Source organism: Lissotriton vulgaris, unplaced genomic scaffold, assembly GCF_964263255.1.
Source record: "Lissotriton vulgaris unplaced genomic scaffold, aLisVul1.2 SCAFFOLD_2535, whole genome shotgun sequence".
Classification (NCBI taxonomy): Eukaryota; Metazoa; Chordata; class Amphibia; order Caudata; family Salamandridae; genus Lissotriton; species Lissotriton vulgaris.
The window spans coordinates 12,410-156,588 of NW_028241413.1; the positions used below are offsets into that span (position 1 = coordinate 12,410).

At 45.3% G+C, this 144,179-nt stretch overlaps 2 long non-coding RNA genes across 2 annotated transcripts; both read left to right on the plus strand.

Moving 5' to 3' along the window:
- Positions 1–19,944: 19,944 nt before the first annotated feature.
- Positions 19,945–77,006, plus strand: LOC147671302 (uncharacterized). The gene is made up of 3 exons (XR_015303636.1): positions 19,945–20,204; positions 66,135–66,341; positions 76,667–77,006. It is a non-coding gene; the product is annotated as an uncharacterized LOC147671302 (long non-coding RNA).
- A 58,346-nt stretch (positions 77,007–135,352) lies between these two features.
- Positions 135,353–142,778, plus strand: LOC147671303 (uncharacterized). Its single transcript, XR_015303637.1, has 2 exons — positions 135,353–138,315; positions 140,820–142,778. It is a non-coding gene; the product is annotated as an uncharacterized LOC147671303 (long non-coding RNA).
- Positions 142,779–144,179: the final 1,401 nt, after the last annotated feature.

Genomic DNA, 144,179 nt, shown 5'->3' on the forward strand with positions numbered 1-144,179 from the left:
CTCGATCGCGCCGCCTCTCCCTTCTAGTGCACCCCACGCCGTCTCCTGGCGCAGGAATATGTGATGGTCGGACCAGGGCACCGCAGGACGTGTCTTCAGGTCAAACGGATTGTGGGACAAGGTGTGGAGCAGGCGCAATTATCTCGGGGGCCTCCGTCAAGTGGTTCAGGGAGGCACCGCATCACATTGTTTTCCAATGTAGTCAGGTCCACAAACAGCCCCCACTTACTTTGAGAATAGTGAAGCTGCAGCAGGTGCAAATAAGCTTCAGACAGTGTTACAAGCGCTGCTCGGAACCCTCAACTATGGCACCCAACATCCAGGACTTATGCCATTTGTGCAAGGCAGTGACATCGAAGCATCTCAGGGACCAAGCAACATACCATATCCAGAGTCCTTCCCACAACCTCTGCCTTCCTTCTTACCTAGTTATTGTTCTTTCACTCCCACTCCAGGCTTTTAGTCTGTGGATGGAAAACCATGAACCTACACTCACCTATGAAAATCTTACTATTGATGGTTGATTTTGAGCCACAAACACAAAGGCTTGTTTGGATCGATGGTGCAGCAGGCTGCCATGTAAATAGATATTTAATAAAACGTTTTACCCTGTTACTTGTTGATTTTGAGCCCCAAATACAAAGGCTTGTTTGGATCGATGTTGCAGCAGGCTGCCATGTAAATAGTTATTTAATAAAACGTTTTACCCTGTTACTTTGCTGGTGTGTTGTATATATTTATAATATTTGCATAGGGTTTGTCGTTATTTTGGGTGGGGTGGGCGGCGGAGCCGAGCTGTCTTGCAGCCATCATGGTGTCGAGCTCAGTTCCTCTCGCTAGTTTCGTATTTCTCATCAGGGGTTGTTTATAATGTTTCTATTTTAGCGAGGTCAAAAAGAGATCCCATTAGTGGCCTACTGATTTTGCTTGATTCCTTTTGTTTTTTTAACGACTTTTCACTATCTGCAAAGACTAAACAGAGTATTGCGACTCTGTGCTTGTTTGTAAATAGAGAATGAACCAAAGAGAACCAATTCCAAAACAATATATGCTAGGATAACAATCAATCAAATGCAGAGGGAAGCAGGCACAACGGATTACAACGGGGGCAAAGGCCTGCGTTACCTACCCTTCACTATCTGCAAAGAGAGAATACTCCTAAAAGAAAAGAGGAGGGGGGGGGGGCCAGCGTTCAAAGCACATCAGCGTGCATAAACACGAAAATGTTTTTACCTACCACGTACTTGACATTTTAAAGCTTTTGATATTTGCTATTAAAAAACCATTGAAATTCACTGAAAAAACCATAGGTTATAGACCATATATAGTTAGAAATTAGCATTTACAAAACCTTGAAAATTCACTGAAAAAACCATGGGTTATAGACCATATATAGTTAGGAATTAGCATTTACAAAACCTTATTTTACTCACACAAAACCATTGAAATTTCATATATAGTTAGTTGCACTAACTATATATCGCGCACCCGCAATCCACTGCTGATCATGTCACATATTACATCATTCATGACATGATCAGTGACATCACTGATGACATCACTGATGACATCTCAAATGACATCACTGATGACATCACTGATGACATCTCATTTGACATTACTGATCACATCACTGATGACATCATTCATGTGATAATATGGAGAACCTCTTCAGACTCTAATATAATCTTAGATACACTCAGAGTAAATAGACACTCACAGACTGTCACTCATCCATGGAGTTACTCACACACCTAGTCAGTCATGCAAAGAATCAATCACACTTCCATTTCCTCAACTATACAGTTATACACACCTTACTTATTCAAACATATACTAACACACATTTACTCTCCTATACAATCCCTGATACAAGTTCACAATGATCCATACAGCCACTCACAAATTCACTGGCTCTTATGCACAGTTATTTATATATGTCAACTCTCACATGTACTGTGTTTTACATATGTACTTACTTTGACATGTAGCACTGAGATATCCATTCACTCACCAATACACTCATGCACACAGTCAACCGCCCATACAGCTGTTTCCACATGCACTTTTGAACCTATACATCTAGTGAATCAACTGCTCACACATCTATGCACAGTCATACACCTCCCAGCCACCCACACACACACTCAGTCTCCCATACAAATACTTGGGCAACCAATCAATAACCCATATACTTAATCATAAAGCTACTGATCAACACATGCAGCAGTTTACAGAACAACAGACATAATGATGCACAAATTAAGACAGTTTAGTCACTAACCCATGCACCCAGTGAGACACATTTAATCACTCACTCATACAGTCAGTCATGCACCTACTAAATCCTTCATCCAGACACTTATACATCCACTCATTCTTCAATATGTAAGACATATTTTGAAATTTCAGAAACATACAGTCACTGGATGTTGTCATCAGTGATGTCATCAGTGATGTCATTTGAGATGTCATCAGTGATGTCATCAGTGATGTCACTGATCATGTCATGAATGATGTAATATGTGACATAATCAGCAGTGGATTGCGGGTGCACGATATATAGTTAGTGCAACTAACTATATATGAAATTTCAATGGTTTTGTGTGAGTAAAATAAGGTTTTGTAAATGCTAATTCCAAACTATATATGGTCAATAACCCATGGTTTTTTCAGTGAATTTTCAAGGTTTTGTAAATGCTAATTCCTAACTATATATGGTCTATAACCTATGGTTTTTTCAGTGAATATATACATATATATGTTTGTGTGTATATTACCTACTGGCAGCCGCAAGTAGGTAGTTATTTTTAGGACCTATTTTCCATAGGAAATCTGCAACATTCTATTTGGATTAACTTTTTTTGCCGGTTTACGAATCTTCCCAAAATTTTCAAAACTGGTGGGGCGCTCTGGTCCGCTCCTTTCCAAAAAGTATTGGGGTGATTTGTGATGCAGGAGCTGAGAAAAGAGGGGGGTCCCAAAGCGTATTTTTCAGATGGAATTTTCCATAGATACCGTTCATCGCGGCCACAGCCCGAACGGCTTAACGGAATTACACCAATGTTGGCAAAGTTGTAGTCCATGGCTTAGACTCATGCCTTTTGCTTACATGGAGTAAATCTGTTCAGTAGTTCCTGAGAAAATTACAATTGAAAGTACATATATATATATATATATATATATATATATATATATATATATACATATATATATATATATATATATATATATATATCTATGGCCTCAGTGGATCCATGTATCATGCGCGGATTATAAGCGCACTGTCCCAATCATGCTCAAAATGATGATTGGCTGTGAAGTGATTGTCAACATTCAAAACCAGGAAATGTTGGCAGCCATTTTGTGCCCCGCTAGAAGCGAGGATCTAGAAATTAGTGGAACAAGTGTTTAAAACATATAGAGGGAGCAGGTAAGAAATATTTTAACCCTCCCGACCTGCTTAGGGCGTCCCACAAGGCCACCTAGGGCTCCAAAAAGAGTTTTTATTTTTTTTTAACGGAGAAATGTGCACTGGCTGCATGGATCCATCATAAAAAAAAAACGAAGCGCGGGCTCCTGTGCTTGTTTAAAAATTAGCTACGTGGGAAGGAGAAATCCCGGGGTCTAAAATATTGCATTTGAAGCTGGGGCTGTGAAAAAAGGGGGATTCCAAAACGTGTTTTCCGCGTGCAATTTTCCATAGGAACTGTTCATCACGGCTATAGCCCGAACAACTGAACGGAATTACACCAAATTTGCAAAGTGGTAGTCCTTGGTTCAGAGTTGTGCCTTTTGCTTAAATGGTATAAATCCGTTTATTAGTTCCTGAGAAAATTACAGTTAAAAAATACATATATATCTATGACTTCGGTGGATCCGCGCATCTTGCGCGCACTCTAAGCACACCATCCTGATCACGCGTTAATTGACTGTCAATTGGTTGTCAACATTGGAAACCAGGAAGTGTTGGCAGCCATTTTGTGCCTCAGTAGAAGCGAGGATCTAGAAATTAGTGGGACAAGTGGTCAACACGTATAAAGGGGGCATGTAAGAAATATTTTGATCATCTAGACCTGCTTAGGGGGTCCCACAAGGATGTCCCCTCGAATTTATCTATTTTTAAAAAAGTAGAAATGCGCGTTGGGTGCATGGATCCGCCGTAATAAAAATCAAAATGAAGCGGGGGCTCCTGTGCTTGTTTAAAAAATAGCTACCTGGGACGGCCAAATCCCGGGGTCTAAAATATTACATTTGAATGGGGTCCAGAGGGACCCTGTAGACGGGGAACTCCATTCCTCGGTGCTACAAAATAAATGGGTGAGGGAGCTCAAAGGTTCATCTAAGCCCTGAGGATTACCACCCTCTGGGGCTTTTTATATTTTGAGAGGGGGCCGCGTGATCTCCATTCTGGAGCAGTCAAAATGCTTGGGGAACACCACCCCCAGGAGCCGCTCCTGCTTGTCTCAGGGTGTCTACCCCCGGGATACTGCTGTTTGGTATGGCAGGCGGGAGTCGAGGTTCCAGTTGTGTCATAGCAAACTTGAGGACATATTAACAAGTGTCATTTTGCCACAATTAAAAAAAAAAAGCCAAAAATGCGGTGAAATATTTATCGCCCTATTTACTAGTTGATGCTAAGATGCATTAATGCATGTTAGCAGCCAGTGTGCTAAGGTTCGCCTCGTATCTCCAATGAGTTGCAATGTAGGTGTTCCCAGTGCCAAGGTAGGTGTTTCTATGAGAATATGAAAAGGAAGAGGGAGGTATGACAATAGGGTTGTATTTGACGGCCATTAGGAAAACGCTCGCTAATTGCGGTTTATTTTGGATCCTAACATTTGTTCTGAAGTAGACTTAAGCTTGTTTAATATGCGAGGTGGATTGATTTGTTGAATCCACAGTCTTATATCAATAAGCTTTTCACTTGCCAACATAAATGATTGTTGTATTTCTCGCGATATTGGGGGCATATTTACAAAAGCGGCCATAGTGGGCTTAATAATAGGCTTTTGAGAATTTGTGAGAATTCCAATAGAAGCCCAGGTTTACACCAGAACATGTTAATGCCGTCCTTGATAATATGCCCCCAATTTTGCTATGGCAGGGCGAGAACCTCGGCTCTCACTCCTGCATAACAAACAGCAATGTTTAAAAAATCTTCAGGTAAGATAACAAAGGATTTTGGAGTCCATTATCAACGTTTTACTTGTACTTTGCTGCCGTTAAAGCGGCCGTCCATGTAAATATGCCCCTAATTTTTTTAATGTTGACAATTCCGTCTCCCATTTAAATAGGAACAAAGTATTTAATGAGGTGCGTTGTGTATCGTGAAGCAACACTGTCTAATTGTGATTGATAAAGAATTCAAAGAGTTGTGTACTTCTTTTGCTCGTAATGTACATGACTGAATGAGGTCAAAGATCACAAATTAAGGTAACATTTGGCAATATTTGGTTATTTGCACGTCTGCAGTGTGCCTGATACATTCCACCTCTCTTATAGGCCCGCGTTGAAGAGGTGTCTGGTGAGAGAACACGTCATTATGCAGGACAATATTGTTTATTTTGAACGCATTTAATTGGAGGCATTGTGTATCTAGGCTGCTCTGCTTACCTTGTGTAAACACTGCGGCAAACAGAGTTCACAACTTGAGTTTTGCTTTGGTTCTACACTGCTGACTGTATTAAATTCAGCCTTGATTGAAAGAGAAACAATGTGAGATAGAGTGAGCGAGAGAAAGAGAGAAAAAACTACATTAAAAGAGTGATAGAGAGAAAGTAATTGATGGAGCAGGAGAGGTAGTGTTAATAATGGAGAAAATCTTCGTAGCTCACCTTTTTGCCTCCGTTGTGTGTCCAAGCACGTGCCGGCTCATAGTGCACCCTCAAGTTTAGTGATCTGAAAGGTAATATAGTGTTAGTAATAGCAGAGTGCATACAACTGCACAAGTATATTTCTGCTTTATGTCTTTGCACACTCAGGATACTGTATTACATCAACTTCCACTGCAAGGAGGTGTCTGTGTGCTCTTTTTCTCCCAGAGTACTATACCCCATGCACTCCCACTGCATAGTGGTGCGTTCTTATTACTGTGTGGAGAAGTGTGGCTCACCGATTAGAGTGGCAGACCCTGAGGCAGAGGTCTGGCCGGGACCAGGGTTCAATTCCCGATGCGGAAGGGTCTTGGACTCCATGTCCATGGACCTGGTCATTCTCGCCTCGGCGCCTAGTCTAATCTTGGGTCCTACGCTGCAACTCTGGGCAATAGCTTGCTTAATCTCCACAACTGCCCTCACAACACTGGGATGCCTGGCTTAACCTTGGGGTGCCCAGGAAGGGCATCTCACAGGGAGAGCCAGGAAGGGTTCCACAGCGTTATACAGCGCCAGGACGCCCCGTTGCTGGGGCAGCTGTGTGCTTTACAAGTATACTACATTTACTGTTGCACCCCATTGACTCTCAGAGTCCGGAGGTGAGTGCCTTTTCTTGCGCACTCAGGGGCAGATATGCAAGCTCCTTGCTCCACTTTTGCGTCACTTTTCCCATGTTAAAAGTGACGCAAAAGTGGTGCAAGGGGCCTGTAAATCTGCCCCTCAGACTGTTGCAACCTGTCCATTCTCACTTCTCGGAGGTAATTGTACATTCCAACGCAGTCAAGCTGCTGCACACTACCCACTCTCTCCGCCCACAGGTGACTTGTCGTTGCTTCGGAAACAAGCTTCTTTGCTCACCTTGTGCCCATGGTGTGATTCAAAGAGGGTACACCACGTGTCAAAGCAGCCTTCTCAGACGTTGTTACGATGGCCACGCATCATCGCTGAATCCACAAACTTTGAGCTTTGGAGATGTTGAGTGGGACACCAATTTGTGAAACACAACCTGTAAGATAAAAAGGAAGTTAATATTGTGTGTCATTTCTTTATCAAAGGAGAGAGGAATTGAAAGAGTGACTGAAAAGAATATTCGCAGCTAACCTTTCTGTCACCGGTGTGTCTTTCACTATGTGCCGGGACACCTTCCCTCCCGCATTTAAAAAACAACTATTTGTACAGTTCCAACTTGTTTAATAGGCTTCGATTTTTTTACAATTAGTATAGTAGTAATGTTTTTTATCCGGTTGTGAAAGCAAGTGGTGCGCAGTGATACACGTGTTTTCGATCATCACAAGCGACGGACATTTGACCGATTATAAAAACTTTCCTGCTATTGGAAAAAAATACAAATGCAATAAGATACAGTATATACGACTGCGTACGCCTAAATCGCTGCATCGCCTTTTTTTATCCAGTCTGCTGCACCCCATCTACTCCCTCCCCTGCGCACCCAGGCCTGACTGCTCACCGTTTCATGGACAGGGCAACTTTTACATCATGCAGCCCCGGTCTGCCACCAAGAAGTCTTTCATATGGTGCTGAGTCTTGATATCGCTGTGGCTAAGGACATACTCGTGCTCCCATCATCATCGCAGGTTGCTCACCTGTTCAGTCCTTGTGGTACCACTAACTCAGTAACCAAAGAGGCCACGCACATAGTGGTGGGCCCCTCTGCTGGGGGGTTTGGGCCTACATGATGCGTCGACCCACTAGGGCAGGCCATCACAGTGCTTGCGATGAGAGCAACTCTAAAATGGTGTAGAGCATGTGCGCTCTGTCTTTTTTATTGTTAGGGTCTCGTGTGTAGTGACGTATGTGCTGGATGGTTGTGGTGTGGGTGTAACCAGCCATGAGGGAGTGTGGGTGTGCCATTCTAGCAACTAGACCTGGAAGTAAGAAATCACTACAATAGAAATCTGGGCCATGTAGTGTTGTTGTGTTTACCTGGAAGCGTAAGCAGAGTGGGCTGGACTGACGTATTCCAGTGCTGCGCGTGGCTGTGAACGATGACTCCGGAGCTATGGACGTGGTTCCGTCGTGAGCTATATGAAAAGTCAACTGCTTCAGGTGTCCGTGTTGTAGTGCTGCTGTCACCCTGGTCTTACACGCAAATGTAGTGTTATGTCTGTACAGTCCCACAATACGGCTAACATGGAAGTTACGGGGCATCATTGACCTTATATTCATCCATAGTTGCACACATAAAAGATGTTGGACATGACGCATTTCTGTGAATATGAATGTTTGTTGTACATTCAATAGAGTGTTGTAGCTGTAATAATACAGGGCTGTGAAAGGTTTAGGTTGCAGTTTTTGGCACATGAAGGACAGATAATATATATACGTATGTGGTCATTCAGGTATACTGTCGAACTTGGTGCTGGAAATCATTGTTTGAGGCTCAGAGTCTCGTCCACATCCTGGTATTGTAGAGTAATGACGTTATCAACGCGTGCCTGAAAGTGTACAGTAAATACAGTGGTCATGTTAATTGTTGATATAGTTTAGGGTTGACTTTGCGCTCTATAAATATGCAAAAAAAACAATAATTAGTACAGATTACACATTTATAAATTGACTATACAGTTTCTTTGCAAGTTTGTAATGATACACTTTGTACATTCGTAATTGTAGAATGAGCAAGAGAAAGTTTTATAATCAAAGTTTTTGTTATTGGCAGAGGTAAGATGGTTGCATACGCTGTTTACAGCACAATATAATGTGGTAGGGCACAGGAGCAGCATTTTACATATATAATAAGTACACAGACACAGATAGATAGTTGAAGTGGGTACGGGCACGTGTGCTCGACTCCATTTTATTACATTGCTGTTGGTAACAAGTAGAATAGTAATCATGATATCATACACAGACATTCAATCATAAACTGTTTATGACTTCTGCTGTACAAAGTTATGAGCACTAAATGTGAAATAATACACAGAAGATTATATCGTATATGGTTCATGAATTGTGGTGCACCAAGGTAGGGTTGGTTTGTGTAGAGCCTGTGATGATGCGTGGTCCAGGCAGAACACACTGGTAAGAATGTCTTTTGGAAACTGAATTTTGCCTTAATAAGGCCTGGTGGCGATTATTTATGGTGCACTGAGTTAGTGGTACATTTGGTGCTCAGCGTGTTCTCATCCTGCACCGATGCGTGGTTCGAGCGGTCTGTACTCAAAGCATTGTGTGTTGCATACTGGACTGCATAAAAAACCTACCATCAATGGTTATCAATTGCTCTGCAAACTAGGTCTACTGATTGCTCCCGATAACAAATTTAACTATTGCATTTCACGCAGTGCATTCTAACTTTCTCAAAATGGGAACATTTGTCTGGTGGCGATGTTGATGGTAATGCCCCTGAGGTAATTGGTATTTCTGTTGGTGGGAGGTACGTTTTGGCACTTTGTTCTACATTCTTTGTGAACATAGTTCACAGGATGTAGGGATTAAAGGTGCTTGCAGATACTAGCAGTGCCACAGGAGTAGTTTTTGTCTGTGCCTTAAATAAATCAACGGTAAATTCCTTACTGTCTGTAGTGTAGATAAAAAGCTGAATTCAAGTTTTGAACCCTACTGTCCGCAGCGTACATCGAAGCCACTGGTCAGCACAGTAATAGAAGAATGCTTTTTTTCACTTATTTGAACAAAATCTGAATACATACAATATAATTCTCTCTGCAAATAGTAAATCAAGACTGAATTCCCTACTGTCTATAGTGTAGATGCAATGCTGAATTCAATTTGTAAACCTTGCTGTCCGCAGTATAAATCAGAGGGGGCACTGCATCATCTGTAATTATGATTGAGATGAAAGATAGAACATTTATATAAAGAATACATTGTTGAAATATGCATGTTTCAGGGACATCATAGTTCAAATTGTGACCTGTGCTATCCTTAGTGTAGACTGGCATTAAGTGTGTCTTTGCACTTGCAGCGTGAATTTTATTATTCAACTAAATCTATAAGTGATATAAAAGTTTTTGAAGGATGTATACTAAAGGGATTTTGTATAGATTTTATAGGTGTTATACTTAGTTTGGTTTGCACTGAGTTAGTGGTACCTGAAACAACAAGGTTCTGTGGAGCCTGCGATGATGCGTGTTCTGGGTAGGCTGTACTGATAGTAATGTGTTTTGCCTTATGAATTCAGTCTTAGTAACGCCACGTGACAATGATTTTTCGTGCACTGAGTTACTAGTACCTTTGGCTCTTAGCGTGTACGTATCCTGCGATGATGCGTGGTCGGGGGCACAGTAATTGGAGTAATGTGTTTTGTCGCTTGGATTCTGCATGAATTCCATTTAAAAGGGACAGTATGTCTCACTGTGAGATAAAACTGTTCACTCTTCTTTGCGATGATTTATGGTGCACTGAGTTAGTAGTATCTTTGGCGCTGAACTTGTTAGTATCCTGCGATAATGCGTAGTGCAGGGGACTGCACTAGGAGCAATGTTTTTTTGCCTAGTAAATTCTGCCTTAATAAGGCTACGAGGAGATGACTTGTGGTGCAGTGAGTTAGTGGTACCGAAAGAACTCAGCCTGTGCTCACCCTGCGATGATTCATTGTTCGGGGGGGGTTTGAAATGGTATAATGTCTCTTCTCTACTTGAATCCGTTATGTACAATCGCCATTCTACCTGAATCATGAGCCCCCACAATGTAGATTGAAGGCAGTAGTAATCACTGACATCAAGAAATTATTTTTGTTGTATCTTTTAACAAAATCTGAAGACATAAAGTACAATTATCTCTACCTTAAAATCAAGGGTAAATTTCATATTGTTGGTAGTATAGATTCAAAGCTGAATTCAAGATGTGAACCCTGCTGTCCGCACTGTAGATAGAAGGCAGTAGTCAGCAGAGATATCAATTAATGATTTTTGTCACTTATTTTAACAAAATCAGAACACACAGTACAATTGTCTCTGCATTAAATAAATCAAGGTTGAATTCCCTAATGTCCGTAGTGTACATGCAAAGCTGAATTCAAGTTGTGAACCCTGCTGTCCGCAGTATAGATCAAATGCAGTAGTTGACACAGGCATCAAGGAATGCTTTTTTAGTCACATATCCAAGGACATAGTACAATTGCCTCTTCCTTAAATAAATTGAGACTGAATTCAATGTTGTCTGTAGTGCTGATGCGCCACTGGTATCAAGTGATGAACTCTGTTGATTGCAGTGTACATTTGAAGGCAGTACTCAGTACAGACATTGAGGAATGTTTTTGTGCCATCATTTAACAAAATTGTCTCTGCCTTACATAAATCAAGGCTAACCTGAATGCTGTCCGTAGTGTAGATCCAAAGCTGAATTCAAGTTGTGAACCCTGCTGTCGGCAGTGTAGATCGAAGGCAGTAGTTGATACAGACATATGTCTGTGGTGCTGTGGTGGAGTTTGCAATGGGCTTGTATCGAGGAGGAACGTCATCATGGCGGCAGCCACGTGGCAGGGTAAGGACCTTCGCTGTGGCAGAGTCTTTTCTCTTTGCTGAAATGAACCATGCCCAAGGTGTAGGCTAATTACGTTGGATCGGCCCACTCCGCTTCTGCTTCAGGGGGGTAGACAACACAGCTACATGACCAAGATATTCCCCAGAGTCTGGGATAATATGGTTGTGTCCACTGTGCAGTACACTACACGTATCAATAGTATATGTACACACTGAAATGTTTTTGGTTTGTATAGTGAGTTATGTATAACATATCACCAGTAGTATTAGCAGTGTGTGCATTATTGTTGATGTGCAAGTTCCTTCCCTTATACATATTGATTGCCACATTTTTGAACATTGAGCTAGTGTGCTGTTGAGAGGATAAATTATTTTGGGAAGGTCAGTTGTCCTGTTTTGCGCTGCCTCTAAGATAGTAGAGGGGGAGCGGTCAAGAGGGGTCCTTCTTGTGGTGGAGGCAGTAAGTGTTGTGATTTTATTGGGTGTTGGAAGTGCATAATTAGTACCTCTATTACATATTTGTCTTTAGATATGGGTGTGAGTTGGATCTAATTCACACAGTACATAGTCGACGTCCTTACACTAGTTAAATGTTGATATTAATTTGTTAATGGTAAATGGAACCATCAACTGTTTTTTTAGGTAGCATTGTAGATTTGGTTTGTTGTTGAAAGTATGGGAAGTGGTGTTTTTTTGGGGGGTTTTCTAAGGTAACGCCTAGTTTGTATATTATTAACGTTAAATGTGGTTTTGTTTTGTAGCGTTTTCCTTGGAGGAAGAAATAAGTTGAAGAGTGGTAATATTTACAGTTTGTACTACGTTGAGAATGGGATGATAATTAAAAAAGTTAGAAAAAAACAGATATGCCTAATGAACATTAAATTAGGAACTATCATTTAAAAAACCTTTGAGATTCACTGAAAAAAACATGTTTCAGGCAGGTTATAGTTAGGAATTATTATTTGAAAAACCTTTAAAATTCACTGAAAAAAACATAGGTTTCAGGCAGGTTATAGTTAGAAATCATAATTTAGAAAACCTTAGAAATTAATTGAAAAAACCATAGGTTTCAGGGGTGTTATAGTTAGCTGGACATTTCACTCATACAAAACCATTGCAATTCCTCAGTTATAGTTAGTTGTACTAACTGTAACTCCTGTGCCCGCAATCCACTGGTGATGATGTGACATATTACATCATTCATGACATGGTCATTGACATCACTGATGACATCACTGATGACATCATCTATGTGACAATCAGATACACCTAGAATACAGTATGTGCACAGCGGCAGGTGGAGGTTAAATGGTTAACCAAGTTCAGGGTTGATGTTTCAAAGAGGTTGGGTGCTCTCCCAGGTGGTGTTTCCGTCCAATAACGCTATGAATATATTTTTTTAAAAGTGCACACGTCAAGGTGAGTGCATCCCTGTGTTGAGGCACACCATGAGGTTCAAAAAAAGACTCCAACAGAGTTCTTGAGAAAATGTTCAAACTTTAAGTTTTATTCCTCTTGTCGGTTAGTTGATATTCAAAGCATATCAATCGGTTCAAAGATGCTTCATTTTTATGCATATTTGTACATTAGCAGATTCATGGGTTCCACTCCAATGCATTTCGGGCGAAATGGCCCTTTGTCAAGGAGTATCTACAAAACAAAGTAGATATAATAGAAATAAGGTTTATGCTTGGGTTAAGGGTGGTGTTCGGTGATAGTGCCGGTGGTGAATACTGTCAATAAACCGTAGTGGGAGGTGTGCCCAACAATCAGATACACCTCATCATACACTAGTATAACCTTTCATCACTCACTGTAAAAAAACAGAGTACCACATTTGAATACATTGACACAGCAATACAAGTATCTAAAAACCCACTCAGTGATTCCTAGATCTACATACACATCTAATCAATTACCTATAGATACACTCAACGATCAATGGAACACTATCAAATATACGTTTTACCCCTATATTGACATTACACACCAGGACACATCCTATTCAGTTATGCAGTCATTCTACTCACTTTTGCAAAAATGTATCATATGTACATTTACTCAGCTACGCACTTATACAAATAGCACTTCATTTACTCATATAGATAATAACTCATACTTAGGGTGTTATGAAATCACTATTACAAGTATACAGTTCTCTATACAGTCACTCATGCAATTAATAAGTTGCATGTAAACTTATTTATATACAGCAACTGTCACATACACTGGCTTTTATTTTTTCTACTTTGTTGTACATGTACCATTGAGAAATATATTTGCTCATCACCACACCCATAAAGATATTCACTCACCCAAATACCTATTCTAACACACAGTCTTAACCTCACATACGTACTTAATTAATTATTCACATATCTTTGGGTAGTCACAGATCCCCCACCGAACCACACACACATTCATTCTCCCATACAAATAATCAGTTAAATAGCCAACAACTAATATAGACTTTCACGTAGCTAGTAACCGACTGGTGCAGCAGTTTACACAACAACTGACAAAATAATACAGTTATTCACACAGTTTAGTAACTATCCAATATATTTGGTGAGATACTATAAAATAGTCAAGTTATCAGTCAATCGCACTACTACTAAATCCTCCCTCAAGATAGGTATATATTCACTGATTCTTAAATGCAGATTGCTATATATATAATATAATTTTAAATAACAAACCAAACCACATTCACTGGATGTTGTCATCAGAGATGTCATCAGTGATGTCATTTGAGATGTCACTGACCATGTCATGAATGATGTAATATGTGACATCATCACCAGTAGATTGTGGGCGCGAGAGTTACAGTTAGTACAACTGACTATAACTGAGGGATTTCAATGGGTTTGTATGACCTTTGGCAAGCTTAGGGTGTCCTGAGGCAGACACGGTTCCAATTGAGGATCCAGAGTGGTGGGAGGCTTTAGGGATTACAATAGCAGCCAAATTCTACGAAATACATTTCAAATACCTGCACAAGCATACTATACAAGAGTGAAACATTTGCGCATTAAATGTGAATCCTCACCTATGTGTCTCTGATGCCAAAGGGGGGATTTGTTGCACACAGTTTGCACACAGTTTGGAGTTGAAATGCCCAAAAGGTACTTTGAGGGATTGACGGAGGGCATTTGTAATGCGGTCATGGACACATAAATTACACTTGATCCCCGTACTGCACTTCTAAATATAATTGATTTTCTTGGTCTCACAAGGTACCAGACATTCATACTCAGCTTGGGCCTGATAGTGGTCAAATAAGACGAAGTCCATCATTGATGCCCTTCAACCCCACCAAGTGTCTTCAAATGGAAACATGGTCTTGAGGATTGCAGGCTCTTGGAAGAGCCTAGAAACAAAGCAAGTGGATGCCCTTTCAAACATGTGAATGTCAGGGAATGTCCGGGAGTATGTGGGGAACACAGTCAGGGACTTGGGTAAGGACTGGGAACTGGGTAAAAACTGTACAAAGAAAGAGGAGTACAGCGCTACCCAGGATCATACAGGGAGTCAGAGGAGAAAAAGAGATCCAAAGGGGAAGCCTGAAGATGTGAACAATGGGTAAGACTCAGAAAGGAAGGGCACTCACGAGGCAATTTAGCATTCAGACTAACTACACCCAGGATAGATGTGCAAGACATATATATAATACAACATTAACAATAAAGGGGAGTGTTGGGTAAAGCACTCAAGAGCTACACACGGTAAGACTGAAGCTCAGTAAGTTTCTCACTAACAATTGCTGTTACAGATACTGACTGCAAATACCCACGTATAGGATATGCATGCAAAGGCATGGTCTGTGGAGCTTATACCTATGGTGATGTCATAAATGCAACTCAAGGACAATACTCACAGCGAACAAGAAACACTACCTATGTAGTCAGCTGTGCCTACGGATCCTGGTAATCCTGGTAATCAAACAGTCAAACAGGAACACGCAAGACAGTAACAGCAAGCGGGGTAGAACTATACACTAGCATAATAGACAAGGAGCTAGCAAGGAGGAGTGCTTAACAGGAAAGGAAGGAAATCACAGGGCACACTTGGCAGAAAGCAGGTTACAAACATACAAGGTAACAGAAGCAAGACAGCAGAATAGAAGGGCAGCAAACTAGAACTGGAACCAAGGAAATGGGAAGAAAGGTAGGGACTGGAAAAGGATATACAGAAGAGGAGGCTACAAGGGTATACTAGAATACTGCAGGTTAAGGAATCAAGAAAACAAAATAGCAAAGAAAGCAATGCTGGAGCAGGAACAAGAATTAGGCTAAGGCTCAACAATCAAGGTAGCACTGCAGGCAGTGCTGGTTCAGGAACAGGGAATTACTATAGCTTCAAGGAATCAAGGCAGCACTACAGGCAGTACTGGTTCAAGGAAACCCGGACAGCTCAGGAAACAAGGAGTCAAGAGAGCACTGTAAGCAGTGCAAATCAGGAACAAGAAAATAGATGAATCCCAGGAACAAGAACAAAGAATACTATAGCTCAGGAACTCAAAAAACAAGGTAGCACTGCAGGCAGTGCTAATTCAGGCACGAGGAATAGCTATAGCTCAGGGCGGACTGGAAACAAGGATCGGTCTCACCGGTAAACAGCTACAATGACAATAATTGGCCTGAAGGGAGCCGGGGCTTCTAAGATCTCACAGTAATCACATGCAGCAAGTGTGAGCAGCCTAGCAGCAGCCAGCCACAGGTGAGCTGAATTCCTCCACCCATCCTTGGTCTGCAGGGGTGGAGACAAAGCAGTGAGCAGGGAATTCTGGGTAATGGAGTTTCAGGCATGAGTAGGCTGGCTTCAAGTATTAGGAGGCTGGCTTTCACAGAACCCGGCAAGGATTGGGAATGGATGTCAGATCCCAATAAGTGTTCAAATGGCTGGAAGTCAGGATATGCATGCAGGGGAGGGTCTGGAAGCTTATTAGAAGACTGGAAAGTCCCACTATGTGGCTCCCTGGTGGTGGGTACGAGAGCACAGGGAGCAAATTGTGTCTGTAAAAGTCTTGGGACTTGAGCCCAAGATTGGATTTTTGATAACCTTTCCTCCTCAAATAATCTATGCAGTAGTCAACACTGTGCAAAGCAGATACTGCTATACATGACTGATACTCAAGGTATATATTGCAAAGACACAGGAGACCTTTATTTGTTGAGTTTAAAGATTATATTCATAGTAATAATGATTGCTTTCAATATACTTTACAAGGAGCCGATTTTAGAAAACCTCCTTTTCGGTTCTGTATTCTGTTGCTATGTTCTTCCAATAAATAAAAATACATTTATTTAAAAAATCCAATCATAGCAACCAGATATATGTATTTTTACAGTTTTTAAGTGGAACAGCTCTAAGAAAAGCACAACATATATAGGTGTGGTTAACTGCGAACAATGCCCCAGGTTGAGGTGGACTGTGTTGTACAGAACACCAGATAAGAGTATTGGTTGAGTCAGATTTATTAACAAGCCCCTTGCAGCACCGGTATGTCACTTTTCCCTTTGTACTTACATCCTGATTACGAGTTGTATGGCATGGATTAACAGCAAAATCACATGAAATGTTATCATTATGAGGGGTAAATCTGCACCATAACTGTGCAGTTATAAGTGAAACCCCATGGAATGTGGAATTACCATGTGGAACCATTTTTATATTTGTAAAAAACAGATAGTATTTCTAAAATCATTTACCACCTGCTCTAAGTACTAGAGGTAGGAGAAGTAGGAGAGAGAAGGTTTTGTAGGGTAGGTGGCAGCACTCAAGGGTCCCCTGTCAAAAAGAAATGGGGAATAAAACGTTGCTGATGCTGCAGCCAAAGCCATGTTTGATTACTCCAGCCGGTAGTTTCAAGCATGATTCTTTCCTAGAAAAACTGGTTGTGGAAAAATCTACCTATTCGGAATTAGGTGGAACAAAATTAAGTGACTCAAATTCAAAACTATAGTCTTTTTTCTGGAAGTAGATCTCCTGCTACTGGGCAATGTTGAACACTGTAACCGACACAGTCATCTTGAAGTTGGATGCACATTTGGCCAGGGCCCACTGAAGCCGATGGTTTCAGTAGGAAAAGTTCTAAGCGGGAAGATTCACATTTTGTGGCTGCTAACGCCTGCTCATCGACCAGATACTTTAAGTACCTTTTACCAGTCAAAGTTTCTATATTGGGATTCAGTATCCATTTTGGAACTCAAGTCAGAAAGTTGTATCCTTACATGATGTCTGCTGAATCCTTCTTTTGAGTGGCAAAAATCTTTGAGCAGGACCGACTTGATTTTGTTGCTCTCCATGATTTTGGGTTATCAGATTGCCTTGGTGCTTGATTATTCGTGATTCGTGGTTTATGGTTGGTGGTTCATGCGTGATGGTTAGTCCCAATCCTCCTGAGGTTGAAACATTTCCATGTTTCAAGTTTATTCCTCTTGGTCACATCTAATGGTTCCAGGACCTCATAGACAGCACTTAGGGGCTAGGACTCACTCAAGCAGAGACCACCAGCACAGTCCAGTTGGGGTCCACCTGCCATTGCTCAACAGGTCCCTTCCAGGAAAATCATTTTGCAGCCTGTTTTGTGCCATTCGGGAGGTGAAACAACTGACCCTTGCAGTCCACTTCTCAATACTCTGTAAGGTGGAAGCAGGTCATACCCCTTAGGACTCCTTACAGATTACAGACAGCAGACATCTTCCTCTTCTGTTCTTCCTTAGGTCCAGAGGTGGTCAGAAATGCTGGGAATGAGGTGGCACATTTGTGCAGTCCACTAGCCAGTGGGTGTAGATGACTCCCTGACCAATGGGAAGAAAGATCCTTAGGGTAAACCTTCCCCCTTTTACAGCACATTATGTTTGCTTTACGGCAAACTATCCAGCAGTATACACCTTCTACAGAAAATTAAGATTGCAGAACCCTTCTCTCCTTGGAGAAGACTTGTGGCCCACCAACTGGTGAGTCCAGGATAATAAGTAGCCTCTACCTAACTAACTACAGTAAACTGGTTCTGGGACCAGCCTCTACTGTTTATTGGGTCAGGGGTGGCTTGAATAGATAGTGGGATCATAAGGCGCCTCTACTCCAGGTCTCACTTTACAATAAACGATGAATTAACACGCCTCTTCCTGGTTGCTTTCAAGTTGATGTAGCATGGACCCTAGCCATTGGCTTTACCTGAGATGAGCTGATCATGCTCTCAGCACAGTTTTACATTTACTCAAGGGAAGAAGAATTGGCTGGGAGCGAAGCCCAAGCAGTCTAATTCCAATAATCCTACTAAAGCTTTAGCCAAGAAGTTGTGACTTTTTAAAAGTTACATTTACTGAATATTTGTCAAAAATCCAATTTCATCCTTGAAATGGCCATTTTGTGTAAATATCAAAACAGTAGTTGAATGAACTCTGGAGTTTTTTCTAAAGCAGTGATACAAAATGAGCTTTACATTTTGACAAGGCCATAGCACATATACAGTGAAAATAGCTTTTGGAGGCTAGACACTGCAGCCATGTTAACCTTTAATTTCTATGTGTTCCACCTTTCAGTTTTAAGCACCTTGCCTGGAAGGCTGCAAGGCTTAAGTAGGGGTGACTTATTTAGCACATAAAAATAAGATTTCCTCCTGTCAATATGGGTATATTTTGATACGTTCAGCTGCAGGTTTCTAAGCTACAGTGGTCTAGCTATGCCTGGTCAGCCAAATGTATTGCAAAACACATGCTACAATTCACTGGTCGCAAATGTGTCATGTTTTAAGACATCAGGAAGATGCACTGGATAGCAGTGCCCCAGTGTGCAGAATTCAAATACTAGTAATATCAGTTAAACATAGAGGTTATCACACATAAGAAAGCTACTGATTTTATTTTATTATTTGTGCAAAGTGGATGAAATTACACCTGACACCAACCTTTAGTTCAAAAAAGCAGAGTCTGATTCTGAGAAGTTAAAAAACCGATACACAAAATTAAAGAATGAATGTACTAAATGTTTTATTTCGCAACACTGGATGAGATTTAATTTAAGACAAGAAGTAAAAAAAACTTGCTTTAAAGATATTTTGGCAAATTTCCTTGCATTATATTGTGCATAAGTTATGACTCTAAAGTTTAATTATAGCCTTTGAGCCCGATGTAGCGGGCTCTACCAGCCATTCAAAGTCTGCTCCCCTTCGGCTCAGGCCTTTAACAAGGGAGCTGGTCTTTAATGGTCAGCAGAGCCCGCTACAAAGGCTCTAAGGCTATTAGAACAATCAGCCCCCAGAGAGCAGAATATTCTAATTTCAAAACAAAGGCCTCACGGATCCTGAAGGGGTTTAAATCCCCTTGGTCTCGAGAAGCCTTTGTTCACAGAAACAGCTGTGAAAAGAAATAAATATATTGGAATGTTACTCTCCAGGCTTCAAACATCCAGTAGAAGCCAGGAGCACTCCATTGCCTTTAATGGAGCTATCAACATTCCAATGTTCCACTAGTATATATATGTTGTATGTTCTTTTAACTTGTCTGTACAATAATTGGTCCATGTACACTATATTGCCTATGAAATACACTGTATTATATAAACTTTCCTGAAAATTATGTCCTAAAATTCAAGTTGTTAATCAAATAGACAAACTAGGAGTAGTTGGTGTCAATGGACTGATCTATACTATTCTGTTTTTTTATAGTATGTGTAGGTTTTTATCAAATTAATAACACCATGTTATTACCTTTTCTTTCTCTCCTTCTCGACGTTACTCATTTTCAGCTCTGAGCCCTTTGCGAACAACAATTGCGACTTTAGGGAAAGGTTTCTCTGGCAATGCCTTCACAGTCCTCTACCTGTACACCGCTGAGCTCTACCCTACTGTCCTCAGGTATTGCTAAGCACTGTATTCTGACATTTGTGATTGATAATTTGGGAAACACCAACACCAAGAAAATATAAAAGATTAAAGTTATCCTCAATCTCCAGTAGTAGAAAAAAGAAAAAAGAAGAGAAATAGAGGTATTTCTCCTCGTTATGCCTCCCTTACAACTTCCCTATGGAGATGTAGGAATCTGCCCCATTCCGAGGTTTACAAAACCTTGTAAATCTAGGAATGCATAAGGTTAGTGGCAACTGCAATAGTCACAGGTATAATCATATATTCTAAAGATTCGAGTTACAATGAGTAGTATTTAAATTTACAAGAAAAAAGGGTTGTCAAAGATAGGGGCATGTGATCCTGTATTAGAGCAGGATTTATCCAGTTTCACAATTTCTCAGGCCTGAGGCTTTTTTAACACTGTATATCTTAAGTCAAGAAAACAGAGAGGGTGGAAATGACTGATTTTTGCAAGGAATAGTGGTAACTTTAAAACAACAGGTTGTTTTTTATATATTAGGTGTGCTTGGCTGGAGAATTATGCATTGTGGATCACAGCACACATGACAAATTTATGATGAATAGGTCACTCATGATTGATGAGAACAAACTGCAAAGTGCATGAGAGAAGGTAATAGTTTCTATCCTAATTATAGAATCTCTACATATGTTGTTTATTTTGGTAGTCACTATCTTGCCACAATAGGTTTGAATTTGAAGTTATAGTATAAATGACATACATTAAAGTCTGGGCCCTAAGTATACTGGTTGATATTACAGTGGCCATCTCTGTATTTCCAATGGCAATGGACTCATGGTAACACTGATCTCACCACCCTTCTCTGCAGCTTTACAAAACCTCACAGACATAGACTAAGGCAACCACCAAGTAAATAAGGTAACCTCCACAAATCTATTTCAGGACACTTACCAGCAACTCAGATTAGGGTCTTCCAATGTTCCATACCCATCAAAAACAAATGCCCTGAGAATGAGGTTCCCAGGGCCCATGAGGTGATGGTGGTACCATATACCATCTCCCTTTTAAAAATAATGATACAACTGCAGGGTTTGGATCTCAAGGACATTTCCAGGCTCGGGCAGGAGGGCAGCGTGCACCCCTCCCTCAGACGTAATGCATCGGCCACAGGGGATGGGGTTCCCAGGTCCACAAAGGTGCTTGGAAAGGAAGGTAAAATGCTGCATTCTGCTTATTTAAAACTTCAGCCCCGAGAGATGGCATTCCTGGGCCTCAACAAGGCTCAGGGGATCCACACTCTCCCTGGGTAAAAATTAGTTCTGGGAATGGTGTTATTAGAAAGATTCCTGTCATTTGATAATTTTATACTAAACATAGAAGACTGTGCATTAGGTTCTAGGATATGTGTGTGTCATAGTTTTGCTAGAAAAGATGAGCTAGCTGTAAAGGTTTCACCACAGTATGAAGGATACAGGTAGTATGTACTTTAGCACCTTCAGACCATGAAATATTAGGCAGATAGTGTTTCTTAACAACTGTTTCATAGAGTGTACACTGTTCCCAATAGTTGATTTTGAATACTGTTGTATTTATCATGAGAGTTTCACCGCCTGCAACAGTTTGAAACACAATAAACTCTTGCCAAAGAGAACAAAAATGTTTAGAGTGCCCAATTTTCTGCTGATATCAACTTGATTTCTTAGTATGCATTCATTGAATGCCACAGGTATAATACAGAGTAAAGCCTTATTTACGGGCTGCTTTCTTTTAAACTGGCATTCAGTATTTTGGTTTTCTCTCAATAACTGTGTAGAGATTGAAGATTGTAGTGAATGAGGGTTTCTCAAATATGTGTGGTCAATTCTTAATGTGATTGATTCTACATATAAAATGTATGCTTTAGGCTTAGTGTTCGTATAATGCTTGCTTTTAACACCTAAGTGAGTTGTATCTGTGGTTGAAGTAGTAATGGCTGATATTTTGGAATTACTTTCAAGGCTCTAATGTCACAGTCATTTATAAAACACTATGTAGAAAAATGAACTTTGAATGATGTCATCAGTGATGTTATTAATAATGTAATTTGAGATGTCATAAGTGATGTTTTAAATCATGTTGTAGAACATGCCATGAATATTATCATATATGAGGTCATTAGCATAGGATTGCATGGTCGGGGGTGAAATTCACCTAATGTTATATGAAGCTTTTTTTCAGTGAATTTCTAATTCATTTAAAACAAAATAAATATTTTTATCACATTTAACTATAATGTTACTTTAACCTTTGTTTTTTTCAGTGAATTTCTATTTTTTTTTAAAGTTTAAAAAGAAATGTATGTATATATATTAGTGGCGGGCGGAATTTGCGTAGTCGCGCTTTGCAAAGCTCTGCAAAATTGCAAAAAATCTCTGTGAGCACGCAGAGTTCCACAAACACGTGGAATTGTTTGATCTGCCCATTCGTGGGGCTTTTTTCCTGTACGCGAACTCTGTTTGCGTGCTCGGGGAGAAATACCTTGCGAACACGCATTTTGAAAGCGCGCACAAGCAAAAAATTCTGCGAAGCCGTGGATTGCGAAATTTTGGGCAATTTCACGTTCTCTGCTGAACACAAAATTACTCGAATTCCGCAAATTCCACACGCAGACCGGAGTTTACCACCGAGGCCTAATATATATCGTAGAATACCTGAATAATACATCCTGTGTGCAAATGGTATTCTGAAAGATAATTGCGTTTGTATTGCAACTTAAAAGGAAAGAGTGCACACTTTGCAAAATGTTTCTAAAACATGTAATGTAATGTAAAACAACTTTTCTATAGCGCATTCTATCACTCCAAGGAGCAATGATGTTTGAGTATTAAACAGAGTAATATAACAACATTTGTGTTGAGATTGCCTGTCTCCTAAGTTCTTCTGTCTCTCATATTGAGTCATTTCCCCAGCAAGTTCATTGTTATTGTAATAGCATATTTTTTCTAGCCTTAGTAATGTGTTTTTACACAGAAGTTGTATCTATAATTCAAAAAGAGAATAATCCGTTTTTAATGTTGTATAGTTTTAACTTTGAATATGTAAAACAGATTTTTTAAGTGACTGATTACTCACTAGAGTTCTATATTTTGTTTTAATCTACTGTTTAGAGTTCTTTTTCAAATGCTTAGTATTTATTATTAATCTATAATACGAGAGTCATTAAAATGTGGTTGTATATTCATTTTTTATTTTTTTAAAGTTGGTGACTCTCGCGAGATGCTCGCAGGAGTCAGACACACAATCTCCTGTGTGGACTCTGAGGGAGATATACTCTCTGGTTGATGCTCATGACCCTCTTCCGTGCATTTCAGATTATGTTAAGAACAGTGTTTTACTCTAATTGTGATCAAAGTAACAACATAACATAGTAGAGATGCTGCTTATATTAGTAAAATTGATTATTATTTGTTTCATTGAATACATAAAGCAATAATATTTTTACCATTTCATGAGTCGCTCGTGTTTGAACTTCAAGTGTGCTATACTTCCTATTCAGCTCTTGTGAGCACAAGCTCATGCATGTGGAATTAAGGTAATAACAGTGTTTTCTTGTAATTCAGAACAAATTAAGGTATTAGAGATATTGATTAGCTAGGAAAAATTCATTATGAATTGTTCCATGAAATATATAATATGATGTCTTTATCAGATGCTGATGAGGAGCCAGTGGCAGCTGCACCAGCCAAGCCACCTCAGATTCCCAAGGAATCCTTGGTGTGGCAGTTCTTTGAAATGTGGCCAGGTGGCAGGACGGTTTCTGCAAAGTATGTAATCTCTGAATTTTCCAAGAAGTAGTTCATCCTGGAGATCAGACATAAGCAGTATAGTATGAGTATGACAGGCATGGGGAGGCACCCCAGATCAATGCATCCATGAAGGATTGCTCAGGCAGAACTGGCTCATTCTGTAGAGCTAGACAATTCTTCAGTGGCTTCCACATCAGTTGCTCCAGGAGATACTGTGCCTGCGCACAAAGTAAGTGCAGCAGCAGACAACAGACATGATTATCTTTACAAAGCAGTTTTTTGCTGCTTATGTAAGCAGACAATTTTTTTGCATTAGAGACAAACAGGTACAACCTGTAGAAGGTTGTCCAAGATCACAAGTGCCCACCAAAGCAGTAGTTTTCAGTGTTTTCCCAATTTTTCTCCTTTTAGTTTTTTAAGGAAATGTTGAAGTTTGTTTCACACTTCAAGATGCAAGTTTTTATCTTACCATATTAAAAACATTTTTACAGTAAAAAAAATAATAAGAATGTTGGAAAACACAAAAAAAATTATAGTTTGTGTATGTAACAAAACTGGCTCTTTTTGGAGCTACCCTATAGTTTCATTATATCTGTTGTTTGTACTGTTTCCCTTTTTTCCTTTCTCAAAACCTCTTGCGAGAGCCAGACAAGCCCACCATCATCAGCTGCTCTCCCAAGCCTGCACAAAATTATTAATGACTCACCTGAGGCTCTCACAGGATCATAGCTCAATTTGAAAATCACCCAATAGAAAACCTCCCCCTGTTTAACATGTAACTGTGCACTATACAGACAACAGTTGATCGTAACCTCGCCTACTTTTCTAACTGCCATTAATCTATCAATTACATTTACATTTTTGCCTTCCTCCCATTCTTTTTTTTGTAAGTCCATATGACTTCTGAAGCTTACTCATTCTGCTAAGCACTTCCCTTGTGGCTGACATCGCCATACTGCACCTTGGTTTGCCTTTGGATTTTGGGACATAGCTTCATCCATTGGGCTAAAGAATATACCATTAATTGTGGTATTGAAAAGAATAGTGGATTTTCAAGCTTGCACATTACGATGATTGGTCATAGAGGTATCTATTGTTACCAAGGTTTGAGAGCATTTTGGATTGTGAGCACCCAGACCTGATGATACTGCACTGTGGTGGCTGTGACCAAGGCACAATCACAGGGGTTGTGCTTGAAATCCAAATGAAGATGACCTTTTCACAATTGATGGCTCTCTTTCCGCACACTGCTTTTGTATATTCTAATATATGACAAAGGCAAAAATGGCAATGGTGCGAAGACTTTTGTCTTAAGATTGAGAGGTCTGGGAGGCATATTATTAAAATAATTTCTGCATTTTTTCATGACCATATATCATAGGAACATCCAGTTTGATATGCCAGGTCTCTATAGAGGAGATGAAGTGCAGTTCACAGCAGAAGGGAATCAGATCTTCCTTAATAACATCAATGAAGGCATCTAGTTCTATGTAACTAAACATTGCACCCTATAAACTCAAAGGCTCTTTCAAGAGCCAACCATTTGCAATATTATGTGATTATTTCATATAATAACTCCCTTTTCTTTGCATATTGACACTCATGAGAGTCTTGCGAGAGTATCAGCACTCAAAGGCCTGCCTCCACCTGTGTATTTGTCTGTCTCTTGCGAGAATATCATCAGCTCAAACACTTAGTATATGTTTCAAAGATAACAGCCGTGTATTCTTGGGTCTGGGTAGTAGAGTATGCAAAGAGATAAACCTCTCTGCTGAGACTTCTCTCTTCAGGCAGAGCTTCCCTACCCTTCTCTACTTTTTTACAATCCAACAAGAGTATTGCAAGATCGTACATTTTTGGGAGGAGATAGAACTTACACTCTCTGGGGCCGATTCACAGAACTAATCTGAGATAAAATCCTACACTTACTACTTTTGGTATTCACAGAAGACATTTAGTAGTAGTAAAGTTAGGATTTTGTCTTAAGTTAGGATTTCGTCTTAAAACCAAAATTTAAGGCAAACTTAAGTTTAACTTAAGAGAAAATGCTAACTTAAGACAACATCCTAACTTTAAACAAAATCCTAACTTCTCAGGTGATCAGTATGCATAGTGACTATCACGGAAGCCACAGACGGAGGAGGAAGCACAACGAGGCTGGGGGTTGATTGGACCCTCAAATACCCTTCGGTCTAGTGTTGGCTCATGGGGCATTGTTCCTCACCTTGCTAAGCATACTACATCAGTATCTTAGCATTAGCAAGGGAAGTGTATTTTTTTTTTTTTTTATTTGTTTTTTTTTTTTTTTTTTTGTCCTCATTTGCCTTACCCCCTGCTTAGGAAATGCCAACCACCTTGCGTGTCCCCGACCAAGAGAGGGAACCAAGAAAATGATACCCATCTCTGGAACTGGACTCCGAGATATTTTACTGGTGGCAGAGAAGTCCCAAGAAGAAGGGGAATTTAAATTCTTACGCTGACTCCATCTAGGTATGTCTCAACCTGCAGGACCAAAAAACCGTATCGGGGCCAGACCCGGTCCAAGGAGTGTTGTTGGCATAATCATAGGACCCGGGGAAAAAAAAAAAAAAAAAAAACCCGGAACACTATCTCCACTGTATCAACAGATCCCAAAAGGCTAGATTACGGTTATTGCAAGCTCTAGCCATGTCCACCTTTGATGTTTCATATAAAGACGTGAGCCAGTCCGAATATATTGGAGCAGATTTTTCCACCCACCGTATGCAAATCTGCCTCCTAGCCAACAGAATAGCATAAAACAGAAAAGATCTTGCTTCGCCAGAAATACTGTCCTCGATTCCAAAGATGATTAGTGGCAATGAAATTACTAATGATGTGTTCATAATGGAATTTAAGGTAGACAGCACTTCCTCCCAGAACTGACCTATGTTGGGGCATTCCAAGAACATGTGAATATCTGAAGCTCCTGGTAAATTACATTTATTACACTTCTTGTCTGGGAGAAATTTGGAAAGTCTCAGCGGTGTTATATAAGCCCGGTGTGCTGTGAACAGATGGTTGCGCCTCAGCCATGATGGCTTCACCACTTTATAGAGGAGCGCAAAAGATCAAATCTTGTGTATTAATATAAATGTATATCTATACACCTTGATCATCACTACACTTTTTGTACATACACTCTATTGTGCAGAAACATTAGTGAGTGACAGGGGGATCTGACCCCGGTCCTGACGAAGAGGCATGGTGCCCCGAAATATGTTGACCCGCACAGGAAAGTAAGCCCATTAACCCGCTTATCCTTTCCGACACCACTTTTTTTAACAATACCAGCCAGTGTTTATTAAATAGTTTTTTCTATCACTAGGCCAGGTATTTTTTAACATCACTTTTTCATCACCCCTGACCCCACTGACACTCTCTCAAATTCACTCACATAGCACCCACATTTAAAAGGTGCTCCAGCGTAGTCGCTTGTCGCAGCACTGCCCCGTCCGGCAGCCGGGCGGAAAGACCCCGATGATGAAGCATGACACCAAGGGCCCTTTTGGTGTGTGAGGGGTATTTTAACAAATTGTGTGTATTCCATAGACAACAGGATACACAAGGACCCTCTTCGAGGTGGACCTTTCTGATTACTGTTATGTTCCATACATGATCCAGTTCTAAGCTTTTATTCGATATTTCAGAGAATATCATACAAGCATTCATAAAATATACAACAATAAAAATACATCAATACATTTGATCACTTCATTAAAATAAATAAAAAATAGAAAAAATTTTATATAAGAAAAAAGTTACCAATTTTAAAAAAGAGAAAAGGGGATCAGGGGAACCAAAACTTTTAATGGCTAGAAAAAAATATTATACGAAATTCTAATGACAGAAGAAACAGCATTTTTACGTTGGCCCTTGTGTTCTTGATAACTGGGTGGGTGGAAAGCTCGGATAAAAGTCATGTAAGTCCCAGATACGAATTGCGCCATCCCCCTCTTTATACTTGCAGGATCGTAAGTAAGGGGCTGTTTTCCTTTGCTTGAATCTAATTAGGACCAAGTCCCCTGGAATGTCTTTTGGCAAAGTGCCCAACCACCCCACCCTCCTAACACTTAAGATCCCCCCATCTAGGTCAGGTGGCAGGGGTCTATTAGTCTGTAACCAAAACATGGCCTTATGTAGTAAATCTTGGCGTGTTTCAATTTTTCCGTGAGTTAGTGGAGGAATCCCAGAGACAACGGTCACATAGGGGGCGGCTTCGGGGGGTAAGTTTATTCGTGGCATTCTAGAAGGTTCAAGTTTAGCCTCGAAGTGGTTTGTTTGTACCAACGATGTAGTTTGGGAATGCGCATTCCTGCGGGGAATCAGTTTGGGTTTTTCCAGGACAGTGAGGGGGATAGGAGGGTCTGGTGATGCTGGTTTGGTTCCGGATGGAATGTGTGTTTTAACTATCAGTTCAATGTTAGATATCCTGTCCCCCAGATCGTTCATTTTTTCCACCAATGGTGAAATTAGGGAGGTTAATAGATGCTCGAGCTGGGCCAATAAAGTTGGTTGAGGGAATGATGGGGAGTTTTCCATTTTTCCATGCTCCATATCCCCCGACACAGAGCTGACATTGGAGTGGTGCTGAGAGGGACTGGGGCATAGATTAGGAGTTTTGGCTGGTTTCCCATTGATGATGGCATCATCGGTCTTTCTCTTGATGTTAAGCCTACCCGGTGGTGCTATTAGTGGAGGTTGGGGTTTATGAACGCAAAGAGGTGACATCTGCAGGGTGGCGTTAACATCGTCTGGGTTGGTGTCTGTGCTTATGGAGGGTAAATGGTCAGGGATATATTGAGTTCCACACATGGCATTAAGCTCCTCCCAGATAGACATGGTATGATGCAAGATACCAAACAGTGGGCTAATAGAAATGGTAAGGGGAATCACAGTACCTCTTTGAAGAAATAGAAAGGAAAGGGTGGTGGCCCGTCCCAGCCTCTTTGTGCCTCTGAGGGCCACAGAGGGCCCACCCTTTGCCCGGGCTTAGCCCGGCGTCCCGCTCGCGTCCTGCGAAGCGGGGCAGAGCGCTGTTTATTGCGCCTCCTGGCGCTGCAGTGCGTCACCCAAGCTGCGCCGCCGCTGTGGCAGCCGGGAGTTGTGGTCCCGGGGCGGCGGCGCAGGACCCAGCAGCTGATGACTCGTGGCGGTGGCGGCTTCGTTGCAGGGCTTCCTCTCCCTGCCCCCGGTGAGTTTTTGGCTGTCCCCCCCGCTCCGCCGGGCAGAGCGCTGTTTATTGTGCCTCCTGGCGCTGCAGTGCGTCACCCAAGCTGCGCCGCCGCTGTGGCAGCCGGGAGTTGTGGTCCCGGGGCGGCGGCGCAGGACCCAGCAGCTGATGACTCGTGGCGGTGGCGGCTTCGTTGCAGGGCTTCCTCTCCCTGCCCCCGGTGAGTTTTTGGCTGCCCCCCCCGCTCCGCTGGGCAGAGCGCTGTTTATTGCGCCTCCTGGCGCTGCAGTGCGTCACCCAAGCTGCGCCGCTGCTGTGGCAGCCGGGAGTTGTGGTCCCGGGGCGGCGGCGCAGGACCAAGCAGCTGATGACTCGTGGCGGTGGCGGCTTCGTTGCAGGGCTTCCTCTCCCTGCCATACATGATCACCGCCCAAAAGATTAACGCTCTCCACACGGCGGGTGTTGCAGCTCACGGGGGCAGTCCTGTGCAGCAAATCGCACCAGCAGTCCAAGAACAATGCTGCACACTCAGGCTCTGTAGTTTCTTGAAAAGTTTATTTTTCCATGCCACTTGAAATAAAGAAGGACTGACAAAGGCGCTTCGTATGTGTCAGTGACGGCCCGCAACCTCAGGCTTTTTAACAATAATTACACTGATTGGCTGGCACGAGTTACTGAAAATAATAGAAGGTCCAAATACAACTTATACGTATGTCACTCTGATATCAGCCATCTTAAACTACCTTAAAGATAGCACAGGATATAACAATATACAATTCATGTAAAGACCTACATATCCGTAAAATCATCACACCAAATGCAATGATGTTGATGATAGAGCAACAAATATGCATGTACATAAATTACTTAAATACATCGATATATGCATAAATACTGGAAGAAAGAATATAATAATTAAAGATAATAAAGTGCAATATAATATGAATGGAAATCGTCCTTCAATCATGCCCTATTGGGCCTGCCATTGTATATTTCAGTACCATATCATATGCTCTATTGGTACGTATTCTTTAGCAATCTGTATATCAATCAAGCCCTTAATGGGTCATTTCATTAAACAAATTCATGTCCTGCAGTGATAGCAACAGAAATACATACAGATATAATTTGATATGCATTCTTTTATGGTTTATGTATCAATCAAGTCCATAATGGGCTATTTCATCAAATAATAATATATGTGATATTTTTTAAACTGACGTTTACACTACATTTAGTGCAACAGTAGGGAAAGTGTTGGATATCAAAGGGTAAAAAATTGCTATTCCTACTCCAGCGCATGCAACAGTAGGAAAAGTGTTGGATGGTAGAGGGGAATAATTTACTATTCCCATTCCAATGAGTGCAACAGTAGGGAAAGTGTTGGGTAGCGGAGCTGGAATAATTTACTATTCCCACTCTAGCAAGTGCAACAGAAGGGAAAGTGTTGGATAGCGGAGGAGAATAATTTACTATTCCCACTCCAACAAGTCCAATAATAGGGAAAGTGTTGGATAACGGAGGGGAACAATTCACTATTCCCACTCCAGCAAGTGCAAAAGTAGGGAAAGTGTTAGATAGCGGGGATAATAATGTATTATTCCCACTCCAATGAGTGCAACAGTAGGGAAAGTGTTGGATAGCTGATGGTAAAAAATTGCTATTCCTGCTCCAGCGTATGCAACATTAGGTAAAGTGTTGGATAGCAGAGGGGAATCATTTACTATTCCCACTCCAGTGAGTGCAACAGTAGGGAAACTGTTGGATAGCAGCGGGAAAAAAACTACTATTTCCACGCCAGCAAGTGCAACAGTATAGAAAGTGTTTGATAGCGGAGGGATAAAAATTACTATTACCACTACAGATAGTGCATCAGTAGGCAAAGTATTGGATAGCATAGGGGTAAAAATTACTATTCCCACTCCAGTGAGTCCAACAGTAGGGAAAGTGTTGGATAGCGGAGGGGGAATCATTTATTATTCCCACTCCAATGAGTGCAACAGAATGGAAAGTGTTGGATAGCAGAGGGGATAACATTACTATTTCCACTTCAGGAAGTACAACGGTAGGGAAAGTGTTGGATAGCGGAGGGGTACACAATATTATTCCCACCCCCAATCAGTGCAACACTAGGGAAAGTGTTGGATAGCAGAGGGTATTAATTTACTATTCCTACTCCAATGAGTGCAACAGTAAGGAAAATGTAGGATAGCGGTGGGGAGAAAACTACCATACCCACTCCTGCAAGTGCAACAGTAAGGAAAGTGTTGGATAGCATAGGGGTATAAATTACTATTTCAAACTCCTGCAAATATATTAGTAGGGAAAGTGTTGGATAGCGGAGGGGTAAAAATTGCTATTCCCACTCCAGAAGGTGCAACAGTAGGTAAAGTGTTGGAAAGCGTAGGGGTATAAATTACAATTCCCACTCCTGCGGATGCAACAGTAGGGAAAGTGTTGGATAGTGGAGGGGTAAAAATGACTATTCCCACAAAACAAAATTCTAATTCGAAAAAAACAAACTATCAACTACAATACAAAATAAAATAAAAAAACACAAAAACAAAACATATGTAATTGTAATTAATTGTATTCTAAAAATGAAAATGACATAACTGTACATTTTCCTTACTGTTGCACTCATTGGAGTAGGAATAGTAAATTAATTTAGTTTAAACTAATTAATCATTACTTGATAATTAATATTCATTTATTAATTGATAAATATTTTAGGTAAATGAATATTAATTATCAAGTAATGATTAATTAGTTTAAACTAAATTAATTTCCACCCTCTACCCCAATAGACACCAAAACACCCACCTAAAAATAATTACATAATTTCCATAACTAATTTTACATATCAATTAACAACAAATCTTTAATTAATTAAAAAGAAAATGCTTCCCACCATTTACCACTCTAAACCCCACTACTCACACATCATTATTATTACACAATTGGCATATTTAAAATGTAATTAATTAATTAGCATTAATTAAATAATAATTCATTAAAAATAAATAACCTTCCATCATATCCCCCTATAATTGCCACCACCAATTTTGTAAAACATGACACAATTAACATAATGAATTAACAATTAATGAATTATTAACAATTAACACACAAAATATAAATAATTATTAATACATTAATTCACTCAGTTAACACTATAAAATAAAATTATTTAAATATTATAATAAAAACATAAATATATGTATTACAAATAATTTACATGCCACCCTATCCCCCTATCAACCCGCAACCCGCTCCTAAAATAACACAATTAACATAATTACCAATTATTTAATAATTAACAACCAATTAATACATCATTGATAATAAATAAATTCCCACAGTTAACAATATAAAATCTTATATAAATAACTAGTCATTAATAAAGAATAATAATACATTAATTATAGGTTAATTACATCCCACCCTACTCCCCTATCAACCCACTCCTAAACAAATGACACAATCAGCATAATTACCAATTAATTAATAATAATGTACATCCAAATAATAATTATTTAATAATACATTAATTACCACAATTACCAATATAGAATATCAAATAAATAAATATTAATGAATAATATATATAAATAAATTTATTATAATTAAATTACTTTCCACCCTATTCCCTTTATAACCCATTACCCGCTCCCAAAAAAATGATAGAGTTAACATATTTACCAATGAATTAATCAACAGAAATTAACAGCCTTCCCTTACTTAACAATATAAAGTCAAATAGAAATAAACACTAATCGATAAAAAATAATACTCAATTTATTATAATTAAATTACTTCCCACCCTATTCCACTATAAACCCACAACCCGCTACAGAACTAAAACACTAAATTTAATTAAAATAATATTAATAACTTCTAAAAATGTAATACATATATTAAAAAACAAATGCAATACTTAGACAAAAAATAGAGCTCATACATTTAAAATACATACTAAAATACACAACACTAACTAAAAAAACAATATTTTTTACAACTATATTTTTGCAAACGTTATTAATGACTTTGATATTTTATAAAACGATATTTCTTACCTTAAACTCGATATTCTTGACTGCAATATTCTTGCAGTCGATATTTATGTATCTCGATATTTTGAGTCGACATTTCCAACTCAATAGTCTGACTCTTTACCGTTCTGCATCAGGTTTCTGACTACCGTCTTAATAGTGTATTTCTATCCTTCCCATCTGCAGATCCCTGCTGGCTCCAGCTCCAAGCTTAAACCACCCTTTATTTGCGCCTATGGGCCCGGTGAGTCTGGACATTTTTATTTGCTTACATTAACTCCCAGTGGCAGGCCACAACTTTGGGGACCTTAGAGGCAGGGTTTTATAGGCTGATGTCATAATCTTGTGACTTCAGAAATGTGGAATATTTTGAATTATTTTGAGTTCTACTGCGTTCAGGGAGGTGGTACCGGTAAAGCTTTTGTCTGGCCTCCATAGTTTATTATGCCATCTCTTTGAAGGCCTTTTGCAACTATGTTTAAAAGGAAAGCAGCAGGGTATAAGCTCCCTGCATCTACTCCCATGAAAAGTGGAACAACTCTGGACGCCTTTCCAGTCCACGCAGTTGGCATTGTCTTGAAGAAGATACAGCTTGCCTAAAGACGGCTATCTAGGGATTACGGTGCAACAGTTGGAGACTTATTATCTTCCCCTAACGTAACCAGTGACCAACCCGCAACTGAGTCACATCAAGGGCCCTTTGAAGTACTTTTTACTTTTGTGAAAAAGGCTGCAGTTGAGCTTAGCAGCTCTGTCCGCTGTGTCCCTGATGCAAAGGTTGGCTGTTTAAGTTGTTGCTGAACCAGGGTTTGGAAATTTTAGTTGGGGCATTTTTTTGTTGTAACGGACCAATGGAATCCATGATGCAAGCGATGGTAGAGTTGTAGAAGTTAGTGAGTGCATGTACCTCAGTCATGTCAACTTGTGGAGAGAGGGCTGATATGCAGTGGGTTGCTAGATCTGCTGTATTGATATTTCTAAGGTCCCTTTTCCAAATCTTCGATATCGTTGGTTGAGACTTTCTCTGGGAGACTTCCATGTTGATAAAAAAGAAGATGCAGTGATGATCGGACCAATTACATGGGGTAATGGTGTCCAAAGTGAAGGTGTGTCCTTTGGTGAAGATGAAGTCCAGAATTACTCCTTTATTATCGGTTGGCTGGTCACAATGTTGAGTCAGATCGTGATCAATTAGGAAGGATTTGAGGCATGTTACAGCTTGGTCATTGAGGTTGGACCAGTGAAGGTTGAAATCACTGAGGGATATTTGGGCCATGGTAGAATCAACATTGCCAGAGATGATTTCCATTAACTGCTCGATGAAGGAAAGGTGGTCCCCAGGGGGTTATAAAATGTGTGCAGTTTGAAAACGGGAAGGTTGTGAATAAATATATTGAGACAAAGATATTTGCATGACGATGGCATAAAGGATTCCGAGTGGGAGATAAATAGTGTGCTCCTGTGTATACAGGCTAGGCCACTACCCAGCTTCAAATCTCTGTCTAGATGGATTATGTCGTGAGTAGGAGGCACTGGGAGGTCTAGGAAGGGAGTGAATGTTTAACCTCTCCATAGTTAATTCTCCACCATGGTGTTTTTATTTCTACAATTTTAGCTTTTTTTATCTAGATGTTTAACACTCCTTTTTACATTTTAGACTAAGTTAAGTTTTTTTGTAATAAACAAGTGGTTTTATCTTTTAATGTAATAGTCATTTGTTATAATATCTGCCACTGCTCCCCTGTACCTTACCCAATGCTGAAGTTATTTTTTTTAAATTTTCAACAAGACCTTGTTGCCAAACTGACACAGCAGGGTGCCTACATTCCAGTGGGCCTTTTATAGAAACAAGGGGAACCCAACGGATAGCTAAGGACCATGGGTATAACTTCGTTATAGGAAACAATGGAGCCTAGCTTATTCAACATATGTGCAATGTAGTATAGAAACACAATGGAAACCATACGGTTTAAGATATCCTGAACCAGCCGGGACAGGAATTTATTCTCAAAAATCAATGTCAAATATACAGTACAATAATAACATGACACAAGCCTGTGCCGTACCGACAGAGAAAAGGGAAAATAGAGGTAGGGTGAAAAAAAGGGTATTTTTCAGGCAAGGAAAGAGAGCAAGGACAGGGCACTGCAGAAAATTCAAAGATCAATAGCAGTGTCGCCTGGAGTGGAATGTACACAAGCTTATTAGACAATAATGTAAGTGTCAACCCACTCTTGGGTGTCGACGTTTCGATCCCTATAGCTCTACTAGATGCATGGGATCATCATCAGGACTTATGCAATAACAGAACATGCCTGAATGAGAAAAGCCTGTTTAGAAGAAAAAACAAAGAAAGAAAAGTTCTTTAAAGATCTGTTAAACGCTAAGGAGTAGTTTGAGAATTAACTGCCCACGTTGTAACACATTCGAAATCGCAGTGCGTAAACCCGTGCACGGTGTTTGTGCCAATTAGAAGAGCTTAACATTGCTAATTTCACAATATTCGGAATCGCAGTGGCATGCCTGAACTTGATGCGTCTACAGGACTGTGTGGTGAAAGTGATTGTTCAGTTCGTATACTGGTCTTAAAAAGAGTGCAGTGATAATGCAAAGTTGCACTCCTTTAATACTTTGTCTTTTTAAACCGGAAAAGGATTGGCCTGGAGGGGCTAGATAGTTATAATGAAGAAATAAACCATACCTCTATGGTACGAGGGGAAGCCTCACAATGGAGGTTTCTTTAACTTCTAGGAAGAGGCAGAAGTAGTAGCGCCAGGCTAAGGATACAATAACAAGCCTGTTACTGGAAAATCTACCTTTTTTACCTTTTTTACAAGGATAGTGAAGCATACACCGCATGCAAAAACTGAAACATACCAAGCGGTTGTGTGTCCACGAGGTCTTAGGTGGGGTTCAGTAAATGTGGTATTTCGGTGGTTTAAAATCTCAGCGCCCGTCTATGTTTGAGTCGGGTGGCCGCACTGAAAACAAAAAATGTGTCAAGGATTAAGGTGGGATAATGGGAGCTAAGGCATAGCGGTTCCGAGCAGGAACGGTAGGCGGTTACCTTTCTCCCTCCATATGCGAGCGAGGGCCGGAATTAGAAGTTAAAGGCAACAATGGCTCTATACTCCGGAAGTCAGCAATGTGACAAGTGTGCGCTGTAATAAGGAAAGAAAGGAAACTCGGCTCAATGCGATGCTTAGGGCGGGGGCCAATACTGGACGTGACTTTGAAATAAAAAACTACTTACGAAGTCACAAATGTGGCTTGCCTCGACCTGGGGTCCAACAATGTGGAAATCAAGCGCTGCAACAAAGAGTGGAGAGTCAGCTTAGCGCGTGGAGAGTCAGCATAGCGCGTGACTCGATAAGGGGCCCACGGAGCCTGCTGTCAATACCGCATTACTTACTTAGTCATGATGTGACTCGCCTCTCCCAGGGGTGCTCCGACAATGCCGGTTTCAGTGTAGGGACATGTCCGCTGGAGCGGGTTGTATACTTAAACCCTGGTCACGTGCTGTTAATGTGGGTGCCATCTTGGAACGGCTATGGCGCTTAGGTAGCAGACATCTTGGAGTGGAGGGTGGGAAGTATACTTGAACACTGGTCACGTGTTGATTAATGTGGGTGCCATCTTGGAACAGCTATGGCGCTTAGGTAGCAGCCATCTTAGAGTGGAGGGTGGGATGGACTAGTCAAAGGGCTGTGAGGCTGCCTGGACTAAAAAAAGGTTGATAGTGACAATGTGAAAAGACAAGAGTGACTATTGTGAAAAAGTGACTGGTTATTTAAAAAAACAATTATTATCATTCATCGAGCCCAGATGTCAGATTGTATCCAGAATGTCTCATCATCACGTTGTGGTCATTACATCTTTACACATGACGTATTTGTAACCAACAGGGTTTTTCTTTACTTCCCACTTTTTTGTTCCTGGAACATATTTACATAAATCAGTCGTTCAATCACAGCAATGTTGTCCAGTCCTCGCCCCATTGGTTGAACATTTTGCCAACATGAACCATTCAGCGGACGACTTGAAATGGACCATCCTGAAAACTGTCAAATTACCACAGAGAGGTGGTAATTTGCAACAACTGCTCAACAGGGAGGAACTAAAATCCATTATACAATTCAACACAATTCATACAGGTCTCAATCGAAGCGAGGACTGGACAACATTGCTGTGATTGAACGACTGATTTATGTAAATATGTTCCAGGAACAAAAAAGTGGGAAGTAAAGAAAAACCCTGTTGGTTACAAATACGTCATGTGTAAAGATGTAATGACCACAACGTGATGATGAGACATTCTGGATACAATCTGACATCTGGGCTCGATGAATGATAATAATTGTTTTTTTAAATAACCAGTCACTTTTTCACAATAGTCACTCTTGTCTTTTCACATTGTCACTATCAACCTTTTTTTAGTCCAGGCAGCCTCACAGCCCTTTGACTAGTCCATCCCACCCTCCACTCTAAGATGGCTGCTACCTAAGCGCCATAGCCGTTCCAAGATGGCACCCACATTAATCAACACGTGACCAGTGTTCAAGTATACTTCCCACCCTCCACTCCAAGATGTCTGCTACCTAAGCGCCATAGCCGTTCCAAGATGGCACCCACATTAACAGCACGTGACCAGGGTTTAAGTATACAACCCGCTCCAGCGGACATGTCCCTACACTGAAACCGGCATTGTCGGAGCACCCCTGGGAGAGGCGAGTCACATCATGACTAAGTAAGTAATGCGGTATTGACAGCTGGCTCCGTGGGCCCCTTATCGAGTCACGCGCTATGCTGACTCTCCACTCGCTAAGCTGACTCTCCACTCTTTGTTGCAGCGCTTGATTTCCACATTGTTGGACCCCAGGTCGAGGCAAGCCACATTTGTGACTTCGTAAGTAGTTTTTTATTTCAAAGTCACGTCCAGTATTGGCCCCCGCCCTAAGCATCGCATTGAGCCGAGTTTCCTTTCTTTCCTTATTACAGCGCACACTTGTCACATTGCTGACTTCCGGAGTATAGAGCCATTGTTGCCTTTAACTTCTAATTCCGGCCCTCGCTCGCATATGGAGGGAGAAAGGTAACCGCCTACCGTTCCTGCTCGGAACCGCTATGCCTTAGCTCCCATTATCCCACCTTAATCCTTGACACATTTTTTGTTTTCAGTGCGGCCACCCGACTCAAACATAGACGGGCGCTGAGATTTTAAACCACCGAAATACCACATTTACTGAACCCCACCTAAGACCTCGTGGACACACAACCGCTTGGTATGTTTCAGTTTTTGCATGCGGTGTATGCTTCACTATCCTTGTAAAAAAGGTAAAAAAGGTAGATTTTCCAATAACAGGCTTGTTATTGTATCCTTAGCCTGGCGCTACTACTTCTGCCTCTTCCTAGAAGTTAAAGAAACCTCCATTGTGAGGCTTCCCCTCGTACCATAGAGGTATGGTTTATTTCTTCATTATAACTATCTAGCCCCTCCAGGCCAATCCTTTTCCGGTTTAAAAAGACAAAGTATTAAAGGAGTGCAACTTTGCATTATCACTGCACTCTTTTTAAGACCAGTATACGAACTGAACAATCACTTTCACCACACAGTCCTGTAGACGCATCAAGTTCAGGCATGCCACTGCGATTCCGAATATTGTGAAATTAGCAATGTTAAGCTCTTCTAATTGGCACAAACACCGTGCACGGGTTTACGCACTGCGATTTCGAATGTGTTACAACGTGGGCAGTTAATTCTCAAACTACTCCTTAGCGTTTAACAGATCTTTAAAGAACTTTTCTTTCTTTGTTTTTTTCTCCTAAACAGGCTTTTCTCATTCAGGCATGTTCTGTTATTGCATAAGTCCTGATGATGATCCCATGCATCTAGTAGAGCTATAGGGAACGAAACGTCGACACCCAAGAGTGGGTTGACACTTACATTATTGTCTAATAAGCTTGTGTACATTCCACTCCAGGCGACACTGCTATTGATCTTTGAATTTTCTGCAGTGCCCTGTCCTTGCTCTCTTTCCTTGCCTGAAAAACACCCTTTTTTTCACCCTACCTCTATTTTCCCTTTTCTCTGTCGGTACGGCACAGGCTTGTGTCATGTTATTATTGTACTGTATATTTGACATTGATTTTTGAGAATAAATTCCTGTCCCGGCTGGTTCAGGATATCTTAAACCGTATGGTTTCCATTGTGTTTCTATACTACATTGCACATATGTTGAATAAGCTAGGCTCCATTGTTTCCTATAACGTACATTCCAGTGGGCCGGCACAGCGCCACATTATAGTTCATATCAGAGGGGGTAGGGGAATAAGCACAGCAAGCCGCCTACAACCCTACCGGTCCGGCTGCGTCAGGAGGGCATGCAAATCAATCAGCCAACTATTCAGGTCTCAACCTAACATAAATATCCCAGAAACTTAATAAATCCACAGGTCTCATATCACTGGTCTCCATCTGTGTCAACTATCACCAGCTCGTTCCTCCACCATGTGCCACCTTCCGATCCCGTTCCTCTCAGAACATTCCACCTCTTCCAATTTCTCATGAGTTCCTTGCCTCCTGATGCTCCTCCCCCTCACACCCATCCGCCCCCTTCCGATAACTGATCCAAGCCTTTGACATTGGTGTCACTGTGTTTCAGGAGTATGTTTGCAGGGGGGCCCAGATGTCTTGTGGGTAAGATGTAGGTGGCATGAGTTCAGCATAAGTGTGAAGTTGTTCCTGAAAATGTATAAGGTCGTTCAGCCATTCCTTAAATTTGGGAGCCCTTCCTCTCAACCAATGGCATGCAATCCATCTTTTTGCCAGCAGGAGGGCCAGAGAGGTGTATTTTCGGATATTAACAGGTAGCTGCTCAGTATATCCCAGGAGCGCTACAGGGGGGGGTGCCAGACACATGTACCCCAGCCATCTCATCCAATGCGCTAAGGGCCTCTTTCCAATATTCCCGTATTAGTGGGCTGTCCCAGGCCAGATGTCCAAACCCCATCACCCTCCGCTCCGCACCTGTCACAGTGGTCAGTGTCATGCAGCCAGAGACGGTGCAGTCGGGTGAGTGTATAGTAGAGTTGGTGTAAATATCTGTAGAGTATGAGTCGTAAGCTGCTGTTCGCTGAGATTTCACCAGTCTGACAGCAGCAGAAGGACCACTGGTCCTCCGTGAGGGGGTGTCCCATGTTTTCTTCCTACCTGATCTTGGCCAAGGTGTGGTACTTCTCCCATTCCCTGATTGGTCTAGTATAGTTGTGATACTACATGCTCTGGAGACGTCTGTTGTAGTAAGACGTGCAAGGGGGCCATTATGGATGGTTCGAGTGGAAAGCAGGGTGTGAGCGCCCTCATGTCGTACATAATAAAAACGTTAAAGCTGGGTGGGGGGATGGCAAAGAACTCCTCACTGCTGCAAATAGTCCCCTGTGTGTACAGTTGACCCCAAGTGAGCCGGGAGAGTTTCCTTAACATCTGGCAGCATTCCCCCTCCTACGTGACAGGTAAGTGGTGCTGCCCCCACAGTGGTGCCAGAGGTAAGTACAGTAGGGGGCACTGAAGTCTCTGCGCCAAGTCTTTCCAAGCACGAGTGGTGCATTGAACAGTGTTGGTTGCCAAGTTTCTAGGAACTGTAGGGGTACTTAAATATGCCGAACAGGGCGTGGGGGCCATGTGCCCCCCTTCCACTGCCAGATGTAGGGGGGTGTATCGAGTAGGCCCAAAGTGAACCTGGGCACAGATAAAGTATAGCTTAACAAATATTGATCTGGCACTCCATTTAGACATAAGAGCATTGTGTAAAGAAACACATTTTCAGAAACGGAAAGAGCAGGTCATGAAATGACTTCTTTATTCAAAATTCCTCTTTTTTGTTGGAAAAACACGAGGTAGCCAACGCGTTTCGTCCTTATGTACTTCTTCAGGGATACAAATAAATACATAAGGACCAATTTAGACACTATATACATCACATCATATACACATAATATATACAATAGTACAAAACTATACATTTAAAATGCCATATTGAAAAAGTCATTTTAAAATAAATTTTCAGTCAAGTTCATGGGTTTATATCATTTGTCTGAACACAAGCGGTGGCGAAGTACATAAAGCACACAGGAAGCCTGATATGTTCCTACTTATAGCTTCATTTATAACCAAATTCAGATTCAGACCTGCTGATTCAAAACCTTTGCATTACATTTTCAATTTAAAAAGGAAAGAAAAAGAGGAGGGTAAATGGGCCAAATATCAATACTTTACAATTTCATGTATGTCAAATACAGGTAAGTTCACTACAAAACACAATGGAGAGGACATTTCCTGATGTTATGGTTAGGAAACAAACATGAAGTACCCTGGGAGACATCACTGTTGGTACCAGTCGAAGATACCCGACTACAAATCACTACATTTATTTAAGCTATAAATGAGAGCTTACCAAATTTATTTGAAATGTGTTCTTTTCGTCACTAAATAGGTTAATTTTCATAAGGCGTGAACGTACTTGTTCCCAATAGTTTCCCAAGGGACAAAAATCAATTATATAATGTGTGGCAGAGTTTTAAATCTATTTAACACAAAAGCGAATATACCAATTTATCCATGGATGCACATACCTCAGTAAAGTAAATGAGAAATGTTGCAAACAATGGTGAAGACTTCAAAGGTCCCATCCATTAAGGTTAGTACCGCTGTGTTTATATTTTTCAAACACTAGAAAGTCAAAAACCATGGGTTTTACTCAACATAAACTGTTTTAACAAATTCTTCGCAGGCACTGTCTTTTGAACTTAACTCGTGCTCGAATACAAAGCGATTCAGAAAAGCTTGTTTCCTTCCCAGTATAAGAATTGGCTTGGTAGTTTGGTCTGCCCTGTTCCCATGATGCACTGGGCCAGGGTCAGACTAATTTGCATATAGCCAAGTTCTGAGCTGGGATGGTGCAGTGAGCTAAAAAACGGTGATGGATCAAGCCCTGATCTTTGGACTGGGTAAGAGTGGTCTGCTTAATTCAGACACTCTGTTCATCACCACCCCCTTTTCTGAATCATTTTTGTCCACCATAAGCGTGGAAGGGTATACTCAGATGTGAGTCCCTAGCTCATTGCACCATCAGGATTCAAGCAAGCCGGGCCGAAGACGGCTGAAATGCCAGAAACCGGTCCCCGGTAGCTTGTTTCCTTCCCAGTATAAGAATTGGCTTGGTAGTTTGGTCTGCCCTGTTCCCATGATGCACTGGGCCAGGGTCAGACTAATTTGCATATAGCCAAGTTCTGAGCTGGGATGGTGCAGTGAGCTAAAAAACGGTGATGGATCAAGCCCTGATCTTTGGACTGGGTAAGAGTGGTCTGCTTAATTCAGACACTCTGTTCATCACCACCCCCTTTTCTGAATCATTTTTGTCCACCATAAGCGTGGAAGGGTATACTCAGATGTGAGTCCCTAGCTCATTGCACCATCAGGATTCAAGCAAGCCGGGCCGAAGACGGCTGAAATGCCAGAAACCGGTCCCCGGTAGCTTGTTTCCTTCCCAGTATAAGAATTGGCTTGGTAGTTTGGTCTGCCCTGTTCCCATGATGCACTGGGCCAGGGTCAGACTAATTTGCATATAGCCAAGTTCTAAGCTGGGATGGTGCAGTGAGCTAAAAAACGGTGATGGATCAAGCCCTGATCTTCGGACTGGGTAAGAGTGGTCTGCTTAATTCAGACACTCTGTTCATCACCACCCCCTTTTCTGAATCATTTTTGTCCACCATAAGCGTGGAAGGGTATACTCAGATGTGAGTCCCTAGCTCATTGCACCATCAGGATTCAAGCAAGCCGGGCCGAAGACGGCTGAAATGCCAGAAACCGGTCCCCGGTAGCTTGTTTCCTTCCCAGTATAAGAATTGGCTTTGTAGTTTGGTCTGCCCTGTTCCCATGATGCACTGCGCCAGGGTCAGACTAATTTGCATATAGCCAAGTTCTGAGCTGGGATGGTGCAGTGAGCTAAAAAACGGTGATGGATCAAGCCCTGACCTTTGGACTGGGTAAGAGTGGTCTGCTTAATTCAGACACTCTGTTCATCACCACCACCCCCTTTTCTGAATCAATTTTGTCCACCATAAGCGTGGAAGGGTATACTCAGATGTGAGTCCCTAGCTCATTGCACCATCAGGATTCAAGCAAGCCGGGCCGAAGACGGCTGAAATGCCAGAAACCGGTCCCCGGTAGCTTGTTTCCTTCCCAGTATAAGAATTGGCTTGGTAGTTTGGTCTGCCCTGTTCCCATGATGCACTGGGCCAGGGTCAGACTAATTTGCATATAGCCAAGTTCTGAGCTGGGATGGTGCAGTGAGCTAAAAAACGATGATGGATCAAGCCCTGATCTTTGGACTGGGTAAGAGTGGTCTGCTTAATTCAGACACTCTGTTCATCACCCCCCCTTTTCTGAATCATTTTTGTCCACCATAAGCGTGGAAGGGTATACTCAGATGTGAGTCCCTAGCTCATTGCACCATCAGGATTCAAGCAAGCCGGGCCGAAGACGGCTGAAATGCCAGAAACCGGTCCCCGGTAGCTTGTTTCCTTCCCAGTATAAGGATTGGCTTGGTAGTTTGGTCTGCCCTGTTCCCATGATGCACTGGGCCAGGGTCAGACTAATTTGCATATAGCCAAGTTCTGAGCTGGGATGGTGCAGTGAGCTAAAAAACGGTGATGGATCAAGCCCTGATCTTTGGACAGGGTAAGAGTGGTCTGCTTAATTCAGACTCTCTGTTCATCACCACCACCCCCTTTTCTGAATCATTTTTGTCCACCATAAGCGTGGAAGGGTATACTCAGATGTGAGTCCCTAGCTCATTGCACCATCAGGATTCAAGCAAGCCGGGCCGAAGACGGCTGAAATGCCAGAAACCGGTCCCCGGTAGCTTGTTTCCTTCCCAGTATAAGAATTGGCTTGGTAGTTTGGTCTGCCCTGTTCCCATGATGCACTGGGCCAGGGTCAGACTAATTTGCATATAGCCAAGTTCTGAGCTGGGATGGTGCAGTGAGCTAAAAAACGGTGATGGATCAAGCCCTGATCTTTGGACTGGGTAAGAGTGGTCTGCTTAATTCAGACACTCTGTTCATCACCACCACCCCCTTTTCTGAATCAATTTTGTCCACCATAAGCGTGGAAGGGTATACTCAGATGTGAGTCCCTAGCTCATTGCACCATCAGGATTCAAGCAAGCCGGGCCGAAGACGGCTGAAATGCCAGAAACCGGTCCCCGGTAGCTTGTTTCCTTCCCAGTATAAGAATTGGCTTGGTAGTTTGGTCTGCCCTGTTCCCATGATGCACTGGGCCAGGGTCAGACTAATTTGCATATAGCCAAGTTCTGAGCTGGGATGGTGCAGTGAGCTAAAAAACGATGATGGATCAAGCCCTGATCTTTGGACTGGGTAAGAGTGGTCTGCTTAATTCAGACACTCTGTTCATCACCACCCCCTTTTCTGAATCATTTTTGTCCACCATAAGCGTGGAAGGGTATACTCAGATGTGAGTCCCTAGCTCATTGCACCATCAGGATTCAAGCAAGCCGGGCCGAAGACGGCTGAAATGCCAGAAACCGGTCCCCGGTAGCTTGTTTCCTTCCCAGTATAAGGATTGGCTTGGTAGTTTGGTCTGCCCTGTTCCCATGATGCACTGGGCCAGGGTCAGACTAATTTGCATATAGCCAAGTTCTGAGCTGGGATGGTGCAGTGAGCTAAAAAACGGTGATGGATCAAGCCCTGATCTTTGGACTGGGTAAGAGTGGTCTGCTTAATTCAGACTCTCTGTTCATCACCACCACCCCCTTTTCTGAATCATTTTTGTCCACCATAAGCGTGGAAGGGTATACTCAGATGTGAGTCCCTAGCTCATTGCACCATCAGGATTCAAGCAAGCCGGGCCGAAGACGGCTGAAATGCCAGAAACCGGTCCCCGGTAGCTTGTTTCCTTCCCAGTATAAGAATTGGCTTGGTAGTTTGGTCTGCCCTGTTCCCATGATGCACTGGGCCAGGGTCAGACTAATTTGCATATAGCCAAGTTCTGAGCTGGGATGGTGCAGTGAGCTAAAAAACGATGATGGATCAAGCCCTGATCTTTGGACTGGGTAAGAGTGGTCTGCTTAATTCAGACACTCTGTTCATCACCCCCCCTTTTCTGAATCATTTTTGTCCACCATAAGCGTGGAAGGGTATACTCAGATGTGAGTCCCTAGCTCATTGCACCATCAGGATTCAAGCAAGCCGGGCCGAAGACGGCTGAAATGCCAGAAACCGGTCCCCGGTAGCTTGTTTCCTTCCCAGTATAAGGATTGGCTTGGTAGTTTGGTCTGCCCTGTTCCCATGATGCACTGGGCCAGGGTCAGACTAATTTGCATATAGCCAAGTTCTGAGCTGGGATGGTGCAGTGAGCTAAAAAACGGTGATGGATCAAGCCCTGATCTTTGGACAGGGTAAGAGTGGTCTGCTTAATTCAGACTCTCTGTTCATCACCACCACCCCCTTTTCTGAATCATTTTTGTCCACCATAAGCGTGGAAGGGTATACTCAGATGTGAGTCCCTAGCTCATTGCACCATCAGGATTCAAGCAAGCCGGGCCGAAGACGGCTGAAATGCCAGAAACCGGTCCCCGGTAGCTTGTTTCCTTCCCAGTATAAGAATTGGCTTGGTAGTTTGGTCTGCCCTGTTCCCATGATGCACTGGGCCAGGGTCAGACTAATTTGCATATAGCCAAGTTCTGAGCTGGGATGGTGCAGTGAGCTAAAAAACGGTGATGGATCAAGCCCTGATCTTTGGACTGGGTAAGAGTGGTCTGCTTAATTCAGACACTCTGTTCATCACCACCACCCCCTTTTCTGAATCAATTTTGTCCACCATAAGCGTGGAAGGGTATACTCAGATGTGAGTCCCTAGCTCATTGCACCATCAGGATTCAAGCAAGCCGGGCCGAAGACGGCTGAAATGCCAGAAACCGGTCCCCGGTAGCTTGTTTCCTTCCCAGTATAAGAATTGGCTTGGTAGTTTGGTCTGCCCTGTTCCCATGATGCACTGGGCCAGGGTCAGACTAATTTGCATATAGCCAAGTTCTGAGCTGGGATGGTGCAGTGAGCTAAAAAACGATGATGGATCAAGCCCTGATCTTTGGACTGGGTAAGAGTGGTCTGCTTAATTCAGACACTCTGTTCATCACCACCCCCTTTTCTGAATCATTTTTGTCCACCATAAGCGTGGAAGGGTATACTCAGATGTGAGTCCCTAGCTCATTGCACCATCAGGATTCAAGCAAGCCGGGCCGAAGACGGCTGAAATGCCAGAAACCGGTCCCCGGTAGCTTGTTTCCTTCCCAGTATAAGGATTGGCTTGGTAGTTTGGTCTGCCCTGTTCCCATGATGCACTGGGCCAGGGTCAGACTAATTTGCATATAGCCAAGTTCTGAGCTGGGATGGTGCAGTGAGCTAAAAAACGGTGATGGATCAAGCCCTGATCTTTGGACTGGGTAAGAGTGGTCTGCTTAATTCAGACTCTCTGTTCATCACCACCACCCCCTTTTCTGAATCATTTTTGTCCACCATAAGCGTGGAAGGGTATACTCAGATGTGAGTCCCTAGCTCATTGCACCATCAGGATTCAAGCAAGCCGGGCCGAAGACGGCTGAAATGCCAGAAACCGGTCCCCGGTAGCTTGTTTCCTTCCCAGTATAAGAATTGGCTTGGTAGTTTGGTCTGCCCTGTTCCCATGATGCACTGGGCCAGGGTCAGACTAATTTGCATATAGCCAAGTTCTGAGCTGGGATGGTGCAGTGAGCTAAAAAACGGTGATGGATCAAGCCCTGATCTTTGGACTGGGTAAGAGTGGTCTGCTTAATTCAGACACTCTGTTCATCACCACCACCCCCTTTTCTGAATCAATTTTGTCCACCATAAGCGTGGAAGGGTATACTCAGATGTGAGTCCCTAGCTCATTGCACCATCAGGATTCAAGCAAGCCGGGCCGAAGACGGCTGAAATGCCAGAAACCGGTCCCCGGTAGCTTGTTTCCTTCCCAGTATAAGAATTGGCTTGGTAGTTTGGTCTGCCCTGTTCCCATGATGCACTGGGCCAGGGTCAGACTAATTTGCATATAGCCAAGTTCTGAGCTGGGATGGTGCAGTGAGCTAAAAAACGGTGATGGATCAAGCCCTGATCTTTGGACTGGGTAAGAGTGGTCTGCTTAATTCAGACACTCTGTTCATCACCACCCCCTTTTCTGAATCATTTTTGTCCACCATAAGCGTGGAAGGGTATACTCAGATGTGAGTCCCTAGCTCATTGCACCATCAGGATTCAAGCAAGCCGGGCCGAAGACGGCTGAAATGCCAGAAACCGGTCCCCGGTAGCTTGTTTCCTTCCCAGTATAAGGATTGGCTTGGTAGTTTGGTCTGCCCTGTTCCCATGATGCACTGGGCCAGGGTCAGACTAATTTGCATATAGCCAAGTTCTGAGCTGGGATGGTGCAGTGAGCTAAAAAACGGTGATGGATCAAGCCCTGATCTTTGGACTGGGTAAGAGTGGTCTGCTTAATTCAGACTCTCTGTTCATCACCACCACCCCCTTTTCTGAATCATTTTTGTCCACCATAAGCTTGGAAGGGTATACTCAGATGTGAGTCCCTAGCTCATTGCACCATCAGGATTCAAGCAAGCCGGGCCGAAGACGGCTGAAATGCCAGAAACCGGTCCCCGGTAGCTTGTTTCCTTCCCAGTATAAGAATTGGCTTGGTAGTTTGGTCTGCCCTGTTCCCATGATGCACTGGGCCAGGGTCAGACTAATTTGCATATAGCCAAGTTCTGAGCTGGGATGGTGCAGTGAGCTAAAAAACGGTGATGGATCAAGCCCTGATCTTTGGACTGGGTAAGAGTGGTCTGCTTAATTCAGACACTCTGTTCATCACCACCCCCTTTTCTGAATCATTTTTGTCCACCATAAGCGTGGAAGGGTATACTCAGATGTGAGTCCCTAGCTCATTGCACCATCAGGATTCAAGCAAGCCGGGCCGAAGACGGCTGAAATGCCAGAAACCGGTCCCCGGTAGCTTGTTTCCTTCCCAGTATAAGGATTGGCTTGGTAGTTTGGTCTGCCCTGTTCCCATGATGCACTGGGCCAGGGTCAGACTAATTTGCATATAGCCAAGTTCTGAGCTGGGATGGTGCAGTGAGCTAAAAAACGGTGATGGATCAAGCCCTGATCTTTGGACTGGGTAAGAGTGGTCTGCTTAATTCAGACTCTCTGTTCATCACCACCACCCCCTTTTCTGAATCATTTTTGTCCACCATAAGCTTGGAAGGGTATACTCAAATGTGAGTCCCTAGCTCATTGCACCATCAGGATTCAAGCAAGCCGGGCCGAAGACGGCTGAAATGCCAGAAACCGGTCCCCGGTAGCTTGTTTCCTTCCCAGTATAAGAATTGGCTTGGTAGTTTGGTCTGCCCTGTTCCCATGATGCACTGGGCCAGGGTCAGACTAATTTGCATAAGGCCAAGTTCTGAGCTGGGATGGTGCAGTGAGCTAAAAAACGGTGATGGATCAAGCCCTGATCTTTGGACTGGGTAAGAGTGGTCTGCTTAATTCAGACACTCTGTTCATCACCACCACCCCCTTTTCTGAATCAATTTTGTCCACCATAAGCGTGGAAGGGTATACTCAGATGTGAGTCCCTAGCTCATTGCACCATCAGGATTCAAGCAAGCCGGGCCGAAGACGGCTGAAATGCCAGAAACCGGTCCCCGGTAGCTTGTTTCCTTCCCAGTATAAGAATTGGCTTGGTAGTTTGGTCTGCCCTGTTCCCATGATGCACTGGGCCAGGGTCAGACTAATTTGCATATAGCCAAGTTCTGAGCTGGGATGGTGCAGTGAGCTAAAAAAAGGTGATGGATCAAGCCCTGATCTTTGGACTGGGTAAGAGTGGTCTGCTTAATTCAGACACTCTGTTCATCACCACCCCCTTTTCTGAATCATTTTTGTCCTCCATAAGCGTGGAAGGGTATACTCAGATGTGAGTCCCTAGCTCATTGCACCATCAGGATTCAAGCAAGCCGGGCCGAAGACGGCTGAAATGCCAGAAACCGGTCGCCGGTAGCTTGTTTCCTTCCCAGTATAAGAATTGGCTTGGTAGTTTGGTCTGCCCTGTTCCCATGATGCACTGGGCCAGGGTCAGACTAATTTGCATATAGCCAAGTTCTGAGCTGGGATGGTGCAGTGAGCTAAAAAACGGTGATGGATCAAGCCCTGATCTTTGGACTGGGTAAGAGTGGTCTGCTTAATTCAGACACTCTGTTCATCACCACCCCCTTTTCTGAATCATTTTTGTCCACCATAAGCGTGGAAGGGTATACTCAGATGTGAATCCCTAGCTCATTGCACCATCAGGATTCAAGCAAGCCGGGCTGAAGACGGCTGAAATGCCAGAAACCGGTCCCCGGTAGCTTGTTTCCTTCCCAGTATAAGAATTAGCTTGGTAGTTTGGTCTGCCCTGTTCCCATGATGCACTGGGCCAGGGTCAGACTAATTTGCATATAGCCAAGTTCTGAGCTGGGATGGTGCAGTGAGCTAAAAAACGGTGATGGATCAAGCCCTGATCTTTGGACTGGGTAAGAGTGGTCTGCTTAATTCAGACACTCTGTTCATCACCACCCCCTTTTCTGAATCATTTTTGTCCACCGTAAGCGTGGAAGGGTATACTCAGATGTGAGTCCCTAGCTCATTGCACCATCAGGATTCAAGCAAGCCGGGCCGAAGACGGCAGAAATGCCAGAAACCGGTCCCCGGTAGCTTGTTTCCTTCCCAGTATAAGAATTGGCTTGGTAGTTTGGTCTGCCCTGTTCCCATGATGCACTGGGCCAGGGTCAGACTAATTTGCATATAGCCAAGTTCTGAGCTGGGATGGTGCAGTGAGCTAAAAAACGGTGATGGATCAAGCCCTGATCTTTGGACTGGGTAAGAGTGGTCTGCTTAATTCAGACACTCTGTTCATCACCACCACCCCCTTTTCTGAATCAATTTTGTCCACCATAAGCGTGGAAGGGTATACTCAGATGTGAGTCCCTAGCTCATTGCACCATCAGGATTCAAGCAAGCCGGGCCGAAGACGGCTGAAATGCCAGAAACCGGTCCCCGGTAGCTTGTTTCCTTCCCAGTATAAGAATTGGCTTGGTAGTTTGGTCTGCCCTGTTCCCATGATGCACTGGGCCAGGGTCAGACTAATTTGCATATAGCCAAGTTCTGAGCTGGGATGGTGCAGTGAGCTAAAAAACGGTGATGGATCAAGCCCTGATCTTTGGACTGGGTAAGAGTGGTCGGCTTAATTCAGACACTCTGTTCATCACCACCCCCTTTTCTGAATCATTTTTGTCCACCATAAGCGTGGAAGGGTATACTCAGATGTGAGTCCCTAGCTCATTGCACCATCAGGATTCAAGCAAGCCGGGCCGAAGACGGCTGAAATGCCAGAAACCGGTCCCCGGTAGCTTGTTTCCTTCCCAGTATAAGAATTGGCTTGGTAGTTTGGTCTGCCCTGTTCCCATGATGCACTGGGCCAGGGTCAGACTAATTTGCATATAGCCAAGTTCTGAGCTGGGATGGTGCAGTGAGCTAAAAAACGGTGATGGATCAAGCCCTGATCTTTGGACTGGGTAAGAGTGGTCTGCTTAATTCAGACACTCTGTTCATCACCACCCCCTTTTCTGAATCATTTTTGTCCACCGTAAGCGTGGAAGGGTATACTCAGATGTGAGTCCCTAGCTCATTGCATCATCAGGATTCAAGCAAGCCGGGCCGAAGACGGCTGAAATGCCAGAAACCGGTCCCCGGTAGCTTGTTTCCTTCCCAGTATAAGAATTGGCTTGGTAGTTTGGTCTGCCCTGTTCCCATGATGCACTGGGCCAGGGTCAGACTAATTTGCATATAGCCAAGTTCTGAGCTGGGATGGTGCAGTGAGCTAAAAAACGGTGATGGATCAAGCCCTGATCTTTGGACTGGGTAAGAGTGGTCTGCTTAATTCAGACACTCTGTTCATCACCACCACCCCCTTTTCTGAATCAATTTTGTCCACCATAAGCGTGGAAGGGTATACTCAGATGTGAGTCCCTAGCTCATTGCACCATCAGGATTCAAGCAAGCCGGGCCGAAGACGGCTGAAATGCCAGAAACCGGTCCCCGGTAGCTTGTTTCCTTCCCAGTATAAGAATTGGCTTGGTAGTTTGGTCTGCCCTGTTCCCATGATGCACTGGGCCAGGGTCAGACTAATTTGCATATAGCCAAGTTCTGAGCTGGGATGGTGCAGTGAGCTAAAAAACGGTGATGGACCAAGCCCTGATCTTTGGACTGGGTAAGAGTGGTCGGCTTAATTCAGACACTCTGTTCATCACCACCCCCTTTTCTGAATCATTTTTGTCCACCATAAGCGTGGAAGGGTATACTCAGATGTGAGTCCCTAGCTCATTGCACCATCAGGATTCAAGCAAGCCGGGCCGAAGACGGCTGAAATGCCAGAAACCGGTCGCCGGTAGCTTGTTTCCTTCCCAGTATAAGAATTGGCTTGGTAGTTTGGTCTGCCCTGTTCCCATGATGCACTGGGCCAGGGTCAGACTAATTTGCATATAGCCAAGTTCTGAGCTGGGATGGTGCAGTGAGCTAAAAAACGGTGATGGATCAAGCCCTGATCTTTGGACTGGGTAAGAGTGGTCTGCTTAATTCAGACACTCTGTTCATCACCACCCCCTTTTCTGAATCATTTTTGTCCACCATAAGCGTGGAAGGGTATACTCAGATGTGAGTCCCTAGCTCATTGCACCATCAGGATTCAAGCAAGCCGGGCCGAAGACGGCTGAAATGCCAGAAACCGGTCCCCGGTAGCTTGTTTCCTTCCCAGTATAAGAATTGGCTTGGTAGTTTGGTCTGCCCTGTTCCCATGATGCACTGGGCCAGGGTCAGACTAATTTGCATATAGCCAAGTTCTGAGCTGGGATGGTGCAGTGAGCTAAAAAACGGTGATGGATCAAGCCCTGATCTTTGGACTGGGTAAGAGTGGTCTGCTTAATTCAGACACTCTGTTCATCACCACCCCCTTTTCTGAATCGAATACAAAGCAGCATTTATAATTTAAACCAATTGCACAGACAACTCCGATTTAAAGGGCAACCGGTTTGCCAGGTAACCAGGTACAGGTCCATAATTGCGACGCAAAAGTGGTTGAAATGAGCACAGAGTTAGAGGTAGCCTGTAGGCATATATTCGCATAACTGAGGTCCATGTCTGGACTTGATATATTGAAAAGAGTCACAGATTACATTCCATCTGGGATCATCTCATTTTAATATGCAAATAGACAGCAACCCGTAATTTAGCTTAATCTTACTGTTTAGTCCAAAGTTCATGTCTGGACTTGATGTAGACATGAACTTTGTCAGGACTTAAAATATTGAAAAGAGTCACAGATTACATTCTATCTAGTATCATCTTATTTTAATATGCGAATAGACCGCAACCCGTAATTTAGCTTAAACTTGCAGTTTAGCTCAAAGTTTGAGCGAAAGAATATAGAAAAAATATATAGAAAAAACCAATGGCATACTGTTGAACACCCCTTGTACAAACGGTAAATACATAAAACTTATATCTAGACAATAGGAAACACATTACTAAAGATTTTTAAATCAGGTGACTCTATATTCTTCAGCTAGCGCCATCTTTAAAAATTGGCGCGTGCCTCCAAAGAAATGGCCCCGTACCGAAAGTTAAACAAGGACCACAAATTGAGTATATTAAATTACGGGGACATAGTAAGATTTTTTGAAGGTTTTTTTTAAAAAAAAGAAAAGCAAGTACATAGCACTAAGCAACTACTATAAGAAATAATTATACTAAGTCCTACTCAAGTCCCCAGAACTTACTCGTAAATCAGCATTCTTGCCGACCAACGTTCCAGCATGTAAATGTAAATGTAAATGTAAATGTAAAAGCATCACAGCATCATTTGGCTTGCTAGTGCTGTGTATGAGAAATGGCGCTTCAATAGCCCACTCGGGCTCACACCTGAGAGATATTACTATCATGCGTACTTAATGCCGATTCCGTTTTGAGCGCCATCTTGTAAGATGTTAAAATACTAATGTTGTCCATTACAAAGCCTTAGTTAAAGGAGCAGTATATTATAAAAGGTATATATTAATAGCATTTATTTGTACATTACAGATACTCAACATGTACGAATATCCTAACCTTACTATTGTCAGGTTTATCCAAATAGTTTGTATACACGTCATGAAAACATTCGCAATCATATTAAAAGGACGTGTGCAAATCGTCAGATATTCCATGTTTGAAAATTACTGTAATGTGAACAAAACCTAATAGTTTTTAATGTAAATCAAAGACGTTATCTCATGTCAGTATCGTCGATGTTTTCAAAAAATATTTTGCGGCTACTCAAAAGGTGTCCAAAATTGCATCTGCCCAATATAAACTAACCCTGGGCGAAACACTACGCTACGCTTGCGGAGTTTGCGAAGTTTGCGCAACTTTGCAGTACGCGAGCTGCACGTAGCACAGTGCGAACACGCGTAGTGCAGCGTTCATTTTTTGCTTGTTCGCGGTACTGAACGTCATGTTCGCGACCGCGAGCAAGCAAAATGACATCCCGGCGAGATTCTCAATGTGGGGAGGTAAGGTTTCTTATTGTGAGTGGTTGCGCATGCTCGCGACTGCTCTCTATGAGAAACTACCAGTTTGCATTGAGAAAGCTGCAGCTCTAGTAATAATCTACTCGAGCAGCAGAAAACAACAGCTCGCACTGTGCAAGATGCCGTTTTCAATGATTGCACAGTGCCGGATGCTTGTCCGCACTGTGCAATAATTGAAAACACATCTTGCACAGTACGAACATGCTACTATGCAGCTTGCGTAGTGCTACGTGAAGTTTGCGTAGTGCGAAGTGCACTTCGCGTAGCTTCGCGTAGCACTACTTCGCGAACTACGCCCACCATTAATATAAACCAAGGTTGAAGTCCCCAGCATTTTCAAAGAAAAATAATTATAAGAGCCAGTTAGCACACGCACAGGGAACTTGTACCTACTGAGATTGCTAAGCTTAATCGCCACCATTTTGGATAGGGCACAAGTGTAAGGAACGCAATCGTGACTGTTTTAGATTGGGCCAAAACTGAAGCTTAAAAAACGCCCAAGATAGGGCGAAAGGATAGATTTATACATGTCTGGATCTCTAAATAATTTAGATATCATAAAGCTATCCTTTATTTGTACGATCAGATATAAACCTAGTTTGATTTCATTATGGTTATTCACATGGCGGTTTCCGCACCAAATTAAAAGCAATTTTCTGCAGAAACGATGTACACGGTAAATGTCCTTAAAATTATAATCCATCAAAGAAAAAGGGTTTTACCCGTTTTTTCAACAAATTCATTCTTATAAAAACTCCAACAAAGTAAATCAGCACCACAAAAGGGGAAAATATGAATGTAAATATTCTTCCAGGTTAAGTCATATCACAAAACAAATTCCCATGAAACAATGATTAATCATTACGGATTTCATTTCGCAATAACAGCTATACAGGGCCATACAGGACTCATATGAAGGCATGAACCAGATAATAACAAACAAATCACTCACAAAAAGTGAAACATTTCATAAATTTATAGCTCTGCAGAGACAGATCCAGCTGGCTTCAGTTTGCCGCAACATTATCACTGTGTCCCCGCTCCTCTCTGGAGCTTTTATATGGTCAATTGCATGAAACCATATGCCTTGTTTTTCTGGATGTGTTTCATGCATATGGTTAGAGACTGGATATCTATTGTCTCTATTCCTTATCGCCCTCACATGTTCCTGAATATGCGTTTTTAAGTTGCGGATACTGCTGCTAACATAGATTGTATTGCATTCAATCCGAATAACGTATACGTTAAAGGTGGTGTTACAGTTTAAAAAGGTGTTCATTTTAAATTGCCTTTCCGTATTATATTACAATTCCGATATCTTATGCTTGCCAAATTGACAAATGTTGCATGATCCGCACACAAAGAAGCCCATAGGTTTTTTCGGTAGCCATGTGATCCCACCTTGTTTTCATTTTTCACATAGCTAGAGCAGAGCATATTTTTTTAATGTCTTTCCCCACTTGTACACCACTTTCGGTTTATCCGAAAAGGTACCTGTTGGCATCTGAGCTGATTTTAGGAGGTGCCAGTGTCTTCATAAAATATTATAGATATGATGACTATGGACATTATATAGTGTTATTAACACAACATTCTCATTTTCATTATTCCTTCATGCTTTACATTTTTGGGTGAGAGTGCTTGACCTATTTGTCCTCATAATCCTGGTCTCAGCTTTTTGAAGGCAATTATCAAAGTACCCTCGATGCTTAAAATTCCTTTTTATCTTTCCAATGTTAGCCAGAAAGGTGTTATCCTGGCTACAATTTCATCTGGCGCAAACCATCTCTCCATACGGGATGGCATTTATGGTTGTACTAGGGTGTGCACTTTTGGCGTGTAAGACGCTGTTACAAGAGGTTTCTTTCTTAAACATATCACTTTGAATCTTATTGTAATGGATATACAACTTAAGATCCAAAAACTCAATATGGTCTCTTGAGTATTTGGAAGTCAATCTCACATTAAAGGTGTTTATGATAAGATAGGATAAATATGGCAGCAGATCTTCTTCAGTACCATTCCAAATAAGTAAAATATCATCAATATATCTTGTATAAAAATGATGTTATCACTCCATTGCCTGGAGCCTGGTCCCCAGGCATGCTCAATCTCATACAAACCCATAAAGAGGTTTGCGTAAGATGGAGCGAACCTGGATCCCATGGCTGTCCCCTGTTTTTGTAGGAACCAAGTTCTGTCATGTAGGAAAATATTCATGTCAAGTATCATGCGGGACATCTCAAGAAGCATCGTAGTATGCTCAAGATGCTTTGCATCCCTTTTATAAAGGAAACGTTTAAGAGCCTTTATACCACGGTCCGTGTGAATGCACGTAAATAGACTTTCTACGTCCATTGTTACAAACATAAGGTCTTTCCTGTCCTTACAAAATCCTCAAGCTTGCAGAGGACATCTCTGCTGTCCTTGGGATATGCCGGCAAGTTCTTAACTAGTGATTGTAAAAACCCAATTACGTACTCTGAAAGATGTTCCATTGGGCTACCATTCCCCGAAATGATGGGCCTTCCTAGTGGAAAGGCTCCCCCTTTATGAATTTTGGGGAGTATATATATGCACGTATATCTACAGTCATGCGCATGTAGGTAACAGTATTCATGGTCAGAGATGAGTCCTGACTCATGCCATTCCCGTCGTTGAGCATTAATTGACCTCTCTAATTTTTGATAACGGATATTCTTTCAATTGTTCAGAACAGGCATTGTTTTTCAATTGCCTGTCTTTCTCAGGAGATCAGTGCAGTCGTCTTTTGCCCCATACTCTGCTCGTATCTGTTTATCACAGATAAAGTATGGCTCGATGTCAGGGATCTCAAAACCTCTGGCATCAAAGGGATGCATGAGGATCTGGGCTGCTTCTTGCCCCTTGTCAATCTGATCATTTGTGATTTGATACTGTTAAAAAAATAGCGACTCAGGGCGTAAGGTATGTTAGAGAAAATGTAGAGAAGCTTAGGTAAGATCACCATCTTGATCAAAGACACTCTAGCAGCCATGTATAGGGGCATCGTACATTTGTCCGTCGGTTGGTCTAGTAGGCTATCATAATTGTCCCTCATCAAGTCCTCCCGGCAACGGGAGACATGAATGGCCAAATATGTGACCCAGTCTGCCCACCAGGCGAGTGGATAGTCAGGCTCAAAACGCGGGGTAGAGTCAGTCAGGGGGAATATCTGGGACTTCCCCCAATTCACTTTTATCCCTGACAGTCTGCCGAACATTATCAGCACTAAGAGGATTGGATTAAGACTTACGGGGTCTCACAGATATAAGGTCAGTTCATCTGCATACAATGATATTAAAATTTGTCTTTCCGGGTAGATCAGGGCGTACTCTCGATGGTGCCGTCTAACCTTGGCCGCCAGTGGTTCGATGGCAATGGCAAATAGAAGGGGTGACAGCGGGCATCCATGTTGGGTGCCTCTGGTTATCCCAAAGGGGGTCGATTGCATCCCGTTAATGAGGATCCGTGCCAGCAGACCTGAGTACAACAGGTTGATCCAGGCCAGAAAGGGGGGTAACCCCATTTGTTGCAGCACAAAGGCAAGGTAGTCCCATTCCAGGGAGTCAAATGCCTTATTGGCTTCTAGGAATACGGCTGCAGCGTTTGTCTCCGGATCTACGTCCTGCAGTAGCGCAAACAATGTTTGCAAATTGTGGGAGGTGCCTCTAGTGGGCACAAAGTCCGAGTGGTCCGATAGGACCAATGCAGTCATCAGAGGGCTGATGCGATTAGCAATTAGTTTAGACAGGATTTTCGCATCTACGTTTATTAGGGAGAGGGGTCTGTACAAGTCACAAACCGTAGCAGATTTCCTGGCTTGGGTATGGAGATTATACGTGCTCTCGCATAGAGGGGGAAGAATCCCGGACTCCCTAGCTTCCTCGAAGACATGTCACAAGGCCGAAATGAGCCGGTGATGAAAGGTTTTATCCAATTCTGCTGGGAGGCCATCCGGCCCGGTGCTTTCCCAGATGCCTACTGCATTATGGCCGTCACCATCTCTTCATCTTCGTGATGTTGTAAAAGAAATTTCCGCTAGCCATCCCCCAACCACGCAATCGCTGTGTCCTCAAAAAAGGAGTCAAACTCAGTGGATTGGTCCCTCTGAGCTTTATATAGACTCTTGCAAAACATCAGGAAAGTTGCAACTATATTCTCCGTATCCCTGTGTCTGGCCATCCTCATCCTCAATTTCAAGAACCATATTATAAAACCGCTGGGGACGGATTAGGGATGCCAACACCTTCCACAATCTGTCACCTTACCCATATTGTTGTGCCCTGTAGTATTTTCCTCTGAACTTACACTCGCTTTCGGCTGAATCTTGATATTCATCTAGCATGCTTCTAAATTGTGCCTGTAGCTCAGGCGTCGGGTTGTCTGCATTTGGGCCTCTATATGTTTGAGGTCATCCTCAAGCCGACGTATCCTGGCCCTGATGTCCCTCAAGATTCCCCTACTTTTGACAGTGCACAGGCCACGAATGGTGACTTTAAATGCCTCCCAAATCATGACATAGTCCATCACAGAGTTTTCATTGTGCAGGAAGAAGTCTGTGATCTCCTGTTCAAGCTCCTGCTTAATGACAGAGTCAAGCAGGGAATGGGGATTCAGACACCAGTTCAAGAATGGAGATCGTTCATGTGGAGTGGTAAGAGCAACGGGCACCGGGGAGTGGTCAGAGTAAGTGCGAGGGAGATGACGTGCATGTGTCAACCACGGTATGAGTCCCTTAGTGAGCAGCCATGCATCTATCCTGGACCAGGAAGCGCGGGCCTTAGTGAAGCAGGTACCCTCTCTCTGTAACAGGTGCATATGTCACCATGTGTCTACTAGCCCATGGTCAGTGGCAATAGCTTTAAAGTGGATTGGGAGTTGGAGTAGTGGTGTGGTTGTGGGTGTGAGATGTCCAGTGCAGGATCAATGGTGACATTTAGGTCTCCTCCCCATAGCAAGTGTGTGGAGCCTATTTACAGGATTTTCCCCCAGAGTATCCAGAAATATTCTGGATCGTCGGAGTTGGGGCCATAGCAGGAGACAAATGTAAAAGTCTGTGTAGCCAATATTCCCCGAATGATAAAGTATCGGCCCTGTTTGTCTGTCATAGACCCTATAGGAGTGTAGGGGAGAGATGTCCTCACTAGAATGCATGTGCCTCAGGCATTCGAGAAGTAGGAAGATAAGCTGATATAGCTAGCCCATTGAGAGGCGAATGTAGGGGTGATGCTAAGATTAAAATGGGTTTCCTGCAGCATCGCACAATGTATATTGTGATGGTCTAGATGTGGTGGCACTTGCGCGGGTCATCCAGACCCCGCACATTCCACGTGAGGAACTGGTATGTTGGATGGGTCGGGGGGTCATTTACGGTGGCTGACATGAGAGCATATCTTCATGAACGATGTGTGTTAGGTGGCAGTCACGTATCCAGTTAACTTGTAAATACAGATGACCAGTGTTGTGTGGCAATTCAATAAACTGTACAGTTCTGTGACAAGCAATTAACCTCCACCTTCCCCCCTCCCACACCAGCAGCTCAAACCTAACCGTGGCCCCCTACCATCCCCCCTACCCGTTGTGTTGCGTCTCAAGAGACAACATAACTTCAAACAAATCAATATATACTGAGAGAAAAAGATCAAAAACCTCAAATCCCTTTCACCTCAGCCTAAATACAAACAGTAGTAAGGGTTCACCGGGTGGGTGGGTTTCAGAGGGCAGCCAACACCTCCTCGCAGTAGCGAGGGCGTTCGGGCAACAGTATAGGGTCAGCTCATGCCAGTGGACGTTTTAAGTCTTATGGCTTAATAGGTGACCATTTCAAGGATATAGGAGTCCTCCAGGATACTGTCATTACCAGCTTGCAGGTCACAATAATAGGACAGAGAACTTACCAAGTCAGTCTCGTCCAGGGCGTTGTAGTCCCAGCATCGCTAGGCAACGGGGAGAGCCCGGATCCAGAGTCAACGGGGGCCACTCCTCTCAATGCCTTTACCTCAGCTTTCCCCTTCTGCTCACGGCAGTTAAGGCAGAAAGGATGCTTGCAGGAAGGGGCATGTTGCGACGGCAAGTTCCTGTCTACAAAACAGCGAGTGGTGCAGATCCAGTGCGGCGTTACTTCATTCTATGTCGGAGGTGCCAACGTGTTCGTCCGGGGGGTGGGGAGGAGAGGCGCGGGCCGCCGGCTGCTTTGGCAGACTTTTAAGGAAGTCCTGCACCTGTTGTGGGGTGTTAAAAAATACCTGTTTCCCCGAGTGCATGATATTAAACCATGCTTGCAAGAGCATAGCGTAAGGCAGATTGAGCTGCTGCAGTTTCTTTTTCACTGGGAGAAACTTCCTCCATTGTTCCTGCACTGCCATAGTAAAATTAGGGTAGAGGGACACCTCCATTCCTCAACACGGAGCTGCCCATGTTCTCTTGACAGGCGAAAGGCGGTGTCGCAGTCCCGGTAATTGAGTATCCTAGCTTTGATTGGCTGGGGAGTAGCCCCTGGGACAGGCCATGCAGAAAGTGAGCAGTGCACCCGTTCCACCACCAAAACAGACGAGAAGGCCTCCTTCCCAAACAGCGTTATGAAGAGACATTCAACATAGTCGTCCATTTGCCCTGTAGCTGTCGTCTCAGCCACACCAAGTATACAGAGATTATTGCGGCGAGAGTGGGATTCTAAATCCTCATTTTTGGCTGCTATTACCTTGAGGACCCTCTTCATGTCTGATGTTCGGGACGTGGTTGCAATGGCGAAGTCCTCTAGGTCTAAAATATGGCGCTCCGCTTCCGGCAGCCGGTCTTTATGCTTGACCACCCTATGCATGACCCCATCCAGCCTAGCGTTCATGGAATCCATCTTCGATTCGATGGAGGTCAAGCTGGACTGCATGATGAGAAGGAGCTCCTTCAAGTCTGCAGTGGAGGGGGCCTGGGGGTTGTCCTCCTGGTCCGCCTGCGAGCGGGTGGCCTTCCGCGCTTCAAAGTACAGCTTTGGCTGGCGTCCGTTTGGCTTCCCCATCGCTAAAGGTTGGGTCGCGTGATTTGGTAGCAGAGCACAAGGCAGGGGGTCCGTCAGCCGTGTCTGGTTCAGCTATCCCCACACCGCTGCAGATATGGGGCGTGTGAGGTCCTTCGGTGTGGTGTGCAGAACCGGAGTGAACCAGCAGGCTCAAAGCAGTCAGTAGGGACCGTAACCGAACAAAGCCCAAGCGGAGAGAGCCCCTGGCCCCAAGGCTCAGGTCCATACTGCAACAGCAGCTATGTGTCCCCCGCAGCAGTGTTTTTCAGGTCATTCCGCCACCCATTCGAGGCCCCAAGCAATCTTTCAGCATATGGGGGGGTGGAGAAAGGGGGGCCGCCCTCGGAGAGTCCCCAGCCCCACAGCAGCATTCCTGCGGTCCCGGGCTGCACGCGTGTCAGTAAACCTTGAAGAATAATCCCAGGCATGTTTGATACTTATCTTATTGGCTTCACACCGCTTCTTGCTTTTTTCCACTGGTCGGTGTATTTATAAATGGCCAGTTATATCTGTATGTGCCCCCAGAGATAGAATCATGGTGCGTCCAGTATTTCCCTCAAGAGGAAGTCACAGGCACGAGGTCAGGGCGCTAAAGTGCTTTATGTGCCTCTGCTTCTATACCTGGGTGCAGAGTCAAATCTGCCCCACGTACCTCTGGAGGTCCAGCCCCTCATCGATGGTGGCAATCTTCACGGGCATAGGCCGTGGCTGGATGACAAGCAGATCCCGGGCGAGTGCCTCGATCAATCAATCAATCATAACACTTGTATAGCGCACTACTCACCCGGAAGGGTCTCAAGGCGCTTGGGGGAAGGGGTCCGCTATTGCTCGAACAGCCAGGTCTTGAGTTGTCTCCTGAAGGCGAGGTGGTCCTGGGTCAGCTGAAGGTGGATGGGGAGGGAGTTCCATGTCTTGGCCGCCAGGTAGGAGAAGGATCTGCCTCCGGCGGTGGCTCTTTGGATGCGTGGTACGGCGGCGAGGGCGAGGCTAGCAGACCGTAGCTGGCGGGTGGGCGTGTAGAAGGTCAGGCGGTCGTTGAGGTACTTGGGGCCCAGGTCGTGGAGAGACTTGTGTGCGTAGGTGAGGAGCCTGAACGTGATCCTCTTGTTGACGGGGAGCCAGTGCAGGTCCCTCAGGTGGCCGGAGATGTGGCTGCGTCGGGGGATGTCCAGGATGAGTCGGGCGGAGACGTTCTGGATACGTTGGGGTCTTTTCTGTAGATTGGCTGTGGTTCCGGCGTATAGGGTGTTTCCATACTCCAGTCGGCTTGTGACGAGGGCCTGGGTGACCGTCTTCCTGGTTTCGGTCGGGATCCATCGGAAGATCTTGCGAAGCATGCGAAGGGTGTGAAAGCATGATGAGGAGACGGCGTTGACTTGTCTGGTCATCGAGAGGGAGGAGTCCAGGATGAAGCCCAGGTTGCGTGCGTGGTCTGTTGGCTTGGGGGCGGTGTCCAGGGCTGTGGGCCACCAGGAGTCATCCCAAGCGGAGGGTGATGGTCCCAGGATGAGGACTTCCGTCTTGTCTGAGTTCAGTTTCAGGCGGCTGTTCTTCATCCACTCGGCGACGTCTTTCATCCCTTCGTGAAGGCTGGTTCTGGCGGTGTCGGGGTCTCTGGTGAGGGAGAGGATCAACTGGGTGTCGTCGGCATAGAAGATGATGTTGAGGTTGTGTTGGCGTGCTATGACAGCGAGAGGTCTCATGTAGACGTTGACGAGGGTGGGGCTGAGTGATGATCCTTGCGGGACGCCGCAGATGACTTCGGTGGCCTCGGATCGAAACGGGGGGAGGCGGACTCTCTGTGTTCTTCTGGCGAGGAACGAGATGATCCACTTCAGTACCTTTTCTTGGATGCCGGTGTTGCTGAGGCGTTGAACTAGGGTGCGGTGGCAGACAGTGTCGAACGCTGTGGAGAGGTCCAGGAGGATGAGTGCCGCTGTTTCCCCATTGTCGAGCAGGGCTCGGATGTCGTCGGTGGCTGCGATGAGGGCGGTCTCGGTGCTGTGGTTGGCTCTGAAACCGGACTGCGAGGGGTCAAGGGACCTGTTCGTTTCGAGGAAGGCGTCAAGCTGTCTGTTGGCAATCTTCTCGATGACTTTGGCAGGAAAAGGGAGGAGCGAGATGGGGCGGAAGTTTTTGAGGTCGGTGGCGTCTGCTGTTGGTTTCTTCAGTAGGGCGCTGAGCTCGGCATGCTTCCAGCTCTCCGGGAAGGTGGCAGTGTTGAAGGAGGTGTTGATGACGTCTCGGAGTTGGGGTGCAATGGTGGAGTCGGCCTTGTTGAAGACGTGGTGGGGCAGGGGTCGGTTGGAGAACCGGAGTGGATGGTGTTCATCGTGCGGGCTGTGTCTTCGGTGGTCACCGTGGTCCAGGTGCGGAGGGTGGCGTTGGGGTGCGTTGGTTCGACGGTTGGGTGCGTGGATGGTGCGCCGAAACTGTTGTGGATGTCTGCAATCTTGCGGTGGAAGAACGAGGCGAGGGAGTCGCAGAGATCTTGTGAAGGGGTGATGTCGTTGTTGCCGGTGCTGGGGTTGGAGAACTCCTTGACGATGCTGAAGAGTTCCTTGCTGTCGTGGGCATTGCAGTCCAGTCGCTCCTTCAGTGATTTCTTCTTGGTGGTGCGGATGAGCTGGTGGTGCTTGCGGGTGGCGTGTTTGAGGGCGGTCATGTTGTCAGTGGTCTGGTCGAGGAGCCAGGCTTTCTCGAGGGTGCGGCAGGTCTTCTTGGAGTCCTTGAGTTCGTCGGTGAACCAGGGGGCCTTCTTGCTTCTGGGTCTGCTGGGAGGGTTCTTTAGTGGTGCGAGGTCATCAGCGCAGGCGGTCAGCCACTGCGTGAAGTTGCGGGCTGCTTCGTTGTGGTCCGATGTGCTGGCAGGTGGGTTCTGGCTGAGGGAGGTGGTGAGCTGGTCGGCGGTGATCTTGCTCCAGCTCCTGTGAGGAACCTGTTGCGGGTGGTGGTGGGTTGTGGTTTTTCTGAAGCTGAAGTGGACGCAGTTGTGGTCAGTCCAGTGGAGTCCGGTGGAGTGGCTGAAGGTGATGTGCTTGCTGGATGAGAAGACGGGATCAAGTGTGTGGCCGGCGTAGTGGGTGGGGGTGTTGACCAGTTGCTTGAGTCCGAGGTTGGCGAGGTTGTCCAGCAGGGTGACGGTGTTGCGGTCCTTGTTGTTCTCCAGGTGGAAGTTGAGGTCCCCTAGGAGGATGTAGTCGGCGGAGGGGAGGGCGTGTGGGCTGATGAAGTCCGTGATGTCTTCACTGAATTGTGTGCGTGGTCCCGGTGGTCTGTAGATGAGGGTGCCTCTGAGGGTCGTCTTTGAGTCGGTGTGAATCTGGAAGTGGAGGTGCTCGGCGGTGGCGAAGGTGTCGTTGGCGTTGGTTGTGATGCGGATGGTGTTCTTGTGTACGATGGCGATGCCTCCTCCGGTCTGGTTGACGCGGTCCCTCCTGATGATCTTGTGTCCATCCGGGATGGCGATGGCGATGTCGGGGGCTGAGGAGGCATTCATCCATGTTTCAGTGAGGAAGGCAATGTCTGGTGATGTTGTGTCGAGGAGGTTCCAGAGTTCCACGGCATGTCTGTGGACGGAGCGGGTGTTGAGCAGGATGCACTTGAGGTCGCTGCTGGAGTTTGGCTTGGCGGGCGCGGTGCAGGTTCGGAGGCAGGTGAACTTGCAGGTTGTGCAGGTGAAGGGTCCGTGAATGCGTTTCGGGGCGGCCCAGCAGCAGTTGGGCTTCCGGCCGGCATTGAGTGCGTTGAGGGCCGTGGCGTCGTAGGTCTGTTGGGTCGTCTTGCATCGGTGGGGGCCAGGGGTCCTGGAGCTGGGCACGGTCTAGGCGCGGATGGGCGCAGACGGGCTTGCCTTTGAAGCACCTTCGGCGTACAATCGGCGCTCCCGCTGCGCGTGACCGCTGCGCATTCGCGCGGTCACCATTTATGGCTAAGTGGGAGGGAGGAGCAGCTGGGAGGCGGGAATGGGGAGGACACAAAACAAAAGGGGGCGTAGCTGCGTGAACGGCGGCAGGAAGCGGAGAGCGGAGTGGGCAAGGCACAGGGGGACAACAATAAAATTAATACAACAGTTTTGCCAATGTGTTCCTAGAAGGTGTGTTTGGTCTCTAGGGTGAATTCAAGTGACTTGACAGTCAGTGAAAGTTGGAGTTCAAAGCCATCAAGGTTCATGTCATTGAGCCAGGTTTGCACTATATATTAATTATTGTTCTAGGAAATTAATAGGAATTATGCATTTTTTGCGTTGAGCTTCAGGTAGGTACAGAACATCCAGGTCTGACTCCTATGCAAGCAAGGTTTAATTTTCTGGATGTCTTAAGCAGAGGAGACTGTCAAGTCCAAGTCTGTATCATCAGTGTATTGGTACTGGATGTACATGTTTCAATGCTCTAACAGTTACTTTTAGGAAATATTTAATACAAGTCTGACTTCCCCACAGACTTTTAGATATTAAAAATAGTGTTTGAATTAATCTAATAGTTTCCCCTAAACTAGAGTTAGCAAAGTTAAGATTTTTTTTTTTTTCTTCTCGTAGGACAGACACAAGCATAGTGAAAAAAGCTTTTGGTGATAAACTTGCCAAAAATAACTTTGCATGATCTGGAGGCGAATGAGCCTCCAAAAAACTGGACTTTATTACATGTGCAATAATGAGATCCAAGGTCTGTTAGCAAAAAACAGAATTGCTATTTTTCTAAAACTAATGCATGGCATGATATACACACGCTACTTGCCAAGAGTCGGAAAAAAATGAATAAGATGCATTAAACCAAAAAGGAGCAATGAAATAAGAAAAATTTATAGAACAGAATAATGTGCATGTTAAAGTGGGTAAACTGAGCAGCGGGGTAAAAAGACAAGAGTGGTAGGACAGACGTTGTTTATTTATATTTATCACTCTAATTTACTTCACCAAAGTCAATATTTGACATTTAACCTGAATGGAAGCAGAACATATATACTTCTTCCCTTTTTCAGCACAAGGTTCAGTTAGTGTTTCTGAAGCAAAAACCAAACAACTCAGGTAGAAAGGATCAAGAGGATAATGTCTGAAGTGCATTGACAGTGCTTCAGAACACAAGTATGATGTGAACTGTTTCAGTCTGTACATGGTTCTCTAAGGCTTCAAGTCTATTTTTTACATTGTACTTTCAGGCAAAATGGCATTGGGTACAACTTATTTCTTTCCCGCATCGGTGTGGCCCTGGCTCCACTGATCCTGTTGTTGGATGAAGTATGGAAGGTTCTGCCACAAGTGATCTACTGCTCGGTAGCCATTGTCTGTGGCTTGGTCGCTTTTTTACTTCCTGAGACTCTCAACGTGGAGCTGCCTGATACAATAAAGGATATTGAAGAGACACGGTAAGCCATGTCTGGATAACGATCCGTAGGATTACCATCATCATACATCAAATCATATCTAATAGGATTTGTAAAGCACTGCTTATCACCCCTGATGGTATCAAGGTGCCGGGGATGCTGCTTCTGTGATGAAATAGTCGAAGAGCCAGGTCTTAAGGTCCTTCTTGAATTCCTGCAGGGTAGAGTCTGTTCCAGGACTTGGCCGCTAGGTGTGAGAAGGCACAGCCATCCCCCTGATTCTGTGGATGCGGGAGGTGTGGGCCAAGAAGAGGGATTAGGAGTAAAGTTTGTGGGTTGGTTGGTAGAAGTTCACCTTATGGATTAAGTAGGCTGGACCCTTCTTGTGGAGGCCTTTGTATTCATGGGTGATCAGTTTCAACTGGCATCATTTGCTGATGGGAAGGCAGTGTAGGGCTTTGAGGTGGGAGGAGATATTAATCATTATAATAATGAACCCTTCTTTCTGCTTTCTTTCATCAGACTCTTGTTTGCTGTGTAACCTGATGAGCTAATACAGAGGATTGTTCATCTATTTATTAATTTTTCTTCTAGTAATTGGTACTTTTCTTTCTTTTCTTTTATTATAAACTATATTGCTTTCTCTTCACTCTTGGCTGTTTGAGGGCATGTCATATCAAAGGGGTAATGTTCAATGGAATAGCCGTCAATAATGCTCCCAGGGAACTTGCCTCACATATGCCACACTCCTAATTTTATAAATAGGTTGTAGTTTACTTTTTTTTTTTTAATTATTTTTATTGTCAGCACAAAGTGAAAGCTAAACAAAAACATTACAAATATACCAGCAATATATATATGTGTATGTACAGAATGACAAAAATACAAAATGAAAAGAAGTATACAATGCTAAACAGAAAATTCATACCATCTTGAAAGAAAAATCCCTTTCACAGAGAAAAAAAAATAAAAGAATTTAAATAAAGTTGCCCTAAATTTTCTCAAGTTTTGTCAAAGACCTGGTACCCCTAATTCGGGCTATTCCCACTTCCATGCTATGAATTTCTTTGACCAAAGACCACCACTGCATAATATGTGGCAGCTGTGGCGATATCCATGCCCTAGCTATCGTTAGTTTAGCACAGGATAGCAGAATAGTGATTAAAGCCTGTTGCGGTAAGGTAGTGCTATGTATATCTAAAAGTACGGTAGGAGCTGTAAGTAATGGTGGCCTTACCAGTTTTAATTTCAGAGCTTTATCCAGATTAAGCCAGAAGTCATTCAATAGTGGGCAGAAAAATAACATATGTTCTATATTAACGCCCACCGTATCGCATTTAGGGCATTTGGTTCGGTCGGTATATAGTGCGTTTGAAGACCATTTAAGAATCACTTCCGGGGTATGGTACAGCAAACAGGAGGTTTTAAATTGTTGCAATCGTAAGCTAGCGGATTGAACCAAATAGGTAATTTTTGGGAGAGAGTGAGCAATCTGATCTAGATAGATCGTCATTCCCAATTTAGAGCTCCACTTCTCCTCTAATTTGGAACAGTCCTGTTTTAGGTTTAAAGTATTTTATTGCAGTTTAAGAAACAAGGAAAAACAATACAGACAGTGAATACAGCCATCGTAATAACGGATTGCAAAGTACCTGCTCTAGATGCGCCTTCAGAATTCCCTACATTACATCACCATCTGAGCAGTCCTCCTAGACCTCTCCGCGGCATTCGACACGGTCTGCCACCGCACCCTAGTACGGCGCCTCAGCAACGTCGGAATCCAGGACAAGGCGCTGGAATGGATCATCTCCTTCCTCGACGGAAGAACACAGAGAGTCCGCCTACCACCGTACAAGTCAGAGGCCACCGAAGTCATCTGCGGCGTCCCCCAAGGATCATCTCTGAGCCCCACCCTCTTCAATGTCTACATGAGCCCCCTCGCGGCCATCGTACGCAAACACAACCTCAGCATAATCTCCTACGCCGACGACACCCAGCTGATCCTCTCCCTGACCAACGACCCCACCGCCGCCAGAGCCAACCTACACGAAGGGATGAAAGAGGTAGCCGAGTGGATGACGACCAGCCGCCTGAAACTGAACTCGGACAAGACGGAGGTCCTCATCCTGGGCTCCTCTCCCTCCGCCTGGGACGACTCCTGGTGGCCTCCCGCCCTGGGCACCGCACCCAAACCGACAGACCATGCACGCAACCTGGGCTTCATCCTGGACTCCTCCCTCTCCATGACCAGGCAAGTCAACAACGTCTCCTCGGCATGCTTCAACATCCTACGCATGCTACGGAAGATCTTCTGGTGGATCCCCACCGAGACCAGGAAGACCGTCACCCAGGCCCTCGTCACCAGCCGACTGGACTACGGCAACGCCCTCTACGCCGGTACCACCGCCAAGCTCCAGAAGAGACTCCAGCGGATCCAGAACGCCTCAGCCAGACTCATCCTCGACATCCCACGAACCAGCCACATCTCCGGACATCTGAGAGACCTTCACTGGCTCCCCGTCAACAAAAGAATCACCTTCCGCCTCCTCACCCACGCACACAAAGCCCTACACGACCAAGGCCCGAGCTACCTCAACAGCCGAGTCAACTTCTACGCTCCCATTCGCCACCTCCGATCAGCCAACCACGCCCTCGCCGCCGTCCCCCGCATCCGAAGAGCGACCACAGGAGGAAGGTCCTTCTCCTACCTGGCCGCCAAGACCTGGAACTCCCTCCCGACCGACCTGCGCCTGACCCAAGACCACCTCTCCTTCAGGAAGAAGCTGAAGACCTGGCTGTTCGAGCAGTAGCGGCTCCCCCCCCCCCCAGCGCCTTGAGACCCTACGGGTATGTAGCGCGCTTTATAAGTGTCACTGATTGATTGATTGAGCAGTTGGATAACCTTAATCTAGGCACGAGCGCCATGATGACAAATCCCAGAACTAACAACCCCCCCAAGTCCCCCCCGCCTCGCCCTCCCCCCGAACCACCCACCCTCCTCCCCCCGTGTGCTGTGCGAATGTCCTACACGTCCACTGCCTTCGTGAAGGATCCACACCTCCCAACGTGTCCTCCCCCCAAGTCAACTAGGCAATCAGGGGTGTCAGTCTCAATAGCCTAAGATATCGGGGACAAGTAATTTCTCTGAATTCCGACTGTAGCAAAGTATGGAAAGGTTGTCACAGGTCCTCAAATCTATCCACCTTGCCTGCCACCGTGAGGGACAGCTTCTCCATTCCCAGAACGTGCCATAATCTGTGCAGCCAGCCTATGGTGGTAGGAAGGGTGGCGGTACGCCAGTATATGAGTATATTCTGGATCGCCGAGCCCAAAGCGATCGCTATCTGTCTGCCCCTCCTGGAACGTAGTGGGTACATCAAGCCATTAGGTAATCCTAGCAGGACATAGGCGGGGAAGCGGGGTAATTCAATGTTAAAGCACTGGTCTATCTCATCTAGAACCGCCTTCCAGTAAGGACTTAGTAAGGGGCAGTCCCATAATATGTGTGTAAGCGTGCCAGTCAGTCCACATTCGCGCCAGCAGGTGTTCGGGATGTTATGGTTCATTTCATGCAACCTCTGAGGTGTGTAGTACCAGTATGTGGTTATCTTAGTAAAGGTTTCAGTGAGCCCACTGTGGTACGCTGAATGACGTGCCCGGTAGGAGATATCGTCCCATTCCCTGTGACTCAGTTCCCTCCCCAGCTCTCGCTCCCAGCGAACCCTTCCGGGGTTATGGATGTGGTAAGTGGGGGGTTGTAAGAGTCGGTATAGGTCTGAGATGAGCTTGGCGTCCGAGGAACGCGTCGCCAGCCACCTCTCATATGGGGTGAGTTTCCGGTCAGCAAGATCCCGTACTTGTGGCTGAAGCGCCCAATGGCGTACCTGTAGATACCGCATACGCTCAGGTTCAGGTAGTTGGTAGTCCCGGCAGAGGTCCTCAAATGACACGGCACCCTCCGGACCGTACATGTGAAACAGAGCGCAGCATCTGGCTGCCCGCCAGAGCGCGAAAGCTCCACTCCACCAGATACCGCAGCTGCGCCGCCTGAAAGTACTTGTGCAGATCCGGAATGCCAAGGCCACCGGACTCAGGTGCCAGCGTGGACAAGGCTCTTCTGAGTCTGGGTTTACGGCCCTGCCAAACAAAGCGAGCAACATCGGTCTGAGCCTGTCGTATCCATCCCCTCGGTGGTTGGAGCGGCAGGGCTCGGAACAAATACAGTACCTGCGGCAAGAGAGTCATCTTTAGTGCAGCGATCCGTCCCAGTAGCGACAGCGTGCCTTTGCTCCAGCGGGCCAGTTCCTCTTTGATTTTCTTGCCCAGGGCTGCATAATTAGCAGTCACCATGGCCGGCAAAGATGGTGCCAGGAGTACGCCCAGGTATGGGACCAGATCTTTAGATCAATGCATAGGGAATCGCCCTTGCAATTCAAGTCTCGTAGCAGTGTTGAGCGAGATGTCCAGGGCCGCCGACTTTCTCATATTCATTTTGAAGCCTGCCACCGTGGCGAAGGCGTCAAGCTCGGCAATGCAAGCGGGGAGCGCCTCCTTCGGATTGTCAAGCATTAAGATCACATCGTCCGCATACAAACTAATGGTGTGAATGTGGCCCCCCATCCGGACACCAGTCACCTCCGAGTTTCGGCGAATCCTCTGGGCAAACGGCTCCATGTATAGAGCGAAGAGTAGCGGGGACAGTGGGCACCCCTGTCTGGTTCCTCTCACTATCACGAATTGGCCAGAGCAGCACCCATTCACCCGTACCGTCGCGGCCGGGGATCTGTTACAGTTAAATATGAGGGTGCGGAATTTCTCACCCATACCCAGTTTGCAGAGCACTTTCTCAAGGTAAGGCCAGTGCACCCGATCGAACGCTTTCTCAGCGTCAACCGAAAGCAGCATGCGTTCCCCGGGGATACGGGAGGCCTTCTCTAGGACGTGGACCACCCTCTTAGTGTTGTCTACCGTTTGCCGGCCCGGAACAAACCCGGACTGATCCGGGTCCACTAGTCCTGGCAGGTGTGGCGCCAAACGTGCCGCCAGGATCCCCGTGTAGAGCTTAAGGTCCACGTTCAGTAGCGAGATAGGCCGGTAGGAGTCGCATTCCGTCCGGTCCTTCCCCGGTTTGGGGATCACGACACTGTCGCCCACAGCAAATCCGGGGGGATAGCCCCCGGCTCAGCAAAGGAGTTAAAGAGCCGTGTCAACATTGGCGCCAGCTCCTGACAAAACGTTTTGTAAAAAAGTGGGGTGTAACCGTCGGGACCCGGGGCTTTCCCATGTTTGAGTCGGGCGATTGCAGCAATCACCTCCTCCGGCCTAATGTCACGTTCCAAATGTTCCGCCTGTCCCGGGGCAAGGACGGGGAGGTCGACTGACGCGAGATAATCATCCTCAGCCAAGGCCGAGGAGGGAGCGCCCGCGTATAGGTTGGCGTAATAGCGACGGAACCGGTCCGCAATCTGGTGGTCCTCCATGGCCAAAGTGCCGCCAGGAAGGGACAGCTCCTTAACCCGTTGGTGCTGGTGCTTCACCCGAAGTTTATGCGCGAGTAGTCAGCCGCATCTGTCCCCGCCAGTGTAATATGCGTGCTTCAGGCGCAGCGCCGCGTATTCCGCCCTGTCCATATCTAGCGTGGAAAGAAGCTTTCGGGCTGCCTTGAGTTGCCTCCAGACTCTGGGGGCCCCCGTCCTCTGATGTACCTGTTCCAATTCCCGCACCGTATTCGTAAGTTCGTCCCTTTTCTGTTGTCTTTCTCTATTATCCGCGGAGGAAATGGCGATAAACTCACCCCGGAGCACCGTCTTCATGGCGGCCCACTGCGTTGCCCGGGTGGTATCCCCGTTCTCATTGTGTTTCCGATACTCAGCAGTCGCGTATCTGTTTCACGACTGTCCGCTTATGTAAGAGGGTATCCCGAAGACGCCAAACCCCTCGCGAGGGAGACATCGGCGGTAGCTGGAAGGAGCCCGACACCGGGGCGTGGTCAGACAACGTAAGGACCCCCGTATCGGAAGCCGTCGCCATTTCGGCGACCGGTCCCGTAACCAGGAGATAATCTAGTCTAGCGTATGTCTTGTGCGCGTGGGAGAAGTAAGAATAGGCCTGTGTGGTGGGGTGTAAGCGTCTCCACAGATCGTGTATATCAAGATCCAGTAAGCGGGAGGCACTCATCTGTGAAAATTCCCCGGTGTGTGGGCGTCGCTGCGCAGATCTATCTAAGGATGAGTTAAAGACCATATTCAGGTCCCCCCAATGATTATGTGTCTGTCCGGGGTAGTCGTGATTTCTTCCAGGGCCGATTGTAGAAAGAGATCTTGGCGATCATTAGTGCTATATATCGAACCCACTGTGAACAGCAATCCCCCTAGCCTAACCCTGTAAGCCAGGAGCCTCCCTTTCTGTTCCGCCACCTTGCACAGGACCTCCCCTCTAAACTGTCACCAAAATTGCCACCCCCGCTGTTTTAGTAGTCCCCGAGGAAAAGAGCTGTACTGGGAATTTGGGAGACCGCATCCGGAGACAATCTCGTGCTAAGAGGTGGGTTTCTTGCAAAAAGCAGATGTCAGCCTGGGTTTTTTCCAGAAGGGACAACATCGCTCTACGCTTGATCGGGTTATTCAACCCCTTCACATTAAGGGTATCAATCTTAAGGGCCATGAACGGACAGTGATATATCGCTTAATGAACCTGAATCAAGAGTGAAATCAGTGCAACTTAGGAAAGCGGGTCGAAACAAAGGCAATAGCCCTCTAGCATGACACTCTGAATTCCATACCTGTGGGTGAAAGACATGGCAAAAGCAGCAGCGAAAAATGATAGCACAGCACAAACCCCAGACCCCCCCCGAACATTCCTCAACCAGCCCTGAGAAATCGGCTCGAGAACAAAGCGTGCAGAGCAGCAAGACAATACAGCACAGCAGAAAGCCCGTGTCCCCCCCACCCCCGCCCTCCAAACATCCCCCGAACTGCCCAACTCCCCAAGTCCCCACCCTTCGCCCACTGGCCTACCCCCAGCCCCCCTTCTCCCCCCCAACCCCAACCCCAACTGTTCAAAAAACTCCATTGTCCCAGTCTGGTCCCTAACGGACAAGTCAGTGGAAAAGTATTCAAGTGGACGTCCAGCCACCACCTACGCCCTCCCTGAGCCCTCCCTCCCCCCCAGAACCCCCGCACCTGCAATGATAAAGAAGCCAATATGATCTCCCCCCGGAGTCTGTTCAGGCCGTCAAGGCCACATCACTAGATGACGTATCTCTGGACACCTCCCGAATGGCGCTGTCCATCTCAGCTCTGATCGTGGGAGAATCCGGTCGTGGGGGTGGGAGTGAGGATCGTCGCCGACGAACCGTCTGCCATCCCTCCCTGGAGCTGCGGCGGCGGTGAGGCGTTGGAACGTCGTCATCAGCCGCGGTGATACCCAGCACTCCGCAAGTGTCCTGGAGGGACCGAAGCTGATGCAGTGTCCCGTTCCAGCGAAAGATGAGCCTGAAGGGATGGCCCCATGAGTATTGCGTGTCGTGTTCCCGCAAAAAGTCAGTGGCGATCTTGAAGGACTTGCGTTTCTGCTGTGTGATCGTTGATAAGTCCTGAAATAGGGCTATTTGATGACCTCGGAAACTCACCGGCTGCTTTCGTCGTGCCTCGCGCAAGATCCGTTCTTTCAGGGGAAAATCCGGCAGGTAGGCCAGGATGTCCGGGGGCGGTGCCGAGGCTCGACGCGGCAGGCCCACTCTATGTGCCATGTCAATTCTCAAGCGGGTTCGCCCAAAATGTCGCGGAACAGGTCCCTCAGATAGGCCGCTGTGTCTTCCCCCTCTTCTTTAGATGGGACGCCTCGGACCCTGATGTTGTTGCGCCTGGACCTGTTTTCGAGATCTTCGGCGTGGGATTGGAGGTCAATCTGTTGGTCTCGGAGCCGCAAGACTTCCTGCTGTAAGTGCACAATCTCCTCGTCCCGGGACTGGTTAGCTTCTTCCACGGTGGATACTCTTTCTCCAAGCGCGTCAACCTCTCTCCGTACCTCCCGGACCTCCCCGGACACCTCCTGTTTCAACGCCTGGAAGTCCTCTCGAAGGGTGCCGAACAGCGACTCCAGAAAAGACCTGGTGACCGGGGGCTTTCCCCCCTCCGCTCCCCGAGAGCCAGTGGGGGGGCTCGAGGCTGGTTGATTCCGGTCTTGTCTCGGAGCACCTCTGCCCAACATTTCGGGCAGGGTGCGCTCTCCCTTCTTGCCCCCTCTGTTGCCTGACATCACAGAGGTGGGGGCGCGTCGCAGGGGGGGGGGGGAATATCCACAAAAGTCCGCTGGGTGTGGCGGCGCCGGGGTCGGGGCTCGCGCCTCCGCATCTCTCTCAACGCCCCTGCGCTGTCTAGTGCGAACCCGTGGGGCTGGCCCCTAGGGCGCTGATCCTGGGGGGGGGGCGCAGCGGTATGCTCCCAGCGGCAGTCCAGCCCAGTTGCGTGGTGTTGGCCGGGGTCCAGTAGCGGCAAGTGCTCTCCCGCCCGCCCAGGAGTGGGCTACCACGCCGCCAGGGCCCGGCTTTGGACCTCGGGCCGGCGTCTGACGTGCAATGTTCAGGTGAGCCCCACCACGTCACCAGGAGAGGCGGTATAGGCCGGTCCCCCTTCTGGAGAGGCCACTCTACCGCAGTCCGCCGTGCCAGCGTTCGTTGGGCCCCAGGGGCGTCCCCCGTTCCCGATGGGGCGTCTGACGGTGAACTCGGCTCCACCACGTGGGCTCAGCGCCGGAGGGGGCAAGGGCCTAGTTCCAAGCAGGCCGCCGGTTTGCAGCGCAGCTCCGCTCCCCAGGACAGGCACTATCTCCACAGCGCCGGGTCAGGCAGGCCCCCAATGCCGTGCGTGGGGGCAGTTGGGCACCCTCAGTCTTCCCCCAGCCGTCGCCCGGCCCCACCACTCTGCAGGGGCTCCGGGAGGAAGTGCGGGGCCACCGCGCAGCGGTAGGCCTCCTGGCCTATTCGATCCTCGGAGTGGCGTAGTAGCTCCCCGCCGGCTCCTCCCCCGCCCCGGTCCGGAATGCGTACCTTCGCTCCGCTCGGAGCCTCCGTCTCTCTATCTCGCCGGCGGCCCGGGAAGGGTGTGTCTTTGAGCCGCAAGTCCTCGTCGGAGCTCCGGTATTCTTGTGGCTCCCCCCGCGTTGCACGGCTGCCGGCTTGCGGGTCTCCGCCGGATCCGCGGCCCGTGCTCGTTCCGGGGACGTTTCTGTGGTGAGGCGTTGCGTTGTGTTTGCGGGGCCACCAGGGGATCCAAGCCGCGCCACCACCTCCACTGCTGCACCGGGCTCCTTCTCCGCTTGATTCGGGGGAGATCAGCGGTCCAGAACGGCTCAGGGGCTCCGGGGTCTCGGGAGCTCGAGGCGAGAGCGTCTACTCAGCCCTCCATCTTGGCCACGCCCCCAACAGTCCTGTTTTACATAAGAAATTAAACAACTATAGTCGGTGCTTATTACTGATTTGGTTCTAGATGAATAGAGGCACTCCCAAATATCGGAGTCTGAAATAGTTAAAATTTTCATCCGATGTATCAAAAAGTCATGTAATTGTATATATTTAAACATCATAGACTCCGTAAGATGGAGCAAGTTTTTTAATGTCTCGAAGTCTAAAAAACCATTGGTACCATATAGGTCCCCCAAGGTTGCAATACCATGGGTTACCCACACACTAGCCCGGCTATCATCAAATATCCCCGGAAGTCCTGGGTTATCCCAGAGTCGTAATTTTAAATGAAAAAAATAGGTCTTACAGAAAACCAAAATACCGAACCAGATCTTGGCAGTGTCTTGAGCTGTCTTAAATTTAACTCTTTTGTAAAAGTTGGGGTCGTTCAATCTAAGCAAAAACATTCCTGCGTCTAAGTTGAGCATTATGGTATGAAAAAACAAGGTGGGTTGTAGTTTACAGCAAGAGAATACACACGTTTTAGGAGAGAGTATAGGGGGCATACTTATAGCTTTTAGCAGATATGTAATATGCCCCATGTTTTGGGTTCGCACTGTATGAGTGTGTTGACATTGTCTGCATTCAATGCTGACACAGCTTAAATGTAAATTTGGTGTTTCCTAAATTTTGATTAAAGATAAAGGGAACATGTGTTTGGCCAGGTAGGATCATAACTCTTCTTTGCAGAAGTAGTTTTATCACTAAAAAAAGTGAGGAACCCGCCCCACTCACCCCAGAGTTATGACATGGTTTGTTGGCCATTGATTTGAACAGGTTACTAGACAGTGACTTATCAACTAGTCAATGACTCTTCAATGGTGATGAATGAAATCCTGAAAAATCACAACTTTTCTTGTTGGTTTTACGTATAACCTATACAGCATATTTGTATTTTCACCAGGTCTGAAACCATATGTTCCACCATGGATCCCAAAGAAATTGTTCGTTCGCACAAATTCTAACAGCGGTGATGGTGCACTGCAGGAGTGTGGTTGTGGCTGAGATGGACACCAGGAAGTCACACAGATCTCAGGACAGAATACTCTAAGGAACACAGATTGCACACTATCCAATCATTATGGGATGTAAAATGTTAGGTAACCTCTGGGTGACGCCTTGTACTGAGGTTCTTTATGGATTCCTTGTTATTGTCCATGCAGATTGTGTGAAGCACCATTCTCAGTGTCATTGTTTATTTAAATTGCTTAGTGTACCAGAGAGTAAATTACATTCTTGAAGGATTTGTTTGCCTTTGGAAAGAACTTTATTTATGAGTGGAAGGCCACAATCTTTCATCTGTTGCTAAGCTGCAAACTCTGGCCCTGGGCACTGTTTCAAATAATGGTGATTTTATGTCAACAGACCCCCAGTCAAGGGTTTGCAGAACATTTAAGGTTGGTAAACATTTAAGCAGAAGATTATGTGCTTATGTACTTATTTTTTATTCTGGACAAACTTTTTGTCTTTCATGCTCTGGGAAACTCATTTGACAAAACTTCTTGGACAAGACTCACCTTTTGAGTGTACTCCCACACTATGGGCTATGGTCTAGGCAAAGAATACAATGCAAATGTCTGGTTTCTTATATGATAAAACCATTGTTTAATCGTGATAACATTTGTTACATCCCGTACACCTAGAACTCCCCCCCCCCAACAAAGTGCTTCTGTGTTTGCGAGTAGACATAGGGAGTTGGGGTACCTTTTGAAGGAATGCTGATTTGATCTTAGGGGATCTTAACCTCTCAGATACCGCTTCTCTCCCTGGAAATACATGGGTCTCACTTCCACACCACTCCATGTGATAGAGACCCCCATAAAAGAGACCACTGTTGAGTTACTATACATTATGGGGTCTGAAGTCTTGAGAAGATGAGTTTACAAAGTCTCAGGGGTGTACCAATGCTTTTATGCAGGTTGCCTGAGATGGTCTCTCTTCTGAGAGCACAAAATATAAGTCAAATGTTCCCTCCTTCCCTGTGAGTGTCCCCTCTGTCCTCAATGAGACCCCCCTGAGACCTCCTACATGTATAATTCCACCACTACTGTCAACCACAGAATACTGAATCTGTTTCCCTAGTCCCTGGCACCTTCAGACCACAGGTGCCTGACAGGGTGAAGAAACATCTTACAAGTTCACACAAGTGAAGTTAAAAGTCAATGTAGAAGTGAAACTTTTCATTAGAAAAAAGTGCCTAATGCAGGTTTGGTTCAGTTGGCATAACTAGGCGCTAACAAGAGTACTTTGCACATACCAGAAAAGGTCATGTTTGTTGTGCACGCGCTGCACTCCTTCATGTGTAATGTACTTCTACTGAAAGGCTGCAAGGCTAAGAAATAAACCTTTTTCATTGTTCTACTCTGTTTTTCCACTAATAAAATATATGATTTCTTCTGTGTAATAAAGTATGTATTTAACAGCCAATGAAAATAATGTACAAGTGCTGCCTGTTTACAAAGAATCATGCCATGAATGTGTGTGTTTTCTTTCTGCAGGATACTACAAAAGTCGTGCTTTGGGGGCCGAGCCTGGTTTCATTTGTATTCTGCTTGTTGCTTGTGATCTTTTCTGCTTTTTTATATACTGTTATTCATTTGATTGGATGCCAGATGTCCAGTGCTCGTTTAACTTCTTAAAGGCATGGCTCTGGTTATATGCTTGACACTAGTGATTTTTGTGCAGTGGCGTAGCTAGGCCTTAAGCCGCCCGTAGCAACCCCGGTCCTTGCACCCACGGTGGCCAAGTCTAAAGGGGGGGTGGCTGAAGATTCTTGGGGCCGCTGCCCCATGACAACCACAAGTAAGCGTGGGGGGATCACCAGCTGCCGCCCCAAAACTCGTGCTGCCTGGTTCCCACCCTTGCTACGCCGCTGTTTTTGGGTTCTGTAATGTCTAACCCTAGGCGAAGTACTACGCTACGCTCAAGTAGTTTGCGAAGTTTGTGCTACTTCGCACTACGTGAACTGCATGTAACAGTGCAAACACGCGTCGCTCGAGGTCCTCTACGTCAAGTTGGTGACCGCGATTGAGCAAAATGACATCCCGGCAAGACTTTTTCCTAGTTCGCAATCAGCAACATTAACCTCTTAAGTGCTTCGAACTTTCGGCGGCCGACGGCACCACTACCTCAGCAGTGCTGCAGTCGGCCATTGAACGTTCGAACCTCATAGCTGCAATGGAACGTCCAGCACTGGAGCTGGACGTTCCATAGCCGTTATGAGGCTAAGTTGCTGATCGTGAGCATGGAAACTAAACCTCCTGGTGAGATTCTCAACGTGGGGAGGTCAGGTTTCTCATTGCGAGTGGTCACGAATGCTCGCCAAGAGAAACTACCAGTCTGCGTTGTGAAAGCTGCCGCTCGAGTGGAAATGTACTTGAGCGGCAGAAAACTACTGCTTGCGCTGTGAAAGATGCGGTTTGCACTGATTGCACAGTGGGCGGACAAGCATCCGGCACTGTGCAATCAGTGCGAGCAGCATTTTGTACAATTGCATACCCGCCAGGATGTAGCCATTCTGCGATTAACCAAAAAATTGTGAAATCAGCACGTTTGTAAAAATCCCACAATTTTTTAGAAAGTTTTTTTTATATATAACGCAGACTCAACCCAATTGGACCATTGCTCACTTCAGCATTAAAATAAGTATGTTCAGTAAAGAGACGTGTACAGCTCTCTCTCCTTTAGACAGTTAGAGATGCATTGTAACCACTTCTTTTATGTATTGAGTGTTTCAGTGTATCATGTATTCATTCACTCACCCTTTTTTAATGTTTTAATTGGATTTGAATTTTGTTGTGCTTTTATGGCAGACTGCCGAAATAAAGATTTATAAGTGAATTAGACTGCTTCAGTACTCAAGGTTTAACAAAAGAGAGCCGAGTTTAGGGAAAAAGAGTACTAAATTGTTGATTTATTCATTTGGCGCAGGTTTCTCGCCTTAGAAAAGTCGAAATAAAACATAAAATGCCGTGCCCCACCGGCCAACCCCTGCTCCCAACCGCACTGCATGTGGCCACATTACACATGTAGCTGTTGGTCAAGTCAACAGCAGCTATCTGCATACTTTTTTCAGGTTTTTGGAAACTGTGATAAAAATATTTATATTTGATAATCATTTTGCCAGGAGCGCCCCATTTCCCCCCCCCCCCCCCCCCCCACACACACACACATGAGCCTTGCGGTCAGGGTGGGTTCACCAAGCCCCCTTATGCCATTTTTAGGTCATGCCTGGGCAGCGCGCATACGCTGCTCTGCGAGCCATGCAGTTTTGACTTAGAGATGTGAAGCTCCGCCCACTTTCCACCCATATTTTTAATTGGCTTGTGTCGTTGTACTTTATAGATGCTGGCTTCTGATTCCTTCATCACCTTGTTAGTCCCTCCTTAGTACCTCCTTGTCTTAATTTGTAACCTCCCATGGCTACTGGCCCTTTTACTTCTGATGTTACACAGTATGTCTTATTTAGTATTTAGTCTGTAAGCACTGTTTCTTTAATGGGGTTTGACTTACTGCAGGCAGGATGTGCTTTCCTTACATTCAGTGCGCAATGCGCGAATTGACTTTCCCAAGTCCTATTGTGTTGCAAGTATTTTAATTCCTTTGCATGGTGTGGTCACCCTATCCTGTATTTAGTATTAATGGCTTTTCCTGCTCAGCGCTGTGCTGCCGCAATTTACTTTGCAGCTACATCACGGTCAAGTCAAGTCAAGTCAAGAATTTGTATAGCGCACTACATACCCAGAGGGTCTCAAGGCGCTCGAGGAAGGGGGGGAGGTTTACTTATCGAATATCCAGGTTTTAAGCTGTTTTCTGAAGGCTAGGTGGTTTTGAGTGAGGCGAAGGTGGATGGGAAGGGAATTCCAGGTTTTGCCGCTAAGTAGGAGAAAGATCTTCCACCCATGGTGGATTTGAGGATGCGCGGAACAGCGGCAAGGGCTTGGTTGGACGAACGCAGCTGGCGGGTGGGGATGTAAAAGGAAAGGCGTGTGTTGAGACAATCAGGTCCAAGTTCGTATAGGGCTTTGTGTGCGTGGGTGAGGAGACGGAACGTTATCCTCTTGTTGACGGGGAGCCAGTGAAGGTCTTTCAGGTGAGCGGAAATGTGGTCTGTGCGGGGGATGTCTAGTATGAGTCTGGCTGAAGCATTTTGGATGCGTTGGAGGTTTTTCTGCAGTTTTGCGGTGGTACCGGCGTAAAGGGTGTTTCCGTAGTACAAACAGCTTGTAACCAGTGCGTGGGTGACCGTTTTTCTTGTTTCGGTGGGGATCCAGCGAAATGTTTTTTTGAGCATGCGTAGGTGTCAGACGAGGTCTTCCTCAGGATCTGTCGAGTTGATATAGGGGCCCACCTCTCGATACCTCCAATTCTGATTGTAATAAATACACAGAATATTGAAGTGATCAAGCGGGGGGAAAAGGGTGTTGGGAAAGGAACAGCGGGGAAGGAGATCTGAAAAGGAAAAGTTAGTCAGGGGTGGTGGGTAGGGAACAGCAGGGAAGGAGATCTGAAAAGGAAAAGTTAGTGCTGCAAGTCTATACCGATATTCTAAGAACTCTGCAACAACTTAAAGAACTAAAATTTCACCTCACAATAAAAGACCTTTTGTCTTTAACCTGGGTTTAACTCCAAATCAACATATATGAAATCATTCCTTTAAATTGAGTATTAAAAGAAAACACATTTGGGTCTCAGATTCAACACTGACGAAATGACACCTTTCTTGTAAATAACCACTTTACAATGACAGTCAAAAATGTCTCTTTACCTAGTGTAACATAAACTTTTACATAGATAACCTCTGATGCAGTTTTTACATAAATAATCTCAAGTTCAAAACCTTCACTTGAATATCCTTTTTTTAACAAAATAATTATTTCTTTTGTAATGTCAATTCGTACTGCGACTGTTATGGATTGCGGCCAAAGAAACCATAAGAAAAATACCCAACAAGATAGAGCCTAATCTCTCAGAGAATTATTTCACAGGGAACAAAGAATGTGTAATTTGCGCAGATAAAAAGACTCAAAAACACATTTAAACAAGTTTACTATGATGTGCTTTAAATGTTGGCCCAGAAAATAGCTTAAGAGGTCCTACCTGTAGAGTACAACCTACTCTACTGATACGCAGGGCGTGGCCGAAGAAACCTAGGCCTCAGAGATCCAACTTACTGGTACAGCAAAGGATTCCCAAATACCTCCACAGCAGGTTGCGCCTTCCCAAAGGACCTTCAGCAGGATTGCCAACCACTTCCTGAGCAAAGGCCAAGAAAATGCTTCCAAAACTCTGATCTCCACTCAGAGCAACTGGAAGACGCTGCTACACCTTCAAGATCCTAAGAATAGCGAGCAAAGAGGTCTGGGCGTGGTCGCGCACGTTAACGTGGCTACGCCCGATGTTAAACGCGACCGCTTGCCGTTTCTCACGCATTTCGCGTGAGGTTTTCAATACCGCTTGCCAAACCTCACACATCTCGCGTGAGGTCGCCAATCCTCACGCATTTCGCGTGAGACAGTCAAATCTCACGCATTAGGCGGACTAGGGGGTATGAAGAGCATGTTCCAAGACTCTCAAAGTACATTTACATTACACATCAGCATATACATCAACATATATTTCTGTAGGTTGTGCAAACGAACCACCAGCGGCCCCTGGAGGGAAAACTGTGAATCTTGCCACACAAATACCTCGAGCATGATTCATGCCGTGGGGCGGGCCCTAGACCGCAAGCCGCCCTAATATTCCTGACAGTACCTCCCCCTCCCAAGAGCGGTCTAGGGCCCGGCTTAGAAGGATGAAGGAGGTGGAATCTGCGTAACAACCGAGGGGCATGAACATGTTCTGCCGGTTCCCAAGAATCATTCTCAGAACCGTAACCTTTCCAGGAAACCAGATACCATAGTTTCGTGCCCCTGCGTTTAGAATCCAATATCTTTTGCACCTCATATTCCCAATTGCCCTGAATCAGGATCGGTGCAGGTTTGGGAGTTACACCTTGTCTAGCTGGCTTTAACAATGACGTATGAAATACAGGATGAATCCGCAAGTTCTTGGGAAGTTGCAGTTTGTATGTCACTGGATTAACTTGACGGATCACTGAATATGGACCAATGAATTTGGGACGAAACATGTTTTTGTGTTTAAACTGTAAGTTCTTAGTGGATAACCACACCTTATCTCCAGAAGAATACACTGGTCCTGCTCGATGACGCTTATCATATTGCTGCTTGTATTTCTCTTTACTTTGTAATAGCCTTTTGTGAATTTTCTGATGAATGTTCTGCATAATTTGTACTGTTTCTTGAACTGCGGGTGCATTGGTCTCTTCTTTGGGCAGATTTAGAGGAATTGTCTTTGGTATATAGCCATATAGAGCCTCAAAAGGAGAGCATCCTGTAGAAGAATGAGGTGATGAGTTATAGGCTATCTCAGCAAACCATAGCAAATCCAACCAAGACTCTTTGGAATCTGTTACATAGCATCGCAAATATTGCTTCAGGGTTTGATTTAATCGTTCGGTTTGACCATCCGTTTGAGGATGATGACTGGTTGACATATTTGACGTAATCTGTAGACATTGACACCATTGTTGCCAGAACTTGGATGAAAACTGAGAACCTCGATCCGATATCAATACTGAAGGCAGTCCATGTAGTTTCACAATATTTCTTAGAAAGATTTGCACTAACTGTCCTGCTGTAGGCAATCGTTTACAAGCTATGAAATGTGCGTACTTTGTTAAACTGTCTACAACTACCAAGATAACTGAATGTTGACTGTTTTGCTGAAGATTTGTAATGAAATCCAAGGAAATATGTTCCCAAGGTCTGGTTGGAGTGGGTAGCACTTGCAACAGACCTTTTGGTTTACTGTGATCCGTTTTGAATCTTGCACAAGTTTCACAGTTTTGAGCCATTTGAGTCACATCTTTCTGCAGAGTTGGCCACCAGAATAATCTTTGTATTTTCTCTACTGTCTTCTTCGGACCCGGATGTCCTGCCATTGGATGAGAATGTAACCAACTGAAAACAGTTCTTTGTAGTTCTTTGGTTGGTAGATAGATCTGCCTTCCATGAAATGGTAATCCTTCTTTGATAGTTTGATTCTCTTCCTTATTCTCCCATTTTTTCCATTGATTAGGAGAGAAGTTTTCATGTATTTTCTCTAGGAATTGATCAGCTGATAACAAGCAAAGTACTTTATCTGGGCTTATGATCGCTTGTGGATCTCCTTCGAACCTGTGCAAAGAAGAATCTTTCCTAGAAAGAGCATCAGCTTTCTTGTTGTCTTGACCAGGACGATAAGTTACTACGAAATCGTATTCTGCAAAGAACATCATCCATCTTAGTTGTCTGGGTGTCAACATTCTGGCTGAGCTCATAAATTGCAAATTCCTATGATCCGTGTAAACAGTTACCGTGAATTTAGCTCCCATTATATAGTGTCTCCATTCTTTGAAGGCTTCTAAGATAGCAAGCAACTCTTTTTCTGCGATGATATAGTTTTGTTCGGCTGAGTTCAATTTTCGTGACATGTATGCCACCGGATGCATTTGACCAGTTTTAGGATGCCTTTGAGAAAGAATAGCTGCAATTGCCACATCTGACGCATCTGCTTCGATGATGAAAGGTTCCTTAACATCTGGGTGCATTAAAATTGGAGCTGCTGTGAACGCCTTTTTTAGTTTCTGAAATGCATCATTTGCTTCGGAAGACCATTCAAATTTTACCTTTTTTCTCAGCAATCTTGTGATAGGAGCTACCACTGCCGAAAAGTGGTCAATAAATCGACGGTAAAAGTTTGCAAAACCCAAAAAACATTGTACATCCCGGACTGAAGTTGGGATAGGCCACTCAGCTACTGCTTGGATTTTTCGATCAGTCATTTTCATTCCTGTTGGGGTGAGTAGGACACCTAAAAATTCCACTTCAAATACATGAAAGTCACATTTTGTTAGTTTACAATACAAATTATGTTTTTGTAGGGTTTTCAAAACTTGTTTTACATGGCCTTCATGTTCTTCCACAGAGTCTGAGTAGATTAAAATATCATCGATATAGACGATAACAAATAGATCTAAAAATTCTCGTAAGACATCATTGAGGAAGAATAGGAATGCTGCTGGGGCGTTACAGAGACCGAATGGCATTACCAAGTATTCAAACAGACCATATCGAGTTTTGAATGCAGTCTTCCACTCGTCTCCTTGTCGGATTCGTAATCAATCAATCAATCAGTGACACTTAAAAAGCGCGCTACATACCCGTAGGGTCTCAAGGCGCTGGGGGGGGGGGTGCCGCTACTGCTCGAACAGCCAGGTCTTCAGCTTCTTTCTGAAGGAGAGGTGGTCTTGGGTCAGGCGTAGGTCGGACGGGAGGGAGTTCCAGGTCTTGGCGGCCAGGTAGGAGAAGGACCTTCCTCCTGTAGTCGCTCTTCGGATGCGGGGGACGGCGGCGAGGGCGTGGTTGGCTGATCGGAGGTGGCGTCTGGGAGCGTAGAAGTTGACTCGGCTGTTGAGGTAGCTCGGGCCTTGGTCGTGTAGGGCTTTGTGTGCGTGGGTGAGGAGGCGGAAGGTGATTCTCTTGTTGACGGGGAGCCAGTGAAGGTCTCTCAGATGTCCGGAGATGTGGCTGGATCGTGGGATGTCGAGGATGAGTCTGGCTGAGGAGTTTTGGATCCGCTGGAGTCTCTTCTGGAGCTTGGCGGTGGTACCGGCGTAGAGGGCGTTACCGTAGTCCAGTCGGCTGGTGACGAGGGCCTGGGTGACGGTCTTCCTGGTCTCTGTGGGGATCCACCAGAAGATCTTCCGTAGCATGCGTAGGATGTTGAAGCACGCCGAGGAGACGTTGTTGACTTGCCTGGTCATGGAGAGGGAGGAGTCCAGGATGAAGCCCAGGTTTCGTGCATGGTCTGTCGGTTTGGGTGCGGTGCCCAGGGCGGGAGGCCACCAGGAGTCGTCCCAGGCGGAGGGTGAGGAGCCCAGGATGAGGACCTCCGTCTTGTCCGAGTTCAGTTTCAGGCGGCTGGTCGTCATCCACTCGGCTACCTCTTTCATCCCTTCGTGCAGGTTGGCTCTGGCGGCGGTGGGGTCGTTGGTCAGGGAGAGGATCAGCTGGGTGTCGTCGGCGTAGGAGATAATGCTGAGGCGGTGTTTGCGTACGATGGCCGCGAGGGGGCTCATGTAGACGTTGAAGAGGGTGGGGCTCAGGGATGATCCTTGGGGGACGCCGCAGATGACTTCGGAGGCCTCTGACTTGTACGGTGGTAGGCGGACTCTCTGTGTTCTTCCGTCGAGGAAGGAGATGATCCATTCCAGCGCCTTGTCCTGGATTCCGATGTTGCTGAGGCGCCGTACTAGGGTGCGGTGGCAGACCGTGTCGAAAGCCGCGGAGAGGTCTAGGAGGATGAGGGCCGCTGTTTCTCCATTGTCCATCAGGGCTCGGATGTCATCGGTGGCGGCGATGAGGGCGGTCTCGGTGCTGTGTTTGGCTCGGAAGCCGGACTGTGAGGGGTCGAGGGATCCGTTCGTCTCGAGGAAGGCGGCCATCTGCTTGTTGACGGTCTTCTCGATGACTTTGGCTGGAAACGGGAGAAGCGAGATGGGGCGGTAATTCTTGAGGTCGGTGGGGTCCGCTGTTGGTTTCTTGAGTAGAGCGCTGAGTTCGGCGTGTTTCCAGCTCTCAGGGAAGATGGCGGTGTCGAAGGAGGTGTTGATGATGTCTTGCAGGTAGGGTGCGATGACAGCGTCGGCCCTGTTGAAGACGTGGTGAGGGCAGGGGTCGGTCGGTGATCCGGAGTGGATGGAGTTCATCGTGCGGATGGTGTCTTCGGTGCTGATCGGGGTCCAGGCGTGGAGGGTGGTGGTGGGGGGGGGTGGTTGGTCGGTTATGGTGTGCGTTGGTTGGTTGTTGAAACTGCTGTGTATGTCCGTGATCTTGTTGTGGAAGTATGAGGCGAGGGAGTTGCAGAGGTCTTGCGATGGGGTGATGTCGTTGTTTCCTGCGCTGGGGTTGGAAAGCTCTTTCACGATGTTGAAGAGTTCCTTGCAGTTGTGTGCGTTGCTGTCCAACCGGTCCTTGAATGCTGTTTTCTTGGCGGCGCGGATCAGCTGGTGGTGTTTCCGGGTGGCAAGTTTGTAGGAGGTCCTGTTGTCCGGTGTCGGTTCCCTTTTCCAGACTTTCTCGAGGGCTCGGCGGTGAACCATGGGGCCTTCTTGCTGCCGGGTCTGCTAGGCGGGGTCCTCAGCGGGGCGAGTTCGTCCGCGCAGTTGCTGATCCACTTCGTGAGGTTGTCGGCGGCCTGGCTGGCGTTCGCTGAGCTGGCAGGAGGGTGCTGGCTCAGGGAGGTGGCGAGCTGGTCTGCTGTGATCTTGTTCCAGCTTCTGCGGGCGGTCTGTTGCTGGTGATGTTGGGACGTCGTTCTCTTGAAGGTGAAGTGGACGCAGCTGTGGTCCGTCCATTGAAGCTCTGTGGCGTGGCTGAAGTCGATGTCTGTGCTGGATGAGAAGACGGCGTCGAGTGTGTGTCCGGCGAGGTGGGTGGGGGTGGACACCAGTTGCTTGAGTCCCAGGTTGGCGAGGTTGTCGAGCAGGGTGCTGGTGTTGTGGTCGTTGTTGTTCTCCAGATGGAAGTTGAGGTCTCCCAGGAGGATGTAGTCGGCGGTGGGGAGGGCATGCGGGCTGATAAAGTCGGCGATGTCCTCGCTGAATTGCGTGCGTGGTCCAGGGGGTCGGTAGATCAGGGTGCCTCTGAGGGTGGTGTTCGGGTTGGTGTGGATCTGGAAATGCAGGTGTTCGGCGCTGGTCAGGGTGTTGTCGGTGCTGGTCGTGAGACGGATGGTGTTCCTGTGGATGATGGCGATGCCTCCTCCCATCTGGTTGGCGTTTCGGTCCCTCCGGACGATCTTGTAGCCCTCTGGGATGGCGATGGCGATGTCGGGAGCTGAAGAGGCGTTCATCCAGGTCTCCGTGAGGAAGGCAACGTCTGGAGCTGTGGTGTCGAGGAGGTTCCAGAGTTCGATGGCATGTCTGTGGACGGAGCGGGTGTTGATCAGGATGCACTTGAGGTGGGTGCTGCTGGTGTTCGGCTTGGTGGGTGCTGGTGCGAGGCAGGTCCGGATGCAGGTGAACTTGCAGGCGTGGCAGCTGAAGGGTCCGTGGGTGCATCTTGGAGTGGCTTGGTGGCATTCTGGGAGTCGGCCGGTGTTGAGAGCGAAGAGGGTGGCGGCTGAGTACGTCAGGCGGGTGGGTCGAGGTCTTCGAGGGCGAGGTCCAGGGGTCCTGGCGCTGGTCGCGATCCGGTCGCGGACGGGCACCAAGTGATAAGCCCCTCTAAGATCAAGTTTGGTGTAAATCACTGCTGTTTTGACTTGATCCAAAAGGACAGGGATTAACGGCAATGGGTATTTATTTTTGATGGTTATTTTATTCAGCGCCCTATAGTCGATGCAAATTCTTAATTCCCCATTCGCTTTTGGAATAAAAAACAAAGGGGAGGCAGCTGGAGACTTAGAAGGACGGATAAAACCATTTTCTAGATATTGGTCTAGATAGTCTCTCAAATGTTGTTTTTCTTTTTCTGATAATGCGTAAATTCTACAATTGGGTACACATGATCCTGGCAGAAGATCAATCTGACAATCATAGCTTCGATGAGGTGGAAGTTTTGCTGCTTTCTCTTCACTGAACACCTCTTGAAATTCTCTGTATGCTTTGGGTAAAATTGTCTCTTTTTCTTCTGCAGTTGCGATTTTACTCACAATTGGTTCCAAGATTTTTAAACAAGATGACTGACAAAACTCTGAGAGGAATACAAGTTCTCTTTTTTGCCAATCGATTAGAGGATTATGCAAGCAGAGCCAAGGCATGCCCAGAATAAACCCATATTGAGGAGCTTGGATCACATCGAATTGCACTTCTTCTAAATGTCTTTGTTTCTTTGAATCCTCACAGATCATAACCACCTTTGAGGTTTGCATTGTAACTGGCCCTCCGGACAAAACCTTCCCATCGACTGCTTGGACAATTTCTGGAGTTTCTTTTTTCTCGCAAATGATAGTTAGTCTCTGTACAGTTTCTAGATCAACAAAATTCCCAGTAGCTCCAGAGTCGATTAGAACTTCCATTTGCCAAATCTTAAGAGTTATTTGAATTTGTACTGCCAACCTGAAATGAGCTTTGTAATTGGACACACAAGAGTTTATGGAAGGGTAAGCGATGGTACCCAAGAGATCCCCTTCTAAACATCTCGGGCAAACTAGTTTTCCGACGTTTGATCTGTTTTTTCTAGGATTGCCACCTTGTTTGCACTGAAGGACTTAGTTTTTGGCTTCATCAAGCAATCCTTCACGAAATGTCCTTTGCGACCACAGTAAAGACATTGTCCATTTTTGCGTCGGGTTTCTTTTTCTTCCTTAGATAATGGTTGTCTAAGAGCTCTGATCTCCATTGGTTCTGAACTGGATTCGGAGTGAGATAGTTGAGTCCGAGATCTAGGTTCATTCTTCCAATTTGGCTTCTCGCTCTTTCTTTTATCTGACCTTCTTTCAGAGAGCCGGTGATCTAGTCGTAAGGTTAGATTAATCAGATCCGAACATGCTGTTGGTTGTGGATCAATTTGTGCAAGAACATCTTTTAACTCATCCCGCAAACCCTGATAAAAAAGAGCAGCTCTCTTTTCTTCTGGCCAAGAGGTTTCGGCCACCAGTCTGTTAAAATGGGACAAATAAGAAATAAGGTCTCTGTTTCCTTGTCTGCAGATAAAGTTACAGTTCGCCTATCAAACACCTTTTCAAATTCCCCTACAAAACGTCTCCAGTTATATAATAAGGCACTATCCTGTCTGACCAACGGAACCGCCCAGGTAGCGGCATCTCCAGACAGATAGGATATAAGGAACGCAATCCTAGATTGAGGAGTAGGAAAGGCTGCAGGTCTGCAAGAAAAATGCAACTCAATTTGTGTCAAGAAGGTTTGCACCTTAGAAGGATCTCCAGTAAAACGTTCTGGGGAAGCTAAAGGAATTTGCGGGGGTACAGTAACAGAGATATTAGTGGGAGCTCTAGAACCTGTATCCTGAACTTCATCAGGAAGTGGTGTCTTCTGAAGTTGAATGTTATCCACTTTCTCAGCCAATAACGCAGTTGCATTCATGGTTTCGTTTAGATCAGTTTGCTTTTTTACAATTACCGCCATTAAATCATCTAAGGTGGCCATTATAGCAACTCCGACAGATCAGGAGGAAAAGAATTCGTGGGCTCACTATTCTGTCAGACGAGGTCTTCCTCAGGATCTGTCGAGTTGATATAGGGGCCCACCTCTCGATACCTCCAATTCTGATTGTAGTAAATACACAGAATATTGAAGTGATCAAGCGGGGGGAAAAGGGTGTTGGGAAAGGAACAGCGGGGAAGGAGATCTGAAAAGGAAAAGTTAGTCAGGGGTGGTGGGTAGGGAACAGCAGGGAAGGAGATCTGAAAAGGAAAAGTTAGTGCTGCAAGTCTATACCGATATTCTAAGAACTCTGCAACAACTTAAAGAACTAAAATTTCACCTCACAATAAAAGACCTTTTGTCTTTAACCTGGGTTTAACTCCAAATCAACATATATGAAATCATTCCTTTAAATTGAGTATTAAAAGAAAACACATTTGGGTCTCAGATTCAACACTGACGAAATGACACCTTTCTTGTAAATAACCACTTTACAATGACAGTCAAAAATGTCTCTTTACCTAGTGTAACATAAACTTTTACATAGATAACCTCTGATGCAGTTTTTACATAAATAATCTCAAGTTCAAAACCTTCACTTGAATATCCTTTTTTTAACAAAATAATTCTTTCTTTTGTAATGTCAATTCGTACTGCGACTGTTATGGATTGCGACCAAAGAAACCATAAGAAAAATACCCAACAAGATAGAGCCTAAGCTCTCAGAGAATTATTTCACAGGGAACAAAGAATGTGTAATTTGCGCAGATAAAAAGACTCAAAAACACATTTAAACAAGTTTACTATGATGTGCTTTAAATGTTGGCCCAGAAAATAGCTTAAGAGGTCCTACCTGTAGAGTACAACCTACTCTACTGATACGCAGGGCGTGGCCGAAGAAACCTAGGCCTCAGAGATCCAACTTACTGGTACAGCAAAGGATTCCCAAATACCTCCACAGCAGGTTGCGCCTTCCCAAAGGACCTTCAGCAGGATTGCCAACCACTTCCTGAGCAAAGGCCAAGAAAATGCTTCCAAAACTCTGATCTCCACTCAGAGCAACTGGAAGACGCTGCTACACCTTCAAGATCCTAAGAATAGTGAGCAAAGAGGTCTGGGCGTGGTCGCGCACGTTAACGTGGCTACGCCCGATGTTAAACGCGACCGCTTGCCATTTCTCACGCATTTCGCGTGAGGTTTTCAATACCGCTTGCCACAGCTAACGCATCTCGCGTGAGGTCGCCAATCCTCACGCATTTCGCGTGAGACAGTCAAATCTCACGCATTAGGCGGACTAGGGGGTATGAAGAGCATGTTCCAAGACTCTCAAAGTACATTTACATTACACATCAGCATATACATCAACATATATTTCTGTAGGTTGTGCAAACGAACCACCAGCGCCCCCTGGAGGGAAAACTGTGAATCTTGCCACACAAATACCTCGAGCATGATTCATGCCGTGGGGCGGGCCCTAGACCGCAAGCCGCCCTAATATTCCTGACAGTAGGATGTTGAAGCATGATGATGAGACGGCGTTGACTTGTCCGGTCATCGAGAGTGAGGAGTCCAGGATGATGCCCAGGTTCCGTGCGTGGTCCGTCGGTATGGGGGCTTTTCCTAGGGCCGTTGGCCACCAAGAGTCGTCCCAGGCGGAAGGGGATGCACCTAGGATGAGGACTTCCGTTTTGTCCGAGTTCAGTTTCAGACGGCTGTGCTTCATCCACTCGGCTACATCTTTCATCCCTTCATGTAGGTTGGTTTTGGCGGTGATTGGGTCTTTGGTGAGTGAGAGGATCAGCTGAGTGTCATCAGCGTAGGAGATGATGTTGAGGTTGTGTTGACGTGCGATGGTTGCGAGGGGGCTCATGTAGACGTTGAACAGGCTGGGGCTGAGTGATGATCCTTGCGGGACGCCGCAGATGACTTCGGTGGCCTCTGACTTAAAAGGGGGAGGCGGACTCTCTGAGTTCTTCCAGCGAGGAACGAGATGATCCAGTCCAATGCTTTTCCTTTAATTCCGATGTTTCTGAGGCGTTGTATCAGGGTGCTGTGGCAGACTGTGTCGAAGGCTGCAGAGAGGTCAAGGAGGAGGAGGGCGACTGTGTCTCCAGTAGTGTTCGAATGTCGTCTGTTGCTGCGATGAGGGCGGTCTCGGTGCTGTGTTTGGCTCGGAAGCCAGATTGTGAGGAGTCGAGTGATTTGTTGGTTTCGAGGAAGGCGGCGAGCTGATTGTTGATGGCTTTCTCAATGACTTTGGCAGGGAATGGGACGAGCGAGATGGGGCGGTCGTTTTTGAGTTCGGTGGGGTCAGCTGTGGGGTTCTTCAGAAGGGCTCTGAGTTCGGCGTTTTTCCAGCTTTCTGGGAATGTGGCGGAGTTGAGGGAGCAGTTGATGACGTCTCGGAGATGGGGTGCGATAATGGAGCCTGCTTTGTTGAAGATGTGATGGGGGCATGGATCTGTAGGGGATCCTGAGTGGATGGAGTTCATCAGGCGAATGATGTCTTCTGTGGTGATTGGGTTCCAGTCGAAAAGGTTATTCGGAGGAGGTACAGGTTCGGAGGTGAGTGGGGTGGACTGGTTTACGGGTTGGTTGTCAAAGCTGTTATGAATGTCGGCGATTTTGTCATGGAAGAATGAGGCGAGGGAGTCGCAGAGGACTTGAGAGGGGGTGATGTCGTTTGAGCTGGCGGTGGGGTTGGTGAATTCTTTAATGATGTTGAAAAGTTCCTTGCTGTTGTGGGCGTTGTTGACTAGTCGGTCTTTGAGTGCTGATTTCTTGGCTGTCCGGATTAGTTGGTGGTGTTTGCGGGTGGCGTTTTTGAAGGCGGCTTGGGTGATAGTGTTTGGGTTATTTTTCCAGGTTTTCTCAAGGGAACGACAGAGCTTCTTAGATTTCTTAAGGTCATCGTTGAACCAGGGGGCGTTCTTGCTTCCTTGCTTGATGTGATGTTTTTTCAAGGGTGCTAGTTTGTCGGCGGTTTGGGTTAACCATTGTGTGAGGTTGATGGCGGCTTGGTTAGGGTTCGTTGAATAGGCAGGGGGTGTTTGAAGAAGCGATGTGGAGATCTGGTCGATGGTGATTTTGTTCCAATTTCTTCACAGAGTTGGTTGAGGGTGGTTGTGGATCTTGGTCTTATTGTAAATGAAGTGGATGCAACTGTGGTCCATCCAGTGGAGAGGTGTGGTGTGCGTAAAGGAGATATGCTTGCTGGAAGTGAAGATAGGGTCGAGTGTGTGTCCTGCATAGTGTGTGGGGGTGTTAACAAGTTGTTTGAGTCTGAGATTGGCGAGATTGTCCAGAAGGGTGGTAGTGTTATTGTCGTTGCTCTTTTCCAGATGGAAATTGAGGTCTCCCAGTAGAATGTATTCTTCCGAGGGGAGGGCGTGTGGGGTGATGAAGTCAGTGATGTCTTCGCTGAATTTTATACGGGGTCCTGGTGGCCTGTAGAGGAGGGTGCCTCTGAGTGTGGTCTTGGGGTCGGTGTGGATCTGGAAGTGAAGGTGTTCGGCGATAGCGAGGTTGTCTTCTGAGCTGGTTGAGACGCGGATGGTGTTCGTGTGGACGATGGCGATGCCTCTTCCTGTTTGGATGGTGCGGTCCTTACGGATGATCTTGTAGCCGTCCGGGATGGCTATGGTGATGTCTGGAGCTGAAGAGGCATTCATCCAGGTTTCTGTTAGGAAGGCGATGTCCGGAGAAATGGTGTCGAGTAGATTCCAAAGGTTGATGGCGTGTTTGTGAACCGAGCGGGTGTTGAGAAGGATGCATTTGAGGTGGTTGGTGTTGGATCTCTGTTTGGTGTTTGTGGGTTTGGTGTGGGTCTTCATGCAGGTGAATTTGCAGGAGTGGCAGGTGAAGGGTCCATAGGTGTGTCCTGGTGCTGATTGGGTGCAGTTAGGGAGTCGACCGGGGTTAAGTGCTAAGAGGGTGGAGGCGACGTATGTGATGCGGGAGGGGTGGGTGATGCGGGGACCAGGGGGTCTGGCGCTGGGCGCGGTCCAGGCGCGGACGGGCGTAGACGGGCTTACCTTTGGCGCACCTTCGGCGCGACCGCAGCGCGTGGACCCTGCGCGTAGGTTCATCTGTCTTATGTGGAGAGTGGAGGGGCGGAGCGTGGGAGGGTCAGCTGGGAGGCGGGAGCGAGGTGGAGGGAGGGTCTGGGACAACAAACAAAATGGCAGCAACAACGGTGAGCACCTTGCAGCAGTGACCGTGTTTTATGTACATTACTTTCAGTAGGGTGTCTAAAATGGCTTCAGCACATTACTGGCAACTTGCACTTTACATTGCAGAGCCTCGGAGCGGCAGAGCACAAGAAGGGTCTCAAATAGGAAGTCAGATGTTTAAAACTCAGATGCTTTAAAGAGTACACAATAGTATGTTTACGTACTTCAGAATTTTTTTGTAAATAGGCTCCAAAGTTTTTAAATTCTAATAAATGTTGACCTGGGTTATTGTCCAAATGTGCACAGCCTGCCGCACAAGCTGTAGAGAGAAGTGTAGTGTCTGTGCTTGTGTGGCACATGCACGTTGTAAATGCAGGTCTTAAATCGCCTATAGGTCTTTTCTTAGAGAAGAGGCAGACTATGGGCCAGATGTCGGTAATCACATATTACCGATTTTACAGATTCGGTATTTAGTAATCGGTAAATGTGATGTAGCTAATGATTCGGTCAAATTTACCGAATCGGTAAGAATTGGTATTGGAGGCCCACGGGAATTAATGGGAATTACTGAATCTGGCAATACCGAATCGGTAATAGGGGGAAGACCTACAAGGGTGGCAGGGTGTCACATTGACACCCTGTTGCACCTCTGAATAGTGCATGGGTGCACAAGTGGCACACATACATGCCCTTATGGCATGTATGTCTGCTACATGGCACTGTTAAAAATGGCAAAAAATTGCTTTTTTCACGGTTTTCGATATTTACCACCAACTTGTAGTTGGTGGTAAATACCAAATCCTGATATGAGAAAAGCACTCATTCGAGTGCTCCCTACATTAAGGATTCGGTAATTTACCGAATTGGTATTTTAAGAATTCGGTAATTTACCAATTCCTTAAATTACTGATTCGGTAAATTACCGAATCCTTCCATTTGGCCTCCTACATCTGAAAAGCGTAATACCGGTCGGAAAACAGCCAAAATTCGGTAATTGCGGCCGTTACCGACCGGTATTGGGCTACCTACATCTGGCCCGTAGTTCCTTCCTGACATCCCTGTAGCTTCCACACTGCGGAGTTGGCCGTACAAGCTTCGATGTTTAGTAATCGTATATGTCTGCATTAGTCTTCAGTCTGTGTGCATACTGGTGGTTGGTAATATAGTGCGTGCTGCAAAATTTTGTCTTCTCATCCCAGGGACTCAACAAACAGTGGAGTAAAGTCATGAGGCTGTAGTGGGGAACAGATACAGTTCTAATTCATTGTGCTTCTGAAGGTGCGACTTTAATGCGGACAGACGGCAGTCTGGGCTAAACCGTGGTTGAAACTCATTACTTGCCCAGCCACACTTTCCATAAGGAACAAACATTCAACTCGCTGAGCTAGTTTTGCAACATGCTGCTCACAGGTTCACAAATTGGAAAACAGTGATATATGTTACAGTCTATGAATATCAGCAGTACGTTAATTAATCAAAGCTTATCAAGTGCAGTCTAAATATAGAAATTAAAATAGAAGGCCGAGATGTAATATGGCTAATGTAATAAAAAACAAGAAACTGAAGTTATCTGCTAAAGCTTTGTCTCACTCGCCAAGCTGCTACAAAAAGATGGGAGGTATTGTGAAAATGATTCAGAGATGTGACTCCCAGGTGAAATAAAAGGTAGAGTGCGGTCATTGAATGTGGTAACACCTAAGGAATGAGACGTGCTCTCAGATTGGTTACTGGCCGCTCAGCGGATTGATAAGCCATCTTGGGACATATGTACCATTAAGGTCCCTGACTAGAATCAAACCATGTCCAAGTCCACTCTTTAAAGTCGATGGAACCACAATTGAGTTTACTTATATTATTAATTAATAAGTGTTGGACATTCAATGCAAATACACTCCACACAATGCCACATAATTCCAATCAGCATTATTTAGCTCAGCACCACACACTTCTACGCCGCACAATTCAATTCTACGGATTTCCATTCTAGGACAGATTGAATCCCAGAAACAATGGGACGTCCAGGTGATGGACGTGTGGGTTTGTGGATTTTGGGAAGTATGTAAAAGGACGGAGTCCTGGAGTTAGTATTAACCAGGAACTCGGCCTCTTTCACCGAAATCCATTTCTTTTCTTTTGCTATCCCTACCATCTCACGTATAGTTTTCAGTAGATCTTCCAAGGGATCACGGCTTAGTGGCTGGTAGTTAGTCCTTACGCTCAAAAGGCGCATCATTTCAGCATCATAGTCTGCAGAATTCAGGAGGACAATCGCCCCGCCCTTATCTGCTGACTTAATCGTCAGATTGTGATTATTTTGTAGGCTCTTAACAGCCTCCCAGTCGTCTTTGGTCATATTCTTGTATGCAAACGTTTTCTGTGTTTTCTCAATTCTTTCTATATCCTGCAGAACCAGAAACTCAAAAACTACCACCTCTGGACCAATCGAAGAGGATGGTGGACAGAAAGTGTAAGGTTTTCTCAAATCTGTCCCAAAAGATACGGCCTCCTCAGTTTTTTTGTTTTTAAAAAACTTTTTAAGTTTAATCTTCCTCATAGTTTCGTGGAACTCAAGCCTACATTTAAAGGCATCATGAGAGGGGGTGGGAAGGAACCCAAGACCTTTGTTTAGTTTTCTCTCTTCATTCCCCGTAAGTATGTGATCTGAGAGATTCACTACGATATTATTCCTCATTTCTGTATCCTGCCTCTGCTGCGGGTCATTCTGGGCGAAAATGTTTGCCATTGTGGGCGTTGCTGGTTGGGCAGGTTGGGCTGGTTGCTTCGGCCACTGTTTGTTCCACCATTTGGTTTATTGTTTTGGACACTCTTTCTCTTTTTTCTTTGAGAATCGGATGACAACCGATGATGAGACAGGGGCCTGTCTGGAGATTACATACCAGTTACCCCGTTGGTGGTGTTTCCGTGAGGTGTCATTCATTTCTCGCACATTTATTCTAAGTAGAACTTGGTCTAACACTGATGGTGTGGATGTCCGGTACTGATTAGAGGTGTCAGACATTTTTATATGGTGTTCTGTGTAACTGTCAAGGAAGATTGGCTTTTGATTTCTAATTGAAGAAAACTATGGGCGAGGTGCAGTGAATTGTCCCCTTATTAGAACAAAATTAAGTAGGGGAAGATAATAGTTATCAGTACGTTCAGACTGTCCTATTATATAAGTAACTGACACAATTAGCGTCCTTGGGAAAGGGTGTTTTGTTGTTGGTTATTGTCTGAGTGGACGGCGACCCAGTCCATATTTTCCCTCTGAGCTCCTATCTAGGTTAGACATAATTCCACTACCCAAATCAACTTCACACAATTCCACCACACACCATTCCACAACTAACAATTCCAAGGCACATAAATCCACTCCACACCACATGCATCCGCTCCAATCCCAAACACATGGGTAAAAGACATTCTCATTTACAATACCAATACCTCTAACTCTCACAAATGCGAGACCAATTTGCATTGCAAAGGCTTGTTGCTTGTTATTTTCATATTTCCCAACACCGTGCTCTATGCATTGTGCTGGGTAATGGTGGCTACGGCAAAAATCTTTCTGTGACAATCATCCAATCGAAGCATGGCACTGCCTGAATCTGCAGCTTGATTTGCAAGTCCACAATGGACAACAGGTGAAATTTTTTAATTTCAATTTCAATGGATTCCCAAATTCCCAAATTCACAGTAGATTCAAAGATTAACAGTCCAGATGTATTTTAAATGTAACCTCTTCATGCCCAGATGTAAAAAAAAAATTAAATGCTAATTTCCCAAAACCTACTGAATGTGTCTACAGCAAACCAAGCACAGGCACTTAAATGAGTAAAGTTCTTTTTACATGCCAAGTGTGATGCAATTCCATACAGCTGTTTTATCTGTATCAAGGGGAAAAGACGCTTATGGGTGTTAAAATGGAAAACAACAGTCGTTATGCCCCTCCCCGTATTTTTAGGCTTCAGCTTGATGGATCGACATGACAGTTGCCATGAACAACCCAAAAAGGATGCACTTTAATTAGGAAAGTTTCCAAGAGATACCTCAAACAACGCCAAAAGTTATGATGAAAACAGAAATGTATTTTTAGTGGAAACTCTGACCTAAGAATAATTAAAGTGGTGATAACAGTCCCTCTGTAATGTAAACATTGGTGTCTAGTAGGAACTCAGTAATAATTTACGATTAGCAATGATCAAAGAAAGCAGGATGGAAAATAACCTGTATACCAATGCAATATATCTTTTAAAAAAGATGGGCCATGTGACAGTGTGTCATCATATCTTTTTAATTGCTAATAATCCATATTGTTCTTTAGCCAATTAGTAGAGACATTGTGTTGCCTATTTTGCTACCATATTCTCTAAGTTGAATTGGGGAGGGGGGCCTCTGTGCCCCTGAGCAGAGTGAATCCTGGCTGGCACATCACAAACATACTGCTAGAGCATTGCTTTGAAAATATACTTAGCAACACTTTTGGTTACAATGTTTGTAACTATATTTTGCAAGTGATGTTTAATGTTCAGGACAGGTTCAGGAGAGGGCCAGACCTTACTGTCGGCACATGCATACATTATGAAAAGTCTTGCAAAACTTTATATAATCACAACGCTGATGACTTGTGTATCGTCCTCCCCAGTCCAGGTACCCGCCAATGACTATGCCATACACGGAGCTTAATATTACCCCTCTTTATTCTTCTGCGTGTAAATGTGAACTGAACATTCTAAACCAGCCTTCATTGCATTTGACTCCAACACTTACGTCACAGCGCTACAGACTCCATCAGGAGCATAAAGGGCTCCGTCATTGCTAAATCGCAAGACACTAGAATCTGCAACTCCTTTTTTAGAATGGACATTCTTCTTCAGAAGAAAGCAGTTGGTTTGGGAAGATCGTAATGGACTCCTGGAGTTCTTGGATAAATCAATATTCAAGCGGGGGAAGTCCCTGACTGCTGAAGGCGGGTTTTTCCAAGAAATCGTTGTGGATTCTCAGAACTAGTGGAAGTAGCCTTGCCGTATTTGGAATGCATAGACTAAGTCTAAATATGGTTGTGATTTCTATGCCTATATAAGGATAGGGTGATTTACACCCATATATGGGCATGAAACGGGAAAATTACACTAGGGTCCTGAATTCCTACACAACAACAGACCTTAAGATGCTCACGAATATACTGAAGTCAGCCCTGAAGACATGCCTGTAAGCACCATTCTGACAGGCTGGCCAAAGGAACACCGGCCAGAATGTGTAGATACAGCCCAGTCCCACCTATCAAGGGAGGCAACTTGGGAATCTGTGCAAAAGAGGGCAGTAATGTGGCCAGCTCAGGCTTCTTTTCACTGCTGGCTCCTATGTTTTGTGACTTAAATTTCATCCAAAAGGTACATTTGTTATTTTATGTATTGATTTGGAAACATTGCCTATTTTTGGATAAATAAATAAATGCTAGATCTCAGCTGAGAAGCATGTTGTGTAAGGATAGTGCATATGAGTACTACAAAGTACCTAAAAGCAGAATAGATTATTTTATCTGTCACAAGCCCTCTGTGAGAGTAAAACAGTACAAGGTACAGAGTACGCGTGTGGAGAGCGAAGGCTTCATACTCACAAGAGGCAGAATCAGGCACAGAGAATCCTGGCTGGGAAAGGAGAGTTTCAGTGGTTAATTTGTAAAAAAAAAATAAGTGCCAGAGCCACAGCCAGGAGGTCACACTGCATCTCTTAATTATGCAATCAGCGCTACTATGTAGCAGCTGTCATAAGGGCTGATGTTGACAATTAAGTGCTGTTTTCGTGGCACAGAAACCGCCCGCTTAAATTAAGCTCTGTTATTTCTAGCTTTTTATTTCTTTCAAGAAGCACAGAAAAGGTGAAATCAGCTGGCACAATCCTCAGAACAGCTGTAAGTGATGCTTTTAGGAAGATTAGAGCCAGGGCCTAGAACAGGGGCCAAATCTAGGCCCCTGCTGGCCCTGCGGCAGAGTGGGGCGTACAGCTCTTTGAGGGTGCCCCATTCAGCCCAAGGTCAATAATTGTCATAAAAGAAAATTGAGGCGTCCTCACAAAATACATGGAGGGGGTCCCCCATGCTCCAGATGAGTGAGGAGGTTTGAGGCCAAGGACCAGTGCACAGTGCTGGAAGGGGCACCCAGGAGCTCAGGGACCCCCTGCACTGTGGGGGCTATTGTTACACCACTGAGGTAAATTAATGTGTGGGAGAAATGGGAGACCCAGGGGCACTCATCACATTCAGCTGGAGGGTATTGTTTCCCCTTACTCCTCCAGGCTAGAAGGTGCTCCAAATAACTAATGCCAACTTTACCAATATTTATAGTTACATTTAGCATGGACTTGAATTTTAGCTGTGGGGCTGGGTCCGTGCACCTTATTACTGCCACAAAGTTCTTCCAGGTTATTTCCAAATTATTCTTTCAAGCTCTGGAAGTCCTACATTGGATGCAGGTAAAAGAATTATAAGTTTGCTTTTCCTATTAGATTCTCTCTATATGCTATACTTCATGGATTTTGTGAGTTATTACACCATTGCATTACGATGTTAACAAATGCATGTTGAAACGAACTGTGTGGTTTATCGAATTTAGCCGGAGTACTACATGTTGCATCTAATTCAGGGAAAGGGTGCCTGGGCTGACAGAACACCAGCCCATTACTGTAGACCACAGCCCTGGACAGATAGTCATTTTCTTAGCGCTAAATGCTGGAATATTCCTCTTAAATAGTTATGCATAATTACAAACAATTGCTTTAATTACAAATGATTATGCTAGAGAGAACTATGATCATTACTCTGACCCCTACTTATAATGACCATCTGTCAAGTGCCTGTTATGTCACTGGGGCTTCTGATTAGGAGGCCAACCAGCTAGCCCCTGGAGTCACTCTGAGTTCTGGGTTCAAGAGATGCAGGTCCCAGGCAAGAGAGCAGTAGTAAGCAGGTCAGCACAGCAGGACAGCAGTCCTTCAGAGTACTGGTCCTTTAGAGCTGCAGTCCAACAAAGTGGCAGTCCTTTCAGTAGAAAAACAGTCCTTCTTCCTGGCAGAGTATCTACAGGTCCAGAAGTGTACTGAAGACTTGATGTCTGATGTCTTCTTTTATGCCTTTGAAGTAGGCAGACGCTTCTAGAGGCATTCCTTTAACAGGTACATATGCCCCACCTTCTTGGCTTGAGGCTAACTACAGGGGGTATGTAGCCCTTTGTGTAGAGAGAGGTCAGAGACTAATCAAGGGTAATTGGGACTATGACCAGATCCTCCTTTCCATCCAGCCAGTGATGGCCCATCTTATCACACATAAGCTCCCATTGTGTGTGAATATATAGGAGGAAGACACAAAGCCCACATACCACCCATACCCAGTCATGTGAACCAGAGACAGGCTGAAGGTGCCAAATGGCTAAGGCAAGAAAATGCCAACTTTCATAAAATCCGCATTTTCAGAATTGTATTTTAAATCTGTCTACACCACAAAATAGTATTTGAAATTGTGATTCTAGAAGCACCAAACATGAACCTCTCATCTCTTCCCATTTGGAAACTAAACTTATAAAATATGATAAGGCAACTCCAATGTTATCCTATGGGAGAGAAAAACATATTTTGGGGTTTTTCACTACCAGGACATGAAAAACCTAAACGTACATGTCCTGCTCTTCAAATACAGTGTACCCTGCCCTTTGAGCTATCCAGCACCTACCTTAGGGGTAGAAGGAATGGATAGATGTCTGTAGCTCATGCAGTCCGTTTGTAGAATAAGAGATATGTTTAAAGATGGGGAACTACTTTTTCTTGCCATACCAAATGATACCGGATTGGGAGATGAAAAGCATTGTTTTTTAAAAGTAGGGTGCACATTCATTTTGTGGAAAAGCATCTTTGTGATTGGTTAAGAAAAAGCAGTTTCAACGTGGAGTACATATCATAGGATAAAATATGCTCAACTCAACCACACCTGCTACTTGCATTTGGAAGGCACTGTTCAAACTTAAAACAATTGTGAACTTTTAACCTGCACATGCCGTTAAATGTTCGAGAAAATGTTGCAAAAAAATATTGCTAGGTTGAAAAAAAAGTGATGAACTTTTAACCTGCACGAGTTGTAGAATGTTCTAGAAAGTGTGTTGATAGAATACAATGCACTTCTGACTTCTATGTGTCCTTGAATATTAAAAAAAAAAATTATATGGAAAGTTTTAAAAAAACAATAGAGAGAAGTTTTGAAACCTAAAAGAATCAAGGGACTATTCTAATGTGTTCATTACATGTATTTATGTGTGGAGCAACAAAATTACAGACACAACAACACCAGGAAGAGGAAGAAGCAGGGAGTGGGGGGTGGGGGAGGTGGGCACAATGGCACACATGCACAATTAAGTACACCACAACTATAGACAAACCATGGCCAAAATTAAACACACCAACAAGGAGCACAAGTCACACAACCCGCCTACATCACGCCACTGAACGAGAATAGAAGTGAAAACCACACAGCCTAAAAGGGAGAAGGGTGAACAAAAACTCACATGAAGGGACATCTCACACATAATACTGCACACACACATACGAAGAAGAGTACATCAACATCCAACACAATGTTGTCCAAACACAAACATTTGCTCAATCGAACACAGGACTCAAATGCGCTCACCTGTTGCGGATAAGCATTCAAAAGCGCCAGTACGAAAGAGGAACATGACAACGCAAAGGTACAAACCCACAGTCCAGATGGGGTAGCAATTCATGTATGGCAGGCAGCCAGAGAGTGCATGACACACACATTGGCAAACAAATCAAAACACAACACATTTGGAGACAAGTGAAAATGTGGAAACTTTATTAAAAAAAAGTGTGTGTCAGTACAACCAAGAGTAGTGCCACGATATGCAGACAAATTCAGCAGCATGCCTTAATAAAGAAAGTAGGAAAACGTCAATACTCACCTCGGTGTAGTCCATCAACAACACATGTCAGTGTCAAGCAGCGTTGGTTGTCCGCTCCTCTGACATAATTGGATACCAATGCAGCCATGTCCACTGTTCTTTTGGGACATGTGACCAGATGCACAATGTGCAATGATGCGGTGGGACACGTGCAATGTGGCACATTGAGTCAAGGTTGCAGGTACCTTGTCACTCGTCTATGAACGCGAGTGGAGCTGCCTAAGCCACTATCTCTAATAAGCGATGGTTGGCCACAATATTTGACATGTCGTCGATGTAATCCATCAGGTGACCGGGACAGATTTGCTGACTCCAACCACTGTACCCAATGTGCATCAAAGCAGAATCGGGAAGAGGGGCAATTTGGTCACTGCATACTACGACATGTGCAACCTCCCAAGTTCACAACATGCATGCCAAACATCTTTGCATGCCATAAACGGGCAACAGGGGGCAAACACACACGTTGTAATCCATGTCAGCTACCCTCTCGTTGGAGAGGCACACGTCCATGCACCACTCGGACAGGCACGTGCGACATTGCAATACAGGTTGAATGCAGGTGTTGTCTGCAATGCGGAAGCTCAGCCGGTCAGTGATCCGCAGTACTGCCAAAGGCAGTGCACCCAGGATATGCAGCAGACGTGTAAAGTATAGGTGGACGAGAATGGAGTTGACCATGTGTTCGGGATGCCCTGCCATTGCATCAGTGACTCTGCTTGTAGCTGCACTGGCTTGCTATGTGCCAGTGTTGTGGATGAAATGGCACAGCTTGGTGCAATGAGCCGGGTGTTTGTGCAATGGGTGCAGGGCAGGGGTGTGATGGAGTACGTGTGAAGGCCCTTTCGAGCACGTTAACTATGACGAAGGACTTTTAGGATGTATACTGGATGCTCTCAAATCAGGTAGTGAGTGTGTAGTGTGGGAGATGGATGCAAATATTAATGTATCTGCCAGGGAGGGCTGGCCACTTCTAAGTTCCTTCTCGGAGCAGAAGTTTTGCTAGCGCAAGATAGCTCAGACAAAGAACCTTTCATCCCTACAGTAACTTCTGCAGCTGCATTCATATAGGATGTGTATAAGGCCATTAATGGGTGCTGTGAGATGTCTGGGACCGTGGTCATCATGGATGAGATGCCCAGCACGTGCCACACGGGCAAGTTCACTGTGTGTTACATTGCCAAACAGCTTCTCCTCCCTCCCACGAGCCCCCACACTTTTGTACGGTGCACAGTTGTATCCAATGCACTCCTACGGCACACCATTGTAATGCCTATTCGTGCATGTCCTGCGGCATTCCAACCACAATTGTGACACTGATGTTTGGAGGTGGTGCATGCCACTTTACAACATCGATTGCTGCAGCCCTTTTGGTGGCCACACGAGAAAACAGAGACAAACTTACTGCACTTCCTGCATATGGACATGTCCGAGGCACCCCATTCCCCTTGCTGGATAGGATTACCTCTGCGCTGACCTGTGTACGGTCCTGGGGTTGCTGCGATGAGTCTTGTGGCCCTCATGGGTATGCCTGTATCATGCTCATTGACTCTATGGCACCTGTGGGTGTTCCTGGGTGCCTCTTGGCTGTGTTCCCTTTCATGCTGCAGGTAATCGTCCGGCTTAACACCAGCAGAAAGCAGGTGTTAAAATACTGGTGCTAACGCGGCTTATTGCAAAAAATTGTTTCGCATTGCAGTTGTTGTGAAAGTTGTGATGTGATGTTTTTGTATGCAGAGCAATAAATGAACAATAAAAGAACTGGGCAGTGTAACCCGTCACGATCCACCACCTGACCCACTATTCTCAATCAATAAACATACAATGAGATTTCATTGATTTTGTGTGTACACAGTAAGTGCACCCACTACCACAGTGCAGTTCAATACAGGATTTTTGTATTTACAATAAATCACAAAGATGCACCTCGTATCTTTTTGCACGGGAACGGCTACTCTTCATTTCATTATCAGCACTTTAATGCAACTAAAGTTGAGATAAATCTAACACACTATTCAGAAGTTGGTGCAAACTGCAGACATCACCAGTATTCCCGTGACAACTGCCCCAAAATTTAGCACCATGGTGGACACCACCAAATAACATTAAAAAGAACAAGGAAGAGTCACACAGCACTTAAGAAAACAACTAAAAATCTTATTATTCTTTAATTTTTCATATCTTTCTTTTTTTATAAAGATATGTATGTAAACGATAAACTAAGAAACTAAATTTTAAAAAAATAATATAAAACAACAAGGCGGAACACTCCTGTGGGGACAATGGATGTGGATGGCAGAGCCTGGAAAATAAAGCACAAAATAAGGACGTGTGTAATGTGCATATCAAAGGAGTGAGACAAAGAGAAACAGAGAAGGAAAAAAAATCCAGAGGGAAGCAAAGAAAGGGAGTGAGAAAGGGAGAAGGGAGAGAGAGATAGAAGGAAAGGAATAAAGAGAGTGAGAGAGAGAGTGAAGATAGGGTATTGAGAGAGATAGAGAGAGAGACACTGCCGCCCCTGCACATCCATGAGCAAATAATGACCTGGTGCCACCAGAGTGTGCAGCAGTGGGCACTCCACGTGACCGTCAAAACTCTGCGGATCTCAGAGATGTCGCTGAGTGCTGAATGGCAGAGATCACATCAGCTTCTCCGTGGAGCTCACAGATGTCGCTGAGTCCTGAGTCATGAATGGCAGAGACCACATAATCTTCTCTGCGGCCCGGCAGATCTCACACATGTTGCTGAGTCCTAAGTCATCAATGGTGGAGACCACATCAGCTTCTTCGCGGCCCGACAGATCTCACAGCTGTCGCTGAGTCCTGAGTCATCAATGGCGGACATGACATCAGGTTCTCTGCGGCCCGGCAGATCTCACACATGTCGCTGAGTCCTGAGTCATCAATGGGGGCGACCACATCAGCTTTTAGTACCGCTAAGCCTGTGCAACACAAGTCCGTGCCTAGTGGTGGTAGACCTCTGATGGGCACATCAGCTTACGGTGGCACAAACCCTGTGCACCTCAAGTCCGTGCCACATGGTGGTAGGCCCTGGCGGCCATACAACTCAGGATGCAACTAACCTTCGGCACAACTTTTCATGGACTCTTTATGATTGAGACCCGTGGAGCGTCCTCCATCCAGACAGCACCGGAAATAAAAGATGTAACGTTGTCGATCCATTATATTATATTATATTATTATATTATATTAATATAATATAATATTTATATTATATTATAAATATTATGTTTGCGTGGCCACATGGCCTTTGATGCTTGTGCCAAATGGGTATGGTGTGTGTGCAAACCTGCCCCCAGGGAGAGGCTGTAAGATGTTGAGAACTAGACCACTGACCTGCACACCAACAGCGAGTACGCCTGCGGCGGGTAGCTATGTGGGGCCAATGTAAGAACGTAATCAGAGTGACGTGGTGTGGCGAACGAAGGAACTTGGCAGGGCTAGCCATAATGACATGGACGGCTCATAGTACTGTGTCTGTGAGTCAAGCGGATGGGCTGAGCTGTCCCTCTGTGAACCTGGGTGCGAACTGTTCATAACTCACACTACATAAGTATTGAAAAATCATTTTGTGATTCAGTCCGTCAGGTGGCAACGGTCGTAGGCATTTGTGAAATCATACCGGAGTTCTTTCTTTGAGAGATACCCCTTTGACGCTGCCTCTCCCCACATCACTAGGTAACGCACCCTCTTCCCACATTAGCAACATACCCCCAACAACCTTCTTGGGCCCGGAAGTGTCCAGGTGTGGTTGGACAAAGAAGAATCTTAGTTATGTATAGATTTACATATAAAACAATTTATTTAAAGAAAACAACAGCAAATAAAACTGAAGGGAGTTTGGTTCTGTGGTCACTGCCACGAAGTTGGGGTCACTGCTATTAAGGACTCAGGACACAGTTACACATGTGAGATCTGCTTGTATTAAATAGGTCTAGTGGCACCAGAAGCATTGAGTCTGTATGAGCCTGTGATAATGTTTGGTGTGGATGGGCCACACTGAGAGCAAGGTGTCTTGCCTACTGGACTGCATAATGTTTAATCGGGAGTCTATCAAAATTGTGAGGCCGGCGTGTAGGAGAGTAGGATCTGATTACTATGGTTTCCCCCACGTTTTGCTGGTGTTTCACTGTTTTTTTTACTTTAGTCTGGCTGGGGACCTGCTATCCAAGAACCTAGCCTAGCTGCTTCCTCTCTAAATTGATTGCATTTACATTAGGTACACTCCAGATTAGTTACTGGGTTACCCTTGTGAGTCCCTAGTATATGTTACCTTAGGTACTAAGGACATAGGTACTCCAGAGGTCTAACAAGGACTAAAGCATGTATTATGTCACCCCGGGGAAGCCTTCCAAAATGGCACCACAGGACAGCTACTGCAGCCTGGGTAAGGTGGTGCATGCACCCCTTACTGAGATGCATGTTACCTATATCTACCTTTAATCACTGAAACATATTCTCTGAGGCTGTTCTGTCATGCAGCCAGACCATATACTCTTAAGTGCATTATAACCTCGCCGTAAATGCTAACTTTGGAATGGCTGCATGGAAACATGCCTTGTTTGATGTCAAACACTTTGGAATCCTACCCCCCACCAGTCCTTACAGCGGGATTCCACAGACACAGGTCTGACCTCCTGCTGCTGTTTGAAACTCCGGCAGGGGAGGCCTGGACAATAGGTTTCCTGTCACAGGGAGGTGTAACCACCTCCCAGACAGGCTTTAGGGTATTGTGGATGGGTGGGGGCACTCAGAGAGTGCTTTGCAGACAGTGCTGGGGCACACTTGGTGTCCCTCTGCATACCCCAGTTTAAACCAGTTGCAGGGGTGCTCAGCCCCTGCTTTGGAACGAAACTGAATAAAGGAAATGGGTGTAACCACCCCTCTTTCCTGACCCTCCCTTAGGGACCCCTGGCAACAGGATATTAGATTATACCTAGATGAAACTCTGAAACTGAATCCTGGAACTTCAACACACTAGTAAAGACTAGAGGACTGAAGAATCTCCCTTGGGGTCAAGGAGTGTCTCCCCTGTTCAAACAGGCACCAAAGAAGCATCTTGCCAGTCTGCATTATTGAAGCTCCCGCCGAACTCCGAAGTATTTGCAACTCAGGACACAGACTTCCAGACTTCTCAGAGGCTGATACGAGATCCCAGCAAAGCTGAGACTCGCAGCCCTCATGAGAGACGTGGGACCAGAACTCCTGGACACTGTGCACATTTGCTAGTGCATTAACTTCCCAAGCTTTCCCGAATTTGTGCATTGGGCTACTTGTGGTCCAAGCTATGAGCACCATCTGTACCGACGATTGTGGGCCTACACTCCACGAGTGTTCCGTGAGCCCCCTTCTTGCATTTCCACTTGAGTCTATTTTGCGATCCCTGGTCTGTTGAATGATGGGTCCCCTCGAAGGTAACTCTACTTTTCCTTGGGCTTCCCTGGTTGCTCCAGACGTGCACTGACTCCCTACCAAAGTGGTGAGTTGCCCAGACCTTGCTGGTTTGCACCGAAGCCTATCTCTGCTTTCTATGTGCGTGCTTTTGCCAAGGCTTGTTGAGTCCAATCCGGGCACCGACACTGCAGCACTCGACATCCTTTGTGGGACAGCTCGAATCCAGCTCCTGGTCAGCGTTGACATCTCTGGGACCTCGTGGCTGAAGCGTCAAGCTTCACCATCTTCACCTGAAATCACACGACATTGGTGGGCATCCGCCTATTGTCCTCCTGGTCACTGTAAAGTGACCCAGACTCTCTCCCCTTTAAGTTCTTCACATCTCCGATCCAGGCTTGGATCCCTCCGGACACTTTTGACTTGGCCGCCAGAAGCACTTTGCAGCAGATTGCCATTGAAAACGACAACAAAACCCGACACAAAAAGACACCTATGCACCCCGCTTCCCAAGGTGAGGTAACTCAAGTACTCCAGTGCTCCTGCGGGTGTTGACTCTAGAACCTCCTAGTTCTAAAGGGGTTTGCTGCAAGTCCTCTTCTAAGTGTCCTTTATCTTTGAATTTCCAACCGTGAATTTCCCCATAGAAGTTAATGGTGATTCGCTGCTGTGTTTAGAGACTGCACGCGTCCCCCGTGGGTCCCCTGTGTCACTACCTTGGGTGGTTCCTGGTGGCTCTAGCAATTTTTTATGTTTATGTTTATGTTTATGTTTATGTTTTTGTGATTTGTATTGCGCGCAAATACCCGGAGGTGTCTCGGCGCATGTGTTTCCCAGGACAAAGCATGCTGAAAGAATCACTGATCAAATACCCATGTCTTGAGCAGTCTACGACCGCTGGTGAGAGTGGGACTGCTTCTGATGGACAAAGGAAGCGAATTCCAAAGTTTGGGGGATGCCACTAGGAAACGTCGGTCCAAGTGGAGGTTCTAGTACCGGGAACTGAAAGAGGACATGACGAAGCAGATCGCAACGATCTGCTGGGGGCGTAGATGTGAAATGCAGTCCTCAAAAATTGTGGTCCTACATTGTGCATTGTCTTGTAGGTGATGCAGAGCGCTTTGAATGTAATCCTATTTCCGACCCTTAGCCAGTGCAATTGACGTATGGCCGCTGAGGTTGGTTGGCATTTGGGGATGCCAAGCAGAGCTCTCGCTGCCGCATTCTGAATCGATTGTAGTTTCTGGAGCACCTTTTCCTGAGCATTCAGGAACAGGGCATTACCGTAATCCAGCTTAGAAAATACAAGAGTGGAGATCAGCGTTTTTCCTGCAGATGGAGGAAGATATGGAAGTATTATCTTGATTTTCCTTAACATGTGAAAGGAGGCGGATACCACTGAATTCACATGTTGTTTAAACAGCAACTTATCATCGAACATGATCCCAAGGTTTTTGACCTTAGTGACTGGCACGGGTGGAAGGCCTATTTAACTTGGCCACCAGATGGAAAACCATCTTGGCAGAAGGTTTCCAAAGGTCATGACCTCGGTTTTGTCCGAGTTTAACTTTAAGCAATTACTCGCCATCCAGGAACCGATGGCGAGTATCCCCTCCTGAAATCTAGTTGCCACAGCTGACCCGTCCTTATGCACCGCCACCACCATCTGGGTGTCGTACGCATAGGTGGTTAGGCTCAGTCCATGTTGTTTACTCACCCTTGCCAAGTCCGACACATATATATTAAATAGTGTCGGACTTAGCGATGATCCCTGGGGCACTCCGCAAGGGAGGGTGAAGATGGGCGAGTAGTATTCACCCAGTTTCACCGATTGCGTGCGGTTCGCCAGGAAAGATGCCATGAGCTCCTTTGCTAGATGGTTAATCCCCAGGGTCGCGACACGGTCGATCAGAATGGAGTGATCGACCGTGTCAAAGGTGGCGGACATGTCCAACAGAATGAGAGCCGCCACCCCCCATGGTCTAGAATAACCCTGATTTCGTCAGACGCCTTTATTAATGCGGTCTCTGTTCAATGACTCTTTCGGAACCCAAATTGGGTATCGTCCAGGAGGTGTTCCTGATCAATGAATTCTGAGAGCTGCTGATTCATGATAGATTCGAATATTTTAGATGGAAAGGGGAGGCAAGCAATTGGTCTGTAGCTTGCGGAGTCTAGAGGGTCAAAGGAGTTTTTTTTATCAGCGTCTTAATCACTGCCTTTTTCCATATATCCGGTTAGGAACCTGTAAGGAACATAGAGTTACAAATGTCCATGAGGGGGGGTGTAATGTCCTCATTGATAAGTTTAAGTATGGTAGGCGGGCACGGGTCTAGCGGAGACCCTGACCTGATGCAGGTGACAAGTTTGCTAATATGTTCCCTGGATACTGTGCGGAAATTGGAGAAAATGGGTCGCAGTATAGGCAGTGGAGAGTCTGGATGAGACTCCTCTAATTGATACTGGGTGGTAAATGCTGAGTATATATTAACCACTTTGGAGGAAAAGAAATTGGCTATGGAATTACATAGCTCCTGGGAAGGCTCAATGGCCGGCAGGATGATGGGTTGGCCAGGGAATTAACTACTTTGAACAGTGTTTTTGCAGAGTTGCCGGCAAACTCAATTTGAGATTGGTAAAAGGAGCTTTTCTGCGCAACTATGGAACGCTTGTAGGTTGCTAGCGCAGCTTTATAAGTTTATTTCTCGTGAGAGTTAAAGTGTTTGCGCCAGTGTCGTTCCAGGTTCCTACAGTGTTGACTCAGGAGCCTGAGGTCCTCTGAAAACCATTGGGCACATGGCATATTCTGATTGGGAAAAAAAGATTTTGTCGGGGCTATCTCATTGAGTGCATCTTGGACCCAGTCAAGATACCTATCAGAGAGTAGGTTGGGATCAGCTGAGCTCTCGTAATGGGAGGTGGCCAGTACCTTAGATAGACCTGGTATGCCTACTCTATTCCAGGCTCGAGTGGTTTTAGGCAAGTGTGCTCTGCACTGGGGAGGGTTCGGGTTGTGTGATTTCAGAGTAAACATGATTGCCGCATGGTCGGACCATGCCAAGGGGAGTACTTTGGGCAGCGTGATGTAGGGATTGTTGGTAAACAGCCCGTCAACCGTGTGGCCTGCTAGATGGGTTGGGCCTAGTACTAACTGCTGTAGACCTACTGCTTGTAATTCATTGATAAGCTGATTAGTGTCCTTATCACTGAGGGCTTCAAAGTAGAAGTTAAAGTTGCCCAGTATAGTGTAGTCCGAGGATCCTACGGATGGTTCAATAAGATCTACAAGGGCTGAGAGAAACCTATTACCAGGGCCAGGGGGACGATACAGGAGAGTACCTTTGAAGGTTTGATTATTATTGAGGGCAATGGTGAAAGTTATGGCCTCACAGTCAATATGGCAGATTAATTCTGTTTTAATGTGGTACGGGGCCTCATAAATGATCGCTAGGCCACCTCCTGTGCCCGATAGTCTGTCCTGCCTCGCCACGTAGAAACCGTCAGGTAAAGCTGCGCGAAAGTCCGGCCCTGAGGCGAGATCCCCCCAGGCTTCCGTGATAAAGAGGATATCCAGCTTGTGTCTGGTAATTAACTCCATAATTTCCAGCTTGTGCTTTGGAAGGGAGCGTGCGTTGATTAGCGCCACCTGGAAGTGAAGCTTGGGAGTGGTGGGGGTACAGGTAGTGGCTGGGAGGGGGGTAGGAAGAGAAAACGGGCAGAAAGGGCATGGTAACGGTGCAGATGGAAAGCAGGAGGCAAGTGGTAACGCCATGCACTGCATAGTGCTAGCGTAAATGTTTATTCTTTGAGCTGCGATGATGAGTAGCGTAATATAGGACCTACGGCCTGAACGACCATCGGACCAGGGGGGGTCCTGGGCTCGATCCAGGCACGGACGGGCGCAGACGGGCTTGCCTTAGGCGTGCCTTCGACGCGCCCGCGGAGCACCCGGAGAGCAGCTAGACTGCTAACCTCAGTGCAAACCGGAAGTGGGGAGAGACACTTCCTGGCGAGGCGATCCATCCCTCCACAGCAAACTGAACAATCAGTGGTGGAACGGTTATCACGCCCAACTCATAAACACAAAAGTAATTTATTAATCAAACAACATTTGTGACATGGAACATAGTAAAAATAATAGTGAGGTTAAAAGAGAAAAGCGCTAGGAGCCTTCTGACTCAGCCTCCGTCGGTGCTTTGGTGAAAGAGTTAAGGGCTCTTGGCCTTGTATCTATGCAAGCTGTGGTTCTTATATCACTTTATTGATATATGGTTTGGTAAGCCCCTAGGGCTCAACGTATATTGTGCTAATTTACTGTGTGCAATTAATTTCACTGAATGTACTTTTGCCTCTATTCTCATAAAGAGACAAGAGGGATGTGTTTAGAATAAATAAATATATTTTTATAAATACCTGGTGTGGTTCTCCTTTCATTTGGTCATTCACTATATTATAGACTGGTAAAACAAGCTGCTTTACATTCCTTCAAGACTCAGCCTGAAGGTTGCTCTTCACAGCTACCACTAGGATAGCGTTCTATAAGGTTGTCTTTAACCTACCAGGCTACCATCAATAAGGGGTCGTTTGGACTGGTGCAAGGTGCCCACTAGAATATTGGACAGCATATGCCAGGCCAACTTCTCACTGCTGACCATAGTGTAGGTCAGAGGTACCGGTGAGGAAGGGCCCACAGCCACATGCATAAGTTGGTGGCTCCACCAGCCTGCGTAATGCAGATTCAATGGCACCACTTGTCACCAGCCTTCAATATGCAAGTGGTGCTGTAGTTGCTGCCATGGACTTAGGGTCACTGCCATTCAGGACTCAGGACAGAGTTACACATGTGGGATCGGCTTGTGTTGAACAGAATTAGTGGTAGCACGTGTCACCAGACTTCCATATGGAAATATGCCCCACTGATCAAAGGGAGTCTGCTGCTGTGGTTGTCTCACGGAGTATGGGTCACTGGCATTCAGGACTCAGGACACATTTTCACATGTGGTATCAGCTTGTGTTGAAGACGGTTAGTGGCACCATGTGTCACCAGTCTTCCACAGTGTAGGCCAGAGGTGGTGATGAGCAAGGGCCCACAGCCACTTGCATACGTTGGTGGACCCACCGGCATGCGTAGTACAGGTTCAGTGGCACCACTTGTTGCAGGCCTTCCATATGCAAATACCCATCAATGATCAAAGGTTAACTGGGCTCAGGACACAGTTACACATGTGGGATCTGCTTGTGTTGAACAGGGTAAGTTGGCACCACGTGTCGCCGGTCTTCCACAGTGTAGGCCAAAGGCAGCGGCCAGCAAAGGCCCACAACCATGTGGCGTTGACTTGAGCTGCACAGATTGGCAGCATTTGGTGCTCTTAACCCATTATAGTCTCTTGCAAAATTTGCGATGCTACTAATCTTGAATTGTGTACCGTACTAACCCCAGTGTAGGACGGAGGCAGCTATCAGGATGGGGGCACAGTCATGTGGGGTTGAGCTGCATAGTTAGTAGTACCTTTGGCGCTCAGCGTGTGTGTACCCTGCGATAATACGTGGTCCCGGCGGGCCGAACTGGGAGAAATGTCTTTAGTCTAATGAATTCTGCTTTGATAAGGCCAAATGGCGATGACTTATGGTGCAGTGAGTTAGCGGCACCTGAAGCACACAGCGTGTGCGCAGCCTGCGGTAATGAATGGTCTTTGCGGGGCGCACTGGGAGCAACGTGCCTTGCGTACTGGACTGCGTCATCTGCAATTGCCACTGCATATGAATTGTGATCCCTTTTGTCCGCAGTGTAAATCGAAGGCAGTAGTCGGTACAGACATAAGTCTGCAGTGCTCTGCCGCTGTATTCACATGGGGCTTGTGTGGAGGAGGCCTGTGGTTATGGCGGCAGCCACGTGCCACGGTGAGGGCCGCCACTCTGGCAGACTCGTTGGTCTTCCCACAAGTGAACCACACCCATGGTCTGGCCTATTTATTCATGCTTTTACGGTGGAGTGGTGTATGTTGGACCAGCCCACTCCGCTTCCGCTTCCAGGGGGGGACAACAAAGCTACATGACCGAGATCTTCCCCACTGCCTGAGGTAACATGGTTGCGTCCACTGTGCACAACGCTACAAGTATCAATAGTATTTCTCCACATGGAGAGGTTTGTGCTTTGCATAGTGAGGTCTGTGCAGCACATCAGCGTTACACTTGGTATTGTGTGCTTTATTATTGATGGGTGACTTGCCTCCTTCATACGTAGTTGGTTGCCACATCTCCCAACATTCAGCTATTGTGCGGCTGGGGGGGCCATGGCATTTTGCGAAAGGTCCGTTGTCCTGTTTTGCGTTGCCTCGGTGTTAGTAGGGGGGGTAGTCCGTGGGGTAGGTTCTGGGGTGATGGCCCTGGGTGTTGTGGCCTTGTTGGGTTTCGGAACTGCATGATCAGTAGCTCTATCACGTGTTGGTCTTTAGATGTGGCTATGAGTTCTGTCCAATTCACGCTGTAGATAGCCGACCTCCTTACACCAGTTAAAGGTTGATGTTAATTTGTTACTGCTAACTCAGTTTATCGCCTGCTTTTGGGATCACATTGCAAATTTGGCTGGTTGTTGAAAATATGGGGAAGTTGTGTTTTCGTGGGTTTTTTGCACGGGAACACCTACTTTGCATATCATTAGCGTTAGTTGTGACTCTCGTTTGTGGCGATTTTTGCGGCAGAAGTATTGATGGAAAAGTGGTGAGATTTGCAGTTTTCAGCAGGTTGAGAATGGGATGATAATTTGAAAACTCAGAAAAAAGATGGATTTAATGAACATTAAAATTTAGAAATTAGCATTTAAAAAACCTCGAAATTCACTGAAAAAACCATAGGTTTCAGGCACGTTATAGTTAGAAATTAGCATTTAAAAAACCTTAGAAATTCACTGAAAAAAACATAGGTTTTAGGGACGTTATTGTTAGTTGGACATTTCACTCATACAAAAGCATAGAAATTCCCCTATTATAGTTAGTTGAGCTAACTATAACCATGGCCCCGCAATGCACTGCTGTTGACGTCACATATTACATCATTCATGATATGGTCAGTGACATCACTGATGACATCACTGATGACATCTCAAATTATATCACTGATGATCTCCAGTAAGTAATTTTGAAGAGGCTCCCAAATGTCTTTTGGTCGGGATACCGGGTGGTGAGTCGTAGCATAAAGTTCACAATTAGTCTTACAGTATGTTAGGCTATTAAGCCAATCTTTCACTGTGGTGGAGGCCCTACTCACCCTTTTCAGAGCTATTTCCCTCTTTGCAAGCAAAAGGGCAATGACCGTGACTTTGCGCAACTTCTTCGGGAGACCCCCACCCCATATCCTAGCAAGGCGACCTCAGGCGTAGGGTCCATCTCAATGTGTGTCATTTGTGTTATTATTATGAAAACAAATCTCCAGAAGTTCCCAATCTTAGCACAGTTCCAAGTCAGGTGGTCAAAATCGGCTTGTGGACCTCTGCACTTACGACAGGCGTGAAGTCAATTGAGATCAATGGAGTGAACCTTCGCTGGGGTCATGTAGACCTGTCAATCAATCAATCAATCAGTGACACTTATAGAGCGCGCTACATACCCGTAGGGTCTCAAGGCGCTGGGGGGGGGGGGTGCCGCTACTGCTCGAACAGCCAGGTCTTCAGCTTCTTCCTGAAGGAGAGGTGGTCTTGGGTCAGGCGCAGGTCGGTCGGGAGGGAGTTCCAGGTCTTGGCGGCCAGGTAGGAGAAGGACCTTCCTCCTGTAGTCGCTCTTCGGATGCGAGGGACGGCGGCGAGGGCGTGGTTGGCTGATCGGAGGTGGCGTTTGGGAGCGTAGAAGTTGATCCGGCTGTTGAGGTAGCTCGGGCCTTGGTCGTGTAGGGCTTTGTGTGCGTGGGTGAGGAGGCGGAAGGTGATTCTTTTGTTGACGGGGAGCCAGTGAAGGTCTCTCAGATGTCCGGTGATGTGGCTGGTTCGTGGGATGTCGAGGATGAGTCTGGCTGAGGCGTTCTGGATCCGCTGGAGTCTCTTCTGGAGCTTGGCGGTGGTACCGGCGTAGAGGGCGTTGCCGTAGTCCAGTCGGCTGGTGACGAGGGCCTGGGTTACGGTCTTCCTGGTCTCGGTGGGGATCCACCGGAAGATCTTCCGTAGCATGCGTAGGATGTTGAAGCACGCCGAGGAGACGTTGTTGACTTGCCTGGTCATGGAGAGGGAGGAGTCCAGGATGAAGCCCAGGTTGCGTGCATGGTCTGTCGGTTTGGGTGCGGTGCCCAGGGCGGGAGGCCACCAGGAGTCGTCCCAGGCGGAGGGGGAAGAGCCCAGGATGAGAACCTCCGTCTTGTCAGAGTTCAGTTTCAGGCGGCTGGTCGTCATCCACTCGGCTACCTCTTTCATCCCTTCGTGCAGGTTGGCTCTGGCGGAGGCGGGGTCGTTGGTCAGGGAGAGGATCAGCTGGGTGTCGTCGGCGTAGGAGATTATGCTGAGGTTGTGTTTGCGTACGATGGCCGCGAGGGGGCTCATGTAGACGTTGAAGAGGGTGGGGCTCAGAGATGATCCTTGAGGGACGCCGCAGATGACTTCGGAGGCCTCTGACTTGTACGGAGGTAGGCGGACTCTCTGTGTTCTTCCGTCGAGGGAGGAGATGATCCATTCCAGCGCCTTGTCCTGGATTCCGATGTTGCTGAGGCGCTGTACTAGGGTGCGGTGGCAGACCGTGTCGAATGCCGCGGAGAGGTCTAGGAGGATGAGGGCCGCTGTTTCTCCATTGTCCATCAGGGCTCGGATGTCATCGGTGGCAGCGATGAGGGCGGTCTCGGTGCTGTGATTGGCTCGGAAGCCGGACTGTGAGGGGTCGAGGGAACCGTTCGTCTCGAGGAAGGCGGCCATCTGCTTGTTGGCGGTCTTCTCGATGACTTTGGCTGGAAACGGGAGGAGCGAGATGGGGCGGTAGTTCTTGAGCTCGGTGGGGTCCGCTGTTGGTTTCTTGAGTAGAGCGCTGAGTTCGGCGTGTTTCCAGCTCTCAGGGAAGGTGGCGGTGTCGAAGGATGTGTTGATGATGTCTCGCAGGTGGGGTGCGATGACAGCGTCGGCCTTGTTGAAGACGTGGTGAGGGCAGGGGTCGGTCGGTGATCCGGAGTGGATGGAGTTCATCGTGCGGATGGTGTCTTCGGTGCTGATCGGGGTCCAGGCGTGGAGGGTGGTGGTGGGGGGTGATTGTTCGGTCATGGTGTGCGTTGGTTGGTTGTTGAAGCTGTTGTGTATGTCCACGATCTTGTTGTGGAAGTATGAAGCGAGGGAGTTGCAGAGGTCTTGCGATGGGGTGATGTCGTTGTTTCCTGCGCTGGGGTTGGAAAGCTCTTTCACGATGTTGAAGAGTTCCTTGCAGTTGTGTGCGTTGTTGTCCAACCGTTCCTTGAATGCTGTTTTCTTGGCGGCGCGGATCAGCTGGTGGTGCTTCCGGGTGGCAAGCTTGAAGGAGGTCCTGTTGTCCGGTGTAGGTTCCCTTCTCCAGACTTTCTCGAGGGCTCGGCAGTTCTTCTTGGAGCTCTTGAGTTCGTCGGTGAACCACGGGGCTTTCTTGCTGCCGGGTCTGCTGGGCGGGGTCCTCAGCGGGGCGAGCTCGTCCGCGCAGATGCTGATCCACTTCGTGAGGTTGTCGGCGGCCTGGCTGGGGTCCGCTGAGCTGGCAGGAGGGTGCTGGCTCAGGGAGGTGGCGAGCTGGTCTGCTGTGATCTTGTTCCAGCTTCTGCGGGCGGCCTGTTGCTTGTGGTGGTGGGTCGTCGTTCTCTTGAAGGTGAAGTGGACGCAGCTGTGGTCCGTCCATTGAAGCTCTGTGGCGTGGCTGAAGTCGATGTCTGTGCTGGAAGAGAAGACTGCGTCGAGTGTGTGTCCGGCGAGGTGGGTGGGGGTGGACACCAGTTGCTTGAGTCCCAGGTTGGCGAGGTTGTCCAGCAGGGTGGTGGTGTTGCGGTCGTTGTTGTTCTCCAGGTGGAAGTTGAGGTCCCCCAGGAGGATGTAGTCAGAGGAGGGGAGGGCAAGCGGGCTGACGAAGTCGGCGATGTCCTCGCTGAATTGTGTGCGTGGTCCAGGGGGTCGGTAGATCAGGGTGCCTCTGAGGGTGGTGTTCGGGTTGGTGTGGATCTGGAAATGTAGGTGTTCGGCGGTGGTCAGGGTGTTGTCGGTGCTGGTCGTGAGACGGATGGTGTTCTTGTGGATGATGGCGATGCCTCCTCCCATCTGGTTGGCGTTGCGGTCCCTCCGGACGATCTTGTAGCCCTCTGGGATAGCGATGGCGATGTCGGGAGCTGAAGAGGCGTTCATCCAGGTCTCCGTGAGGAAGGCAACGTCAGGGGCTGTGGCGTCAAGGAGGTTCCAGAGTTCGATGGCGTGTCTGTGGACAGAGCGGGTGTTGAGCAGGATGCACTTGAGGTGGGTGCTGCTGGTGTTCGACTTGGCGGGTGCTGGTGCGAGGCAGGTCCGGATGCAGGAGAATTTGCAGGCGTGGCAGCTGAAAGGTCCGTGGGTACGTCGTGGAGTTGCTTGATGGCATTCTGGGAGTCGGCCGGTGTTGAGTGCGATGAGGGAGGCGGCGGAGTACGTCAGGTGGATCGGTCGGGGTCTTCGGGGGCCAGGGGTCCTGGCGCTGGTCGCGATCCGGTCGCGGACGGGCGCAGACGGGCTTACCTTTGGCGCGCCTTTGGCGCACAATCGGCGCGCCCGCTGCGCGTGACCGCTGCGCGTTCGCACGGTCGCCATTTAAGGCGAAGTGCGCGGGTGGGCGGAGCAGCTGGGAGGCGGGAGCGGGGAGGGAACAGAAGAGAAAAGGGCCGGGGCAAATGGCGGTGGCGGGAAGCGGGAAGCGGGGAGGGAGAGCGGAGGGCGGCGAGGTAGGCGGGCAAACAGGAAGGAGACAAACACGGCACAGAGGTAACAATCAATTAAGCAGGCATAAATGGAGGGCAAAACAGGAAGGAAAACGGCACAAAAAATACAGGCACAAATGGCGGTCAAAACAGTGGAAAAACAGCCAAAGAAACGATCAGACGGCACACAAAGAAAACAAGCACAAATTTAGGGCAAAACCGGCGAAAACCAAAGGGGAGCGACCAAGGCGGCAGCGAGGCCGGCGCTGAGGCAGAAGGCAGGCACTGGGGCACACGCAGCAGCTGGTGGCCGTGCGGCGCGGGGGTGTCCCACAAGTGGGTCACACTTACCTGCGTCGCACGGTCGCCATTTAAGGCCAAGTGCGCGGGTGGGCGGAGCAGCTGGGAGGCGGGAGCGGGGAGGGAACAGAAGAGAAAAGGGGCGGGGCAAATGGCGGTGGCGGGAAGCGGGAAGCGGGGAGGGAGAGCGGAGGGCGGCGAGGTAGGCGGGCAAACAGGAAGGAGACAAACACGGCACAGAGGTAACAATCAATTAAGCAGGCACAAATGGAGGGCAAAACAGGAAGGAAAACGGCACAAAAAATACAGGCACAAATGGCGGTCAAAACAGTGGAAAAACAGCCAAAGAAACGATCATACGGCACACAAAGAAAACAAGCACAAATTTAGGGCAAAACCGGCGAAAACCAAAGGGGAGCGACCAAGGCGGCAGCGAGGCCGGCGCTGAGGCAGAAGGCAGGCACTGGGGCACACGCAGCAGCTGGTGGCCGTGCGGCGCGGGGGTGTCCCACAAGTGGGTCACACTTACCTGCGTCGCACGGTCGCCATTTAAGGCCAAGTGCGCGGGTGGGCGGAGCAGCTGGGAGGCGGGAGCGGGGAGGGAACAGAAGAGAAAAGGGGCGGGGCAAATGGCGGTGGCAGGAAGCGGGAAGCGGGGAGGGAGAGCGGAGGGCGGCGAGGTAGGCGGGCAAACAGGAAGGAGACAAACACGGCACAGAGGTAACAATCAATTAAGCAGGCACAAATGGAGGGCAAAACAGGAAGGAAAACGGCACAAAAAATACAGGCACAAATGGCGGCAAAACAGTGGAAAAACAGCCAAAGAAACGATCATACGGCACACAAAGAAAACAAGCACAAATTTAGGGCAAAACCGGTGAAAACCAAAGGGGAGCGACCAAGGCGGCAGCGAGGCCGGCGCTGAGGCAGAAGGCAGGCACTGGGGCACACGCAGCAGCTGGTGGCCGTGCGGCGCGGGGGTGTCCCACAAGTCACAAACATTTGAAGTGTACAAGCTTATATCTACTGTTTAAGGAGACCTCTTTGGTGTGTGCACAACAAAAGAACCAGTGAGAGTCTTCAATTGGGTGCCTAAGGTCCCGCACCCAAGTCTCCCATATCTTGGCATCCCTGCTAGGCACTAAGGACATACATGCTTTGTATAGCTTCGAGATTAGGTGTTCTCCCCCAAAATGTGTGATTAAGAGAGTAAGCGGAGGGAAGGACTCAGGCTCCAGCGGGTACTCCAGATTCTTAGCTCTGAGCGTCCTTCGTATCCGGCTAAATACAAAGTGATTCATAAATATTGCCTCACTGAACTTCCCGCCCTCTGTGCTATAGAAAACATGGCCCCCTGGAAACAGATCACCAACCTTGTTTTTGTTGATTATGTAGTGAGTGTACGCTGTAACAGTTTGTCTCCCATAAAGGGGAGTCAATGGTTATTTTTGATAGTGATCTCCGATGAGTATAGAGCACCACCTCCTGTCACTCTCGTCAACTTACGCCAGGCCCAACTAGTGTTGCATACCCTCTGGATATCCCGGGGATCTCTGGGAAAACCCAGTGGCAACACCGTACTTAGGGGCACCAGGAGCACCAAATCAGCCTCCGGTCCAGTGTAGGGGATCCGCACCACCGGGTGATGCCAGGAGTATGCAAACTGCACTGAGCAACCAGATTGGGACCCCTAAACCACCTCTCTCATAAGGAAAGAACATGGTGTCCCAGCTAACTGGGGGTCTCCCTCCCCTCTAGACCAATCTGATGAGATGGGAATGCAAAGTGCGGAAAAAACTGTTGGGGAGCAGGATAGGAATGTTGTGAAACAGGTACAACAACCTTGGAAGTACAATCATCTTCACAAGTGCAACTCGATCAGCCAGAGAAATAGCAAGCCTCAACCAACGCTCAACCTGCTTCTCCAGGTTATACAACGTTGGGCCAAAGTTTAGTCTGATAATTTGCTTGGTTTCTCTGTGGATCTGAATACCCAAATATTTGGCTGACTCCTTACACCACGTCAGTGGGAACTCACATTCCCAACATGCAGTGCTAGGCGTAAGAAAAAAAAATTAGAATTCTCCCCAGTTTATACCCAGCCCTGGAAAAACGCCAAAACCGGATAATCTCTCTGATGAGTGGTTCCCAATTCTCCTGGGGGTTTTAGACATAAACAAATTGTCATAGTTAGCAGAATTTAAATACAAATCCTCAAAGTTAAAGACAGTGTAATACTGAATACATTGAATAGTACTTTATTTCATACAATTCCATGACTGGAACCGCTGAAATGTTAACTAGAGTACTGATCTCTTTTCATTGTATGTGAAGAAGAATGTAGGGCCAACGCCCCATTGACCAGTTCTGCAACCAGAACGCTCAGGGAGGTAATGGCCATTGATCAAAAGGAAGGAAGAAAACAGTCTTAAATCCAATCAACAAAAATACTATAGAAAACATGATCCAGATATATATACATGGTGGAATCAGATAAGTGTGTCTTAACCAGGAGATAAAAACACAAATCTGCACTAGTTGTAGGGGAAAAACAGAAGACAATAAACAACTGTCCAAAGAAAAGTTATCTTGATTGATATAGCAACCAGAAGGACTCAGCTGGAATAACGGAAGCTGCGAATTTGGATGAATACTCAGTTCTTGTATCTCTGAAGGGTCATCAACTGGAGTATCAGAATAAACAATACCTATTACTGAATGTGAAGAAGGTGTAACAGGTATCAAGTCAAATGAAGTCTCAATATCTCCTCCTGCCACCGGGGAGAGTCAGCAAGGAGGGTGTTCACAGGCTGTAAAGGCATATTCTGTAAATGGACACCTCAAGGCATACTATTTAGAAATGCCCATATGGTGTTGCTTGGCATGCTCAATTGAAACAAAGCGATTTTCTGTGTATCCAGGAAGTAGAGGCAAAATTACAGTTCGGGTACGCTGAAGACCAATCACTGGTACAGGAGCACGGTAGTAGAGACCAAAATATTTCTTAGTTTCTTCATCAGGCATCAAATTACCAACAGCATGTGCTCCCGCACCTTGATGGCCCAAGGTATTTAAAGCATGTGTAAGTGGTAGTCGATCTTTAATATCAGCCAACTTACTTCAAAACATATCATGCTTTATTATGCTACCTTTTGTATCCCGAAAGTAATTTTTTTTCTAAAAGTGCAAATTACCATTGTAAGATTGTACACAATTAAAAGTGTTTCCCACTACAAGGGTGAGGGACTCAGGATCAGAATACCTGAGAGCAGGAGGCAAAGCTCTCAACTCGGCCAATTGTGCCATACAGTCATGTAAGGACTGAGTATGAATGATACTGGTGTGAAAAACACCATCAATCATAGAGCTCACAACAATTGCGTAAGCTGCAGAATAAGTCTTCTTAGAACTAATGGCTGGTTGTGCCGAACCATCAGTATAAATGATATTTTCCTACTGCTCAAGAGGAAGAAGCAAGGAAGGTGGAGGAGTGAACATGTTTATATTGAAGGAACTTTTGTGTCTGTAAATATGGATCAAAACGAAGGAAACATCAACAGAAGTTATAGAAGCAGCCCATTGAATCCAATGTAGGTGGGGGGCTTTAGATTTAGGAGCACTTGCTGTGGCGTCCTCTGTTCCATCTGGAACTCAGAACACTCAGTGTGATGGGTGTTCTGAGGTTCCAGATGTATCGGTTGGCCCGGGCTTGATGGATGTACCTACTTGCTTCTCTGAATAAATCTTCTATCAAGATTTACCTCGCCTCTTCTTACTTGTGTGCGGAGTACATTTCACTGGCGACGATCGGGTTAACGAACCTTCTGAATATTACAAGCCCGGAGCACTGCTTGTTGCAGATCTTGATGTCCGTTGCTTCTCACTGGCGTTTATTTTCACTACGATTGCTATCGCACACCAGCACTATCGAAGACATCCTCTGTGGTGAAATTCCCGTTCTTTCACAGTGAACGGTGAGACTTTCGTTCATTTCTTTCAGATATTAGAACTAACAAACATGACAATGTTCATGAAATTGTTGATGATAGTGATGAATATGATAATTTGTTAACCGTGTATGAAATTGATGATGAAAAAAAAGATGCACCGTTCTGTATGTTACAAGTTGGCTCTAAAGACATAAAGGTTATGGCTGATTCTGGTGCCAAGCATACATTAATTGGAGATGAGTGGCTTAAGGAATTTCCTACTATATCCTTATTACCATCAGACATTAGATTAGTTGGTTATGCGAAGAAACCAATTGATGTTTTAGGTTATTTCATTACAGACATTGCTTTTAAAGGAAAAACTTTTAAGTCTAGAGTGTATGTTGCCAAGGAAGGTTCATGTTTGTTAGGTTGGCCACAACAACATGATTTAATGATCAAATTGGATCCCAACCATCCTCAACAAGTTTTGGGTTACTCAGATATGGTTAATTTTCATAAAAAAGTTTTAAAACATGATGCCATTCCTAAGGTTCATAAAGTTAGAAACATTCCCTTAACTTTAAAAGAATCTGTCAAGAAAGAGTTGGAACGTCTTTGTGAACTGGACGTTATAGAAGAAATTGAATCTTCTGACTGGCTTTCCCCTGTTGTTGTTGCTCATAAGCCGAATGGTAAAATTAGATTATGTGTTGATTTAAGGGATCTTAATTCCAAGGTATGGGTGGACAGACATCCCCTTCCCAACCTTGGCGAAATGTTTTCCAAACTTAAAGATGCTTCGGTGTTTACAACATTGGATTTATCCAATGCTTATCATCAAATAGCTCTTCATGATGAAAGCAAACACCTAACATCTTTCATCACTACTGAGGGAGCCTATAGATACAAAAGAATGCCCTTCGGGCTAGTGTCTGCTTCATCAGTTTTTCAACGTGTCATGCATAATCTGTTTAAAAATGTGGCTAATGTTCTATATTTTCAAGATGACATATTAGTCTTTGGGAAAAATGAGAAAGAACATTCAGTGATCTTACATCAAGTCCTTTCTATTTTGCAAGATAGTGGATTAACTTTAACTAAAGAGAAATGCAAGTTCAATATGGAGTCTGTCGATTACCTGGGTCACTCCATCAGCAAGAAAGGCATTTCTCCAAAGCAGAGTTTGGTCAAAGCTATTGAGAATGCCCCTGAACCCACCAATAAGGATCAACTGAGATCCTTTTTAGGTTTAGCTGAATATTATGCTAAGTTTATTCCCACTTTCTACGACAAAACTAAACATCTAAGAAATTTTATGAAAAATCAACAGTTATTTGTGTGGGACTCAAATTGTATAGAACAATTCTCCTATCTTAAAAAGTGTATTGCTTCTGCTCCTGCCCTGGCTCCTTTTGATACATCTTGTCAATCTGTGATCGTATCTGACGCTAGCAATGTTGGTATAGGTGCTGTTCTTATGCAAAAGCAAAAAGAAGGTCTTGTCACTATAGCATTTGCATCTAGGCCACTGCGTGGTGCGGAAGACAAATATTCCACCCTAGAAAAAGAAGCTCTTGCTTGTTGGTGGGGTATTGAATATTTTCGAAAGTATGTTTATGGGTCTAGATTTATTGTAAGAACTGATCATCGTCCACTTGTTGACCTTTTTACTACTAAGGGTTGTAACAAAGCTACCTCCAGAATTGCGAGATGGCAATATAAATTACAGGAATTTCATTTTCTTGTTGAATATATTCCTGGGGCAAAAAATGTGTTGGCTGACTGTCTTTCAAGATTGCCCATTGCAGACGATGACATAGTTGCTCATGATGATGACAATGATAGAGTAATTTCCATTTGTGAGGTCTCTAATGGTTGCATCAAAGAGGAAGATTGGAGGCTTGTTGGCAGTAATGATGAAGATTATACTTGTGTCTTTTCCTTCATTAAGAATGGTTGGCCTAACAAGTCTAATTTGTCTCATGATATTTTACCTTACTTTCAAATTGCCAGTGAGTTATCTGTTGAGAATGACATTTTACTAAGAGGGCTACAATTGGTGGTTTCTCGTGATTTTAGAGATGTTGTACTTGAGATGGCTCACGAGGGACATCCTGGAATGACTGGTATGAAAAGAAGAATCAGATGTGAATTTTGGTGGCCCAGTATTGATAGGTCCATTGAAAGAAAAGTTAGAGCGTGTATAGAATATACCAATAGTGATAAGTCTCAGAGAACAGTTAGGTATCATCATGATTGTATATCTAGGCCCACAAAACCATGGGAGTGTATTTCCATTGATATTGCAGGGCCTATGAGTTTTGGTCACAGACCTGTTTACGCCATTGTCTTAATTGATCAGTTCTCTCAATGGCCAGAAGTTAAGTTTGTTCCCCATGTGACATCTAAAGTTGTTATTGATTTTCTTAACTTTATCTTTGAAAAGGAGGGTTTTCCTGTTTTCTATCTTATCTGACAACGGTGTTCAGTTTACATCAACTGAAATGAAATTGTTCTGTGATAATCACGGAATTATTCATAAACGTTCCTCTGTGTATTATCCCCAAGGCAACGGAATTGTGGAGAGGTGGATCAGGGTGTTAAAGGAAGGGTTGCAGCTTGCTTTGTGTAACGGACAAAATTGTTATGATGCGGTTAAAAAACTTTTGTGGAACTATAGAAATACTCCAAGAAATGCTGGTGAATTGTCTCCTTTTGAAAAAATGAGGGGTAGAAGGAGTTTGTGTAACATGAGTCAACAGTGGATGAGGGATCTGGTTTGTGGTAAATCTAAAAAGTCTAGTTCATTTTCTTCATCTGTGTTTTTCCCATGTTCAGTCGGTGATTGGGTGCGAGTGAGGAAAGCTGGTTTCATCAGATCTGGGGAGTCTCGTTTTTCTGATCCTATACAGGTTGTTAGGGTTGGGAAACAGGTTGTCGAGTTGTCAGATGGTAATGTTTGGAGTCTGTCAAAGGTTGTGAGAGTCCCCAGGTCTCCCGTTTCTGTAGGTTCACGTCAGGTGGTGCATGTTGGTGGGCCTTCCCATAGGATTGGATTTCAAGGTGATTCGTGTTGACACGTCTATGTTGCGGCGTCAACGCAGTCCGATCACGAGTCTACCAAGGGCTAGTTTTAGGTCTAGACAATTTCCTGTTTGGTCCAAAGACTATGTTATGCATTGATAATCTGTATATTGTATTTTATTCATGTTTACCTCCTTGTGGTTGCTACTTTTACTGTTTTTATTTCTTGAATTTCATTTTTCTTATTTTACCAAATTTTACTTCTTTTTTTAATCTTTTCTTTAAGGAGGGAGATGTGTGGTGTCCTCTGTTCCATCTGGAACTCAGAAAACTCAGTGTGAAGGGTGTTCTGAGGTTCCAGATGTATCGGTTGGCCCGGGCTTGATGGATGTACCTACTTGCTTCTCTGAATAAATCTTCTATCAAGATTTACCTCGCCTCTTCTTACTTGTGTGCGGAGTACATTTCACTTGCCCATGTGACAGGCACAGGTGAAACAACAAAGATGTATTTACAGTGAGCGAGAGGCCATACTTTAAGGATGGCCATCAATACTGCAGTTAAAAAAGAATTAGTAGATGAAAAGCACATCTCAGCAGGAGTATATAGATGTGATTTATAGGTAATGGTAATTGTGTCAACCCCATTGAATGTGACATAAGTGAAACCAATTGCACCTGGTACTATCTGGATGACCAAATTAGTAGTGTTAAGCCTGGTCTGTAACAACTGCGTAGCAGTAGATCGGACTGAAAATCACGTAGGACAATAGTATGGTCAGGAATCCATGAGGATGCAGGAACATTTGGATGCATTAAAGCATAGAGAGGTTTAACAACATTTAAAAAAAACAAGAAGAGACTGCAACTTCTTGAAGGAAGAAGGGGGTTGCAATTGTGCACACTTCTCCAAGAAATGAGAAGCCAAACCTCTACCTTCATGGGTTTATTCATAACCAAGAAAAAGAACAGCAAGAAACCCAATGTGAAACTTTGCAAAATTGAACTTGTAACGAAGTTCAGCGAATCGTGTAATAATGCGATCCAAATGAGGATTTAATCAGTCATCGGTTAGGTATCTGACGTCTACGTGGGACAAAGCGTCAGGATCAATGTCATGTAAAAGTGACACAATATTTGCTGAAAACACACCGGGGCTATTCTTATATCCCATTGGTAAACAAGTGTATCGTTATTTTAGAATCGAGGGTGGGAAACGTGGATCAATCATTGCTCTCAGGAGCCAAGTTATGATTGAAAAACGTGTTAAAAATGTCTAGCGTAGTTTTAAACCTTTCACAGATCATATTTCTATTCAGGGCAGTACTATGCGTATTTTGCTCCACAAAGTGCATGTATGACTATTCAAATGTCTATAATCTAAGACTATGCAACAAGAACTGTCAAGGTACAAAACCGGAAAAAGAGGATTTATCAAAGAAGAGATATAGGGCTCTTGAACACCCTGATACTCCAGCTGACTAAGAAAGTCTCCAAATGAATGCGTTTGCATCACATTTAATTGGATATTATGGCTGTGGTTGAGGGGGTGGAATGGATCAGAATAACATGTTGTGGAGAATCCCTATCCCACCCAACCTGGTTGCAGTATAGGGTAGGAGCCAAAGCAAGGACCCACTCAAAAGCATAAGCATGCTCGTCTCCCCAGAGACAAGATGCAAAAAAGATGGAAGGATGATATCTTCTCCCCAAGAAGAGGTGAGAACAAAGCAGGGAGGGCAAGTGACCTTCCCCAACAAAATGTCATTAGAAGAAGTCAAATTACTCCGAAAAATAGCATTAAGGGTGAGTTTAATATCACCTTCAGTCTGAATGCCCAAATGATAAAAGCGATCAGGAGGTGCAACGCTGGTATCCACTGTCTCTACTGTAACAAATGTATCAGTTGCTATCGCCTCCAGAAACTTGTGGAGTGTCTGGTACTGGGGCATTATAGTGAATTCTGCTGCGCTGTTGAGGAGTATCACAGCCCAACTCCTGCCCAGGAGGAGAAGGATTCTCACCGTCTGGAGCATATTTCGCTGTCAAAGCAGCAACTTTCTTCTTTTGGAAGGGGGATTTATACGAAAGAGGGGCTCCTTTGCTGTAAATAGTATTTTGGGACCAGAGACCATACCTGTGTAGTGAATGAGCCACTTTAGTGGTCTGATGATCTGTGATGACCCTCGATCACCACCATTGTGAACTGATTTTAGTGTGCTATGTTACTTTAGCCTTAATGTAGGATGGTCTTGCATTAGAATAATCTTGCCAAAGAATAGAAGGTATGGGATGTCGAGGTGCAGAGTTGTTGGTGATGGTGCACACATGTGCTCCATAGTGGATACTGAGGGATTAAGTGCATAGTGTTATTTGAGTTAGGTGAATTATGACTTTAGCCTATTGGCTTTGACGTAGTATAATATCATTCTGCTTTCCAAGTAGTAGAGGCCTATGCTTGAGCAACTCCATATTCTAAACTGCAGCCATCTTCTGAGCCTCTGTAGGTGAGAGGTTATATTTTAGATTACATGTGTTGTCCACCAGTAGTGAACCAGACAGGACCGGTTCTTATCGGGTGGAATGTGCTCTCTTCGTGCCGAGTCAGAGCAAAACACTTGGCCAGCTGCTTGTTGTGCTCTTGGTACGAGGTGGTACAGGAATCCAGTGAGAACTGTGGGCGGAGTTAGCTAGAAACTTCGATGGAGAGCTGCATTCTATATTAGAGAAAGGGGGTCCGAGAGAGAGGGAGAGTTTTCTGAGAGGAAGAGATTCTGAGATTCAGAGATGCTGAGATGCTGGTCTGGTGGTTTGGCGGTCTGATGATACATCACGGTGCAGACGTGCAGTCGTGTGTGTGCAACAGAGAGTCCTGACCCAGCCAGAGAGGGAAAGAGAGACGGACCCTTCTTCAGATATAAGACGCCTAAGATTATGGTGAGGTGTTCCAGGTGTAGATATTGTATCTAACTATGCTTTTATTTTCAGGCTCTATGTATATGTATGTGTTGATGATTGCTACTTATGTTTACTGTGATGTTTAGTTATTTCTTTGTTTTGTCATCCTATTGTCATGTAATAAAGAAACCCTATAGCATATCATTTGTTTGTATTCCTTGTGAGGGAAGGTCGGGACCCTTTTTTACCAAGTACTTACAGAGGGATGGGCGATTCCCCTCTAATGGGTAATTGTTGATCCAGGAGGGAAATCGGCTCCCATCAGGGATGTCTAAATTACATTGCTAGGAGGAGCATGCGCTGTGGACCCTTTCAGATGGGGAGGTGTTGTGATTTGCTGCGTACCCTCTCGGATGGGGAGGTGTTGTGACTTGTTGTTATTTGCAAGCTCCTCGGCAATGGTCTTATATGATGTCAGTGTCTATTCCTTTCTTTGGTAAGTATTGTGAAATGTGGTGTCTTTCTGGATCCTGAGAAAGGATGTGGTAAGTAATGGCCTGGTGACTGACCGAAGCACCAAAACATACAGAGAAGTAGGTCATTACAAATTGGCGTAGTCGGTTGCAGGATATGAACGTTGATTTAAAAGGGGAAAATATTGTTTTTTTTAGCAATTGAAAGCAGAATCTCAGATATCAGTTGATTTATTTGCATGGGGGTAGCCCATATGGTGTTCTGGCTCATGAGTGAGCTAATTATGTTGGGTTGAACGAGAATTGCTGTGTGTTTAAATGTGTTTTGTATAAAGGGCTTGTGAATAGCTTTTTTACGTTAGGCAGAAAGGGCAGGATCCCTTTACAGTGTTCAGTAAAAAGAAATGCATTTAAAATGTGCGCAGCTGCAACGCGAATGTAACATCTCAGAATATAACCCTGAAGGGTGGGATGATGTTTCAGGCAGAGATAGTGGGGTTATTTTTAATGTGTTGTTTAATATGCATCCACAATTGTGTGAGGATATACCTTTGCAAACAGGATTAAACGTGCATGATTTACATGTGAAAAATGTTACAGAAAATCTAGTCAGGTTGCCAATTGCACAGGCTGTTTTAATTTATTCTTCCGAAGAGGGTTTTCAGTCAGAAAGGAAAGATAAGAAGACCCGTGTTTTAGAATTAACGATCACCAGTGGTGGAAATAAATCAGACCCAACAGTGTATGATGAACTGTGCTTTAAAAGAGAAATGCACCCATATGTTTTTGAAAGTGTACAACAGCAGAGTGTGTATGACTGGTTAATTAAAAGGTTTAAACATGTATTTTGTGATATTACCCAAAATCAATGTGCCCAATTTAGCTACAGTGAAGTGCAGGGACTTTTCAATTCAGATGCAGAACAAATGCCCATGAATCTGTGCTTGTGCACACTAAAAGATACTGGCCAGAACAGCGTGAGAGAAAATGTAATTTGCTTATGGGAGGTCGCACTAGTGGTAAAATGGCCCAATTGGACAGGGAAAGCTGTCTGCGCAGAGTGGAACTGAACAGAAACAGATTTGGTAACATCAATCACAAGAATAAAATGTTTTAGTAAATGTGAGAATTCCTAGATTATGACAATAAACTGATGCTGCCCCAAATGTTGTTACAGAAATGTAATGTGATGTGGTTATGCGACTTTTTAAGGTTGCCAATGTTTTATACATGATAGTTTAAATTTGCCTGAATTAGCTAAACAGAAGAGCAGAGCATTTAGAAGTAGAGTGCAGGATTTTGATGGAGGTCAAAAGAGGTTGAGTCTGTTTTTTGTCTTAGACGAAAGAAAGGGTTTTTTAACAACATGCTGTTCCATTTAAGAAGGGAAAATTCCACAGCTTTTGTGTTGTGAAGGGCTGGGAACTTGTGCTTTGAGCTTGAGGAGATAACATGCATTCCACGGAGCCTCCTCTTCCCCGGGCTCTTTGTAAGGGAGGGGGCGATTGTAGGAGCAGTCTCCTCTCTGCTTGTTATGTTTGGCGAGCACCCAAATTGTGTCCGCGGAAGAGCTCCGTGTAAAGGAGGGGGGATTCCACTCTTCAGACTGTGAAGCTTCCTTTAATTTGAAAGATAGGGAGGCTTGCAAAGGTGCCTCCTCCCTATGAGGAGGTAGGCAGGGCAGACAGAAATTGGCAGGCGCTTCGCTCTTGGAATGTGAGCTCCTCGAAGGGAGAGTTGCGAGGCAGAGCAGTGTGTCTCTGTTATGGTTGAAACTGAGCCCGCCCTGAGACGCGGACAGTCCTGTAAGGGAGGGGTCTGATAGCTGGGAGTGAGAATAGCGTACAGTTGACTGCCCCAGTCCTTTTGGCTGTGTAAGGAAAAATTTGATTTTGCCTAAATAAACTTAGAGAATATAATGCAGGTAGCATTCTTAAGCTATTCCCCAGATCTAGAGGAGAGCTTTGCAGACAGAAATTAAAATATTGGACTTTGAGAGATATAAAAAAAAATATGTGCTTTTGAGTTGAAGTTTTTGCAAGACATGTGATACTTGTTTATCGTTTCAGATTGCGGTGCCGGGTGCGAGTGATGCCTTGCCCCACCCTGTTTGTTTTTTTGTCTTTTTTTTATTTTTAATTTTGTTAATTTAGTTTATTATTTTTGGAGAGTGGACCCCCAACCCCTCCCCAAGCCTGGAGCCAGACTGGACGGTGGTGATGTCCTGGGGCTGATGGCAGACGGGAGCTGATGATCTATGGAGGACCAGATCAGATGGGATTCTTCCTTGTCGAGGGGATACTGATGAAGATGGATGCCAGAGAGCTGTCCTCTACACAGTTGGACTGCTTCTTTCTAAGTGAAGAAGGGATCAGCAGAGTGTGCTGCAATTAGAACTGTCCCCTTCGAGTGAGGCTGACTTTGAAAGCATGAGAGCTGTGTGTCTTTCGCACAGGAGAACTGCTTGTGCACCCTGACAAGTGACAGTGGTCTGCTTTGTTTTCCTCTTTTTTTCACAGAAAAGAACACTTTTTTTCAGTAGAGACACTTTGCTGCAATTGGAGTAGATATTTTCTGAGCTACAGTTGGCTGCCTTGGCAGTAGAATTTGCAGTTTCATTATTAGAGGTTCAGATGACACAAGCTGAATTATTTTTAGATATTTCACCTGAGTTCTTGTTTTAGGTAATGCAATAAGTTTAAAAAGAACAAAAAGAGAAAAACAGTTAATTATGATCTGCTTTGAATTCAATGTTTTTGAGTAGTCACTTTAACACAAGAGTTATTGCTTAGTTTTTTGATTCTGTGGTGCAGTTTTTACTCTTTCAAATATGGCCTACAGTCTTGAATGTTTCACTCTGACAATTTAGTTTTTAAGGTTTGCCTCTAAATGAGACATGCAATGTTTCAATGACAATCAGATCTTCAGTTAGATGTTATTCAGTTGCTAGTAACTTTGTAATGATGCCAATGTTGCTGTTAAAAGATGCAGTCATAGCTGTACCCTTAGTTCAGTGATTTTATTTTTTATATATGTGAATGGTGATGTTCAAGGGTCAAGGGGTGTAATGTAGTGAATGTGCCACTTTAGTGGTCTGATGATCTGTGATGACCCTCGATCACCACCATTGTGAACTGATTTTAGTGTGCTATGTTACTTTAGCCTTAATGCAGGATGGTCTTGCATTAGAATAATCTTGCCAAAGAATAGAAGGTGTGGGATGTCGAGGTGCAGAGTTGTTGGTGATGGTGCACACATGTGCTCCATAGTGGATACTGAGGGATTAAGTGCATAGTGTTATTTGAGTTAGGTGAATTATGACTTTAGCCTATTGGCTTTGACGTGGTATAATATCATTCTGCTTTCCAAGTAGTAGAGGCCTATGCTTGAGCAACTCCATATTCTAAACTGCAGCCATCTTCTGAGCCTCTGTAGGTGAGAGGTTATATTTTAGATTACATGTGTTGTCCACCAGTAGTGAACCAGACAGTACCGGTTCTTATCGGGTGGAAATTTGCTCTCTTCGTGCCGAGTCAGAGCAAAACGCTTGGCCAGCGGCTCATTGTGCTCTTGGTACGAGGTGGTACAGGAATCCAGTGAGAACTGTGGGCGGAGTTAGCTAGAAACTTCGATGGAGAGCTGCATTCTATATTAGAGAAAGGGGGTCCGAGAGAGAGGGAGAGTTTTCTGAGAGGCAGAGAGATTCTGAGATTCAGAGATGCTGAGATGCTGGTCTGGTGGTTTGGCGGTCTGATGATACATCACGGTGCAGACGTGCAGTCGTGTGTGTGCAACAGAGAGTCCTGACCCAGCCAGAGAGGGAAAGAGAGACGGACCCTTCTTCAGATGGTAAGACGCCTACGATTATGGTGAGGTGTTCCAGGTGTACTTATTGTATCTAACTATGCTTTTATTTTCAGGCTCTATGTGTATGTATGTGTTGGTGCTTGCTACTTATGTTTACTGTGATGTTTAGTTATTTCTTTCTTTTGTCATCCTTTTATCATGTAATAAAGAAACCCTAGAGCATATCATTTGTTTGTATTCCTTGTGAGGGAAGGTCGGGACCCTTTTTTACCAAGTACTTACAGAGGGATGGGCGATTCCCCTCTAATGGGTAATTGTTGATACAGGAGGGAAATCGGCTCCCATCAGGGATGTCTAAATTACATTGCTAGGAGGAGCATGCGCTGTGGACCCTCTCGGATGGGGAGGTGTTGTGATTTGCTGCGTACCCTCTCGGATGGGGAGGTGTTGTGACTTGTTATTATTTGCAAGCTCCTCGGCATTGGTCTTATATGTTGTTAGTGTTTATTCCTTTCTTGGGTAAGTATTGTGAAATGTGGTGTCTTTCTGGATCCTGAGAAAGGATGTGGTAAGTAATGGCCTGGTGACTGACCGAAGCACCAAAACATACAGAGAAGTAGGTCATTACAAATTGGCGTAGTCGGTTGCAGGATATGAACGTTGATTTAAAAGGGGAAAATATTGTTTTTTTAGCAATTGAAAGCAGAATCTCAGATATCAGTTGATTTATGTGCATGGGGGTAGCCCATATGGTGTTCTGGCTCATGAGTGAGCCAATAATGTTGGGTTGAACGAGAATTGCTGTGTGTTTAAATGTGTTTTGTATAAAGGGCTTGTGAATAGCTTTTTTATGTTAGGCAGAAAGGGCGGGATCCCTTTACAGTGTTCAGTAAAAAGAAATGCATTTAAAATGTGCTGAGCTGCAACATGAATGTAACATCTCAGAATATAACCCTGAAAGGTGGGATGATGTTTCAGGCAGAGATAGTGGGGTTATTTTTAATGTGTTGTTTAATATGCATCCACAATTGCGTGAGGATATTCCTTCGCAAACAGAATTAAACATGCATGATTTACATGTGAAAAATGTTACAGAAAATCTAGTCAGGTTGCCAATTACACAGGCTGTTTTAATTAATTCTTCCGAAGAGGGTTTTCAGTCAGAAAGGAAAGATAAGAAGACCCGTGTTTTAGAATTAACGATCACCAGTGGTGGAAATAAATCAGACCCAACAGTGTATGATGAACTGTGCTTTAAAAGAGAAATGTACCCATATGTTTTTGAAAGTGTACAGCAGCAGAGTGTGTATGACTGGTTAATTAAAAGGTTTAAACATGTATTTTGTGATATTACCCAAAAGCAATGTTTAGTTTAGTTTAAAGGAGTTTGTAGAGCGCCTGGTGACGCCTCCCGGCGTGTCCCCGCGCTGTGGAGAGAGCATTTTTATGAGGAGATAGAGGAGTACCATTATGAAGTAAATAGAAATGTGCCCAATTTAGCTACAGTGAAGTGCAGGGACTTTTCAATTCAGATGCAGAACAAATGCCCATGAATCTGTGCTTGTGCACACTAAAAGAAACTGGACAGAACAGCGTGAGAGAAAATGTAATTTGCTTATGGGAGGTCGCACTAGTGGTAAAATGGCCCAATTGGACAGGGAAAGCTGTCTGTGCGGAGCAGAACTGAACAGAAACAGATTTGGTAACATCAATCACAAGAATAAAATGTTTTAGTAAATGTGAGAATTCCTAGATTATGACAATAAACTGATGCTGCCTCAAATGTTGTTACAGAAATGTAATGTGATGTTGTTATGCGACTCTTTAAGGTTGCCAATGTTTTATACATGATAGTTTACATTTGCCTGAATTAGCTAAACAGAAGAGCAGAGCATTTAGAAGTAGAGCGAAGGATTTTGATGGAGGTCAAAAGAGGTTGAGTCTGTTTTTTTGTCTTCGACGAAAGAAAGGGTTTTTTAACAACATGCTGTTCCATTTAAGAAGGGAAAATTCCACAGCTTTTGGGTTGTGAAGGGCTGGGAACTTGTGCTTTGAGCTTGAGGAGATAACATGCATTCCACGGAGCCTCCTCTTCCCCGGGCTCTTTGTAAGGGAGGGGGCGATTGTAGGAGCAGTCTCCTCTCTGCTTGTTATGTTTGGCGAGCACCCAAATTGTGTCCGCGGAAGAGCTCCGTGTAAAGGAGGGGGGATTCCACTCTTCAGACTGTGAAGCTTCCTTTAATTTGAAAGATAGGGAGGCTTGCAAAGGTGCCTCCTCCCTATGAGGAGGTAGGCAGGGCAGACAGAAATTGGCAGGCGCTTCGCTCTTGGAATGTGAGCTCCTCGAAGGGAGAGTTGCGAGGCAGAGCAGTGTGTCTCTGTTATGGTTGAAACTGAGCCAGCCCTGAGACACGGACAGTCCTGTAAGGGAGGGGTCTGATAGCTGGGAGTGAGAATAGCGTACAGTTGACTGCCCCAGCCCTTTTGGCTGTGTAAGGAAAAATTTGATTTTGCCCAAATAAACTTAGAGAATATAATGCAGGTAGTATTCTTAAGCTATTCCCCAGATCTAGAGGAGAGCTTTGCAGACAGAAATTAAAATATTGGACTTTGAGAGATATAAAAAAAAATTATGTGCTTTTGAATTGAAGTTTTTGCAAGACATGTGATACTTGTTTATTGTTTCAGATTGCGGTGCCGGGTGCGAGTGATGCCTTGCCCCGCCCCGCCCTCTTTGTTTTTTTGTCTTTTTTTTAATTTTAATTTTGTTATTTTAGTTTATTATTTTTGGAGAGTGGACCCCCAACCCCCCCCCCAAGCCTGGAGCCAGACTGGACGGTGGTGATGTCCTGGGGCTGATGGCAGACGGGAGCTGATGATCTATGGAGGACCAGATCAGATGGGGTTCTTCCTTGTCGAGGGGATACTGATGAAGATGGATGCCAGAGAGCTGTCCTCTACACAGTTGGACTGCTTCTTTCTAAGTGAAGAAGGGATCAGCAGAGAGTGCTGTAATTAGAACTGTCCCCTTCGAGGAAGGCTGACTTTGAAAGCATGAGAGCTGTGTGTCTTTCGCACAGGAGAACTGCTTGTGCACCCTGACAAGTGACAGTGGTCTGCTTTGTTTTCCTCTTTTTTTCACAGAAAAGAACACTTTTTTTCAGTAGAGACACTTTGCTGCAATTGGAGTAGATATTTTCTGAGCTACAGTTGGCTGCCTTGGCAGTAGAATTTGCAGTTTCATTATTAGAGGTTCAGATGACACAAGCTGAATTATTTTTTGATATTTCACCTGAGTTCTTGTTTTAGGTAATGCAATAAGTTTAAAAAGAACAAAAAGAGAAAAACAGTTAATTATGATCTGCTTTGAATTCAATGTTTTTGAGTAGTCACTTTAACACAAGAGTTATTGCTTATGTTTTTGATTCTGTGGTGCAGTTTTTACTCTTTCAAATATGGCCTACAGTCTTGAATGTTTCACTCTGACAATTTAGTTTTTAAGGTTTGCCTCTAAATGAGACATGCAATGTTTCAATGACAATCAGATCTTCAGCTAGATGTTATTCAGTTGCTAGTAACTTTGCAATGATGCCAATTTTGCTGTTAAAAGATGCAGTCATAGCTGTGCCCTTAGTTCAGTGATTTTATTTTTTATATATGTGAATGGTGATGTTCAAGGGTCAAGGGGTGTAATGTAGTGAATGAGCCACTTTAGTGGTCTGATGATCTGTGATGACCCTCGATCACCACCATTGTGAACTGTCTTTAGTGTGCTAAGTTACCTTAGCCTTAATGTAGGATGGTATTGCATTAGAATAATCTTGCCAAAGAATAGAAGGTGTGGGATGTCGAGGTGCAGTGTTGTTGGTGATGGTGCACACATGTGCTCCATAGTGGATACTGAGGGATTAAGTGCATAGTGTTATTTGAGTTAGGTGAATTATGACTTTAGCCTATTGGCTTTGACGTGGTATAATATCATTCTGCTTTCCAAGTAGTAGAGGCCTATGCTTGAGCAACTCCATATTCTAAACTGCAGCCATCTTCTGAGCCTCTGTAGGTGAGTGGTTATATTTTAGATTACATGTGTTGTCCACCAGTAGTGAACCAGACAGTACCGGTTCTTATCGGGTGGAATGTGCTCTCTTCGTGCCGAGTCAGAGCAAAACGCTTGGCCAGCTGCTTGTTGTGCTCTTGGTACGAGGTGGTACAGGAATCCAGTGAGAACTGTGGGCGGAGTTAGCTAGAAACTTCGATGGAGAGCTGCATTCTATATTAGAGAAAGGGGGTCCGAGAGAGAGGGAGAGTTTTCTGAGAGGAAGATATTCTGAGATTCAGAGATGCTGAGATGCTGGTCTGGTGGTTTGGCGGTCTGATGATACATCACGGTGCAGACGTGCAGTCGTGTGTGTGCAACAGAGAGTCCTGACCCAGCCAGAGAGGGAAAGAGAGACGGACCCTTCTTCAGATATAAGACGCCTAAGATTATGGTGAGGTGTTCCAGGTGTAGATATTGTATCTAACTATGCTTTTATTTTCAGGCTCTATGTATATGTATGTGTTGATGATTGCTACTTATGTTTACTGTGATGTTTAGTTATTTCTTTGTTTTGTCATCCTATTATCATGTAATAAAGAAACCCTATAGCATATCATTTGTTTGTATTCCTTGTGAGGGAAGGTCGGGACCCTTTTTTACCAAGTACTTACAGAGGGATGGGCGATTCCCCTCTAATGGGTAATTGTTGATCCAGGAGGGAAATCGGCTCCCATCAGGGATGTCTAAATTACATTGCTAGGAGGAGCATGCGCTGTGGACCCTTTCAGATGGGGAGGTGTTGTGATTTGCTGCGTACCCTCTCGGATGGGGAGGTGTTGTGACTTGTTGTTATTTGCAAGCTCCTCGGCAATGGTCTTATATGATGTCAGTGTCTATTCCTTTCTTTGGTAAGTATTGTGAAATGTGGTGTCTTTCTGGATCCTGAGAAAGGATGTGGTAAGTAATGGCCTGGTGACTGACCGAAGCACCAAAACATACAGAGAAGTAGGTCATTACAAATTGGCGTAGTCGGTTGCAGGATATGAAAGTTGATTTAAAAGGGGAAAATATTGTTTTTTTTAGCAATTGAAAGCAGAATCTCAGATATCAGTTGATTTATTTGCATGGGGGTAGCCCATATGGTGTTCTGGCTCATGAGTGAGCTAATTATGTTGGGTTGAACGAGAATTGCTGTGTGTTTAAATGTGTTTTGTATAAAGGGCTTGTGAATAGCTTTTTTACGTTAGGCAGAAAGGGCAGGATCCCTTTACAGTGTTCAGTAAAAAGAAATGCATTTAAAATGTGCGCAGCTGCAACGCGAATGTAACATCTCAGAATATAACCCTGAAGGGTGGGATGATGTTTCAGGCAGAGATAGTGGGGTTATTTTTAATGTGTTGTTTAATATGCATCCACAATTGTGTGAGGATATACCTTTGCAAACAGGATTAAACGTGCATGATTTACATGTGAAAAATGTTACAGAAAATCTAGTCAGGTTGCCAATTGCACAGGCTGTTTTAATTTATTCTTCCGAAGAGGGTTTTCAGTCAGAAAGGAAAGATAAGAAGACCCGTGTTTTAGAATTAACGATCACCAGTGGTGGAAATAAATCAGACCCAACAGTGTATGATGAACTGTGCTTTAAAAGAGAAATGCACCCATATGTTTTTGAAAGTGTACAACAGCAGAGTGTGTATGACTGGTTAATTAAAAGGTTTAAACATGTATTTTGTGATATTACCCAAAATCAATGTGCCCAATTTAGCTACAGTGAAGTGCAGGGACTTTTCAATTCAGATGCAGAACAAATGCCCATGAATCTGTGCTTGTGCACACTAAAAGATACTGGCCAGAACAGCGTGAGAGAAAATGTAATTTGCTTATGGGAGGTCGCACTAGTGGTAAAATGGCCCAATTGGACAGGGAAAGCTGTCTGCGCAGAGTGGAACTGAACAGAAACAGATTTGGTAACATCAATCACAAGAATAAAATGTTTTAGTAAATGTGAGAATTCCTAGATTATGACAATAAACTGATGCTGCCCCAAATGTTGTTACAGAAATGTAATGTGATGTGGTTATGCGACTTTTTAAGGTTGCCAATGTTTTATACATGATAGTTTAAATTTGCCTGAATTAGCTAAACAGAAGAGCAGAGCATTTAGAAGTAGAGTGCAGGATTTTGATGGAGGTCAAAAGAGGTTGAGTCTGTTTTTTGTCTTAGACGAAAGAAAGGGTTTTTTAACAACATGCTGTTCCATTTAAGAAGGGAAAATTCCACAGCTTTTGTGTTGTGAAGGGCTGGGAACTTGTGCTTTGAGCTTGAGGAGATAACATGCATTCCACGGAGCCTCCTCTTCCCCGGGCTCTTTGTAAGGGAGGGGGCGATTGTAGGAGCAGTCTCCTCTCTGCTTGTTATGTTTGGCGAGCACCCAAATTGTGTCCGCGGAAGAGCTCCGTGTAAAGGAGGGGGGATTCCACTCCTCAGACTGTGAAGCTTCCTTTAATTTGAAAGATAGGGAGGCTTGCAAAGGTGCCTCCTCCCTATGAGGAGGTAGGCAGGGCAGACAGAAATTGGCAGGCGCTTCGCTCTTGGAATGTGAGCTCCTCGAAGGGAGAGTTGCGAGGCAGAGCAGTGTGTCTCTGTTATGGTTGAAACTGAGCCCGCCCTGAGACGCGGACAGTCCTGTAAGGGAGGGGTCTGATAGCTGGGAGTGAGAATAGCGTACAGTTGACTGCCCCAGTCCTTTTGGCTGTGTAAGGAAAAATTTGATTTTGCCTAAATAAACTTAGAGAATATAATGCAGGTAGCATTCTTAAGCTATTCCCCAGATCTAGAGGAGAGCTTTGCAGACAGAAATTAAAATATTGGACTTTGAGAGATATAAAAAAAAAATATGTGCTTTTGAGTTGAAGTTTTTGCAAGACATGTGATACTTGTTTATCGTTTCAGATTGCGGTGCCGGGTGCGAGTGATGCCTTGCCCCACCCTGTTTGTTTTTTTGTCTTTTTTTTATTTTTAATTTTGTTAATTTAGTTTATTATTTTTGGAGAGTGGACCCCCAACCCCTCCCCAAGCCTGGAGCCAGACTGGACGGTGGTGATGTCCTGGGGCTGATGGCAGACGGGAGCTGATGATCTATGGAGGACCAGATCAGATGGGATTCTTCCTTGTCGAGGGGATACTGATGAAGATGGATGCCAGAGAGCTGTCCTCTACACAGTTGGACTGCTTCTTTCTAAGTGAAGAAGGGATCAGCAGAGTGTGCTGCAATTAGAACTGTCCCCTTCGAGTGAGGCTGACTTTGAAAGCATGAGAGCTGTGTGTCTTTCGCACAGGAGAACTGCTTGTGCACCCTGACAAGTGACAGTGGTCTGCTTTGTTTTCCTCTTTTTTTCACAGAAAAGAACACTTTTTTTCAGTAGAGACACTTTGCTGCAATTGGAGTAGATATTTTCTGAGCTACAGTTGGCTGCCTTGGCAGTAGAATTTGCAGTTTCATTATTAGAGGTTCAGATGACACAAGCTGAATTATTTTTAGATATTTCACCTGAGTTCTTGTTTTAGGTAATGCAATAAGTTTAAAAAGAACAAAAAGAGAAAAACAGTTAATTATGATCTGCTTTGAATTCAATGTTTTTGAGTAGTCACTTTAACACAAGAGTTATTGCTTAGTTTTTTGATTCTGTGGTGCAGTTTTTACTCTTTCAAATATGGCCTACAGTCTTGAATGTTTCACTCTGACAATTTAGTTTTTAAGGTTTGCCTCTAAATGAGACATGCAATGTTTCAATGACAATCAGATCTTCAGTTAGATGTTATTCAGTTGCTAGTAACTTTGTAATGATGCCAATGTTGCTGTTAAAAGATGCAGTCATAGCTGTACCCTTAGTTCAGTGATTTTATTTTTTATATATGTGAATGGTGATGTTCAAGGGTCAAGGGGTGTAATGTAGTGAATGTGCCACTTTAGTGGTCTGATGATCTGTGATGACCCTCGATCACCACCATTGTGAACTGACTTTAGTGTGCTATGTTACTTTAGCCTTAATGCAGGATGGTCTTGCATTAGAATAATCTTGCCAAAGAATAGAAGGTGTGGGATGTCGAGGTGCAGAGTTGTTGGTGATGGTGCACACATGTGCTCCATAGTGGATACCGAGGGATTAAGTGCATAGTGTTATTTGAGTTAGGTGAATTATGACTTTAGCCTATTGGCTTTGACGTGGTATAATATCATTCTGCTTTCCAAGTAGTAGAGGCCTATGCTTGAGCAACTCCATATTCTAAACTGCAGCCATCTTCTGAGCCTCTGTAGGTGAGAGGTTATATTTTAGATTACATGTGTTGTCCACCAGTAGTGAACCAGACAGTACCGGTTCTTATCGGGTGGAAATTTGCTCTCTTCGTGCCGAGTCAGAGCAAAACGCTTGGCCAGCGGCTCATTGTGCTCTTGGTACGAGGTGGTACAGGAATCCAGTGAGAACTGTGGGCGGAGTTAGCTAGAAACTTCGATGGAGAGCTGCATTCTATATTAGAGAAAGGGGGTCCGAGAGAGAGGGAGAGTTTTCTGAGAGGCAGAGAGATTCTGAGATTCAGAGATGCTGAGATGCTGGTCTGGTGGTTTGGCGGTCTGATGATACATCACGGTGCAGACGTGCAGTCGTGTGTGTGCAACAGAGAGTCCTGACCCAGCCAGAGAGGGAAAGAGAGACGGACCCTTCTTCAGATATAAGACGCCTAAGATTATGGTGAGGTGTTCCAGGTGTACTTATTGTATCTAACTATGCTTTTATTTTCAGGCTCTATGTATATGTATGTGTTGATGATTGCTACTTATGTTTACTGTGATGTTTAGTTATTTCTTTCTTTTGTCATCCTTTTATCATGTAATAAAGAAACCCTAGAGCATATCATTTGTTTGTATTCCTTGTGAGGGAAGGTCGGGACCCTTTTTTACCAAGTACTTACAGAGGGATGGGCGATTCCCCTCTAATGGGTAATTGTTGATACAGGAGGGAAATCGGCTCCCATCAGGGATGTCTAAATTACATTGCTAGGAGGAGCATGCGCTGTGGACCCTCTCAGATGGGGAGGTGTTGTGATTTGCTGCGTACCCTCTCGGATGGGGAGGTGTTGTGACTTGTTGTTATTTGCGAGCTCCTCGGCAATGGTCTTATATGATGTCAGTGTCTATTCCTTTCTTGGGTAAGTATTGTGAAATGTGGTGTCTTTCTGGATCCTGAGAAAGGATGTGGTAAGTAATGGCCTGGTGACTGACCGAAGCACCAAAACATACAGAGAAGTAGGTCATTACAAATTGGCGTAGTCGGTTGCAGGATATGAACGTTGATTTAAAAGGGGAAAATATTGTTTTTTTTAGCAATTGAAAGCAGAATCTCAGATATCAGTTGATTTATGTGCATGGGGGTAGCCCATATGGTGTTCTGGCTCATGAGTGAGCCAATTATGTTGGGTTGAACGAGAATTGCTGTGTGTTTAAATGTGTTTTGTATAAAGGGCTTGTGAATAGCTTTTTTACGTTAGGCAGAAAGGGCGGGATCCCTTTACAGTGTTCAGTAAAAAGAAATGCATTTAAAATGTGCTGAGCTGCAACATGAATGTAACATCTCAGAATATAACCCTGAAAGGTGGGATGATGTTTCAGGCAGAGATAGTGGGGTTATTTTTAATGTGTTGTTTAATATGCATCCACAATTGCGTGAGGATATACCTTTGTAAACAGAATTAAACGTGCATGATTTACATGTGAAAAATGTTACAGAAAATCTAGTCAGGTTGCCAATTACACAGGCTGTTTTAATTAATTCTTCCGAAGAGGGTTTTCAATCAGAAAGGAAACATAAGAAGTCCCGTTTTTTAGAATTAACGATCAGCAGTGGTGGAAATAAATCAGACCCAACAGTGTATGATGAACTGTGCTTTAAAAGAGAAATGTACCCATATGTTTTTGAAAGTGTACAGCAGCAGAGTGTGTATGACTGGTTAATTAAAAGGTTTAAACATGTATTTTGTGATATTACCCAAAAGCAATGTGCCCATTTTAGCTACAGTGAAGTGCAGGGACTTTTCAATTCAGATGCAGAACAAATGCCCATGAATCTGTGCTTGTGCACACTAAAAGATACTGGACAGAACAGCATGAGAGAAAATGTAATTTGCTTATGGGAGGTCGCACTAGTGGTAAAATGGCCCAATTGGACAGGGAAAGCTGTATGCGCGGAGCAGAACTGAACAGAAACAGATTTGGTAACATCAATCACAAGAATAAAATGTTTTAGTAAATGTGAG